At 43.5% G+C, this 124,883-nt stretch overlaps 3 protein-coding genes across 4 annotated transcripts in view; 2 read left to right on the forward strand and 1 right to left on the reverse strand.

The window, feature by feature from the left end:
• The window catches only part of RELN (reelin), a 484,263-nt gene extending 452,828 nt beyond the window's left edge, over positions 1-31,435 (forward strand). Inside the window, 12 exon segments of the mRNA XM_030549629.1 lie at positions 1-162; positions 2,239-2,345; positions 2,741-2,983; positions 3,948-4,123; positions 8,065-8,138; positions 8,831-8,992; positions 10,596-10,753; positions 11,745-11,964; positions 15,904-16,101; positions 16,532-16,630; positions 23,370-23,375; positions 30,328-31,435. The exon segment at positions 1-162 is cut by the window's left edge and continues 14 nt beyond it. Coding sequence (XP_030405489.1) covers positions 1-162; positions 2,239-2,345; positions 2,741-2,983; positions 3,948-4,123; positions 8,065-8,138; positions 8,831-8,992; positions 10,596-10,753; positions 11,745-11,964; positions 15,904-16,101; positions 16,532-16,630; positions 23,370-23,375; positions 30,328-30,424 — 1,702 coding nt within the window. The 3' untranslated portion in view covers positions 30,425-31,435.
• A 20,297-nt stretch (positions 31,436-51,732) lies between these two features.
• On the forward strand, positions 51,733-94,121 carry SLC26A5 (solute carrier family 26 member 5). Of its 2 annotated transcripts, XM_030554303.1 has the most exons (20): positions 51,733-51,819; positions 63,828-64,039; positions 64,249-64,388; positions 66,936-67,046; positions 67,615-67,799; positions 68,408-68,572; positions 70,088-70,240; positions 74,278-74,360; positions 74,462-74,609; positions 74,693-74,806; positions 75,152-75,229; positions 76,955-77,050; positions 78,801-78,907; positions 80,607-80,676; positions 84,672-84,764; positions 85,487-85,597; positions 88,314-88,520; positions 88,910-88,964; positions 89,644-89,750; positions 92,358-94,121. In XM_030554303.1, exons 2-20 carry the CDS (start codon positions 63,885-63,887, stop codon positions 92,493-92,495), a joined length of 2,316 nt encoding a protein of 771 aa, XP_030410163.1. In that variant the 5' UTR covers positions 51,733-51,819; positions 63,828-63,884; the 3' UTR covers positions 92,496-94,121. The 2 variants fall into 2 exon arrangements, with proteins under 2 accessions (XP_030410163.1, XP_030410220.1); XM_030554360.1 differs by lacking the exon at positions 75,152-75,229.
• Positions 94,122-96,268: 2,147 nt separating this feature from the next.
• Positions 96,269-109,348, reverse strand: PSMC2 (proteasome 26S subunit, ATPase 2). Its single transcript, XM_030554478.1, has 12 exons — positions 109,160-109,348; positions 106,682-106,719; positions 105,958-106,039; positions 102,389-102,488; positions 101,438-101,569; positions 100,597-100,669; positions 100,374-100,469; positions 99,983-100,147; positions 98,976-99,063; positions 97,633-97,835; positions 97,002-97,098; positions 96,269-96,911 (listed from the first exon to the last, which is right to left on the reverse strand). Exons 1-12 carry the CDS (start codon positions 109,227-109,229, stop codon positions 96,754-96,756), a joined length of 1,302 nt encoding a protein of 433 aa, XP_030410338.1. The 5' UTR covers positions 109,230-109,348; the 3' UTR covers positions 96,269-96,753.
• Positions 109,349-124,883: the final 15,535 nt, after the last annotated feature.

The following is a 124,883-nucleotide window of genomic DNA, read 5'->3' on the forward strand; positions in this document are numbered from 1 at the left end:
GCGCTTTGACAATGAAGAAATCAAACCAAACTTATGGATGTCCTTGGAAGGTGGAAACACCTGTACTGAATGTGGGATTCTAGCAGAGGATACAGCTTTGTATTTTGGAGGTGATACCGTGAGGCAAGCTGTCACTCAAGACCTGGACTTGAGGGGTGCCAAGTATGTCATGTTACATAGTAGAATTTGACATAGCTAATAAGTTGTAATGGAGGGCTTCATTAAATAATAACAGAGCAGGAGATGAGACAGTTCAGTTGATGGATATTAGGAAATAGAGCCTTTTTATGCCCTGGCCACCACCAGAGTAGAGTCAGCTCAGGTAGGCAGTGACAAATAGTTCTTATTCTTATGGTCAATAGGGGACTTTTCACTGACTGTATGCAATGAGTTATGTTGTTAATATATCATTTGTGTAACACCCGCAGTATGCTCGCTGCTTTATAAATATATAGGAGAAGGTCCTTAACCTACCGAATTTACAATCTAAATAGACAATTTACAGACAAAGGTGTGGGAGAGTAGTGAGGAATTGGTGGTCTTTGTATAGTTTTTAGTGGACAGGTAACTACATCTCAACCTCACCACTACAATTGGCACTAGTTAGCGCATGGGTTGCAAGCCTCAGCAAAAAGGCTCAGCAAAAATGGGTATGGGGGAAAACAGCACCTCCAGAAGATTTTGGTCTCCTGGAGTGTATCACCAGCACATTTCACAAGCACTAAAAAAAAATTTTTTTTAAAAATAGCCAAGCAAAGTTGTTTACTTCAAAAATACAAATTGTGTTTAGTAATGCTGACTACAGGGGAACTGGATGTAATCCCATATATTGTTGTAGCTGGGAGGGGTATGCATTGTGTTGAAGGAAGACAAATATTCAAAAATAACTCTAGAGACTCACTCCTTTGCATCAAGGTGTGATACATAGCATCTAATTCAAGCCTATTATGAGGCTTCTGTAAAGTGAATATGAAGCATTTAACACTTCAACATGGCCCGGAGAACCTCCTCCTGAGGTCTCTCCTCACCCCAAATCAGGGGAATATGGGAAAGCATTGTATTTGCCAAGTATTTAAAGGAACAATTCTCAGTGGTAATTGGTAACAAAGAGCCCAGTCCTGGCAACGCTTACACACATGACTGGCTTTTCCTGGATAAGTAGTCCCATTGAAATATGAGAATGTAGCGAGGTCGAGACTTACTGGCGCAGTGCCTCCTGCTGGTCATCTCGGGAATTAGCTCTTTTTCAGCTCCAGAGCGCTTCCTTCTGACCAGTGTCTCACCTGCCTTAGGCCCCGTGTCCCTCCCAGACTCCATTACTCTTTTCCTCAGGGTTCTGCCCCAGCAGTACCCTCACACTCTGGGTCTCCCCTTCCAGGGGAACCCCCAACCCTCTAAACCCACCTTGCCTCGGTGGCTACTGCCAGTCCTCATCTAGCCCCCGCTCACTGGAGCAGACTGAAATCTGTAATGGCCACTCATCATTGGCAAGGGGTTCGGACCAGCTGCCTCTGCCTAAGCCCAGGCTGCAGCCTTTGCAACACCAGTACCTGTTTATTTATTGTGATAACATTGAGTTGTCCGGTGGCAAGATAGCTATGAAATATAACCTCTTGTTCACTAGCTAAAAAGGTTTTTACCTTATTTGTTTAACATACACAAGCAAGATATATTAGATGTGCAGCTTGTGTACACATGTAGTCCAGAACTTTAGCTGGTGTAAAGCAGCATATCTCCATTAAAGTAGGTGAAGCTCTGTCAATTTATAGAAACTAAAATATGGCCCATAAGATATAGGAGACGATGCATGTTAGTTTCATCTGTGCGCCTCAGTCTTTCACTTTAAATAAGGTCTCACTCCTTCTGCTGAATATTTGTATTTTTGTATATAGCTCTTCTCTTTCCTTCTTTGCGTTTTACTGAAATCACTTCTTATTTTCATTCAGTTCCCTGGTTTCCCTGCTTAATTGCACACACAAATTAATATTTTTGTGCACACAATTGCCTGTTTGCACCTGCAAAAACATATTTTGCAGGATTTATTCAGACGCTTATTTTTTGAAAAATTTGCACTAAGTAAACATCACTTTTCTTTAATAAAACATTTTAGTATATTATGCATTTTCAATCTGTTTGTTGGCAAAAAACTAATCTCTTGAACTGTGTTTGGCAACAAATCTTGCATATCGTTAGGATACATGATATTCTGTGAGTAACTACCAACATTTTTTCCTTCAGATTTCTACAATACTGGGGAAGAATTGGAAGTGAAAACAACATGACAACATGCCACAGACCAACATGCAGGAAGGAGGGAGTTCTGTTAGATTATTCAATTGATGGAGGCAAGTCAACATTTTAGTTGCATCTGAACAAACTTTTTGTGTATAGTCAAACACCATCATGTTTGAGAAATGTGCAGAATTAGATCTAACTTAAATATTTTAGGGCTAATTATTCAAAGCTGTAATCTACAGTTATTAAAGTTATACCTTGTGTGTTTTCCCCTCATATAAAATTGTCTTTGTTTCAAAAGAAACTAGACCTGGTACTTATACTCACATAAATAATCCCATTGACTTTAGTTTGACTAATCACATGAATAGCAATAGTATTAGGAGTTAAGGTTTTCTATCAAAAGATCATAGATATTATCTTATGACTTTATATTACCTTCCATTAATCTTTAGACAGTTTCCACCTTATGTTGCTTTACTAATCCTGAATCCTTTCATTATAGGCATATCTTGGATTTTGCTTCATGAGATGGATTATCAGAAATACATCTCAGTCAGACATGACTACATACTTCTCCCGGAACACGCTCTGACCAATACAACTCGCCTGCGCTGGTGGCAGCCTTTTGTGATTAGCAATGGATTTGTGGTTTCAGGCTCTGACCGTGCTCAGTGGGCACTAGATGACATACTAGTTGGAGGTGCTGAGATCAATCCCAGTCAACTAGTAGATACATTCGATGATGGTAAGGGAAGATGTAGTAAGCATTCTATTATCTGATTTCAGAAGCCTGTGTCAGCCTTTTTATTGAACTAAATAATTGTTAACTGAAGGTCTTTCAAATGCACATTTTAATTTATTTTTCAACTGTACATTGTTTTCTTTTTATAAACAATTACAAGGTTGATATTTTATTGATTATTTAGTTTTAAGGATTTTTTTATTTTACTGTGATTTTTTTTTAATCTATACTGTGATAAACTCAAGACAGACAGCTGCAAGGGAGGTGTAGGAATCAGTCTCAGAGGAGTAAAAGGCCCTCCTCCTTATCAACTGAGAGGCAACCACAGATCAATCAGGTTCAGCTGTGAAAAGGTTACCAAGGTAGCAAATTAGAATCAACTGAGGGGGAGCTACCTGAGGTTAATTAGGATCAGCTGATTCCAACTTGGGGCTGCCTGAGACCTTTTTAAACCTTTCCCTGGGAAGAAGGAGGGGGGAGAGAGCGGAGAGAGAAGGAGCCCTGCTCCCAGAGCAGCAAAACATTGAGACTCACCAGGAGCGGAGGCAGTACTCTCTCCCACAAGGGAGTAAGAATACGCTAAACAGGACGGGTGGAGATACGGGGAGCAGACTTCCCCTGTGTCCCAAGGGGGACTGCATTACCCAGGCCTGTCTCACCAGGGCTAAAAGCAGCAGAGGCTGGGGACACTGAGAAGGTGCCTTGCCACAATACATTTATAGGACAGTTCAGTTTATTTCATCTAACTGCCTGGATTTGGAAATTCCCATTATGCCATATTTTTTAATATACTAGTATTGAAACCAATTAAAGCTATCTGAGTAGGGCTAACACTTTAACTAAGACTCTTGGTTACTTGTTTAGCATATATCATTAAAATGTTGTAAATAATGTCTCTGTGGATTCAATACTAAGTCTACATGTTTTTTGAGACATTCCAGTAATTATATGTAACTCATGTTAATAGAAGGCATTTCCCATGAAGAAAACTGGAGTTTTTACCCTAATGCAGTCAGGACTGCTGGATTCTGTGGCAACCCTTCATTTCACCTCTACTGGCCAAATAAAAAAAAGGACAACACACACAATATCCTGTCCTCCAGGGAGCTCATTATACAGCCAGGATACATGATGCAATTTAAAGTAAGGAAACCCTTCTCTTTATCCAAAGTAAAACATACAATAAAAATTCACCTAATTTGTCTGTGGAGTTTATTACAGTTTCAAGTAGAATATAAAATTTTGTAGTCTGTTAAATATTTAATGATAACTTGTTTGTTGGAATGCAGGGAAATACAGTAATAGAAACAATAACATGGGTTCAGAATGATTGCATAATGTATGCAGTGTGGTAGCCATGTTGGGTCCAGGGTATTAGAGAGACAAGATGAGTGAGGTAACATCTTTTGTTGGACCAACTTCTGTTGGTGAGAGAGACAAGTTTTAGAGCTTATGCAGACCTGAAGAAGACCTATGTGTAAGCTCAAAAGCTTGTCTCACCAAGAGAAGTTGGTCCCACAAAAAAGATATTACCTCACCCACCTTGTCTCTGCATAAATGTTAGTTCAAGCCAGGATGGAATGACTGTCCCTGTACTAGGGGTTGCTAAAGATATTGATTGCCTGATTGCTCTCTGTTGAAGTGAGTGGCAACTGGGTCTTATGCAGAACAACTATTCTTATTCTCATATCTAAGTGAGACGTCATTATAATAGCAGCTGCTGCATGGTGGGGACGGGGAGACAAAGACTGACTGAAACGGAACATTACGGCAAGATTAGTAAGTCCAGTAAGATGGAGATCTGGGGCATGTGCCTGCCATTGCCTATCAAAATGAGCATTGAGAAGAAAAAAACAATTCCTACCAAGGAACAGGCAGAAAATGAGATACAGAGTCAGAGTTGGGCAGAAAAATAACTAATGGGATATACTGAAAATCTGAAGGTGCTAAAAGTAATAACTCTTTTCGTTACTTGATCATCTATCATGCAAAAATGGTCTCGATAATAAACAAAGCACCACTTGATGTTACTCTTGATTTTTAACTGGACTTTTGAATGAGGCCAACACATTTTATAATCCATATAATGTAGCTATTAAATTATTATTGCTATTATTTATTTGCATTGCAGTAGTGCTCAAAATCTGCTAGGCATTTTCCAAACAAAAGGGAAGACCCTGACCCAAAGAGCACACAAGCTTAAAAAACTAAGACAGGATGTAACATATGAGCAAAGAGATAGGCTGATAGGCATATGTGTCTTCCTAGTTATATTTGCTTCTTGGTCTTTTGTTGTTGTTTTTAAGTGAAACACCCTGTTTTCCCTTTCTGCCACAAATTAACACCTTCATCTTTTCACACAGCCATTGCCAGTTTTAGGGCAAGTCTACACTACAGTGCTATATTGGCACAACTGCACTGATGGAGCTGCACCACTGTAGCACATCTGGTGAAGAATGCACTATGCCGATGGGAGAGCACGCTCCTGTCGACATTATTACTCCACCTTGGCAAAAAGCGGAGGCTATGTTGGCAGGAAAGCATCTCCCACCCATATAGCGCAAGTGCATCGCTCGGGTGAGGGTGAGGCTTTTTCATGCCCCTGAGCTACGTAAGTTAAATCAACTTAAGCGGTAGTGTAGACCTGACCTTAGATTAAATGTCTGTAATCCATTTCCTCACAACATTTGACCCACACACATAATCCACCACCTTTGAAGTTATCCCGGGGATGAATTTCACCTATTGTTACTATCATATACAAAGCGTGTAGAAAAGCCTTGTATATCAGCTTCACAGTTGGTCAGCTTACTCAGTCAGCCATATTTTACTTAGATTTTAGTGGGTGTGATCTGTGTTGATCCAGAGGAGATGGTACGTTCATATTATTAAGTTTGCTTCCCTTTGCTAAATTTTGCTCCTGACTTTCCTATATTTTCTCTCCCCTCCTTACTGCTACAGATTTTATTTCTAAAGTAAAAAAAACAGGAGTATTTGTGGCACATTAGAGACTAACAAATTTATTGAGCATAAGCTTTTGTGGGCTACAGTTTATTCTCAAATAAATTTGTTAGTCTCTAAGGTGCCACAAGTACTTCTGTTCTTTTTGCGGATACAGACTAATACGGCTGCTACTCTGTAATATTTCTAAAGTAAGGATTCAGTTCTCCTGTGTAGCTGCAGTGAAGGCACAGGTTTTGAAGCTGCTCAAATTCAGATATTTCTGTTTTTTAGCCATTCAGTAATATGTCAAGTGTACTGAAGTCTCTGAACTTGAGCATCACATAATGTCAAGATGAGTCATCTGTTTATTTCATCAGACATACAGCATATTTCTGTTTACAGAGCCTTTTAAAATGATTTAACCTGATGAACCTGAGTACACCCCAAACTGTGCAGACCAAGATTTTCATAAACAGTTACCTAAAGTTGAGTTCTTAAATCCATATTTAGGCACTTAAATAAGTGACCTGACTTTATAAAATTGTTCTGAGCATCCAGCAGTTTACATTAGCTTTCATGAGAGCTGCAGGGTGGCCAGAACTTTGAAAATCTAACTATTCATGTAAGTCACTCACTCACTCATGCCCGTCACCCCAATCGGGGTATGGGCTGCCAACCACAGATCTCCAGATGATTTAGGAGCCTAATGTTAGGCACCTGTTGTTGAAAATCTTTTCCCCCAGTTCCAAATGCATTCTAAGCTCTAGTACCTAGAATGGCACTTCCCTTTCTATTATTGTACATTAGAATACAAAAAGTGGACACTAGTCTCAGGTTACATGGTATAAAAAGGCCCAGATGTCATTATTAATATTTCCAGTCTTATGCAAAGATCCACAAAGGCAGCAATGTTTGAAGTGGTGTGCACTTTGGTTAAAGTGTGTTTTTGTTGTGGTGTTGGAGTTTTTAGATCTAAGCTTGCAGTCTTTTAATTCTGTATCTTTAGAAAGAAAGGACAATTGACAGTTCATTATGTATTACTGTCATGGTATAAACCCCCACTCTGAACCTTAGCCTCCAAAAGATGGAGTACCAGCATGAGTTCCTCTAAGCTCAATCACCAGCTTAGTACTTGTAGCGCTGCCACCAACCAGGAATTCCAGTGCCTGGTACACTCTGGTCCCCCCAAAACCTTGCCCAGGGACCCCCAAGACCCAGTCCCTCTGGATCTTAACACAAGGAAAGTAAACCCTTTCCCTCACCATTGCCTCTCCCAGGCTTCCCCTCCCTGGGTTACCCTGGAAGATCACTGTGATTCAAACTCCTTGAATCACAAAACAGAGAGGAAAATTCACCTTCCCTCCTCCTCCTCTCTCCCCCTCCCAGATTCTCCCTGACAGAGAAAGTAATCCTAACACAGAGAGAAAATTAACCTCTCTCTCCCCCTTCCCTCCTTTCTCCCCACCAATTCCCTGGTGAATCTAGACCCCATCCCCTGGGGTCTCACCAGAACAAAAAACAATCAGGTTCTTAAACAAGAAAAGCTTTTAATTAAAGAGAGAAAAAACAGTAAAAATTATCTTTGTAAATTTAAAAAATTGAATAGGTACAGGGTCTTTCAGCTATAGACACTGGGAGTACCCTCCCAGCCTAAGTATACAAGTACAAATTAAAATCTTTTCAGCAAAATACCAATCTGAACTCCTTTCAGCCAAATACACATTTGAACTTCTTCCAACCAAATACACATTTGCAAATAAAGAAAACGAACATAAGCCTAACTTGCCTTATCTACCTAGTACTCACTATTCTGGACATATAAGAGACTGTACCAAAGAGATTGGAGAGAAACCTGGTTGCATGTCTGGTCCCTCTGAGCCCCCAGAGTGAACAACAACCAAACACTAACAGCACACACAAAAACTTCCCTCCCTCAAGATTTGAAAGTATCCTGTCCCCTGATTGGTCCTCTGGTCAGGTAACAGCCAGGCTTACTGAACTTGTTAACCCTTTACAGGCCAAAGAGACATGAAGTACTCCTGTTCTACTAACCCTTAACTATCTGTTTATGACAATTACTTTAAATGTCCTTTTGATCTCCCTGATCTACCAGTACCTGACACATTTTACTTGTGTTTCAGATTGTGGTTGGCTGTGAGGCAACTTCTTGTGGTGACCTGCACTCTGTAATGCTGGAATACACTAAGGATGCCAGGTAAGCTATCTCAATAATTTACCCCAGGACATTGCAAGATCAATGACACTGTACCTGGAGTTATATCTAATGAGCATATTGCTAGTACACACACACACACACACACACAAATGTCTTCAAAGTATCTCTTGTTTCAGTATGTCGTGCTCTTTGATAAAGGACTATAAATGTTGGGCTAAAACTATGCTGTACTAGAAGTCATGTGATGCTAATTTGCGGCTTAACTGGTGCCATTATTGTCTCCTGCAATGTAGTATACTAGGATGTATGAATTACTTCAAAAAGTGGGGCTGTACTTTGAGCTGAGATGCCTTTTGCATGAAAACAAGACCATGGAGCAAACCCAGGATAAAAGGGCTCTTCTCTGACCTCTAAAGGAAAGGACTAAGGAAAGGAATTCCCAGTCATAACCTATCATACTAGGTCATAGGGGCTCCTGGTCTCTGCTTCCCAAATCCCCTTACTTGCACAGGCGTATCACAGCATTTCCATCCTATGGGAGGTTACCATGGCTACACAAAGTTTGTAGACTTTCACACTTTATTTGTGATTACAGTGCATGGAAATTATTGCTGAAGACCATTTGTGGTTTTTTAAAAAGAAATATTGCCATGACCTCTAGTAGGTTTCTAACTTCCCTTTCATTATGATTTTCAGTTGTTCTAACAACATATTTTCTTTGCTTCCTACAGGACAGATTCATGGCAACTTGTCCAGACGCAATGTCTTCCTTCCTCATCTAATAGCATTGGCTGCTCCCCATTTCAATTCCATGAAGCTACCATCTATAACTCTGTCAACAGCTCCACATGGAAAAGAATAAGTATCCAGCTGCCTGATCATGTCTCCTCCAGGTAGGTTACCAAAAGGTCAGCTCACTTTGGAGATATCAAACTTCATCTGTCTAGTTGGCACTGTTAGTATGGAACAACTGGTGAATTTAAAGTGTCTCTCTTTTGTCTGGATTTGGAAATTATGCATAATGGACACCCTTGGAATTGCTTTTCTTTAATAAAAACTGCTACTGCTAAGGATTAAATAGTCCTGACATTCGGGCTAAAGATTGCCATTGTGACACAATCGTAAGGCCTCATCCTGCAAATACTTATTACTTTGAGTAGTCTATTGAAGCCAATCAGGGTAGTAATGTTAGCAAGCACTAATATTGGTAGTAACTCTTTTCCGGGTTGGGATTTATAATTGTAGACCAATGTAAATCTTTAGACCAGAGGTGCTCAAACTTCATTGCACCATGTCCCCCTTTGGCAACAAACATTACTTCACGACCGCAGGAGGGGGGACTGAAGCCTGAGCCCGCCCAAGCCCCACCACCCCGGGTTGGGGGGCCAAAGCCTGAGCCCCACCACTCTAGGCAAGGGGGCCAAAGCTGAAGCTCAAGGACTTCAGCCCCAGGCAGGGGGCCTGCAACTTGAGCCCCACTACCCAGGGCTTCAACCCTCGGGTTTTGGCCCTGGGCAGTAGGGCTCGGGCTTCAGCCCTGGCGACCCCATTCAAAGGGGGTCCGGACCCACAGTTTGAGAACTGCTGCTTTAGACCCTGGGCAGTATTTTCAAAAATAGAAATCTGAAATTAGGCTTCTAAACCCATATCCTGGAAACTGATTTTTGAAAGTGCTGAGCACTCAACAGCTCCAGTTTATCTTCCTAGGAGCTGTCGAGTTCACAAAGCTTTTGAAAATCACAAAAGTGTCTAAGTGTGCATCTAGGAGCGTAACTTCTATTTTTGAAGCTCTTAACCAGAGGCTCTGTCTACGGCACAAGCTAGGGGTATGACTCCCCTGGTTGTGTACACATATTTGCACTGGGTCTCATCGAGCTAGCGCAAGTATAAATAGCAATAGAAAGAGTAGCAGTAGCGGAGGCATGGCAGAGTTCAGACCTCATTGAAACCGGTACTCAGCACAGCTAAGCCATACCTCTGCTGTTGATACCTGTGCTACCGTGCAACTTGATGTGAGCTAGCACAAGCATGCGTACACAAGCAGGGGAATCACAGCTCCATCTCATAGACTAGCCAAAGTCTGGTATCTATTTAATCCTAAAGTTGCTTAACTGAAGGCAGTGGGACTGCTTACAGAAGTGGGCCCTAGAATGAGTAGCAACTGTTTGCAAGATGAGGCCCATCAATATAAAATTCCATTTCAATGGAATAAAGTGTGCTGGTGTTCTTTAGCGCGGTCTGTCCCTCTGGTGAAAGCTGGGAACTGGGAGCCTGGACTTCTGGGTACTATTCTCTGAGCTCTTTCGTGACTCAGTGTGCGACATTGAGCAAGTGACATCAGTCTCCCCTGTGCCTTACCCCAAAATGCAAATCTGGCGTTCTTACCAGGCATTTTTTCTCTTTCAGCATGTGTCCATATGATTGAATGTTTCTGTACAGAAATGTGTAAGTTCTGTCTGCAACATAATATGATATTGTGTTGTTTGGTATTTGTAGTGCAACTCAGTTCAGGTGGATTCAAAAAGGGGAGGAAACAGAGAAGCAAAGCTGGGCAATAGATCATGTGTATATTGGAGAAGCGTGCCCTAAACTCTGCAGTGGTCATGGATATTGCACTACTGGAGCCATTTGCATTTGTGATGAAAGATATCAAGGTTTTATTTCTTATATTCCTTTTTATGAATGTATATATGTTAATCTGGCTCAAAATTAAACAAATAAAGTAGAGACACAGCCACACCTACTAACTCAGCACCGGAGTGCCTCAGTAACAAGTGACAAGATACAAATTCATAAACAGAAAGACTTTTCACCTTTGAATAAGAGCTATTCCTGCCCTCTTTTACCTCCAGATTGAATTACTGTAACTTATTCTACGTGGAGCTACACTTAAATGCCACTCAGACCTCACCAAGCGCAGAATGTGGCTGGCTGCTTACTCTGCTACTCCACACAGACACCATGTTACACCTGTGTTCGTTTCACAGCGTACGCAGCCTTCCAGTTTGTATTCAAGTTTTTATTTTGACTTGTAAGAGCTCAGTCCTGCAAGTACAGCGCTTGGGTCCTGAGCCATTGACCCAATTAAGCGTGTGCTTATAAATCCATGAGTAGTCCCACTAAACTGCTTAAGTGCTTTGTTGGATCAGGGCCAGATTGCTACCACCTTGCAGGATTGAGCCCCATAACGCTGAGTCCTGGCTATCTTAGAGACATTTCCATTAAAGCAATTGTTTCAGGCCTCCTGCAGACTTAGGCAGACATCTCTGCATTGGTTTACATTAGGTTCACATTTTGAAGGTTTTCATTGCAAACAGGAAGACTAGAGACTTCGGTCCTGATTTTCCTCTCCCTGTTACTGTGCAAATCCTACTGGAGTCAATGTAGTTACACTGCTGTAAATGAGAAGAGAATCATGCCCTTATTTTTTTAAAATGAAAGCTTAGATTCTCATGCACAGTTATACAATAGTTTGATCATAATCTGCAATTAGGAAGCAATGTATGCCACTGTGCAGTCATATTATACACAGCGCCCTGCCTGTGGCAGTAACTACAACAAGTTGAATCTTCAGTTGAATTCAGTCATTTTTTTCTCAATGTTTCAATACTTGTCTGTATTATAACTTCGCCTTGTCCTTTTTAGGTGATGACTGCTCTGTTTTCAGCCATGAGCTTCCCAGTTACATTAAAGATAACTTTGAATCTGAAAGAGTCACTGAAATAAACTGGGAAACTATTCAGGGTGGAGTTATAGGGAATGGATGTGGACAGCTGGCACCATATGCCCATGGAGATTCACTGTACTTTAACGGATGTCAAATAAGACAAGCTATTACTAAACCTCTGGATCTCACCCGAGCAAGGTAACAACACTTTACTATTAATTTGAAAAACCACCTTAACTGCTCATGACAGAAGTAACTATTTATAAAAATGAAATGGCATGTAGGGTTCCAATGATAACGATGAAGAACGATGGCTCTACCAGGTTGGCCTTTCAGCAGGAAAAAAATTAAGGGCAGCAAAATGCTTAGCAACTGTTAGCTGGGAGTTTGTCAGGGAATAGGAAGTGACTGTTGGCTGGAAAGGTCAGATGGTTTTAGCACACCCCAGAGAGCACTGTATGCGCAGCCAGCACTGAAAATGAGACCGTTGGCAGAGACTGGACACCAGACTGTTTGGACCGTTAGTGAGTGAGGATGCTAACAGTAATTACAGACCCACTTCCAGTATTACTGGTAAACTACAATTACATTCACCTACCAGCTAACAAGAATACCTTTTACATCTCTGCTGTTTCTGCAAATGAAATCTGTCAGTTTGGTACTTAATAGAAGGAATGCTTACAGGACACTGTGTATATCACTGAGGCCAACTGTAAAAGGCAAAATTAGGATTAGGAGCTTTCCACAAATTTGCCAAAATATTATCCATATAACCCTTCTGCCCCTCTGAGTTGGCAGCAACAAGGGCCGGGTTCAGTACCCAGGGGTTCTGTTTCAATAACGCAATGCAAAACCGGCTCAAGCCCCCACCCAGTGACCTGGGACAATTACATACCACCCCCCAGGCACCTCTAGGAGGCAATATTTCCCCTTTCGCAAGCACGGAGTCTGAGTGTAGCAAAATCCTTTTAATAAAGGAGGGAAACAATGTGGCATCATATTGGGGAAACACCACAAACAGGATTATAACATAAACCATGAGCAAAAGACCCATCAAGTAAGTTTTGGCAATGTCCTTTTCCCCTTAAGGTCTTAAGTCCAGTCATCCCAAAGTCCAACAACCCAAAAGTCTCTGTCCCTAGTCAATGCCGCCCCCGAGTTTAAAAGTTTATCTGCAGAGTTTTACCCCCCCCCAGCCTGGGTGGAAATGGGGGGCGGTACACGGGGTGTTAAGGGGCACCTTATGTGGGCCAGGGCCGACTGCCCCGCCTCTCTGTGGAGTTCTGCTGCAGCCTTCACCACGACGGGCTCTATTCCACCAGCTGTGCCGCTCTTCCAACCATCCTCCAAACTGCTCCACTATGCTCACTGTTCCGTGGGCCGCTCCAACTGTCCCGCAAACTGCTCCACTCAGCTCCACTCCGCTCACTGTTCTGTGGGCTGCTCCAACCGTCCCGCAAACTGCTCCAATCTGCAAGCCGCTTAGCAATAGATCTTCAGGCTCCCCCACTAGTTAACACAGCACTCAGTGATCTCAGCTCAGTAAGTTTAGCTCTTTTAGTGATTTCAGCTCTTAGTGATGTCAGCTTGTAGTAGGGGAGCCCCAGTGCTGGTGCACCATTGGCCCAAAGCAAATTCAGCTCAGCAGCCTCTAGATGGACTCCTAATGGAATCAAAATTAGCTCTGCTCTTCAACAGTGGAGCGAGGAGAAGAAACGGTACAAATGGTGTTCCAGGCCCTCAAAAGGGGCCCATACCATCAGGTACACACACCAGTCTCCAACCTCTCTAAATTCACTGGGTTTCGGCATCCATGTCCCTTGTCTAGCGAGTGCTACTTAGGTGATGGTGAGATCCTCTGTCATAAAACAGGTTCATAGTCCCTCATTCACATAACACTGGTCTACAATTTTTGAGAAGTCGTCTGCTTCAGAGATAAAATGTGATATTTATTATGTATTTTGATGTGCTGAATTCAAATATGACAATTAAAACAACTCATTGGCTACTGTTTCTAAGATATTTAAGTTTTTACATTTTATGTCTATGTATTTTGTGTAGATGGTAGAGTTTTAATCATAAATTGTAAACCTAGGTCTTTTCATGTGTTTATGGTTGCTTTATATGATAATATTTCACCTGTTCTGTTTATGTAACACTTTAAAAATCAGCAAAAGGGTTATATAAATAAAATGTATTATGAAAGAAAAGGCAAAAAACTATTATGTACATAGTTTAGTCCTATTCAGTGTCTACTCGGCGCTTCTTGGCTTGTCTCTTGTATTCATTAAATGGAGCATCTCTTGTCACTGTCCAGCAATAGTCTGCAAGCATTGATGGGCTCCATTTGCCCTGATAGCCTGCCAGGAGATTCCACTGCTGTAGTCTGGAGCTCAACAGCTCTGCCTTACTCTTGGGTAGTTCCAAATCCCTGACAAGGTCATTCAGTTCACCTTGTGTTATGAGGTGTGGTTCAGAGTAGGAGGATGGAAGAAAATGTGGGTCCTGTGACATTGATGGTTCAGGGCCAGATGTTTCATCCTCTTCCTCTTCCTCGTCTGACTCAAGTGAGAATGATTCTGGTGCATCAGGAACCAGCAGTCCTTCTCCATGGGGTACTGGGCATATAGCTGATGGAATGTTTGGATATTGCACAGTCCACATTTTCTTCTTTGACGCACCTTTCCCAACTGGAGGCACCATGCAGAAGTAACAATTGCTGGTATGATCTGTTGGCTCTCTCCAAATCATTGGCACTGCAAAAGGCATAGATTTCCTTTTCCTGTTCAACCGCTGGCGAAGATTTGTTGCACAAGTGTTGCAGCATATGTGTGGGGCCCACCTCTTGTCCTGATCTCCAATTCTGCAGCCAAAAGAAAAGTGATAGGCTTTCTTAACCATAGTGGTTATACTGCGCTTTTGTGATACAAAAGTCACTTCACCACAAACATAGCAGAAGTTATCTGCACTGTTCACACAAGTATGAGGCATCTCTGCTCACTTTGGCTAAACAGAAATGTGTCCCTTTGCAAAATCAAACACTGACAAATAAAAGAGCATGACACTGTATGATTTCTAGAGCTGACATAGGGCAATTTGTTCAGCAGAGTGATGTAAGCTTCGTTATGATTGCATCATCCATGACTTCTAGGAATAACATGATGCAATTCATATCATGGATGACGCAATACCAGCTTCAGATTGAATCATTCATTGTTTTGCCTAAAAAGCAAGTACTGTCCAAACCCAGTCATAGATTTATTCGTAGATCCAATCTAAGATGTATTTTAGTCATTTCTGGTTTAAATTGAGATCCCTTCCCTTTATAACTCACTTATCCTCCGCCATTCCCAAGTCAAAGGTCGTATATACTGACCCAATAGCATATCTTGAAAACTAGAGCCAATCAACAATTTTAAGCATCATTTTCGCTCTCAGTGACCCAGAATTAGTAAAGTTGGACTACATTTATTTCAGAAGCATTTTGGCTGTAGAGCAGTGTAATCAGGGTAACAACACTTTATTGCTCCTGCCCCAATAACAGAGAAATTGTGGATCTCACGGCTGTCAAAGTGACCATTTTAGGCTGCCGTGGGCTATGCTAGGCGGAGTGGGTGTGCCTATGCAAACAAAATCAGCTCCTGAAATTCTTTTCCACGCTTGCCATAATTCACCTCCAGATGTGAGGATAGAGCTCATCCTGACTCTGCTTACATCCATAAAGTTAAGCTTTTGACTTCTTATTTTGGTACCTGAACAAGTATTTAGAAGGCACTTATTATTGTTTGTCCTTTGTTTTTTCCCTTTTTATTTTTTGTACATGTTCCCATTTGACTTTTTGGCACTATTGATACACCTCACTTTTGAGCAGTTGCATTGTAATCATGGATTGATTGCCTCCAGTTACACAGATGCATGTTAAAATTATACTTAAACAGAAAACTGTTGACAAAGCATATTATTACTGAGAAAAGGGGTTGTGTTTTATGGATATTACAGCAGTTTATTTGTTTGCTAATAGTAATTATTCTGGAAGTTCTGTATTTTTAAAAAAGGATAATTACAAGTTGGCAATGTTTTCACTCCTACTTTAATACATTGCATACATTAAAAATCATTGTTCCCTCTGTTTTACAGCAAAATAATGTTTGTTTTACAAATTGGAAGCATTTCACAAACAGAGAGTTGCAATACCAACCTGAGTGATCCGAATACGGTGGACAAGGCAGTTCTACTCCAGTACAGTGTAAATAATGGAATTACATGGCAAGTAATAGCACAGCATCAGCCAAAGGACTTTATACAAGCCCAAAGAGTGTCCTACAATGTTCCGCTGTAAGTACCCGATCACACTGCATTATTTCTAAATGCATACTATAAATTTCCTGCAGAAAGGAATCTGTGCAGGAAAAGAGAGGAGACAAGAGATTGTGGAGGAAAAGGATGATAATTATAGCTATAATTAAAAATGTAGCCTGCAGTCCTTTGGTATAATTAAAATAAGTGCAAAATCTTTACTTTAAATTTAAAATATAAAAGAATAAACCATCAAAACCTTGTTTTTGTTTCCTGGATCAATTCAGTTTAAGTGAAAAGTATTTATATTGTTTCCCCTTAACTCTTTATGGATGCTGTATATTGTGGTTTAGGAGCACATGGATAATATTTTGGTTTTGCTTTTAGTATTTTTGGGGGTGGATAGGCAGGCTGGAAAGGGTCCTTCTTAGTATGGAGGTCTAGCTGGTACTTCTGTTTGCAACCATAGGGAGGCACGAATGAAAGGAGTCTTACTGCGCTGGTGGCAGCCCCGTCACAATGGAACAGGTCGTGATCAGTGGGCTTTGGACCATGTAGAAGTCGTCCTGTGAGTATCAGATTCACCTCATAACATCTCCATCTCAAAAAGCATTGAAATTCCTTCAGCATGGCATGAATGTTAAACTCAGTAAGAAATGTTCTCTGAAAATCATTCTTTGATTATGTTCTGCACTGACTACAAAGGTCAGCATTTAAGGCAACCAGGAAATAAAGTTACAGACCAGGGGAGCATATTGTGCATCATGGAGAAATGCAGAAGGGAAAGCATGGACTTTAGCATCTTTAAATATTGGTTTATTCATATAAATCATCAAGGTCTTCGAAACATTTTATGATGTGATATCTGAAAGGATGTGTGTGTTCAGCATGTACTGCATGCTGCCATGTAAAGTTGATTTACATCCTTTGAAAGATACAAAATAGTCTATTGTATGCTCTTTGTGCAGAGTAATGTTGTTGAATCAGGCTCTGAAAAATTGCATTAGCAATTAATGCCGTATTCATTTCCTTTTTTTAGTAAGAAGGATACTGTTCAGAAACAGGGTTCACTATATCAGGTTCCTATGATCCGAGCTCTGTATTCATCCCCCGTCAAGATTTTACCAAGTAAAGTGTCTTCACCATATTGATTTCCCCATTAATAAAATGGGTCTCACTCTCAATATTAACCCATTTCTACTGTATTATATCACAGAGAGATTATCTGCTTTTTCTTTAACAATTTAGTTCCAGTAGAGCCGAAATGCTAGTGCCTTGACGGGCTGGGACTCATCGCTGACATGGTTGGCAGAGAGAAGCGTGTCTTCCCGATAGATAGGTTCAAATGTTCATTTTTATTGAAAAAGTTTAAAAAATCAGCATAGAAATTAGATTTGGATAACATCCAGATTTAGTCATTATAAAAATGAGGTTTCTGTCTTTAAATTCAAACTAGTAGAAGCACCGCAAGTATTGTTTTGTAACAGTAGCAAATTGGATTACTTGATCTCTAGTTAGCCCTGTTCTGCTTTCCGCTGAGGCGCACCAGCTTGCATGGCATTCATATCAACCCCAAACAAAAGCCATTCTGATCCCAACACTAAGTAGCTGTATCCACTCCACTGCTTTTACACACCTTGTTAGGCTCTGCCTTCATAAGTTTGAAGGAACAGAGGGATGGACATGGTTCTTGGCATCTCCCAATGACTAAGGATGTAAACACCCAATGCTAATTATTTAGGGCAGTGTTTGAGCTGAGGAAAAGTACAGATGCTTATGCAACATTCCCACTTCTCTCTGCTTTAAGGTGTTTTTTTTAAGTTGAAAAAAAGGAGAAAAGCAGTTGAGAAAAAAAATTAAGCAATCTAAACATTGATTATACTGAAATTGAGTATAATTAGTAAGAATGAGATAGAATTTTGAAGAAGAAAATTTAGGCTGAATATCAGGAGAACCTCTCTGACAATGTGACCTATCATGCTGTAGGAGAGTCACCCAAGAAAAGTAGTGGAAGCCCCATTACTTGAGATACTTTAAAACCAGACTGGACAAAGCAGATACACTATTCCTACAGTGTATTTTCTATCTGCTTTGTCCAGAAGAGGAATTATGCAGATCATGCTCCCTCCTCTTCCCCATTGCTCCTGTTGAGGACTTTTTGAGGGCTCTCTCTGAGTTTTGGGCAAAGCCAGAATAGAGAGAACAACCGTTGCTCTCTGCATTGGATATTGGATATAGGTTTTCAGGTGAGTGCCTATATGCCTGTCAGAATTTAGGTCACAATCTCTCAAGGTAGATAGACCATTACAAATAAACTGTTTACTTCCACAGCAGATATTGGTACATACAGAGCTATAGCAGTATGTTAGTAAAAGGCCAGATGTAGAATCAAAAACCCTGCTAATCACAATACCATAAGATATGCTGCTCTCAGGATTTAAAAAATGCTACACAATGGCACATATGGCAGGTACTAATTAGTAGTTAATTAGTTCTGACCTCTTTGTATCTCTCTGTACCTGCACTGGTTAGAACTGTAGTTAATCTGAATATTCTCTATATTACATAAAAAAATTATTTTAAATAACATTCAGCTATAGCACAAACTCAAAATCCCAACTCTTGCTTAGCTTGCCAAGGGGGGGCAATATCATGCAGTGGATACAAATACAGGAATAGGTGCTGGGAAACTGGGTTATCTTCCTAGCTCTGCTGGTACCTCATTGTGTCATCTTGGGCTGGTCACTTTACCTCTCTGCACCTCAGTTCTCCCATTTTCAAAATCAGAATAATGATACATAACCACTTTTGTAAAGTGCTTTGAGAAGTACAGATGAAAAGCTCTATATAAATGTTAATTATTACCATTATTACTATTAATGCTGGATGGTCTTACATCCACGCATTAAGCATCACAATTTGTATTATGAATACAGTTTATCTTTAATTCTTAATTCTCCTTGATTCTCTAGACATATACTGTTCGTAATATCTGAGTTTCCTTGGGATTTTCAATAACTGAGAGAAAAAGAGAGAGGATAAGGAAGAAAATGGGTCCTGGAAGCACAGGAAAGTTGATATGCTGGGTCAGATTCACAGCCCCAGAACATGGTGGTGTAAGTTCTTTATCAATAAATCAGTGTAAGCAAGCATTAATTGGGGTAGCATATGCCAAGGAGGTAGAGAGGCAGAGCTGTACCAACCAACAGGTGTGATTTTGTGCTCTATTTTATTTCTGAAAGGGTTAAATAAAATATTTTAATTAAAAGTAATGGAGGAGCAGCTTTACCCTAAACCTTCTTCCACTTCTCCACAGACTGCTTGTTCTGCTGCAGCCCTGCCTTTCCATCTCAACTTGTCACTTACACCACCATCTATGTCATCTCATAATTTGGCTTTACAAACTAAATTCTGCACACAAAAATACCCTATGCCGGGGACATTCATTGGAGCTAAGTTGTCAGGAAACCACAGGGAATGGTAGAGTTGTGTCCTGTATTGATCCATGGATTATGGGCACAGAATCACTGCCCACTGTGCAAGAGAACAAAACCTACCTCCACAATGGTTTGATCCAAGGAAAAAGGCAAGAGGCAATCTTCTCATAATTTTCCACCCCACCCCAGTCCCCTTGCTAGTGTTTTCTGGGAGGGTATTATCTGAGTATTAGTCAGCAAATAACTAATAATTCATATGTAGGGTGACCATATGTCCCAGAAAACCAGGAATATCCCTGTTTTCAGGTCCTCTCTGATGGTCCCTGTCTGTTTAATAAAATCTGAGTTTTGCCCCATTTTTGTAACCCCTGCAGATTGGCCACCTGAAAGAGAAACCAGTTAGTTGAGCTGGTAACAGTGTTCACAGGCCTGCTGAGTGCACCTCAAGGACTAGCCCTGGCCAGGCCTGTCATATATTGACAACCTGTCCGGCTCCCAAGGAGACCTCCCAGGGAGTCCCCTCCTGCTCAAGTTCTCAAATTACCCCTCCTCAACACATAGAGCCAGAAGTACAGTGTGGTGAAGGAGAAGGAGAGGCATTGCATGGCAGAGCCACAAATCAAGGAGTGGACACACTCTTCTCTCTCACCATCCTGTGTACACTTCCCTGCCCCACACCAAAATCATCCCCTCTGCTGCCTTCTTTTGCTCTACTCCCAGGATTTTTCATTTTAAAAATCTAGTCATCCGTGTTGTTAATGTGTATTGAGGAGCTCCCGCATACATCTCAAACATTCCAGGGGGAGATGGTATAACCACTATATACACTATCTGATTATAAACCTTACTATTCCAGCCATAATATTAAACCATACTATGATCATACTTTGTATTCCTTTTTCTCTGGCAGGGGGCTGAGGGCTGCAAATTAAAGACCAGCTCCTCATCTCCCAGTCCAACCCCTTTATTCTGCCATGGCACACAGGGGCTGGAAAGCCACCCAGGAGCAGGTGGGGATTCCTTTTGCATAGGGCACTCTCTTGTTGGTGTAGAGTAGAGCAGGCTATTCAAGCTATATGCACCATATTCCTTGTCTAGCACAGGAGGCATGTTGGGGAATTGAGACCATGACCAGAGACCATGACCATGACCAGAACTCCAGCAGTCCTGTGCTAGCAGAATGGCCACAGCCACAGGAGCACCATTGTAGCCAGCGTGGGTTAGAGCTTGTTGTCAGGAATAGAAATACTACTTAGCTTTCCACAGGACTAGGGGAGCACAAAGGAAGGATTAAGTAATCTCTGACTCCTGCCCCATGTTCTGCTCTGGATGTGACTCAGTGAGACCTGGGTATCTGGATCTTAAGTTATTAAATTCAAACTCTTTTAAAGCTATAAAAGTATCTTAGTAAGCATCTTAATCCTTAGGCTGCTGAGGATGACAATACTTCTTCTCTTGTCGTATGCAATGCAGTCATAGCCATGTTGGCCCCAGAATATTACAGAGACAAGGTGGGTGAGGTAATGTCTGTTATTGGACCAGCTTTTGAGCCATGCAAAGCTCTTCTTCAGGTTATTCAGGTCAGCTTGTCTCTCTTGCCAACAGAAGTTGGTCCAATAAAAGATATTACCTCACCCATCTTGTTTCTCTAAACTTCTCAGCATTCTGTACTGAGGTGCCCCCTTCTTACCACAACTCCCCACGTCTCCTCTCTCTAACCCACCCTTGCTTTCACTACTTTTCCTCCCTAAGCATGCAGACAGCTAGATTCTCCCAGCCCACCTCTAATCACTGCCAGTTGACCTACATCCACTGAATGACTGTAGGTTCCATGCCAGTTTCTCCTCACCTCCAGCATCTGCTGCTAGTATGCACTCACTATCCCCTGAAGATTTCCACCTTCAAGAAGAGTGAGGGACATAGAGATCAGGCTGGGAATAGTGGCACCCACCAGGGATGTTGTGGTCGGTACGGACTCATTGGAAGCAAGAGAGCTGGTCTGATTCTGCTTTCCAGCAATTTACAAATGTTCCCTATGCCCTCCTACAGTGCCCTCTAGTGGCCACTTAATCCCTTAGCAATAAAGCAGTTTCTAGAGTTACATTTATGAATATTTTTATACTTACATGACCTTATAATTTCTATTTTGATGCTTTGGCTCTTCTCATCTCTCCAGATATTTAAAATTAATTTTCTCCTGAGACTCCATGCCAATTTAGCATCCAGAACATAGTTTATAGCTGAGTTATAAAGAGGATTATTATATATTGTTCATTCTGATTGACTCCTGATTATGATAACACAAACATACCACTAGCCTGTGAGCAGCAGACACTGCATAGACTACATTTCCACAAGCCTCGCCTCTCCTTCTGTGGAGGCAATTTTTTTTTCTTCTCCCAAGATAGATTGCACAAACAAATATGCCAATATTTAGAACGGCAGTTAATTTGCACATGCAAAACCTATGTGTGCAATAAGGAAGGCTGGAAACAAGGGCCTATCTGTAATACTTCTTTGAATCATTCAATTAATACAACAGAAATATTCCTAATCCTGTCATGCAGCTGCAAATAGTGCTCAGAGTGAATATAGATGCTATTATGAATATAGTATATATTGGTATGATCTTGCCAGCTAATCATTTCTCAAACCGTTTTAATGGTGGTGGACCTATAAAGTGGGGGTGAAACTGCTATCAAGTCATCTTGTCCCTTTAAACCGAGTTTTCTTTTGTTAATACAGCATACTTGTTCTCTGTACTTTTGAAGAAAGTTTTGGGCAGATTTCTTACATGATCAATGAATGTGGCCCTTAGGATAAAAAAGTAATTCTCCCTTACCTCCCATCCCCCGCCTTCCACTTCTAAAAGACGAATGCTTATTCTGTGGCCAAGTACCTCTACCCTAAAAACAGCCTGTGTCTAGCTCTGCATTGCATTTGCACTTCAGTTTTTCTCTACCTATAATTCACAGTCTGTTTGCTGCACAATAAAACCACACTCCTTTTTTGCATGTGCTTCTTGCAAAGCCATTTCTTTGTAAACAGAGTGGGCCCTTAATAACTTATAAAGAAATAGTGAGCTCTGATAAATGTATTCAGAACTGAACGAGAATAAACTGCAAACTAAGAGTCTGATCCTTCATTCTTTAAGCACCTAAAACTCCCAGTGACATCCTTGGGAATTTTAGTTGTGCAAGAAATGTAGGATATGGCCCCAAAATTTTTGTGGGGGAGGGGGGATTAACTTTGCAATAATAAACACAGAAATAATCTCTCCATAAACCATCCCTTCATGCTATTCATTGTTGAGATAATCTTACACTTTTGGCACAAATGACTTGTTGAGGATTTTGTGTTGCATTTGTTTCAAAGAATTTTTATGCTTTTTTGCAATATTCAAATAGAAATTATATCTTCTAGCCGTAACAAAACATATTCATGTGGAAAAACATTTTCATTTGCTTCATTTCTTTAGCAGAAAGCAATGCTTTGAAACATTTCACTCAAGATTATTAAAAATATTTGTAATAAAGAAAAGGAACAATTAAAATGTTAGGGCATTATCTTTGTATTCACAAGATTTATGCCAAATTTAGTAGAGTGCAGACTGTGCTTTTAAGACTGTCTTTTACTATGTTTCTAAAAAAAATTGCATGATGAATTTTTATAGAAAATAAAAATATAAATGTTGATTCTAAAAATCAGGAAATAATTTGTTCAATTTTTATTTTCAAAAGAGATGAAAAGTCCTATATTGCCTCTAAACCTCATCAGGCTTTTATGACTAGTCACAGTGCTGCATGCATTGAAAGGCATTTTCTAATTTGTGTTGTATTTCATTATTTGCTGTCACTGGTTTTACACTAGAGTAAGGTAAGTACTTTCCCTGAAATAATATCAAATATACGTTGGTAGTACAGCTACGGTACTTTTAAAGACTCTAACCCTGTATTTTGTCAATAATGATATTTTGTGGGAAAGGGATCGGCCCCATTTGTACTCTCAAAGAAGTGAGCATGCATTGCTGTCTCATAAAGGCCCAAACCCTGCAACAGTTCCTCACAGACTGATTCTGCAGGGTTCTCAGTGCCATGAGCAGTTAAAGTTTGCAGGATATGTTCACCTCACTCAAGCAAAGTTTCAGTTAAGACAGTGGGCATTGTAACTAAGGATTGAGAGCCCTGATCGTGGTAGAATTCCTGAGTGCTCCCACCAATCCCTGAAGTAGGTCGGAACTGAGGATGCTCAACAACTTGCAGGATCTGGCCCTTAGACCTGATGTAAAATTTCCACTATTTTCAGTAAATTAAAATTACAGAATTAAAGCCAAAATTATCTCCTGTGTGTCCGTAAACATGTACAATAAATATATGAGTGATGCATGCCCATGTAACTAAAACAGCAATAAGTATTTATTGGGTGAGTTTTTTGCTTATTATAACAGCATCACTTTGTACAGCCATAGTTATGCAGCTGGACATTTCTAATCACCACAGTAGCTAGAGACATAGGTTTTAATACTGATCCTATTGGAGTTTTGCCATTGACTTCAGCGGGGCCAGTGTTTTGCCTGGAGTCTGTCACCATTCTTAGGCGGTTTGTAACTCATGCTAAACACTGTTATATTTATTTATCAGACCATGTTGCCTTTCATTTTTTCAAAGGCTTGATTTAGGTTAAAGTTTGGTTTGGCATCTAGAAGCCTTTGTTTCTGATGTGCCATGACAGTTAAAAAAATAAATAACAAATAAAAATAATTAATGGTCTTAGAATAGGTACATATTATTTACCAAATGTTCTTATTCGCTTGGCCATGTTTCATTTAAAAACAAAAAAATGCAGGATAATAGTCCAATATGTACTCTAAGAAATTTATATTTTAAACAAATCATGTTAAATTGCTGAGGCTTAAAAGACACATAAAGAGTAACTCCTCATAAATTGCTTTATTGTTCATGCTTACTGAGCATATCCAACATGGCTCTGCATTATACTGTGTCTACCAGATCTGCTCTCGTTTACAGTGGTGTAACTCCAGTCACTTCATTGGAATTACTTGCAATTTACTAGTGTAAGTTAGGGCAGTATCGGCCCCCTTATTTTTTTTAAATACAAGCAGATTGCCCTAAAAAGGTGACCAATTGGATTGTGCAATAATTGCTTCCTAAGTTTTGTTACTATTCATTCTGTCAAATGATCCACAGATAAATAGTCTTTGGGAGATTTTTTTTCATCTGTACCCTTCATCCAATGATGTGGTAAGTGCACCAAAGATGCACCAAAGGATCAGTGCATGCTGATGAACCTTGGAAAGTTTATTGTGCCCTTTCACTGAAATTGTAATGGTGTCTAAGTTCCCTTTGCGATTGAAATGATTCTATTCAGATCCCATAATATTTGAGGCAGGGATTGTTTCTCCCCATATATCCTCACACATTATGGATACTGTTACAATATAAATAGTAACAGCAGCATCTTCATAAGTTTTAATGACAAATCTGTTTATTTCTAAAAAATAGAAATAAAGTTCCGTACCGCTACATAAAACCATTAAAGGGCTTCTTTACAGACACTAAATCCAATAAATGCAGAATTACCTTTTCTGCAATGGCTTTATGATATAGCTAGTAAAGTGATCTTATGAAGTACTATTGGACTTTGTTCTCTTATCAATGTATGATGTTAACTTCCACTATAGTTAATAAAATGATATGCATATACCTCCACCCCAGCCCATAGATAGCAGAATATACTCTCATATGCTGCACCAAAGGTCAGATCCAACATCTATGAAGACAATGAGAATTTTTCCATTGACTTCACTGGGCATTGAATCAACCCTTCAAGCCCTAACCAACTCCTACCAAAGTCAGTGGGAAGACTACCACAGACTTCAGTGGGAGTGAGATTGGGTCCTATCAGCACAACTAAAGGACTGACCATTAGCTTAATTGTTGTTTTGTGGTTTTGTTTTGTTTTCATACCTTACTTTTTTCCTTGTACTGCACAGTTTTGATTTAACATAGTAAAACGTGTGAACTCTTTCCTTGAGGCATACAACAAATACGTTTCACCACCTTGTAAAATACCACTAATAGATTGAATTTAAGTCAAAGACTAAGCAACTGCTTCTGGCCTATAACTCACATGATAACCTTCTATAAATTTCTTCATTTCTTTCCTTAAAATGTCTGTAGCATAATTATTGTTGCTTAAGTCTTGTTAGTGTCATTACATTTAAGGTGGTAAGCAATGTTAGACAGAGATGATAGTGTATTAATAAGAATTGTTAAAGAACATTTTGAGCTATTTGTTCTTCTTAAAAACATATTTGATTTGCCTTAGATTATAAGGTGGCAGGAAAATAAAGGTGCACAGGAAACATTAGCTTTGCTAATCACGGTCAGTCTCACACAAAACTATAATAAATTATTGTAGTGCAGAACTTCCCTTTCTGGGTAAAAGCCAGGTGAAATCAAGCTCAAATGTTCAACAAAAAACGCCTCTTAAATGAAAGATGTTCTGGCATAATAGCTACTGTAACAATGCAAGAGTTTGTACTGTATCCATTCCCACCAGAAGCTGCATGGCTTGAAAAACTGGGCGGGCAGGGTTATAGCATCAATTATTTTAGTGTAGTCTAGTAAATGAAGTAGTGTAGTCTAGTAAATTAAGTTCTCAGTTAGTTGTTGGAAAGGGGATAATTTTGAAGTCAATTTTATACAGGTGGTTTCTTTATACACCGTAAAAGCGATTCTTGCCCAGGGAGGTTCATGCTTATTTTGAGAAACGTGTATTTAATCTTTTCTTCTTAAGGGTCATATTCACTAAAAATAAGTTTATGCACTTGGAGGAGAGAGGGTAATTGATTGCAAGCTGAGCGTTTACTTTTCATTCACAATGAAAACTCACCACCCTGCCCTAGGCTCCCCAAATAGACAGGTAATTGTGACACCTGCTGCCAGTTTTTTGTTTCATGCATCACCTTTATAACAAAACTTAGGACTTGCTGAACTCCCTGGGTTGTGGACCTCCAGCAACAGAGGCCCACAGTCCACCTGCAGCAAAGGTAAATAGGCCAAGCTGCCAGCATCCTTTTCACCACTGGGGGACCAAAACCAAGCCTCACTACCTCCAAAGCAGGCTGATCAGCCCTGGAGGGGCAGAGCCAAACCAGCCAGAAGCTGCATGGACTCCACCAGAACATATTGTTGTCTTTCCATGGAATCACCCCAGGGAATTATGGTGGCATTCCTTGGATTGAATCTCTCTCACTCTGGTGCAGTCAGTGTTCCCCTCATGGATGCATAGGGCTGAAAATTGCACCCCACCCCCTTGCATCCACAAGGGTGAATCTGACCTTGACACTTGATCTTTATAGGCCTGATCCTGCATTCATTGAAACCAGAAAAGATAGGATCAGGTCCTATGACAGTTCATTCTGTGATGGGTAGCAGTTGTTCTGCTGAATTACTGAGTTTTCTCATGCTGGCAACCATCAGTATTGTTGGTTGCTTGTAGGATCTGATTGCAGATGTTGGACTAAGATGTCTTCTAGCGTAGCCTTGAGGGAATAGTAATATTTTTTGCCAATAGTGTCCAGAAGGGATAGTGCAGTGGCCTTAAGCATCAGGATTATGATACTTGGGCTTCCTAGAACAGCATCAAAGTCCAATAGAGTCAACACTGCCCTTTATTATTCTGAGATGAATTCATTCTGTGCAGTTTCTTGTGTGAGACCTCTCTGATGAGACTTTACAAATTAGGCCCTTCCTGCAATGTATGGACATTAAATTCCCCATGACACCTTCTTTTCATTTTTAAAAGCAGGGGTTTCACCCCAGGGTTCTGGCCAATGTATCTGTCCCCTCTCCTCCCAGTGTTGTGCCATAGTGGTTGCCACGCTCCCCGCCCAGATACGGTTGCTTTATAGTGATGTGTATATATGGATAGTGAAGTGGTTTGTGATCAATAGGCTTGAAAGGCGCTGTAGTAATGTCAGATGTTTGAATTCTGTGCTACATGTATTTTTTCATTCTCATAATTCTGGATGGATTTTACTTGTAACTTTAAATGAGACATATATTCACCAATGTGCTAATGAGAATTACAAGCAAAGTTAAACCAAATGTAGCTGTTCAGAGTTCCACTCCACCATCACAGATGGTAGAGCTTAGAATTGCCATGTAGCCTCAAAAGTGAGTCTCTTCAGGGTTATATGTAAGTTTGCATTTAGGAGCAGAACTGTACTGAATCATCATGAAAGTTATACACTTCTTCTCCAGAGCCAGTGGCATTCCCACCAGTTAGGAATTAAGCTGCCAGGAGAAACATGGAGAGACAACTCTGATGCAAGTGCATTTAATCAGTGGAGCCACACCAGGAATATATTGGTTTGGATTTATAACTTTTGGCCAGATGAAGATATTACAAGGCATACTGTTCAGAAACCAGCCTCTCAGCAGGAAACACTAGAGAGACCTCTCTTTTTTCCCAGTTCATTCTTTCTAGCTCTGAAAGTGGCCTCTTCTGACACCCAACCTAAGTGAGGGCTTGAACATAAGGGAAAAGGCTTCCTTGGCAAATATTAGCTGTTTATATGTATTACAACTGTTTCAATGTAGATTATTTTAACTATGTTTATATTTAAATACAGTTTAGCCTTTTTATGGAATTTGTACATAATATGCACCAAAATTCTTTCACCATCTTCTGGCCGTTCTATATGCTAGAACTGGTGTAGCCAAAGGGCCAAAAATAGTAACAGCCATGCCCCTCTCCCTTAAACAAAGTTGAAGTCTAGATGGTGGCGGTAGTTTCTAGTGATTAGATACAACAGCCTCCACCCATTCAGTTGTAATGTATATTAGCCCCCCAAATACACCTATCCTATTCAGCCAGTAAGGAAATTAACTTTTCATGGTACTTTTCATAGTACTTCCCAGAATTTTCTATTTGTTTCCCTTGTGCCCTGGGATTTCCCTTTGTTTTGTTTTATTTAGCCTTACCGTCTTCAGAGAAAGAGCCCTATTTGGAAATGGAAAAGTGTCTTGATTTATCATTTAAAATCTGGCCACTCTATTCCCATGTGTTTCTTTGATCCTCTTCTAAAGATTTTTGGGTTGGGTTTTTTAAATAAAACTTCACTCAATCAAAGTCACATAGTTCAAGGGTTTGCTGCTTAGCAAATCTGTTTGGGAGGTGGAACAGTGTTTTTATTTTATTCTCAAAAGGAAGTGGCTACTCAGCAGACCCTGTAAAGGATCCCACTCTGGATTCCATGTGCTTTAAGCTCTAGAATCTGAACAGAGTTCAGGCACTGCCCTGGCTTGAGGTCTCTGGGCACACTAGTGGGGTGCAAATCTGGTTAGCATCCCCTCCTGAGAGCTTAGACCTCAAGTGCAACTGCCTAGCCTCTGGGACTAGTGCTAACCCCTCACTCTCCCATAGTTTAACACACCTTTTCCTAGCACACCAGCCAAGTATGCACTCTGGGGTCACAGGGTTAATGCTTCAAGGGCATATAATAGGTCTCTGTCTCTGTCTCTCTCTCTCACACACACACACTGCAGTGCATTCTTTGGGTTAGGGTCAGAATCCTCTGTGCGTTTTCCCAGGGTCCTTCTTCTGCATTCATGGATTGTCTTCTCAACCATGGAGCTCCTATCTTTCCTTTCCCAGGTCAGTTTGCTTTGCTTTTCAGGGCTGCCCATAGGAGTGGGGGGCAAGTGGGGCAATTTGCCCCAGGCCCCGGGCTCCACAGGGGCCCCCAGAAGAATATAGTATTCTATAATATTGCAACTTTTTTTTATTGAAGGGGCCCCCAAAATTGCTTTGCCCCAGGCCCCCTGAATCCTCTGGGTGGCCCTGTTGATTTTGTTTGGTCCTGCAGCTAAACTGGGCCCTGTTTGCTATGAAAATCTCTTGTCTTTTCCCCCTCGCCTGCTCAAAACTTCTTGTGTAGTTCTCACGTATAAGCCCTTTTCAAAACCCTGCTTTGTCATCTCTGTCCCTTTATTCTGGCTGAGGATTTTCCACTCTCTCCCCCTCACCAGCCTCCTGCAGAGAGATAGGATAAAATTGATTCTTCTAGGCTTCAGCTAAACCATTGTCCCATGGTACTTTCCCGTGAATAAGTAGTTGTGGCATTCTAATGACCCCCCATTGTGCCTGGTGAGGAAGGAATGTGACACAGCCCTTGTCAGCAAGGGTGGAACCACATACATATAGAGGTATTCAATGATACAGAAATTTTCATAACAACAACTGAGTAACATTGGCCTGAATTCACAAGTTGTACAAACAGATTCTCCAAATCGTCACAATAGCAAAGCCAGACTTTAGTGAGGTGGAGTAGTATTTTTCTGCTGTACTCAAGAGGAAAAAGGTTAACAGCATCTCTCCCATTTAGAAATCTGTAAATGAGAGAGAGAAGGATTTTTGGAGTATAAATCAGGCTTGGAGAAATGCCCTATGTTGGGAGGGGATAGAGTGCATACAGCTTGAGTGAATCTGGCCCTAAGCCCCCATCAGTGATAATTAATTTAAATTCTTGCTCTAGTTCTGAAATACTGAATTGTAAGCAAAATCAAAGTGGCCTGATTCTGAACTGCCTTGCACCTTGTACAGTCATTGTAATTGTTCGAACATGCTATCAGATGCAAATGGTAGTATTTTACATCACTTTGCAGAGGCAGAAAAGACTGTGCAAGGCTCAAGAGGGTGGAGAATCTGGCCCCCCAGATTATGTGTCAGAAGGCAATTTCAAAATGGATGCAAAGAGACTGACATTCTTTTCCTCCTCCCTACCCTTTGATTTTAACAGCACTCGCAAACAAAATTACATGATGAATTTTTCACGGCAACATGGGCTCAGGCATTTCTACAACAGAAGACGAAGGTCACTTAGACGATACCCATGAAGAAACGAGAAATTTATATTTTCCTCCCAACATGTGATATGTTGCTTTTCATTCTTTAAATCTTAGCACTGCATCTGGTATCAGGACTTTTCTGCAACTGGCTTGGTGAATAACGAAAAGCCTTTCTCAAGACAGAGTGTACACCACTTTTTCGCACTGTGAACTAATGAGAAGTGACTTATTTTCTCATAGGTAAATGTTTCAATGTTGACGTGTCTGTGAAAATTGTGATCTGTTGTAATATCAGTTACAGTGGCAGTATGGGAAGCAAGCAACTAATCTGTTAACAGGAAAAAGGTTTAAGCACAAAGACTTTTTCAGATTTTATGTTTAAAAAACTACATATTAAGTACAGTATTTAACATTCTTTGTCACATAGCTATTTAAATGCACTTGTATTTCAGCTCTGTATCATATTTTATATGATTAAGTTATCATTGTCTTCTTTGTATTCTCTTCTACAACATGACACATTGGCACTGTATTTACTTGTTATGTTGTTGTAATATTTTGCTGCTGATTTTTGGGCTATTTACACTCTGATAACATGCATAAAGCAAATTTCAATACCTACTCAAGAAGATAATTGCAAAAGTAGTTGTAAAGACATTGATCTCCTTCAGTCTTACTCTTTGATATGTCTGTTGGTTAGCATTGTTTTGTGAATAAGAAGAATGTTTGACATTTAAATTTTTTTACTAAGCAGCTGTGGATAAAACCCCAAACAGAAGTTCCCATTTCCTTGTCTAAAGGTAAAACAGTTCTCTGTGAGTGATTTACTTACAATAACTGCCATTTGATGTCTGTAGTAATGGAGTGATTTGTAAAGTGAATGTTTCATCGTGTTCTATTTGGTGTTTGTTTCTATTGCAGGTCATGTTTGTATCTTCTGATAAAGTTGTACCTACACCAGCAACATTTCAATGCCCCTATAGCCCTAAGCTGTCTAATATCATAAATAAAATGTTTCACTATATGGTGAACCAAGCTAAAGATCCATGCTTCAATAAAGTAAAGTTGATAAACTAGTTTGTTGTTAGATTTTTCAGGCCATTGTGTCCTAAATGAAATTATTTGTAAAGAATTTGGTTTGCTCACTCAGATTCTAACAATAGCACACAGATGAACACTGTATAATATTTTTTAATATTTAGTACATGGTGCTTCAGTAGTGTTTTTCCTTTGGGAATCTCAAAGTGCTTTAGAGACATTAATTGAGGAAGCTCCATTAACACCTCTGAGATATATAAGTATTTTACAAGTGGCAAACCTGAGGGCAGGTGAGTAAGAACAAACATTTTCAAGCTTGGATACCTAAAGTTAGGCACCTAAATCCATATTTATGCTGATCCCATACAATTTCATGGAAAATGTGGGTGTTGAACACTTCTGAAAATCAGGCCTCTAAGGGCTAACTCTAGGACCTATAATTGAAAACTTTGACTTAGCCAAAGTTACATAATGCATCATTGTCAGAACTAGGAACAAAACCCAGAAGTTCAGACTTCCAGTGTCCTTCACTATGGACTGGACCATTCCTTTTTAAGACAATCACTTTACTCTCAATCTTGTCAATTTTTTTTTTTTTAATAAATAAAAGATCTAGTCAAAGGAAAGAGTTTTGAGAACCTAACCAAACTATTATTAAATAGTATAATAGTTTAATAGTTTTTTATTATAAGACTGAAAGTATTATAATACAAAGTCCCAACTCCCTCCTTCTGAACAAAGATCCAAGATATTAAAACTCCTTTCTTTAAGATAATTTTATTTGGCATAGCATGTCAACAGATGGACCACATTCCAACATACAGCACGTGTAGCTGTTACGTGGCAAGAAAAACACTTTCTATCAAGTACAATAGTATAAGGGAGTGAGGAAGATTAGTATGAATTAATCACACTCCAGATAAGTGAGACCAGTACTGTCGATCAGATGCTTCTCAAAATCATAGACATTTATCTTGAATAAATATTTGTGGGTGACAAATTGGTTCAATTAAGTTATATAGCTAGAGCCCAGCACTATAATATCTAAAGATAATGTGTCATTTCTAGATGCCAAAGTTCATAGAGGACTCCACAGTGAATTCTGCCCTTTTGCCCTTCCCAGGTTCAAGGAAGCGCTTTCTTAAGTTTGTGTTTTTATTAATATAACACACAAAGAAGCTTGTATGCACTGTGTGCTCAGTATATTTTCTGTCTTTTTTTCTCTCCCACGTGACTAGTGAAACACTGGTATCAATTGACCACTGGAGTAGCAAGAGTGATATAGTACATTATCAAGAGCAGTATAATAGCAGCAATGCTATAAAATGGGCTAATCTTATCTATTGATATTACACCTTGGCAGGGATAGCTCTGAAGTATGCAGAGTTTATTGTTCCTGCTGGTCATCACTAACCCACATTGCAATGGAATAAGAAGAATGTAAGTCCAACAAAATTTGAATTTAAAAATATGAAAAGAAGCAAAACTCCTGTCTGCTAGAGTTCTTAACATAGAATCATAGAAGATTAGGGTTGGAAGAGACTTCAGAAGGTCATCTGGTCCAACCCCTGCTCAAAGCAGGACCAATCCTAACTAAATCATCCCAGCCAGGGCTTTGTCAAGCTGGGCCTTAAAAATCTCTAAGGATGGAGATTCCATCACCTCTCTAGGTAACTCATTCCAGTGCTTCACCACCCTCCTAGTGAAATAGTTTTTCCTAATATCCAACCTAGACCTCCCCCACTTCAACTTGAGACCATTGCTCCTTGTTCTGTCATCTGCCACCACTGAGAACAGCCTCACTCCATCCTCTTTGGAACCTCCCAGATCGTTGAAAGCTGCTATCAAATCACCCCTTAATCTTCTTTTCTGCAAACTAAATAAGCCCAGTTCTCTCAGCCTCCGCTCATAAGTGATGTGCCCTAGCCCCCTAATCATTTTCATTGCCCTCTGCTGGACTTTCTCCAATTTGTCCACATCCTTTCTGTAGTAGGAATCCCAAAACTGGATTCAATACTCCAGATGTGGCCTCACCAGTGCTGAATAGAGGCGAATAATCACTTCCCTCAATCTGCTCCTTCTAATGCAGTGCAATATGCTGTTAGCCTTCTTGGCAACAGGGGCACACTGTTGACTCATATCTAGCTTCTTGTCCACTGTAATCCCCAGGTCCTTTTCTGCAGAACTGCCGCTTAGCCAGTTGGTCCCCAACCTTCAGCAGTGCATAGGATTCTTCCATCCTAAGTGCAGGACTCTGCACTTGTCCTTGTTGAACCTCATCATATTTCTTTTGGCCCAATCCTCCAATTTATCTAGGTCACTCTGGACCCTATCCCTATCCTCCAGCGTATCTACCTCTCTCCCCAGCTTAGTGTCATCCATGAATTTGCTGAGGGTACAATCCATCCAGTCATCCAACTCATTAATGAAAATGTTGAACAAAACCAGCCCCAGGACTGACCCCTTGGGCACTCTGCTTGATACCAGCTGCCAACTAAACATCGAGCCGTTGATCACTGCCTATTGAGCCAGACAATCTAGCCAGCTTGGATTCAACAGTCCAAGTAAAATCTGTTATTCTATTTTGCATATATGCTTGTTCCCCAACTTGCTTTCACTTTTAAGAAGCAACAACTTAGTCAGCAGCCCTCACTCACAACCATGAAATGATACAATACAGCACTGATAATGAAGCAGTCATGTTGTCTTTATAAGGTACTCTTCTACAGGAAAAGAGAGTTCAACCTTTTTTTATGCTGAAAATTAGCAAATCAGTATACTCTACCATTGAACCCACTCCAATGTCCCTGAATCAGAGAGAGCAGTTAGCATTATTCCAGAATAGTGTAACAAGATCCTCCAGACCAGCCTAATCATGTCCCAATGGTAGCTTCTTAGGACAGTCCTAATTTTTAGTGCAATGTTTTTGGTCAATGAAGGGCATGATTGCTTGGATTGTAACTGCTAGGCCTCATTTAGGTACTTGCCAATGCACATCAGCTTTAGAGACATGTTTCTTATCATGTTTACTATTATATTATGCAGCCCAGAGCCTTATGTGGACAATTAAACTGTTGCTCATCTTTCTGGTAAAAATCACTGCCTTTGAATGACAGATTGTAGCTGAGATTTGCTGACCCAATTGCTCCCCTCTGCCGTGTGTAGCTGCCACCACAGCAGGTGTCTTACCTGCAGTATCACCATAGCACATCCAGAGCCTGGGGCAGAAGGCCTGGGTCATGCCAGAGACCATTGTTGATAAAGTCCCCTGCCCAGAGTGTGGGATTTCTGGAGACTTTAATGGCTCAGCTTTTCCCTGATTTGCTTACACTTGCTATTTAATCAATTGTATTTGGTTTAAATGCAATGTAATGATTAGTGGGTTAGGAAGTGACAGGTGAGGAGAGAGAACCCCTGAGTGGGAACATCTTAGCCCCTGTCCTGAGTGACCCACAGTGAGACTAGGCATTAAGCCCACACAGGATCCTGGGCTCAGCCTTAATCAGGGTTACGAGGACTCTGCCATATGGGAGAGTGGAAGAGGAGTCCTTGAGATCAGGGAGGCATCCGGGTAAAGGGAGTTGGGGGCGAGGACTCAGATCCTTTTGCCATCCGATTGCACGAGATTAGTACAGAAATCAGGGAAGTTCCCCACAACAGCAAAACTATTCCTCTGCTTACACTCAGGACAGTGACACAGTAAGTTATCACTCAACTGATACAGTGATAGGAGAAAATGTGTCTGTTTGTTGATGATATTTTATTTTCTTGTTAATCCTATAGTATGATACAAATAAACCACTGAATTACAATGATGTCATAATTTCAGTTCATTATTTCTCCATTAGTGCACGATTAATATTCTGATACCATCATCTGTTGCTCTGACCTTGGCACAAGAAGGAAGCTGCAATAACGTTCTGAAAGGACCCCACCACATTAGGCTAGTAGCTACCCACATGACGGAGCAATATGAGACTCACTAAAGTATCTCACTGTAACATCAGATTAAACAACACAATGGGCCAAATTCAGGAGGTGACAGAAATGGTGTTAGCGAAACTGAGTCTGTGATGGAATATACAGACAGGGAAACAAGGGGCTAAGGAACTACTCTGGGCCCAGCCAGCCCCACACCACCACACCTGTAGCAAATGTGCCAACTGGAGGAGGAGTTAAAGGGCAGACCAGAGAAGAGGGCAGACCTGCAATTCCTAGAGAGAAGAGCTGTGGGAAGGCAGAATCTCTCCCTCAACAACTGCCCAAAGGCCCCTCCCTGGAGGAAGGAAGGACCTGCTGCAGAGACAGCCTGAGAGGGAAGTATTCCCCTCTCTCTCTCTCTCTCATACAAACTCCAGACTTGGTGAATCTCCTTTACTTTGTTTGGACTACCTGCGGGGGATGGGAGGAGGGGAAGGAGAGGGGGAAGACCTAGGACTGAGGCAGGAGGAAGCAGTTGCTGCCTGAGAGAAAGAGAGCAACTGCCAGATGGTTTGGTGTGTGATGATCGACTCCAAACTGGTGCGCAGTACTCTGCCACCGAATACGAGGTGGCAAGAGCTGACATCTGCAAAATTGGAGCATGAGCACCCCATGATGAACCTGCCAGTTTGCTAAGAAGATTATTGTGCGTCTTCACTTTAGCTGCTGTCTTCTTCAGATGGGTATGGTAGCTCAGTGTGCAGTCTAAGGTCAGACCTAGGTAGACCGGTTCTACTTCATACTTCACCTTCTAACCATTCAGATAAACATTCAGTTCTCAGGTTGCACTGGCGTGATGAAGATGGAACAAACTGTAGACTGTTTTTATGATGCTTGGCTGGAGGCGCCAAATCTTATTTTATCATGTTCCAGTTTAAGGTGGCATCAAGCTTGTGAAACGTCTGGGCCTGGATACCGCAACTGATGTTGTCTGCATAAATTAACTTTTGTGATTCCGTTGATGGCATTGAGTCATTGATGTAAAGGTTGAACAGGGTTGGAGAAAGCACAGAGCCCTGGGGTAACCCATTGCTCTGTCATATCCAAGCACTTGTCTTCTCCCCCATATGGACTCTGAACTGCCTATTGCAGAGGAACAGTTCAACAACGCCTGTGACCCAAGGTAGCAGTACCCATGATACCTTCATGAGCAGGCCAGTGTGTGATACCGTATTGTATGCCGCTGTTAGATCGATGAAAACAGTACTTGTTTTCAAGTTTCTCTGGAAGCCATTTTCAACAAATGTGGTCAGTGTGAGTATGTGCTACGTCGCATGTGCTACGGCCTCAGCGAAAGTCAGCTTGGTCAGGGCTCAAAATTCTCTCCACGTCGGGTAACATGCGCTATAGGATCAAGCGCTCTAGTGCCTTGAAGCACTCCGACAATAATGATATGGGACGATAGCTTGATGCTTGACTTGGGTCATTTCCAGGCTTTTGGAGGCCAATGACTTTTGTGGTGCGCCATATCTTTGGTACCTACCTTCATTGATGACCCTGGTGAATAATTTCACAAGCCAAAGCCAAGCACAGGGAACCAAAGTTTCTCAGGAATTCTGGAGATATGTTGTCATAGCCTGCAGCTGTTCCACACTTGATGCTACCCAGTGTCTTTTCCAGCTCTGTTACAGTGAATGGTTCTGGGCAGCTTCTGATCTGGTGTACCTGTTTAAAGATAGGCCATTCGTTAGCGCACCTGTCTTCACACCTGTTTCTCCAAAGATGCTCTGGCCACTTTAAGTAGGTGTCTGGCTACCTGGTTGGGTGTCACTGAGTCAGCCTTAAGCAGCCCTGTCAGACCACTGATAACCCTCCAGGGACCCTAGGTCGGACCCGGTGGAGGGAAGGACTTGGGGTCCCCTATCAGCAATCCCTCCTGCAGGTCAAAGGCCTAATCCCTGAGCAGTAGGTGGTGCTCCCCTACCAACCATCCTGAGTGAAGACCATCACAAGGGCCAATTCATCCCTGCATCAGAGCTGAACTCAGCATAGGGCTCAAGGTGGGGGCAAAGTGGCTATGTACAAATTTGTACTTTCCACGTCCTGGGCCAGCTTGGGGACCCTTTGACCTCATTTGTAAGGTAGACCAGCCTGCGTGCTGCCTTAACTTGATCCCAGCTCTTTGTGGCCCCAAAGGGTGATTGCAGCAGCCAAGAATGGCTGGAACACAATACAGCTGCCCCCAGCACATCTCCATGTACCAGAGGCTCCTGTCCTGGACTGACATGCCAGCCAGGAAAGACTCCTATAGCAAGAGAATTCCTGAGAGAGACACTGATCTTACTGCTTTATCCACTGATCTTACTGCCTCTTTTCACCAGTGATGTGGCATAGGGCTGAACTGGAAGGAGAGGGCCACAGAGTTAATATCAGTGAGTGCAATTCCACTTAACCCAATAGAATGTAATGGAGGAGACTTTAAGAAAGAACAGCTTTCTGTATACAATAGAAATGAGTGACTACATGCATGTAGTTCACCTTTATGCTGCCATAGAAACAGGGCCGGTGCAACCCATTAGGCGACCGCACTAGCATTTCGGGTCCTTCGGCAGCAACCGCGGCGGCCAGATCTTCGGCCGCCCTGGTTGTCCTTGGCATTTAGGTGGAGGGACCCGGGGCAGGGGGGGCGCGGGGAGGGCTGCTGACAGCAAGTAAGGGGGGGCATGCCATGCAGGGGAACCGTTTCCCACCCCAGCTCAGCTCTCAAGCCTGGGAGGGAGAGAAGTAGAATGGGGCGGCGTGCTCGGGAGGAGGTGGAGCAGAGGCGAGCTGGAGCAGGGAGCTGCCAGGGGGAGCTGCCGTGGGGGGCCTCAGGGCAGAGAGCTGCCACAGGGCTTGCAGGGTGGGGGCGCAAGGTGGAAGTTTCGCCTGGGACACGAAACATCCTTGCACCTGCCCTGCATAGAAAAGCTCAAGCTGTAATATATCACATCGGCAAAGCCCCTCAAATGATTATAGATAGTCTAAGAGTATAATTCTTATAAGCATGCAAATTAAAACAGCTCACAAAAATGAAATCCTCCCTAATGGACAACTTAAAGGATTTACAGGTACACCTGTTTCCAAGAAACTGTTTGCAATGAGAAGGGAAACTTTATAATGCTCGGTCTTTCACTACAGGAATCCTTACAGTATTGTTATGGGATCTTTTTCAAGATTACTGAAAATAATATACTTGTGAAAGATACAGGAGGCAACCAGTTAGCAGGAAACATTAAGGGCAAAATCCAAAATTCATTGAAATTGATGGGAAAAAAACTCCTTTGACTTCTAAGGTCTTTGGCTCAGGGTCCAATTACTATCTAAAATGCACTTGACTGTTATGATCTGTGCTAGGATTTACAAAATATTTCAGGGTCAGAGGCTAGAGCAGGGGTAGGCAACCTTTCAGAAGTGGTGTGCTGAATCTTCATTTATTCACTCTAATTTAAGGTCTCACATGCCAGTAATACATTTAAACGTTTTTAGAAAGTCTCTTTCTATAAGTCTATAATATATAACTAAACTCTTGTTGCATGTAACGTAAATAAGGTTTTTAAAATGTTTAAGAAGCTTCATTTAAAATTAAATTAAAATGCAGAGCCCCCTGGACTGGTGTCCAGGACCCAGGCAATGTGAGTGCCACTGAAAATCGGCTCACGTGCCACCTTCTGCACCCATGCCATAGGTTGCCTACCCCTGGGCTAGAGTTTTTGTGTTTCTGGCATCTGCCCTCGCATCCATTCAGAAGCTGATTAGATCAGACTTTTACTTTTCCTTTGTAAAAGAGAAAGTCACAATGAATGAAAATCTGAACCACATGCTAGGCCCAGAGTGCACACCCTCAGGTTTCCTTATTCCCAGTTGTCCCTTATGTAAAACTACTGTCCAGAAATTTGCAATTCTGGTTGTTAAAGCTCAGAGCATTTGACATAGACTGGAATCCTGCTACAATTTCATTGGGAAGGCCCCACCAAGAGCTGGTTAAAAAAAAATATTAAACATTTTATTTTCATTTTCCAAAAGACCTCAGAGACATGAAATAGACCTAGCCAATGAAAACGTGACAGGAACTGCACAACTTGCTTCTCAGGGAAAGAGATTTGTTAAATATTGAATATAATATAAATGTTGTAATATTAGATCCTGATTTAAAATAGCATGCTTGATTTAGGACACCAAATAAATAGGGAAAGGGCTTAAAGAAACCAAAAAGAGCATTTAGTCTCACAGTGCAGAAATTGCTGTACTTCAAAGATGCATAATGATAGGTATTAATAGATTAGTGCTCCCTGTCCTTCTCTCTCACTACAGAGATTAGGGAAAATTGGTCCTACGTAATTTGACTGAAGAATTACGTTAGCCACAGTAGGGAAAGGCTGGTGTTGGTTTTTGCACCTAGAGCTGTACCTAGGTAGGTACCTAAAAAACAGGTAAATACAAGACTCCTATCCTGAAGAGTGAGTATCCTATCGAAACGTAACATAACACAACAACGAGGATCATAAACAGACAAGAAAGGGCGGAGGGAAGAATATACTGGCAATAAGATGATCACACAGCTATTCACTACAGCGTGTACATATCTGAATGGTTCAGTTTCCTGAGTTGGTATTTGCCCCTCACTGAAATGGCAGAAGTGAGTTTTTAGAAGGGCTCTGAATGTAGTGAAGGAGGTGGCCTAGGGATTTTCCTACAACCCCCTCACCCCACTGAATTTCCCCAACATCCCCTAATGGTCAACTAGTTACATGCAGTGTTGCCAATTTAGTCATTGGTTGGAAATTTGAATTGAAATGGAAACATTAATACACATTTTAAAAGCATATACAGTGTATGATAAAATACTTGTACCTGAAAAAGTATAATAGGTTTGAAAAGTACAGTATGAACAAAGACTAGCTTTTTCACACACCTGTTGTTTTTTCTGACAATGATGGCACATTCATTTTGGCAATGTTGGCCAACCTTATAATTTCAAAATATGATTTGTAAGCAAGGTCTGAATGAGCTCTCCCTGACAGCTAGTGAGGAGCTGGAGGGAGAGTGGGCGTAAGGCTTCAGGACCAGACTGTATTTACATGAATTCACCTACTCTGGCTACATATCCAGCCCACTGAGCTGTGTTGCCCAAGTGATCAGTTTTGGCTGGCGTTGGGTTACAGATCACTTTAGTATTGAATATAGGGGGTCATGAAATGTTGTTATCCTTATTGTCTGAGTAAAGGGCAGCAGAACTGTACTTAGCCTGTCCTGATTAGGGGGTCACCCTCAGTGCTTAATTTTTGCCAGGGCTGAGCCCCAGCACCTCTAGGCTTGGCAGTTCATAGCCCTGGCACTTCTAGGCTTGGCAGTTCATAGCTCCAGGACCTCTGGGCTTGCCACATCAGTTATAAAAGTAAACAACTTGCTTGAGCCCCGGCCCCACTTTTATTACAAATTAAGCACTGGTCACCCTCAACTGAAGAGCACTTGCTGAGCAAGGGGTTTGGGTGGCAGATCCCAGTGTGTATGTTGGGGGGTTGCTTGTGGTGTGGGCTGTACCTCAGAGTCACAGGCATTATTTGACTTGCCCCTCTTCCTATTAAAAGATAGAGCTTATTAGTCTCCATAGACAGCCATTTGTTTTGGTAAATGTAGAGTGACCACATTTCCCTATGCTGAATATGAAACACCTGGTAAAATTATTCATATTCAAGTGAGTTCAACAGCTATCGATCATACATTCAAATTAACATCATGTTGATTAAGCCCCTGTTAAAAATAAACATTGCATAGTTGGATTCTTTTTATTTACCTTCTTATCTTTAAGGCTTTAGGGTTCACACGGGGAGGGGTGACACACACACCCCTACTCCCTCCCTTCCCCCCACAAGAAGGGGTGACACACAAATACTCCCGTACACCTCTCTTACATAGGGGAAGGCGGGGGTGACTGACCAATCCAACCCTTCCAGCCCATCGCTATCTGCCCTCCATTCCTGGCTGGGCCCCAGGACGTACCCCCCCACACCTTCTCCTGGTATCTGGCACCACGTCTTCCCAAGGCAATATGTTGGGGGGAGAAGGCATGCAGGGTCATATGTCCCTCCCATCAGATTTCTGCCAGGGTTCACACCAGAATGTGACCAGTAGCAGCCTTTTGGCAGTGTGCGAGAGGGAAGGGACGGGAGCTGCTTCCAGCTGCAGGAGAGGAATGACCTGGCCTGTTTTTGCAGAGCTCATGTGTCATAAACAGATAGCTAAGGGTTAATGTCTCTTTCACCTGAAGCACCTGACCAGAGGACCAATCAGGAAACCAGATTTTTTCAACTCTGGGTGGAGGGAAGTTTGTGTCTAAGTCTTTGTTTTCCGTCTGCCTGCTTTCTCTGAGCTTTGGAGAAGTAGTTCTGTTTTCTAATCTTCTGTTTCTAAGTGTAAGGACAAAGAGATCAGATAGTAAGTTATATGGTTTCTTTTCTTTGGTATTTGCATGAATATAAGTGCTGGAGTGCTTTGATTTGTATTCTTTTTGAATAAGGCTGTTTATTCAATATTCTTTTAAGCAATCGACCCTGTGTTGTGTCACCTTAATACAGAGAGACCATTTGTATGTATTTTTTCTTTCTTTTTATATAAAGCTTTCTTTTAAGACCTGTTGGAGTTTTTCTTTACTTCAGGGAAATTGAGTCTGTACTCACCAGCGAATTGGTGGGAGGAAGAAATCAGGGGAAATCTGTGTGCGTTGGATTTGCTAGCCTGATTTTGCATTCCCTCTGGGGAATAGGAAAGTCCTTTTTGTTTCCAGGACTGGGAACGGAGAGGGGGAGTCACTCTGTTTGGATTCACAGAGCTTGTGTCTGTGTATCTCTCCAGGAACACCTGGAGGGGGGGAGGGAAAAAGGATTATTTCCCTTTGTTGTGAGACTCAAGGGATTTGGGTCTTGGGGTCCCCAGGGAAGGTTTTTCAGGGGGACCAGAGTGCCCCAAAACACTCTAATTTTTTGGGTGGTGGCAGCAAGTACCAGGTCCAAGCTGGTAGCTAAGCTTGGAGGTTTTCATGCTAACCCCCATATTTTGGACGCTAAGGTCCAAATCTGGGACTAAGGTTATGACATCATGTCTTTCCCCCCCATGTCCACGTCCACACCCCCCCCCCCCGCTCCCATGTGGCTGGAAGCAACTTGTCCCTTCTTGCCCACACAGTGTTGAAAGGAAAGGCTACTAACACCTTCAGGCTTCTCCTGGCCACCGACATAACCCAGCTGCCTCCAGCCCCCCGGCTACAGCACAGGCAGGAAGGGGTTAAGCCCTAAGGCTGCATTGTGCACAAGGGCCCAGGGAACCTGACTGCAGGAGCTTCAGCGAACTGGCCAGAGAGGTGGCTCAGCAGGGGAGGGTGCCTAGGGGATGGAGTTGCCCCGCACTCCCTGTGGGCAGGACCCGGGGTTGGGGTGGGGAAGTGGGTGAAGAGGGTGCTAAGCCCCTGCCCGGGGTGGGGGGGGCCTAATATGGAGCCTGCAGGGCCAGGGCATGAACAGGCTGGAAATTGCTTCCCTCTACGCCACTCCAGAGCTTGGCAGAGAGGCATCCCTGTGCCAGTGCTGTGCAGGGCTTTGGCATATACAGGGCTTGGCTCCTCCTGCCAGCACGCTGAGGCCAGAAGGTCTTGGGCTTTCCTGGGCCACCAGCCCAGCCAGAGGCAGTGGGGCAAGGAAGGAGCTTGCTGGCCAGGCTGCTGGTGAGCTGAGTGCTTTGCCCAGAGGCTGGTTCTCTGCACAGTGCTGAGAGTAGGACGTGCCCCACTGGGGGAATATGGAGGAGCAGTGGGGCTGAAGTGGCAGTGGGGCAAAGCAGGAGAGAACAGCAAGAGGGGAAGCAGTTAAAGGACTGATGGGTGGGCAGCAGAGGCAACACATAACTGGCCGCCACCTGATGCCTGCCCACAGTCACCAACCACCGCAAGTGTCAGCTGGAAACAGGGTGGGGCCCGTGCTCGCAGAGAACTGGCACTCAGCGAAGCCTGTGCTGACGGACCAGAAGGGGGAGTGGGCAGCCCTGCGAGCTGAATCTGTGCCTTGCCACCAGCCTTGCACACGCACCCCCATCATCGGCCACTGGACACCTGCACCCCCCAATCACTGCTGGTGGGCAGATGGCTGGAGAGCAGGTATCCAGCCAACAGCAGGACCTGCCGGTAATGATGTGGGGGAGACAGAAAATACGGAACAATTTTCCCCTTTTTGAAGAAAAAATGAGGACAGCTTAAATATGGGACTGCCCCTTTTAAAAACGGGACATCTGGTCACCCTAGTAAAAGTAGAGGAGCTTGGTTTGCGAGATGGATCAGCAAGGCCAATGCTGCCAAACTATGTGAAAAGGCTTCAAAATACTAATCCTCTGGACTGCACTGATATACACAAAGCCTTATAAGCCAGTCATTGTTAAAGCCAATTTTAGAAGTACTTAACAAGGCTGTTAAAAATGCTGGAGACATGATACAGTTTAGTCAAACAAACACAGCTGTCACATCACACTTTCTCTTTAAGCAAGAGACACCAGACACTACAAACTGGAAGCCAATGTTAAGTGCATTGTCATTTGTTAATCCTGAAGTTGGCCACTGGTTCCGACCAAGACCAGCAAATGCTTACTATCTTTCTGCAAGAAATGCAGCTGACAGGCTAGAAGCATGCAGTGCAAAAGTGGAAGACTCAGCAATTGAAAAACTGGGTGGCAAGTATTAAGTCACACTGCGTACCTTATCTTGATATCAGTGGTAGGCCAGTAGATTAATTTCTAGATGTTCATATGATGGATTCGGTCACAGAGATCACCTTGGGACTGTCACCTGATGTGCTAGAATTACCTCTGAGCCCGTTTTCCCTGCCAGCTTGGGACTTCCAGAACCCTGCCTTGTTGAGCCAGACACACTAGCCTGCTGCAATGCAGACCCAGGGTCCAGGCCACGCCCCTAAAGCTGCAGGATTTAAGTAAAAACAGCTCTGCAGGTTACCTGACTCCAGGACCCAGACACCCAGTTCCCAATGGGATCCAGACCCCAAATAAATCCATTTTACTCTGTATAAAGCTTATACAGGGTAAACTCATAAATTGTCCACCCTCTATAACACTGTTAGGGAGATATTCACAGCTGTTTGCTCCCCCAAGTATTAATCACTTACTCTGGGTTCATTAATAAACAAAAGTGATTTTATTAAGTATAAAAAGTAGGATTTAAATGGTTTCAAGTAATAACAGGCAGAACAAAGTAAGTTACCAGGCAAAATAAAGTAAAAACATGCAAGTCTAAGCCTAATACATTAAGAAACTGATTACAGGTAATAGCTCACTCTCAGAGATGTCCCAATAAGCTGCTTTCACATGCTAGAGTCTTTCCTAGTCTGGGCCCAATTCTTTCCCCTGGAACAGTCCTTGTTAGTTCCAGCAGCCATCTCAGGTGGTAACTAGGGGTTTTCTCATGACTAACAGCCACTTTGTCTTGCTCCACCCCCCTTTTATAGCTTTGGCACAAGGCAGGAATCTTCTGGGTCCCCACCCCTCCTTCTAAATGGAAATGTACCAGCTTTAAGATGGATTCCAGTATCTTGTGACATGGTCACATGTCCTATGAGGCCCCAAGGTCCATTCTTCCTGGGTTGGCCCACATGTACACAGGAAGGTTTGCAAGTAAACAGAGCCATTTACAGTTCATTGATTCTGAAATACCCTTAATGACTTCCACTTAACATGTTTACATCAGTAATACAAGTTTATATCTTATTCTCCTAACTTCAGACATAGAAATAATACGTGCAAACAAATAGGATGAACACACTCAGTAGATTATAAGTTTTGTAATGATACTGTACAAGAGACCTTTTGCATAAAGCATATTCCAGTTACATCATAGTCACATTCGTAAGCATATTTTCATAAAGCATATGGAGTGCAACATCACAGTTCAGGTTATAGAAGACACATCGGCTGTATCTCTGACAACCCACATCTTAGAAGAGATAAATGCTTGTAAACTGAACGGCAAAGAGATGGCTACTTGTGCATCTGATGGAGCTGCAAACTTCTCTGAAAGACATAGTGGAATATGAGCTTTGCCCAGAAAAAAGTGTAATTCTAAATTCGCCTATGCACACTGCAGAAGCCATCCACTCTAACTAAAACTAGTACGAACTGCAGACTCTTCAAAACGCATTTAAAAAGCTATAAATTTAATATTTTCATTATACTCTTTTTTCAGCAAGTATCCAAAAGAACTGAATGTCTTGGAAAATACAAAAGATACACTGGGACTGAAGTTCAAATTAGTCCAACCTGGGAAAACATAGTGGCTTTCTCATGAGCAATCCTTGGCTGTTGTCTTAAAATTACTAAAACCATTATTATTGGCTTTGGAAAGTATCTACTGAGATAGGACGGATCTAAGTAGTGAGGCTGGTGGACTATTTTTGCTACTAAGTTCAGAGAAGACAATCGCCATTTGCTCTTGTAAGTCTACCTTTGAAACCACTTGGGTCATTAAACAATGCCACCTAGGCATCTGCTACAACAGTAGATCTCTGTCCAGCAACTGAAGTTACACTTGGATGAATGAGAGAGATATCCATTGAAAACGTACTGGAGGAAACAAAGACTTCAGTTCAGAAGTTGACTAATCAGGGCACTTATATTGATTCCTTAAGTGAAGAGGACAAGAAGCATTTGTTAAGCCTGCTAGAAAAAGTACAATACACAGATGTGATTCTTACATCTATACAACAGCCAACTTCTGGATTCTATCAACCTCTATGTAGCTTTTATAGATACCTGTCTTATAAAACACTAACAGTTGAGTGGAGTGAGGCACCACCTGCAATGGGGCTGCAATGTGATCAGGACAGAACAGAGAATTTGATACAGAATGAAATATCACATGATGAACAAATGAAGATTTAACTTCAACTTCTTCTTTATCATCACTAATGTTTCAACCCAATCTCTGTGCTATGTTTCCTGGAATGAAAGACGTAGGAATTAATCACTTTCTAGTCCAGGGTTTCTTAAATAGGGGTCGCCGCTTGTGTAGCAGGCCAAGGGACTTACTGGCCGCCGCTTCCAACAGCTCCCATTGGCCTGAGGCAGCGATCCGCGGCCAGTGGGAGCCGTAATCGGCCCAACCTGCGGATGGTAAACATACCAGGTAAACACACCAGCCCGGCCCGCCAGAGGCTTTCCCTACACAAGCGGTGAACTCTGTTTGAGAAACCCTGTTCTAATCCCAGTCACAACAACTACATCTGAGCGTTCTTCTTCCTCATTGAATAGAATTTTGTGCTCTGAAAGAAGTCGCCTTCTGCCTGATCATGAGCATATCATGAAGGACTGGAAGTACTGGACACATGAGAAGCCACCAAAGATGAATGCACTGCATTCGAGAAGTTCATTAACAGAGTTGCGCCAAATTACAAGAAACCAAGATGGATGCAGATGTAGTGCTTCCTAGTAGGCTTGTGTAATCAACTTCAATTTGTGTGATGATTTAAAAACATGAGTTAAATCTAATAAAATGGTCATGAAACATTATTCAGTTTTTACTATGGTGCCATACAGCCCACCTTCCCCCCAATGGTCTCACCCCTCATCGGTCCTCACACACACACCCCTGTGTTTTTGAACACACCCACACACACCCAATTTCAATTCCTGGGGAAAACACTGCCCTGGCAAACAGAGTGTGAAATATAGACTGTCGGAGTGACACAGTCAAAGGGACTAATTTTATCCAGTGTGTGACTTTGGAACAGGCATTCTGCCTGAACCACACAAACAGCATTCCAATAAGGAACAAAAACAGTCAGAAAACCACAGCCTTTCCAGCCCTTCAGTAGCAGGCAGGTCCAATGGCCAGCTTTACTTTTTCTAGTGGTTTGGCTGTAAAATTAAATTGACAATGGATCAGATGACTATTCAACTTCTAGTCAGAGCAGTGGTGATGAATCTATCCTTGTTTGAACTTGTCTCACAGATTTCCTTACTCTCATGAGAAACAATGGCGCCCACTGCTTCATTCGCACGTGAACCAGAGGAACCCCTTAAAACCTACAGTGGGTCCATTGTCATCATGCAAGTCCAAGTGTCGTGTGTCATAAATGACTTACCACAATTATCTTCAATGTATGTTCTGCAATCTTCGCCCATTGTCCACATTGTTTATTCATTAGCTTCCGCTCCCAGTTTTTGTTTACCAGATTTCTTAAAATGTGTGCTGCACTATAGTAATAGCACGGTATCCCTGCCCTTCCCACCAGGCATCTCTTGCCTCTTTATACAATGCTGGAAAGAAGCAATGAAAAAGCAACATTAACTCACTGGTCAAACTAACATTTATAATTAAAATTAAACCCGGCTTCAGATCATATATATTCAGTCTAGCAGTTGATGCAATTATTTTAATGCAATCTCCAATGTTTATTAAGTAATTCTTATATGGTAGCTGTAACATTTGATTTGTAATGAAATATATCTATCAGGAATTGGAATTCCTGGCAAGAAATCTTTAAGCTGATGTTCAGTTGTTGTTTATTCCATGTATCTTTAGTACCAGACTTCCATCCTCTAAATTCTTATTTTTGTTTGCTAATCTGTTAAAACAAACAAACAAAAACAAACAAAGTAGTTTGGTTTTAATATGTTAAAACTAACATGATAACTATTTAAACTACACTAGATGTTAGAGATGGGCCTGAACTGCAACATCGGATCCAAAGTCTCTTGTCAAGAAGTTCACACCTAGTTCCAAACTTCATAGCTTGAGCCTCTCTCTATAAGCCACTGGACCAAAAGCCCTTCTAAATCCCCTGGACTTTGTGGAAATTTAGATTCGCAGCTGAACACTATTCTAGGCCTCTGTAGTAGTTACACGCACTAGACACATTCCGGCTCAACACAAAGAACATAGAAAGCGCGATACCAGGTGAGACCAGTTAATCATGTGTGGCCTCTAGTTATGTCAATACTTGCTGCTCTAGGACAGTGGTTTTCAACCTGCGGGTCATGACCAAGTACTGGGTCACAGAATGGATGGCACTGGGTTGTGGCGGATCTGGTCAGCACCGCCGACCAGGCCATTAAAAGTCCCATTGGTGGTGCTGCCCAGCTAAGGCAGGCTAGTCTCTACCCATTCTGACACCACACTGTGCCCTGGAAGCAGCCAGCAGCAGGTCTGGCTCCTAGGCGGGGGGGCCACAGGGCTCTGTGCGCTGCCCCCACCCCACATACTGGCTCCACACTCCCATTGGCCGAGCTGGGGTGGTGGTGCCTGCGGGCAAGAGCCACATGGAGCCTCTTGTGCACCTCCAACTAAGAACTGGACCTGCTGCTGGCTGCTTCTGGAGAGCAGCACAATCCGCGGTGCCTGCTTTAGCACCCCTAAGGTGCTGCTGACCGGGAGCTACTCGAGGTAAGCCCGTGCCCCAATCCCCTGCCCCAGCCCCAATCCCCTTCCTGCTGCACTCCAAAACCCTCATCCCCAGCCCAACCTCAGAGCCTGCATCCCCAGCCCAGAGACCCCTCCCATACCCTGAACCCCTCATTCCTGGCCCCATCCCACAGCCCTCACCTCAACCCTCTGCCAAAGCCCTGAGCCCCTCCAACACCCCAAACCCCTCATCCCCAGCTCCACTGGGCCGCAGGCATCAACAATGTTCTTCAAGTGGGTCGCCAGAAAGAAGTTTGAAAACCACTGCTCTAGGAGAAGTAGAAACTTTCCCCCAATGCACTAAGCCAATTGTGAGGTGAGGAAGGAGGAATGAGTGACAATATCCTGTCCCATGACATTTAGTTCCCATGACTTTTTAACTTTAGATCATGTATCAATCCTTTTGTGATATTACCAACAGTCAAACAGGTTGATTGCTAGGAGCATGTGACATTTTTTTTCCCATCTATTCCACAGGGTGTGAGTGGAGTGTGGCATTTAAAAGACCTTGCTGTGTTGAAAGCATCGGCTTTCCAATTGCTGGGCAAATGAAAACCTTTTCATAATATTTGGTCTCACTTTTCTGAACTATATAAACAAATGTAAACTCTTACATTCTAGCACTGACATAATCTCACCTGTTCTTTGTTTTGCTATGTGTCCTGCTCAGTACATGTGCTTAGATACTTGATTGAACAAGTAAAGGCTAAAACAAACAAACAAACAAAACCCCATGAAGACTCCAGTTCAGAAAAAAACATTCGATTTTAGGCCCAGCAAGGATATGTTACACGACACTTTGGAAAAGTCTTCAGGAAACAAGATCCTCTTCTGTTTATAAAAGGATCTTAAACTATCCAGATTCATAACCTGAAGGCCAGATCTGATCTGATTGATATTTGTATGTAGCCTGGACGCAATAGTGAAGATTATGTTGTGAACTCCACATAGAGCAGAAACTAAATCCTTTAAAAAAAGCAAACAAACACTGAGTCTCATCAAGGCCAAAAGTTCCCAACTCTTAGAGGAAGTTAATCACAGAGTTGTTGAGAGTAAGAAGAGGTGGTAAAAATTTGCTGTTTTTAAAAACAAGACTTTTAAAAGCCAGTCTCTTGAAATTTTCAGAAAGACACAAATGCTGTTTTAAACTCTTCTACTTGAACTGTAACACAAAAATATACGAAATCTGGCATGCTATTTTATACACTGAGAGAGCACTGTGATCTGCTGTTAAAATGAAATTTGATGCAATGAAAAAAGATATTTTTAGCCTTTTTCATTGGAATTTATTTTAGTTTTGGCACAGAAGATGCCTTTTTTTTTTCAAAGTCACAGGCTCACAGACACTGATACGTTGATACACTATCATACTGCCTGCAATGGACCTGGGGTATGATACACTGTCTGTGTTTTGAGAGGGGTTTACACAGGAATCCATGATCAGATGCACTGTCTGTAGCTTAGGGGCAGAGGAGGGCTGCAGCCAGTTATGGGTCAGGGAGGAGTGAGTGGGTAATAGGTGGGGCTCAGAGTATGAATGGACCTGAGGACCGCGTAGGGAGGTAGCGAATATGAAAGGACAGACATCTCTAAAGGACAGTTGAAGCCAGTTATGGGACAGTAGGGGATGAGCAGATAATAGGGATTATGGGAGGGATCAAGGTAGCCCAGGAAGATAATGAATATGTGCTAAGCCTGCTACATTCTCACAGAGAACTGCTCCTGCCTCTTAATCCCCACCTAATATTGGCCCATCATTGCACCATTGCCTCAGGGCAGAGGGAAAGCAACAGAATTCATATGCCATTCATGCATTTTGCAGTACATTACTGCTCATCTCATTTCCTGTTTATTCCCTTTTCTGGTGCCTTTCTCTGGCACATACAACAGCAGTCTGATAAGTAGCTTTGTGACTGTGGTTGCTCACAGTGGGAACACAGGATGCAAATAATTTAGGAACTTTTGAGTATTTTTTTTAATTTAGTGTTAATTTAATTGATTATGGAACACAACATGTAAGCATCATATCCACAAAAAATACACATACTGTAACTGAAAATTACAGTCATTTGCCAAGCTTAGAACATTAACAGCTGAGTAATAAGACAGCCAAGGGAGGTCTTTACGACCTGACACAAAGCCCACTGAAGGGAATGGGGTGACTCCAGTGGACTTCAGTGGGCTTGGATGAGGCCTACGGTGACCAGATGTCCCAATTTTATAGGGACAGTCCCGATATTTGGGGCTTTTTTTTATATAGGCTCCTATTACCCCACACCCCCATCTTGATTTTTCACAGATGCATAGGTGCCGACTCTGGGGAAAAATTGGTGGAGTCGGAGCAGGGCCAGGGGTAAGCACCCACCAGGGCCAAGGAAAGTTGGCGCCTGTGAGCAGATGTTCTGATTTTACAGGGACAGTCTCAATATTTGGATTTTGTCTTACGTAGACGCCTATTACTCCCACCCCCGTCCCGATTTTTCACACTTCTGTCTGGTCAGCCTCAGACGTGATTTCTGTCAGGCGTCTCCCAAGCTGTGACTGGCCCTGCCCCAGCATCACAAGGCTGCAGTGCGCCGCTTTGCCCGGCTGCGGGCCCCCACGCGGCCATCCGCAGAGCCCGCGGCCGCACGCAGGCTGTGGGGCCGGCAGGGGGCGGGGCGGGGCGGGGCGGGGCGCGGGGACCCCCCAGAGACACCTCGCTGCTGGCGGGCTCCCCCCGCTCTCACCTGGAACGCGCCAGCCCACGCGTGCCGGGGCCGGCGGCAGCTCATTGGTGCAGGGGGAACCGGAGGCCAATGGGAAGGGGGACTACGACTCCCAGCCACGCTCGGGACCGCGCCCGCCAGGCGGCATGTGCGCTGCTGGGGCCAGCGCCGGTCGGGTGCTACCGGCGCCCAGGGGAGGGCGCAGCCTGCGCGGGCTGGGGGCGGGGTGACTCTGCCACGGCGCCGGCGCTGGAAGCGGAGCCTGGCTGGGAAGGCGGCGGGAGGTAAGTGCAGCCCGGTCGGTCTCTGCTCACTGAGCGGGGCGGCCAGCGGGTCCGGGGCTTTGCTGCCGGGCGGGGGTCGCGTCCCCGGGGCTCCGCAGCCTGGCCAGCCGGCGGGGAGCTGCGCCCTGCGGCAGCGAGAAGCCTCCGGGGGGGGGGACTCCGGGGCTGCTGCAAGTGACCCGGCTCCAGGGGCGGCCGGGGCGCAGGTGAGGGCTCCTGGCTCCTCCGGCCTTGCTGCGCCGCTCGCTGCTCTGTCCTAGCGGATCGCCGCCCTCCAGCCTTAGCTCCCTGCCCGGCTATCGCTGCCGGGCTCCCGAGGGTGTGATCGGACCTGGGCCCGGGCTGCGCCTGCTGCCCGCCGATGCCCGCTAGTGCCTGAGCGGGCCGGTGTGTGCATCCCGCTAGCTGGTCACACACCATCGCTGTGCTTCAAACAGCCCCCAGCTAGGGACTGGGTGCCTGTGAAAGGAGAAGCCGGGGGAGTGTTGTGACATAGGATCAGTCATTTCCTGGCAATGGGCTCTGGTGACTTTACACGTCGCAAGCATACAATATTTCTGCGCTGAAGGGAGGAACCTGGGGAGCACTGATACCAATACTCTGCCCTTCAGAAGTGACTTCCAGCCAGGAATCTCAGTCTCTTTAAAAACGTTCACCAGTCAAGTTTGCCGGGCTTGGAAGAACATATAAAACCTCTAGGTCAGGGATCGGCAACCTTTCAGAAGTTGTGTGCCGAGTCTTCATTTATTCACTCTAATTTAAGATTTTGCGTGCCGGTAATACATTTTAATGTTTTTAGAAGGTCTCTTTCTAGAAGTCTATAATATATAACTAAACTATTGTTGTATGTAAAGTAAATATGTTTTTTTAAAATGTTTAAGAAGCTTCATTTAAAATTAAATTAAAATGCAGAGTGACCCGGACTAGTGGCCGGGACCCAGACAGTGTGAGTGCCACTGAAAATCAGCTTGTGTGCCGCCTTTGGCACCCTTGCCATAGGTTGCCTACCACTGCTCCAGGTAGTCAAATGAGCCATTGCAGCAGGCCTTCATATAGACATTCATTTAATCTGCTAGTGAGGGAAACATTTTCCTGGTCACGTCTGCTATAATATAGCTCTGACTCAGCAGGGCTTCTGATCATAACTCTTCACACCCACTATGTTAAGGGCATTCACACCTGTGTGCACTGATGCTTTCCTTCATCACATTTAGGCCATGTCTACATCTAAAATTTTGCAGTGCTGGTTGTTACAGCTGTATTAGTACAGCTGTATAGGGCCAGCGCTGCAGAGTGGCCACACTTACAGCAACCAGCGCTGCAAGTGGTGTTAGATGTGGCCACACTGCAGCGCTGTTGGGCGGCTTCAAGGGGGGTTCGGGGAACGCGAGAGCAAACCGGGAAAGGAGACCAGCTTCGCCGCGGTTTGCTCTCGCGTTCCCCGAACCACCCTGCAAACCGCAGGGAAGGAGACCTGCTTGTTCGGGGAACGCGAGAGCAAACCGGGAAAGGAGACCAGCTTCGCCGCGGTTTGCTCTCGCGTTCCCCGAACCACCCTGCAAACCGTAGGGAAGGAGACCTGCTTGTTCGGGGAACGCGAGAGCAAACCGGGAAAGGAGACCAGCTTCGCCGCGGTTTGCTCTCGCGTTCCCCGAACCACTCTGCAAACCGTAGGGAAGGAGACCTGCTTGTTCAGGGAACGCGAGAACAAACCGGGAAAGGAGACCAGCTTCGCCGCGGTTTGCTCTCGCGTTCCCGGAACCACCCAGCAAACCTCAGGGAAGGAGACCTGCTTGCTCGGGGTTCGGGGAACGCGAGAGCAAGCTGGGGAAGGAGACCAGTTTGATTACCAGAGGCTTCCTCAGGTATGCTGGGATACCTGCTTATTCCACGGAGGTCAAGAAAAGCGCTGGTAAGTGTCTATACTTGATTACCAGCGCTGGATCACCAGCGCTGGATCCTCTACACCCGAGACAAAACGGGAGTACGGCCAGCGCTGCAAACAGGGAGTTGCAGCGCTGGTGGTGCCCTGCAGATGTGTACACCTCCTAAGTTGCAGCGCTGTAACTCCCTCACCAGCGCTGCAACTTTCTGATGTAGACAAGCCCTTAGAGTGAACTAACTTGCACTGGGAAAGCTGGCTGGCTTTCTTAAGAAGGGCATTTCATTTCAGACACTTCAGTTTTGGAAGTGTTTTCAACAAGAGGGAGAAAAAATTGTTAGAAGATCCCTTTAAATACTTGTGTGTACAAATATAGTCTGCTATAAGTGTATCTAAGGCTTGTTTATCTGAAATCCCTAGGGAACAGGGTTCTGTTTTAAGTGAACAATGGGATTTGACCAAGTAAATTTCTGCTGTATTACTAACCCCGTTTTACAAATGAGAAAGTAAAGCAATCACTTGCCCAGCTTCATGCGGCAAGTCAGTGAGGGTATGTCTTTGCTGCAGTTAGCTCGAGTTCTCTTCGTTTGAGTTAGCCTAGCCTGTGTGAGAACAGCCATGCTAAAATAACACTTGCTTGTCTGTAGTGCTAGGACTTCTGGGACACATCCGGCCATTCTTAGCACTGCAATAAGCTGAGCCACACTATGAATTCTTTCTTGGTGTATCGTGGGAGAACTTGCCTGGTTCTTTCTGGGAACTGTGGGAAGGCATTGGAGGACTACCAGTACTCAAATGAAGATAGTTTGAGTCCACACTGCAGAATGTCATAGCAAACAGATTGGGCCTGCTTGAGCTGTAGCTTATGTCCCCTCTCAGGTCAGCCAGCTCAGGTTAAAAGCACCACTTCGTTCAAGTTAACTGTTTTTGTGTGTGGACAGGAGTACAGTCAAGGACAACATTCAAGTTATAACGTGAGTTAACTTTGCAGTAAAGATGATCCTTGAGAGAAGTAGAAACAGCTCTACTGCTTCCCAATCTTGGGCTCTAATTGCTAGGCTACACTTCCTTTTCCAAAGTAACTAATTTGGAAAGCTGTACATTTTTTGGGAATGTGTGTTGCACAACTAGATGGTGCTAACAATTCCTCTCAAATGCTGATGTGCCCGGAACTCAAAGTTGTCAGACCTCAGAAGTTAGACGATCAGATCCTGCAAGGGGCAACGACATGTCCTGCAAGAAGGGTGCTCACTATCTTTCAGGATCATGCCTTTTAATTGTCACAGACCCCAGTTGACACACTCATTGTTTCTAGCATACTTTGGGAAGCTGTACTGTATACATGGACTTGACCATTTAAATTGGGAAGTGTAAAACTCTTTGGGCATAGCTGACACAAACATTAGCTATGCTTATATACTGGTTTATGTTCTGCCTTGCTTTTGTTGTAACTAGTGATATTAAAGACTGGAACTTTCAAAAATGCCTAAGTGGCTTAGGCTCTGAGACTCCTACTCTCCAGTTTTACATTTAAAAAACTGTAATGAAATTGAAACAAGAGTTGACTGTTAAGAAATCCGCAAGTTGCTTCAGCAATCTGTCTTACCCTTGCATATGTCTAGGGTTTCTGGGTTTCAGTTTAAACCAATAACTGGTGGAAATCCAAAGCAACCCTTCGGTGTTGAATACTTGCAGCATCCTTTGCTGTAGTTTTACTGTTGCTCAGTTGTGGTTTCATTTTTGCAAGGCCTGAGAGTTACTTCTGGCCAACATTTTTTCTCCTGCAACAACTGACACTTAAGGTGACACTTGCAGCTAGTTCAGGAGTGTCAACCCTTGCACTGCTTTCCATCTTAGTGATGTCATCAGCTGTAAGAGGGGAGATGCCAAACCCTGAATGTGAGTCTCTAATTAAATACATTTTACATCAGCTTCGTTGCCTTACCTGGGGAACTTCAAGTCTGCTGCTTAGTTCCATTAAGCAGGAATCTTCAATACTTCTAGAGAAATGAATGCAAACTGTTTTACTTTGAACTCATCCCCTCCTTGTGTAACCTTGACAGTGCATTATTGAGGAAGCTGATTTCCATTGGATGATTCTCCCAAATGAGGAACACACCAGGGTCCACTCCTGAGCAAACAGGAGATGGGAAGTCGCTATCAGTTTGATAACATAACCGTAGATAAATAGCAAGTGCATGAATGAGGGCAGAACCTGTCATGGACCAAATCCCGCTCATGGAGTCTCTGAAGTTGGTATTACTCATATGAGTAGGGTAATTGGAATTTAGTCCAAGGTGTATTGCACAAAAATCTACATTAGAAGTGTAAAAAAAAAAAAATTAAGCAAGGGCTGAATATTGCCCATGTTGTCTTTTGTGTTCAGTGTAAATGTAGATTATTTCCCTGACTGGAGGGTTGAATGGTTTTGAAGAGGGAGAGAGGCTCCATTGGATAAATAGTAAAATCAGTTCACACACAATAGAAGTAGTTGCTATTACTTCTCCCAGAAAGAATCTTCCATAGAATAAAGTTTTCATCATCTAGGCCAGAAATGAGTCTCTCAGGGATCTCCCACACCTGAGGTTTGGGGCAAACTGTGCAGCCTGTTCTGCTGCATGGGAAAGCCCACCTCTCCAATAGAACAATTAGGGAGAAACAGTGCTAAGGAATCCTTGGAGAGCTTTTCCACCCTCTCAGGTTTTACCATGAGATGAGAGCACCTCATCTGACCCGCTCACTTGTTACATTGATTGATTAAATAAATGCTATAATGGACACAAGAATAAAGGATGATGTTAGGAAGTCCAGTTGTGACCCTTTTTTTATCCACCTACAATGCATAAGAAGACTGATAAGTCTGTGTCTTTTGTCGCACTTGCCTTGATAGTAGTCCTTAACGTCAGTCTGTTTAAAAAAAAAACCACCTCAGACAGAGTCATGCACGTGGTTGTTTTTCCACTCTCCTTGCAAAAAATGCATAAAAGATACTAGGGCTGGCTATTCTGAGCTAAAACGTCTAAACTCCATCCCCTTTAAATTGTAAATTCACTTGTCTGTATGTCACATGGTGGACTGTGGAAAAGCATTTTGGGTTTGTTTATGGAGTGTGAGACCTAAATTTATGTTCTCTTCCTCCTAGTCAATGACAAAGGGTCTGACTTCAGAATGATTGCATCAGTGGCCTTGGGTTTGGGCCACTGATGCAATCAACCCAGGGATTGTTGTCTCTGGAGAGATGAACTTGGCCCATAGTTTCATGCATCTGCCAAATCCTAACCAACCCATTTCAGCATGATGAAGTGGGCATAAGTCAAACTATGACCCTAATTTTCCCCACCTGAATATCATGAGATTTGATTGAACATTTTTAACTGTTACTCCTGTTGCATGAGGCAAAGCTGTTGCTGAGTTTAACGAGAGGGCAATGATGAAGTAAGGGTGGCAGAATCAGGCCCAGAGCCACCAGAGCTGCAAAAGAGAGGAATACAAATGCCCAAACAATTAAATCTCCCTCTATTTTCACTGTGATAGGGTTGGTTATGCTGGAAACAAGAGCTCTCTCTTACCTGAATTTAGTGGGGGAGGGCCTGGGGTGGTTTGCTGTTTAAAGTGAGTCCTGATTTGAACTGTCTTATCAACGTGCCATAAGTATCACATGTTCCAAAAATGGGTATTAGTGACCTATAATAGGTTGTCATGGAGAAAACAAACAGCAGCTATTGAATGCAACATAGCGTATTAAAGGGCTAATGAATTTGGTGGCATGGAACAAATCTTTAGAAGCTAAAATATTTTAATCTTTGATGTGGGAAATGAGGTATGAAACATCAATCATCAATTATATGATCTAGGCTAGTTTAAAAAGCAGTAAAGTGCAGTGGCTGCAGAAAGATCAAAGGTGGTTGTATTTTCTGAGGTAAATATCGCTATTGTCCCTCGTCCAAGAGATCATAGCTTAAAAATTTTATAGAGAGAGAGGGATCCTGTATGTCCATGAATTTTATGTTGAATCACTCAGGGATTTTCTTACATGTTTTCTTCATGCAGTTTCAGTTTGTGATGTACAATACAAATGTAAAGCACCACATGTAGCAAAACAATTAGGGCATCGCTCACATAGTCAAATTATGATAACCTTACTTAGTCTGAGTAAGGGCAGCTTATACCACAGGTAGTGTCATTGACTCCACTGGGACTTCTTGTAGAGTAGGCTTATAGGCTGAGTAGTATCACAATTTGGACCTCAGAGAGGAAATACAAACACTTGGGACCCTGTAAGGACGTCAAGATTTGTTCCTTTCAGTGGGCATTTTACCTAAGTAAGGGCTGAGTTGAAATTCAGGGCCCTTGCAATAATTCTGCATGGTCAGATCCCATTGGTTCATTACAGAACTCATCCGCCAAGTTCATTGTTCCACTCTAGTCAGCACTGGTGAGGTTTCAGCTTGAATATTGTGTCCAGTTTTGGGTACCGCACTTTAAGAAACATGGGGACAGCTTGGAGAGAGTACAGAAGATTGGCTTAGGGCAGAAGTAATTGCTGGGCAGGGGGATGGGCAGATGTGGGAGTGATAGACATCACCACCACCTTTTTCACACCTCCTAGCCCTGGTCACTCATTGGTGAATTTGAAATGGACAGGCAGTGCAGAAGGTGTGTGTGTGTTAGACTGGCATGAAGAGAGGCTGCTGGTTGGTAGCTGGAAGGAGAGAGGTTTCTGGCAAGAGGGAGCAGCATAGTAGAATGTACAGAGGAGATGGGGGTCGGGGGGAAGAACCCGTGTTTAGTCAGGAGACTTGGGTGGAATAGAGGGAATGAGTGAGGGGAGATGGATGAAATGAGGGCAGCACTGTACTCAGGAGCAGATTTATGCAAAGTGTTAAAGATGAGGGTGAGAAGCTTGAACTATATAGGGAGGTTAAGAAATCACAAATGGTTTCAAAGAGAGGAGTGATATGATCCGGGCAGCGTGTGAGGAAAGTGACTTTTTGGATGAACTGGTGCCTGGGGAAGAGGGGCACATGGGGGAGATAAAGGTGTAGCTGGGTGCTTTAGTTGGGGGGCTGTAAGTGAACGAATGGATTTTTGAAGCCAACGAGGAACCAACTGATTCCTAAAATGTGGAATTGGGGAAAGGAGCTAAACATGACTCCAAGCACGAGAGACAGGAAAAACTTTTTGCTTTGCTGTATTATAGTGGGATGCAGGACATCCAGGATGAGATGTGAGGTGGTTAGAGGTAGGTTTGAGAGTCATCCGCAGAGAGTAAATGAAGCCATTTGGGAAGTGAATCTGACCCAGGTTAAAGTGCAGAGAGAGTTAAGGAGGGGACCACGGAGAGCACCTGAGGAATGCAAGGGACCTGATTCTCTGTGACCAGCACCTTGTCTGAGCACTTACACCCTTTTTGCACTGGTGTAAAACATTACCATCCTGATTTTTAGCATTTTACAGCCACTGTGCGCCTGTGTGATAACTGCACGAGTAGGGCAAGGGAGAATCAGGTCTGAGAAGAGAAGGGGGTTGAAAAAAGTAAATAGTAAGAGTTAAGGTATTTCTTTAAATAACTTTGTTTCCTAAATAGATGTGGGATTTATAGCCTTTGCAATCTTCTGTTAACCATGACTGGTTTGAAATGTGGATGCATGGGGCATGTGTTGTCTTGAGTTACAGCATGTTTCCTCTAGTCCATAGCCTTGACCTTCACCCCTATAAACTAAAAGGTAACACTTCAAAGGGTGGCAGTCTGAGTTTAACTTGGATTTGTCCAACAGAAAAGCATTCCTGTATATTTAGTGTAACATATTAAACCTACCTGTATTGTAAGGCTATGTTTGGAGATAAGAAGGTGTATTGTGTTGGTAGAGTTAATATATTTGCTGTGTTTAACACAGTCAAAAGGTGTGTGAAGACTTGTAGGGGATCTGCTCTTAGATTGGCTAATCCAGCAGTGCCACTGGATGGTGACAGAATGTGCAGTTTAAAGAAACAAAACTGTCCTATTGTGAGACTACTTTTTTTTAAGTGTACCTGTTTAATATCTGAAATTACATAATTTCATGCTTCTGCCTCTGTTACTCTTCATTGTGTGCTGTGTTTTGGCTAAGAGGGATGAGCTGCTTCACCACTCGTGTCCATCCAATATATCCATACAGTTAAAAATATTCACCCAAGCACCAATCCAGGTCCTGTGAAATCAATGGGAGTCTTCTCACAGACTTCAACCAGACCAGGATTTGGTCTGTAATGCAGTTTCCAGAAGCCAATGTAGATTGTTTGAAGCTTCCTGGTGAAGCATCTGAAATTTGAAACATGGAGCACTTAGCACGTACCCAGGGTGGTATGCAGAAGTCTTCCAAGGGGTGCATCAACCCTATAACTTGCTACATAAAAAAGCACTAGCAAAGTCAGTACAAACTAGGATTTTATACAGTGACTTGTTTATACTGCTCTATATACATTGAAATGCAAGTACAATATATTCAGATTGATTTTATTTTATAATTATATGGTAAAAATGAATAAGCAGTGTTTCCGTAGTGCTGTGCTGTGACCCTTTTGTATTTTTATGTCTGATTTTGTAAGCAAGTAGTTTAAGTGAGGTGAAACTTGGAGATACACAAGACAAATCAGACTCCTGAAAGGGGTACAGTAGTCTGGAATGGTTGAGAGTCACTGACTTCAGCTTTGTCTACACTGGAACTTTCGTCACTAAAACTATTGTAGCTCAAGGGTGTGAAAAAATACCCCCCTGAATGACAAAAGTTTTGATGACCAAGGCAGGAGCCACACTTCCGGTGACGAAGCTACCACCCATTGTTTAAGGTGGTTTTATTTTGTCTCCAGGAGAACTGTCTCCTGGCAATAAAGAGCGGCTACACAGCGTGCCTTACAACTCTGCAGCTGTAGCCGCACAGCCAAGCTGCTTTAAGGTACGCAGTAGCCTTAGAACATTCTTACCACATGGTGTTAATGTGGCATGAGTCCCACTTTTTTTGACACCTTCAGGTTAATAGCAGCATCCAGAGCAGGCCTTTATCAGTCAGATAAAGAACCACTACCTCTTAAGTCTCCTGCATGTAGCCTGTCAATTACCCCAGCTTATCTGGCTGATAAGAAATCCTGCTGGTACTCTTATTGCTCAGTAATTCAGTCTCTCTGTTGTTAAGCACAGGTTATCTGAGAGCAGCCTTTCATTGTGTATAGTATGGACCCACAGAATCCCAAAGATGATTCCTCCCCCCAAACATCAACTCATCTAGATATTTGCCTAGTTTTACAGCCGCTTACATAAAAAGCACTAGTGAAGTCAGTGCACACTACAATTTCATACAATTACTTGTTTGTACTGCTCTATGTACTACACACTAATGTCTGTGCAATATTTTATATTCCAGTTGATTTATTTTATAATTGTATGGTTAAAAATGAGAAAGTAAGCAATTTTTCAGGAATAGTGTACTGACACTTTTTTGTATACTTTTATCCAGTTTTGTAAGAAAGTAGTTTTTAAGTGAGATGAAACTTGGAGTACACAAGACAAAGCAGAAGTACAGTAGTCAGTAAAGGTTGAGAACCACTGGTTTAAGGGACTCCACTCCCCATTACGTTAAGCACTGCTTAGCACTCAAAACGGTTAACTCTGGAGACAACCATGGAGCTTATGTATGCTGGATAGTTAAATCCTGTTAGAACATGTATTCAGTGAATCAGATCCTTTTTAACTTTGTGTGTGTGTCTGGCTGGTAAATTGTTTAATGTCTATGCATTTATGCCCTGATCCAGCAAAACATTTAACAGATTTGTTCCATGGAATTTAACAGATTTGTTCCATGTCCTCTCATTGTCAGTGTACTTGCTTCTTAGGGTTTGAACCTGCTCTGCAGTATATAGCATATATGTTCACATTTCAGTGGCAAGGGAAGTAATTGTAACATGTCCTCTTGGGGTCTAAGTCTTCTGCACGAATAAACAGCATTTTATACAGGAGTGTCACTAGCAGTTTTTGAGCCTCTCTTATTAGGTTGTAAATCAGTTTCCATGCTATAAAAAAGTTAAATATTAATAAAGATGCATACAAAATGTCACTTCAAATAGTTTTTTCTCCTGATTTAGTCAGAACTAAAGTAAAATATAAACTTTTTTACATCCTTGATGTCAGTGGATTTGCTCCAGACTTACACTAATGTAAACGCAATGCGAGTCCAGCCCTTAGATTGTCAGAAACAATGAATCTTCTCAGGACCTGGCCACCATCAGTAATGAGCTGTGACTCATAATTTTCCTGGATTAGTACTTGGTAGTGGTTACAATTCCCTCTGCATTGCAATCAGTCTTTTTCTCTCCACCTCTGGTGTATCTTTGTGTTGATTGGGGTCTCTTTGAATTTAAAGAGAGTGGTTTATAAAGTACAGTAACAACCAGTATATTCTTTTGTGATTTGTATCAAGTGTCTCAGCAGGCGAATTGGTGAGGAAGGAAGGTAATTTTAAGACTAAAATGATTATTCCTTCTCCCTCACTGTGACGCTCTCATGGTATGTCTGTCTATACCTCAACAGTGGATTCTTTTGCTGACAGTCTTAGGCCATGATCCTGCAAATAGTTAGTCGCGTGTGTCATTCTATATGTATGAGAAGTCCCGTTGAAGCCAGTGGGAGTACTGGTGTGGAGAAAGCTATGTGTGTATGGGAAAAGGAGATTGGGGCCTTAGTTTGTACAGTTAAAATACATTCACCCTGAAACATTAGACAATACAAGAAAAGTAATGCCCAATTGTAATCTAAAATTTGTGCCTGCATGAGGCTTCCATAGCAACTCGTACACTACTGTCTCTTTTAGTCACTGGTGTCTGAGGCATGGCCCAATCAAAGGGAAATCCTGAAACAAATGTATCCAGCTCATCCCCGTTTGCTGGACTACCTCTTTGGGGCCTGTGCTGGTCTCTGGTAGCCCTGAGACCAGGGCAGCTCAAAACCACCCTTTCCCCACCCCCGTGGTACAGCTTGGCCAGATCAGGGAATCTAACCTTACCATGTTATAACATTTAATCATTCATGGCAGTCAGTGCTATCCTATCTCCAACTTTCAAGTTACTAAGGTGAAGCAGATGCATACTGTTTACTTTTAAAAGTCAATATGGAAAAAAAAGTGCTGCTTTTTTGGGGGAGTGGGTGCTTTCTCCTGTCCATCCAAGTTCCCTTTCTGCAATCTGACATGTTAACATTAACCAGGTCCTATTTACTTAATAGTTTAACAGCCCTGTCTCATTGCTCATAAATGAGTGGAAAATTTCTTTTTACCCATATTTGCACAAACAAGCTATGCAGAGCAACAGACAGGATGAGCACTATATGCCTGTAAGGTGTTAAGAAACTTGGAAGTCAAGTATTTTTAGCTGGTTGTAGACATTTTTTGTCATTCAAAATTAACTCCCATTGATTTCCGTGAGCATAAGATTGGAATAAATAATACCTGGCACAGGCATTGGGAGACTAGCCTTTTGAAGGCAATGGGGATTGTGCCTACTTCTGTCCCCTACTTGCCTGAGAGATCTATTTCAGCTATGACAATACTGAGAGTGTAAATTTTTAGGGGAAGGAGGGAGATGGACAGGCAAATCAAGTCACTGACTGCTTGGAGTAAAGAGAAGTGAATTTCAAAGGGGAGTCTATATTTGTATTTGAGTTTCAACTCCTGGTCCTGTTAACAGTGACTGTTTATAAGGAGAGGTAGCAGGAAATAACTCGGAAATAACACATCTCCCTAAACTGTTGCAGTCCTCTTTAGAAAGACTGTGGTGAGGGAAAGAGGAAGAACAGATGAAAGTGAATTTAACCCTCAATATTACATTTGAGTTTCCATACTTGCAAAATAATTGATGCAGGAGATTTTTAACTGAAAGACAAATGTAGAAATATTCACTTCTGTGTAATAAAGGCCACAACTGTGATTTTACAGCTGCTATACAAGCTTTCTGATCAATGCATTTGTAACCGCACTGCTCACTGTAGAATCTGAGTAGTCAAACTCTGAGGATCTTAAAACTTCTTGGAAGGAAACCATAAACTAGATGTTTAAGAAATAATAGTAATAAGCTAAACTGTATATTTATGTGTGTCTAGAGTTTTTTTGTAGAGACTTTGGAGTGGTTCTTCTGTTCCTGATAATTGAAATGTACTATGGAACATGTTCAAGAACATGAAGAGTGCCTTGTGCAAACCCAGATGTACCGGGTGGAGAGACCGGTATATAACGAAGAGTTCTTACAAGGACAGCTGCACAAGAAGGAAAAGACGCCTCAGCCTCTTAGCCAGAAGATAGCACATTCCTGTCGGTATGGGTTTTATATCTGCTAGTACCTTATGAATTCTTATTTAGTTAATCTGCATACCTGGTCATTTATTTTCTTTCTCTCTCTCTCAAAACAAACAAGCAAACCAAAAACAATGGTCTGCAAGAATTTGATAGCAAGGGGATGGGCTCTATAATCTTTCTAATTTCCCTCTGCTATGATCTCGCTGCTTTTCCTTTTTGTATTTTCAGTTGTTCTTCCAAGAAAGCCAAGTCTCATCTCTACAGTTTTTTACCAATTTTAAAATGGCTGCCCCGTTATCCAGTGAGGGCATATTTGTTAGGAGACATAGTCTCAGGTATAAGCACTGGGGTTATGCAGCTTCCTCAAGGTGAGTAGAACTGTCTGTAATTTTATTATCTTTCTTAGATAATCGTGTGTGTCTTGTTGTGGTAGTGATCTCCTGGATGATTGTATGGTAGTGTTTCACAACATGCTGAAAACCAGTTGAAAAGGCTGTCATTTAAAGTGCTGCTGTACATCTTGTTAGCCAGTGGTAACAAGTGAAATCCTGCCCTCTGAGCACCCAGCCCAAAGAACTGGGCCCCAATTCACAGTTTCCAAGGCCAGAAGGGACCACTGTGATCATCTAGTTGGCTCTCTTGTGTAGCACAGGCCAGAGACCTTCCCTAGGATAATTTCTAGAGCAGATCTTAGAAGAACAGCCAGACTTGATTTTAAAATTGCCAGTGATGGGAATCCACCACAAACCCTTGGTGAATTGTTTCAATGGTCAATTACCCTCATAATTAAAAGTTTACACTGCGTTTCCAGTCTGAATTTGTCTACCTTAAGCTTCCAGCCATTGGATCATGTTACACTTTTCTCTATAGACTGCAAATATTTCATAATGGGCTCTTCAAAGTATGTCAATATGTGAGTAGTCCTGCTGAAGTCAGTGAAACTGCTCACCTGCATGTGCTTAAATACCGTGTTGATAAAAGACCTTAATTATTACTCCCTCCTCACCTATTCATCCCAAGAGTAGTGGCAGGTCTGCTCCTCTCCACTTCACTTGTATAGGTCCCTGGCAGCTAGATCATCTCTGGAACGCCAGAGGGCTGCAAGATTGGCTTGACTTCTCTGCTTGGAGCAACTTCAGCAAGATCAGGAGCCAGAGATTGGTCCTTATCTTTTCCTTCATCACATGGTGGTGACTCCTTTTTTGCTCCCCTACTCAGCCAGTGCAGAGTAGTCAGTGGTGATTCCTGTGTTTCATGGAGACTAGTGGAGAGAAGCTTGATGATAGAATTGAAAATCCATTGAAATGCACTGAAACAACTTGAAAGTCTTACTCCACTTCCCTGCAAGTGGAGTAAGGTCTTCAGAGCAGGAACCAGGTCTTGTTTACTCTAGTAGAAGGTGTGTTTTGGAAGGGATCCATATTTGCTGTTACACTAGCATTGGTACTTCAGCACCAGTGGGAACACTCATATATCCTAGGCTCATGTGGCCATCAGCATTTTGCCACCAGGTCTTTCAGACCTACTTAGAAGTAAAAATACTAACCTACTGTCTATGCTAGTATGCAGGTCATTGCTGCCACCAATAGGATTGCTGCAGTGGGAGGCTTCCCAAGGTAGTGCAGGCACAGGTGTGTGTGTGAGAGTGTGTGTGTGTGAGAGAGAGATTGTGTAGAGCCCAGCCCCATGGGACCCTGATTCTGGTTGGAGCTTTGGGTGCTTCTGCAATATTACTATTACTATTACCACTACCACAATTATTAGCAAGTATAAATGAGTTCCCTTATATTTGGTTTCGTTTGAGATCACACTCTCCTCTTTGAATAGAGACAAACCTAGGAATGAGTAAAAAGAGTCAACTGTGTCTGAGGCTTTTACAGGTGTCATCACTTCTACGTAATAGAAGTTTCAAACCCTAGCCTGTCAGGAGACTTTTATTCCTTTTCTGGGTGTGCAGTCTATTGGTGTTGTGCATTTCTCAGTTTAACTTAAGGATTTTTATATTGGTTGCAGCCTTCTTATTTTTATTTTTAGCGTAGCAAATAAAAATATGTAGTTTAACTTATATTTAATGATAAATGTTCAAAATACTTTAAATGAGATACTAGCTGGACAAAGCATTTAGATAGTCTACCAAAGATATTACATGTCTGTTATGTGTTGGAAACACAAACTGCCGCAGCCTTATCTCATAGTAGTCATTGCCACATGATTTATAGGTAAGTAGCAGTGAACTTTGCTCTTCATTTTGTGGCTTCCTTTATTAAAAAAATATGATTCTTTCTCTTGGCATTTGCAAGTGCTCCTGGGAGTGACTCCAGAGCTTTTCCTTTACCAACAGAACAGAAGCTTCTGTTCTACTTCATTTGTTTACTAGTGGCAGTGATAAGGTCAAGAGATTACAGCTTGGGTCCTTCCCTTGTATTCTACATTTGAACCAAATTTGTGTTGTCTTGCACCAGCGAGCAACACCAGTGATCCCAGTGTGGTTGGTTGAGTGTAAATCAGTTGAGACTGGCGCAAGTATTTGGCAAAGGAAGGAAAGCAATTGTGGGATGCTTCAGCAGTTAAGTCCTAGTCTTTTTTTGTCTTTTGTTATTCTACGAAGCTTCTTGGGGAGAGATGATTGAAGACATGGTCCATTAAAAAATACATACACCGCCCAAAGCCTGTCATTGCAGGCTTCTTGTTTCCTCAACGGGATCACTCTGGGTTGCAGGATCAAGCCCTAAATTTACATGTGCAATTGAAGAACATTCTTTCCTCATGTCTTTTTGGACATGTGACATGAAATGCTTGCTACATGTATTTAATAGTTCTTATATCATTAAGGGGATGATGTGGTTTTTATCTTGAAACAGACCCTTTCTGTTTTTCCTAACATGGCTCCCTTCTCTCTGATTTGTATTTTCTAGGGTTAGCCTACGCTTTGCTGGCAGCTGTTCCCCCGGTATTTGGCCTATATTCTTCATTTTATCCTGTTTTTCTATATACTTTTTTTGGGACCTCCAGACACATATCAATAGGTATCTTTCTTTATGTACAATTGAAGGGTTTTCTTTTCAAATAATAGTCTGTTCTATTTATTCATTTTTATAAAGTTTCTGATTATTATTTTTCTTAATTAAACTTGAAATTCTTAAGTACTTTTCATAGTCTCCAACACCAGTAGGTTGTGTTTGTTGTCATCTTATCTAATATATTTAAGAAGGAATGGAAGCAGCAGCAGCTAGTGGAGTGGGTATGAGCACCAGCAACTCCAGCTTTGCTGCCAACTAGCTATGTGGTCTTAGACAAACTTATTTAATTTCTCTGCATCTGTAAAATAATTATTTTTACCTGCCACAGGAGTGTTTATTCAATGTATAAACCACTATATTGGTCCTGAATATAAGGGCAAATTTCACTACTAAAAATGCAACTTGGTTGATTGAAAACTCTCTAAAATAGTTTGGAGAGAAATGTTTAGTTCCACAAAAGTGTACAATCATGAGATAATCCGTTGTATAAGGAAGCCTAGTAACAAGCAAGTAAAAGTTTGTCCTAAATGACATGCAGAATTTGCACCTATTTTTCCTCTGCCTTTTATTTCAGGGACGTTTGCAGTGATTAGTCTGATGATTGGTGGAGTTGCTGTCAGAGAAGCTCCTGATGAAATGTTTAATATTGTGGAATCTAATTCCACCAATAGCACTGATCTTCTTGAAAACTATAAAGCCAGAGATGCCATGAGGGTAAAGGTAGCTGTGGCCGTCACCTTGCTTTCAGGGATCATACAGGTAACATGCTTGTAGCTTGCTGCAGGGCAAGTTTGGGCAGTTCTCTCAAACTTGCAGTGGTAGGGGATCCCAGGTTATGGAGGCTGCCCAAATCCCACAGTAAAATGCTAGTGCTCATGCCCCAACACAGTTCTGGGGGATATGAGCTGCATCATGCTAACTGAGTACCTAAGATTAAGGGAGAACTCCTGACATCTCAGCTTTGGCTGGGGCAGAGTTATCCTTTTCCTCCTTCATCACTACTACCTCCGGTCTGACAGGAAACCTCTTTTCACTATTTCTTTAAAGCCCTCCATAAACCATAGGATACTGGGTCTATGTGTGTGTGACCTATACCCCAACTCCATCCTAGCATTGATGGCACTGAACCCTCTCAGACTGGCCTGGGACAGTGAGAAGGTTGCTCACTGAAACTTTATTCCTGCAGAAAGCGGGAAGTAGAATTGGTTTTGAGGGGAAGCCTAGATTTGCTTGGACTGTCTCCGGTTTGCTTAATGTCAGGGTTGGCAGAAATCTGGTCTGCTCTGTGTTCTCTACAGTACTGACTTTGACGTTACAACTGAGTGTGCTGGTGAGTTGCATAATTTGACCCTATTGTTCCTCAATAGTTGTCTTTAGGTCTCCTTCGGTTTGGTTTTGTAGCCATCTATCTAACAGAGCCACTGGTACGAGGGTTTACTACTGCCGCGGCAGTTCATGTCTTCACCTCCCAGTTAAAGTATCTGCTTGGAATCAAGACAAAACGCTACAGTGGAGCCCTTTCAGTTCTATATGTAAGTAACCATCTTAAAAGGATGTGACCCCCAGATTCCTTTCTGCAGTACTCCTTTCTAGGCAGTCATTTCCCATTTTGTACTACCCATGAACAATATATCATGATCAGCTTCTCCAGTCTCCACAAGTCTCTCAGACACAGCACTCCAGTTTAGAAAATATTCAGAAGCTCTGATTTAATTATTGTAGCTTTAAATGTATGCTAAGCCATTGTGCATGGATCTGAAAAACAGACACAGTTGAGCTTTGAAAAATCAGATATTATGTGCACTGAGTTATAAATTGTAAGTCTAAATGAGCATGTCCCATTATTAGCTGTGTTTCTGTGTGCATGTTGCCCCATTGTCTGTTCTCATAAACAGGCAGATAGTTGAAATATGTTAGAATCTATCTCTCCCACTATTTTGGAAAACCAGATTTTGCTGAAATTCAGTAACTGCCTTTAAGACCAAAGCAAGGAAGTCTGAGCAGAGGCGTATTGGAGGCCTGTGATCTCTTAGGAGACCCAATCCTTTGGACTGGTTGATGACACACCAGTGGAAAAGTTGTAGCACTTAAAAGCTACAATGGTATAATGAGCTATAGAAAGCCTAAGATAGATTTAATCATCTATTTGTGTAAATGTAACCAGCCTCCCAGAAACAGAGGCTGCCACACAGATAAGCATCAAAGCTAAAAAGTTAGGTGACCTATCAAAAAGCCCCAGGGGAATTAGCACTTGAAGCAGTTAGGAGGAAAAAGGATAATATTTTTCAAGCACACTATGTAACCTTCACAGTGTATCCCCTTTTATAATTACGTGGCTGCCCGCAGCAAGGCTTGGGATTTGCGTTCCATGTGGGGGTTTTTTGTAACCGCTTCTATTAATGGTACAGGGCAATGTTTCCTTTTAAGATGTTTTTAACTTTTTAAAGAACTTTTAGGGGTTTTTTGGTCAGTTCAATAGCAGTTTTGGAAGATCATTGTCACTCAGCCAAAAAGAATCTATTGCCACAGTACCCTCACTGGTTGTGTCCAGTAGCTTTAAAATTGTTTATACAGCTTTAAACAGATTTGCCTTGCTAGAGACTGCTTGAGGCTATTGAAGTATGGTTTAACTAGGTGTTTAGACTTATTTTTTCCCTCTGATAAAGGCTTTTGTTCAAATTTCTTGCCCGGTTCTGGACAAACTCAGGTATTGCATCTTTTGGCCATAAAAAAGATTTACATTTATGCCACAAAAGCAGCTTAATATGTCCTGTATTTTGGGCCAGCAATTGCTCTAATAACGTACTCCCCTTACTCAGATATTTACTGTTAAAAGTAAAAAATAGTCTAGTTGGAGGAGATTCTATGTATTTCCTCTACAGTTTGTGAGGTGCTTTCATACTCTGGAGATAAGCAAAAACCCAGATAGCAACACATCTTGGATTTCTGGGGCAGCTTACTGGACAGAGGCTATTAAGCAACTGAATACAAATATCTTTGGACAAATAAAATCATCATGGAATAACTATCAGAATTTTATGTTGCAGAGTTTAATTGCTGTACTTTCAAATATCACAAAAACCAACATTGCAACCTTAGTTGTTGGATTAACATGCATTGTTTTGCTGCTGAGTGGCAAAGAAATTAATGACCGGTTTAAGAAGAAACTACCAGTTCCTATTCCTATGGAGATCATTGTGGTAAGTCAGTTGTGAATAGTTATATATTTTGTGCATGTAGAATATTTCACCTGTGAAGCATACATGGAAAAGTCCTGTAAAATTTAATAGTGACGTGTATCTCTGCTATATATTCTATAGGATGGTTCTCAAAAGCCTATAGAAAATATTTCATTCTTTTATTAAATCCTGTAAGTATTGAGAGTGGGGCTGTCAAGTGATTAAAAAAATTAATCTTGATTAATTGTGCTGTTAATAGAATGCCATTCATATAAATATTTTTGATGTTTTCCACATTTTCAAATATTGATTTCAGAATAAAAAGTGTGCAGTGCTCACTTATATTTATTATAAATATTTGCACTGTAAAAAATAAAAAAATATGATTTTTTTTTAATTCACTTAATACAAGTACTGTAGTACAATCTCTTTATCATGGAAGTTGAATTTACAAATGTAGAATTATGTACAAAAAATAACTAACTGCATTCAAAAACAAAACAATGTAAAATATTAGAGCCTACAAGTCCACTCAGTCCTACTTCTTGTTTAGCCAATCGCTCAAACAAACAAGTCTGTTTACATTTACAGAAGATTAATGCTGCCCGCTTCTTGTTTACACTGACACCTGAAAGTGAGCACAGGTGTTCGCCTGGCACTGTTATAGCCAGTGTTGCAAGATATTTATGTGCCAGAGGCGCTAAAGATTCATATGTCCCTTAATGCTTCAGCTGCCATTCCAGAGGACATGCGTCCATGCTGATGATGGGTTCTGCTCGATAATGATCCAAAACTATGCAGACCAACAAATATTCATTTTCATCATCTGAGTCAGATGTCACCAGCAGAAGGTTGATTTTTCTTTTTTGAAGTTTCGGGTTCTGTAGTTTCCACGACGGAGTGTTGCTCTTTTAAGCCTTCTGAAAGCATGCTCCATACCCTGTCCCTCTCAGATTTTGGAAGGCACTTCAGATTCTTAAATCTTGGGTCGAGTGCTGTAGCTATCTTTAGCAATCTGACCTTGGTACCTTCTTTGCATTTTGTCAAATCTGCAGTGTAAGTGTTCTTAAAATGAACAATATGCTGGGTCATTATCTGAGACTGGTATAGCATGAAATGTATGGTAGAATGTGGGTAAAACACAGAGCAGCAGACGTACAATTCTTCCCCCAAGGAGTTCTGTCACAAATTTAATTAATGCATGGTAACATGCCCTCTGGAATGGTGGCCAAAGCATGAAAGTGCATACAAATGTTTAGCACATCTGGCATATAAATACCTTGCAATGCTGGCTACAAAAGTCCCATGCAAACGTCTGTTCTGGTGACATTGTAAATAAGAAGTGGGCAGCATTATCTCCTGCAAATGTAAACAGACTTGTTTTTGTCTGAGTGATTGGCTGAACAAGAATTAGGACTGAGTGGACTTGGAGGCTCTAAGGTTTTACATTGTTTTGTTTTCGAGTCCACTTGTGTAACTAACAAACAAAAATCTACATTTGTAAATTGTGCTTTCATGATGAAGAGATTGCATCACAGTACTTGTATGAGGTGAATTTAAAAATACTATTTATTTTATCATTTTTACAGAGCAACTATTTGTAATAAACATAATATAAAGTGAGCATTATACACTTCATACTCTGTGTTGTAATTGAAATTAATATATTTGAAAATATAGAAAAACATCTAAAATATTTAAACTTCAGTTGGTATTCTATTTAAGTGTTATTAAACCTGTGATTAATCACGATTAATTTTTTTGAATTAATCACGAGTTAACTGCAATTAATCGACAGCCCTAATTGAGAGTAATTTCTATAGTACCTTACTGAGTTAATACCTATTAAAATCCTCTAAGACTCTTGCATAAAGGTATCTCTCAGGATTCTGAAGGCAGCAATGTATTAACAATGCAGTACAAACTCTTCCTAGAGTTAGTGGGAGTTGAATGTCAGACTATCATCGGAAGGTAGTGTTGACAATATAATTTGCAATGAAGTCTTGGATTTGACCTTGACTTCAATCTTATAATAATTTGTGTACTTTACATAGGTACCCTCTGTGACATTCTATAGCTCGGAGGAGCACCCTGTAGCCCCCATATTCCTCATTTACATATAATTGTGATACTGCATATAAAGCATGCCATGAGAGGTATCATGAGAAAGGTTATGGTCTGCTGAAAGTCATTGTTCCATTGAAATATATGTATCATATAAATGATAAGAATTGTGTTTGTATGGTTTTCACTAAAATATGCTGCGTGTTTGGGAAGTGCCCAAATACTAGCTCTCCAGAGACAATGACAAGGGAGGTAACCAGCACCCGAGTGGGTGCTGAAGAGACATCACCAGTCACTGTCCAGCAGAGGAGTTACAATTCATGACTCACTCACAGGAGACACACTGGAGTATTGCTTCACTTTGTGACTCAGCCATGCCCACCAGACATGCCTGGACTTGTTCTCCAAGCACATGGACTAAGGGTATAAAACAGAACACAGGGGCCACATGCTTGGCCTTTTCTCCTCCCTCCACTTACACTGCAAGCAACAAGAATGCTCAGAAGACTGAAGACTCCAACAGAGGAGACTGGCCCAGGTTTCAAGGGTGAAACCTGTGTACTATGAACTGCCATATTCAGTGGGGTGAGAAACTGTTTAAGCTCTTCCAGCACTCTACAAAACCACCTCCATGAGGAGCGTAGCTGCCAGCACTGGTGCACTGTCTGCACTGGCGCTTTACAGCGCTGAAACTTATTGCGCTCAGGGGGCTGTTTTTTCAGACCCCTGAGCTAGAAAGTTGCAGCGCTATAAATTGCCAGTGTAGACAAGCCCTGTATGTCGCCCAGTTTAACAGGGCTGAGAGTTTAGACTGCATGCATATATTTTTTTTATTTTGGTAACCACTCTGACTTTTTGCCTAATACTTAATATCTATCTTTTGTAATCAGTAAACTTGTTTTACTGTTTATCTTTACCAGTGAGTTTGCCTGAACTGTTTGGTAAATATGCCCAGGTTTACAAAGGCTGGTGTATATCCATTTTCCATTGATGAAGTGGTGAACCAATTAATAACTGCTTGTCTTGCACTGTGCAAGACCGTGTATTCCTAAGGTACAAGCTGTGGGGATTTGGCTGGTGCCTTTCTCTGTGCGATTCTCTGGGAGCATTCATGCAATCTAGCTGGGTGTGGGGCTCCACATGCGGTTGTGCTCTGTGATCACAGTGCCTGGAGGGTTTGCTGCTTGACACTAGCAAAGCATTGTGAGAGACAGCCTAGCCTGGAGAGTTAAGGGGGCACAGCGGTCCCACAGTTCCAGGCTGCACCCTGGGGATCCCGTCACACCCTTACTGTCTTGATTTAGGAAAAAAAACTATGTTGTTCAACTTTAATGGTTCAAAACACCATTTCCATCAGTAGCAAGGCATTCAAATAAATCAATTTTATGGAAGAGGACCAATCAGGCCTTGCTCTTTTTGACTGATAATCCCATATGGGTCTGGTTCCAGCCATGTTCTTTCATTAGGTTATTTCACATCTCAGGAACAATCTTGTGTTTAATTTTGGGGCCCTTATTTGAAAAAAGGAGGTAATACTGCTTAGCTACCTTTTAGAAAGTGCTTTGAGTTGTATGATAAGTGCTAGTATTAGTATGCGTCTTGTTAGTGTCTCCTTGGATATTTTTTTTCTTTAACATATTAGGGTTCGTGAGCAATGTCCAGGGTTTGGGTAAGCAGTGGCAGTCTGACTGAGAGATGTGAGACTGTACTTCCAGATGCCCCGTTTCAATTCTGTGTAAAGACAGAATAGCTTAATGAAGAGGATGTGGGGTAGAGGAAGAGACTTCCTTATTCTCCTGGGTTGCGTGAACCTTGGGAAGCTAATGGACTAATAATTTCCATCGCATCCACTTAGTGTCCATTCTTAGCATTGGTTCTAACTGATGTTTTGCCCTCAGATTGTGTACTCTCTCTTTTCAGCCTATTTTTTCAAACGTGTGCCTGCACCTAAATAATCTGTACTCTTCTAAACAAGTTTACATGTATGTTTTTAGGTAATAATAGCTACTGGAGTTTCAGCTGGAATGAATCTATCCAAGACATATGAAGTGGATATTGTTGGGGATATCCCTAAAGGGTAAGGACAGTGAACGAAGCATATCCTTATTCAGGCTATACTCTTTGTTTCAATGCTGCGGGTATATTGTTGTAGTAACTCTTTATCATTTCATCTTCTAGATTACTTGCTCCAAAAGTACCTGATATAAATCTCATCCCAGCAGTGTTTGTAGACGCATTAGCAATAGCAATTGTTGGTTTTTCCATGGCTGTATCAATGGCCAAAATCTTTGCACTTAAACATGGCTACACTATTGATGGAAATCAGGTAACTTACCTTTTTTCATATGCTGGGCTATGAAAATGTAACTCCCAAGAATCTGATCTGATTTGCTTTCTCATCTGAAACAGGAACTTATTGCCTTGGGAATATGTAATTCTGCAGGATCTTTCTTCCAAACCTTCTCGATCACTTGCTCAATGTCTCGGAGTCTTGTTCAGGAGAGCACTGGAGGGAAAACTCAGGTGTGTCTGTCCAGATGTTCAGGCCAGGCAACATTTACTTTTTGGGACTCCAGATTTTGGAGCCTGTTGCTTGATAAGATGTCCAGGTATTCTGTCTCTGGACCAACCAGAGACCAGTGAACAGCATTTCTCATGGTACTCTAGTCTAGCCGAGGCCAACGTGGAAGCACTGAGGATGTATCAATATGAAACTAATAGAGCAGGAATGAGGGATCAGAAAATCACTGAACCTCCAGTATTTCAGAAAGTGTAATGCAGGTCAACCAGTAATGTTTGCACTCTGTCTTGTTGCCTTGGGCAGTTTTTAATCTTCAGAAATGTCATTTCTTGTATCTTTTTGTTCAGATTGCAGGTACGCTGTCCTCAATCATGGTTCTGTTAGTCATTGTGGCTATTGGTTACCTCTTTGAACCACTGCCACAGGTATGGGAACTTTCCCTTTGGATATTGTGCGTTTGAGCAGAAGTCAACTAGCTTTGCTTAACTATCTCAAAATCTGTATCTAAATAAAATAACAGCTTAGAGCCCAAACCTGAAAAGTGCTGAGTGCCCTTAACACCCACTGAGGTCAATGGGACTGAGGAGGGCACTCGACACCTTCCAGGATTGGGCCCTTGGTTGGTGGGCTTTTGGTTTTTTTAGGTTAAATTAGAAAGCAGAGTATAGCTAAGGAGTCAGAGCACTCATCTTGTATTTAATACTAGCCATGTTAGACATTTTGGGTATGTCTACATCTACAATTTTGCAGCGCTGGTTGTTACAGCTGTATTAGTACAGCTGTATAGGGCCAGCGCTGCAGGGTGGCCACACTTACAGCAACCAGCGCTGCAAGTGGTGTTAGATGTGGCCACACTGCAGCGCTGTTGGGCGGCTTCAAGGGGGGTTAGGGGAACGCGAGAGCAAACCGTGGGGAAGCAGGTCTCCTTCCCTGCGGTTTGTTCTCGCGTTCCCCTAACCCCCGTGCAAGCAGGTCTCCTTCCCAGCGGTTTGCTCCGGTGTTCCCCGAACCCCCGTGCAAGCAAGTCTCCTTCCCAGCGGTTTGCTCCGGTGTTTTTTGAACCCCCGTGCAAGCAGATCTCCTTCCCCATGGTGTGCTGTCGCGTTCCCCGAACCCCCGTGCAAGCAGATCTCCTTCCCCATGGTTTGCAGGGGGGTTCGGGGAACGCGACAGCACACCGCGGGGAAGGAGATCTGCTTGCACGGGGGTTCGGGGAACACCGGAGCAAACCGCTGGGAAGGAGACCTGCTTGCACGGGGGTTCGGGGAACGCGACAGCACACCGTGGGGAAGGAGATCTGCTTGCACGGGGGTTCAAAAAACACCGGAGCAAACCGCTGGGAAGGAGACTTGCTTGCACGGGGGTTCGGGGAACACCGGAGCAAACCGCTGGGAAGGAGACCTGCTTCCCCACGGTTTGCTCTCGCGTTCCCCGAACCCTCCTGCAAACCGCGGGGAAGGAGACCTGCTTGATTACCAGAGAGGCTTCCTCTGGTTTGCTGGGATACCTGTTTATTCCATGGAGGTCAAGAAAAACGCTGGTGAGTGTTTACACCTGATCACCAGCGCTGGATCCTCTACACCCGAGTTTCAACGGGTGTACGGCCAGCGCTGCAAACAGGGAGTTGCAGCGCTGGTGATGCACTGCAGATGTGTACACCTCCTAAGTTGCAGCGCTATAACTCCTTCACCAGCGCTGCAACTTTGTGGTGTAGACAAGGCCTTTGTTCCTCCTGAGGAATGAAAATAAGATCACCCTACATACGTACACTGTGTATGGAACTGAGAATTTTTGAATGGGGTGTTAAGAGAGAAAGAAACTATTGAAATAGATCAGCGGGGAGGGAAGAGATAATTAGCACACAAATTTTATACTGTATTTGCTTATTTTATTCTCTTAGATAAACGTATTTGTTTTTGGTGCAATGTATGCAAGATAATGTGCAATCCCTAAAGCTTTAATTGTCACAGTATCTTAACGTGTAGCCTAAAAGTTGTTTAAGGGGAATGTGCATTTAACAGGCTTGCAGGTTGGTTCCCATCAATGGTATAAAGTGCATAAACATGGCCCTTTTAATGATGCATGGGAAAGCTATTTCTGAATGACACAGTTTTCAGGGTAAAATAAAAATGTCATTAAATTGTTCCTAGACTGTGCTAGCTGCAATCGTGATGGTGAATCTGAAAGGAATGTTTAAACAGTTTGGAGATATAGCACATTTCTGGAGAACCAGTAAGATCGAACTGGTAAGTGAAAATGCATATCACAGTGTACTTGAATTCCTGCTTTTTTAAGCAACAGTTCAACATTCCCCAAGAATCTACAAAAGAGTGGAAACTTTCCAGGCAATTATAAGTGTATTGTTGTATCAGATGAAGTTACAGTACAAGGGTCAGACTTTGCTAGGAAAATTCCCTGTTCCTGACAACAGTTGTGAACAGCAGATTGTTGCTCAGCTAGTGTTGAAAGTAGTTTGGTGCAGGTGGAAGCAGGACTGTTTTTCAGTACTATTACAGAAAACATGCTAGAGATCTGGCTGAACATGCAAAAGCCTTTGGGTTCTACAGGTGTCCCTAAGTAACATGAAAAACAAATCCCCTTGCTCTCTCCTCCTTTACTGTCAAGGAGTGGTTAGCCTGACAGTGGGCCTAGGTCAAGAGTGACACACAGGAGGCATCACTTACTCTTTGTGATTCCATGGTAGCAGGTTAAGTTGTTCCCTGGTTCACTGTTGGGGCTTGCAGCAATGGCTGCTGGGTTAGTGCCCCACTTGTCTATAGAGGGAGCTGAAAATGTGTGCAAGACCTTTCAAACCATAGAAATGCCCATAGACACTGATTACCTGTTGGGCAGGGAACTAGGACTGCAAGACTATGGCCTGGTCTACATTGGTGGAGGGGGGCGGGAGGATCGTTCTAAGTTACACAACTTCAGCTTCGTGAATAATGTAGCTGAAGTCGACGTACTTATATCGACTTATTGTGGTGTCTTCACTACAGTGAGTCGACTGCTTCCGCTCCCCCGTCGACTCTGCCTGTGCCTCTCACCAAGTGGGAGTACAGGAGTCAACAGGAGAATGCTCGAGGATCGATTTATCGCGTCTAGACTAGACACAATAAATCGATCCCCGCTGGATCAATCGCTGCCTGCCGATCCAGCTGGTAGTTAAGACATACTCTGGGTGGCAACCACTATAGTAACCCTGGGGTTGAGACTCCTGGACAAGGCCTTCACCCATGGAACCACCATCTGACCTTCACTACCACATGAGACCAGAGAAACCACTGAGCCCTGGTCCTGCTGGCTGGCACAGGCACAGGCACTACCATCCTCCAAACAGCAGGAGCTCCCTTTTTCCATAACAAGCTGCAAGCCTGTTGTGCCTTGTTTAAGCTCCCCAGTCCCTCTGCACTTTCCTGATTACCTCCCGCCATAATTCATCACCTCTTGAGGTGCCTGTACTGAGTTCTTGTGCCCATTCTGCTACTTGGGTGTGTTTAGGGTTGCCAACCCTCCAGTATTGTCTTGGAGTCTCCTGGAATTAAAGATTAATCTTTAATTAAAGATAATGTCGTGATGAAATCTCCAGGAATTCGTCCAACCACAGTTGGTAACGCTAGGTCTGTTGGATGATACTAAATATCAGCACTACTGGTATTTTGCTGTGTAATCAATGTATGGTGAATCTTCCGCTCAATACGATAATGATATACTATCGGGCTACTTGTAATCCCCCTTGCACTGTTTGTCTTTACAGGGACAGCTTCGTAGGAAGTTGAATGTCTGGCACATAGTAAAACATGTTCTACAGCGAAAATGAATTCATTCTCTTTTTACAACTCACATGTCAAATTATAAAACACTCCATGTCTGCCTTAGAGGGTATTGCAATGTGATCTCCCCTTGAACTGTGGTGGTGTATGTGTGTGAGCCTGAGCCATGTTAACAAAAAAACTGGGTGCATTTTAATACGTAGCTTTTGTTTTGTTTGTGTAGGCCATCTGGATTGTTGCTTTTGTGGCCTCTGTTTTCCTGGGACTTGACTATGGCTTGCTTACTGCTGTGGCGTTTGCAATGATAACCGTTATTTACAGAACACAAAGGTCAGACTTTTTCCCCTCTTTCTCAGAATCAGGGCTTTGTGGTGGATTTTTGTTTCCTTTTTTAAAGGGAATGAAATAAAAACAGAAGTCCCATTTCATGAATACAGTAGAATCTGCTTAATTGGGTCATCCAGAGGGTGTCCCAGTCCAGTTCTGTTGCTTCAACCACAGAATGTACATAAAAGACAGCAGTTAACGTCTACAAATGCTATTCTAAATGAAACCCCAGGAATATGCAGATTCTGTTTCATTTTTAATCTGTATTTGATCATTTTTTATTAAAGCCCTAGAGCTCAGAATTTCAGACTTGTTTAATGCCTGGCATTTGTCAAGTGCATAAATTGCATGCTAAGACTGGCCCAGTTAAGCAGAAGTCACTTATGTGTTAGTATTTGATGGGAGATGTCCCAGTGGGGGCAATGTTGGGTCAGTTCTGGTCCAATGTTAGGTCAGTTTTGGACCCACATAATATATGTTGTATATACTCAGTCATAAGCTGTTTCGTTTATAAGCCTATTCCCCCCAAGATGGATAAGTAAAAATGGAAATTTTTTATAACCCATTCATAAACCGACCCTATAATTCAGGGGTCGTCAATCTTTGGCTCCCGGGCCATCAAGATAAGCCGGTGGGCCGAGACGGTTTGTTTATCTTGAGCGTCCGCAGGCACGGAGATAAACCTAAGTAAACAAAGTGTCCCAGTGCGCCAGCGGCTTACCTGTGGGGAAATTTCGGGGGTGAAGGGGGGAGAAGCTGGGGGTCAGGGGAGTAACCTCTGTGACTACTCTTCACATGACCCCATCCCTAGCCCGGACCCCCACACTCTCCCCATTCCATTCCTTCCCACCTTATCTGGGGAGAGCCAGGGGAGGATGTCTCTGGCCTGGCCAGAGTTGCTCCAGCAGGCTGGGCAGCGCAGCCACAGCCTGCTCCAGTGGGTGTGGCTGCAGCCTGCCAGCTCTGGAGCTGCAGCTGCTTTGGAGGCTGGGGGGAGAGCAGTGTGACCAGAAGCGGAGAGACTCTGGCCCCGCCTCTTCCCTTCCGGCTCTGCTGGCTGTGCTGCCTCTCTTTGTTTCTTCTGTTGCGGGGAGGGGCTGTGTCCTACCTCTCAGTCTCTATATTCGTTCGTAAGACAACCCCCTTCTCTGATGCTTCCATTTTTTACTAAAACAATTTTGCTTATGAATGAGTATATACAGTAGTTAATTCCCTGGGAGCTGAGTGTTCAGCATCTTACAGAATCAGGTCCTTCCCTCTGAGAAGCAGGATGTTTCTTTGAAACGGTGGCCCAAGTACTCTGCTAGTGTGAGCTGGCATAGCTCCATTGTAGTCAATGAAGCTGTGCCAACTTACACCAGAAGAGAATTTAGCCCTGTAGCTTTCGCTGGCCAGTTGCAGCAGTTGGCCCACCCAACTGGTGTCCCTCTGTTGGTGATCATCAGATAGGCTGGGATATTTTTCCAAATGCCCTTTTTATTAAAAAAGACTTAGTTTGATTCATGGTTTAATCAGCACATGGCACCTTTATTATGTTCTTGCTATAAACTTCCTCAAAGCATGTTTTGATTAGTCTGTTCAGACACTGCACTAAAATACAGTAGCCATATCTGGTGTAGGTTCAAAGCTGTTTTTTTAATGTGTGTTCTTCTCTAATCTGTGAACTGTAATATTGAGACCATATATATCCATTTCTCTCCAGTCCACAGTACAGAATCTTGGGTCAGATTCCTAACACAGACATTTACAGTGACGTGGAACAGTATGAAGAGGTAGGAATGTGTTTTCCTGTATTAAATTATTATTATGAAATTGCTGTTATAGAACATAGTCAGATTCCTGGAATGGCTGAACAGTCTTAACGCTGTAATTTTATGCATAGTGGTGAGAGCCTCCTGCTGTGAAACTAGCTGCTCTTACATTCTTCTATGCTAAGGTTACACTGTGGGGAAACAAACTTACTTCGCTTTAATAATATGCACCATTTTGTTTCAGATTTTAGTGCTTTTATAAATGTGCACATTCCCCTGTGGTTTGAATTGCAGGGTATTGCATGACAAGTTCTGGTGCAAAGACCACCTATAATAGAGGTCTTTGTGCAGCACTTGATCTACTAATTGATTGCTTAGTTTAAGATTCTAGGGTAAGTACCATTTATATAAGTACCATTACTAATACCAGAGCTGTATGTGAACCCATTCAGGGTGAGCTCCACTAGTCGCTTTAGCTATATTAATGAAAACCTACAGAACCAAAGACCTAATGTAGTCTATTTTTATTAGAGCTGGGCAAGAGGGTCACAGTGGAGAACTTCATTCTATGAACTCTACCTCTCAGTTATCCATGACGAGCCTTATTTTCACAAACATATTTATTATTTGATGAATGATTTCTGTGAGCATAATGTCACTTTCTGGCTTACACTCAAGGCTGTTTTGTATCTGCTGTGTATGCTGTATGAAGTCACCGAAGTTGCATAGTATTGCTTCTGCTCTTGGAGAATGTCTCCCAAACTTTCAAGGAGCTTTCAAGGTGGTTGCACAAACACTTCTGGAGCTAGTACTTCTGCAGTATTTATGTACTTGCACGAGTGCTTGCATCACTTTTTTGTTTCCTTTTCATAAACATTTTTAGGAACACCATTTTGTTGGCAAAAAGAGGATATAAATTTACTGTTTTGTATTCAAACATTGGCCAGGAATTTTTGCAATCTTTGCCCAGCTGTCATCAAGGGAGCTGCTTTTTGAAAGGTCCATATGCCCACATCACTAAGTGTCTGTCTCCTACAAACCTGCATTGAAAAGAATGATGCTGAAATCCTAAAGCACTGTTGCCACCGGAAGTTATGCTTTGAACAGTGTGACAAGAAGATGTCTGTGGGTGTGCTGATATCCACACAGACTAGTCCCATATCACTGCTGTGCTAAATATATTAGGTATTCCCTCCCCTAGGGTTTCTAACTCTGTTGTAAACATGCTTAGGCTATGTGTGGCATGCCAGACCTCTGCATTGGGCCAGAGCATTTCAGTTTAAAGTGTCGGAGCTTCTTCTATTAGTGGCTCTGCATAGTCACGCTTATGGGTAACATGTCACCTGGTGCTACCTAACTGCTGCTTGAGCATTGCCCATTAGAGTGCACATGCACCCTCTCCTACTCCTCTCTCAAGCGATTCCAAATATTCTGACTTTAGTATTCTTTTTAGTACAAGGTAGTCTTTAAATCTAGAGTTCAGTCTAGGTTGTAAGGTTGGTTCTGTGTATTGGCAGAACCAAAGAGGAGGCTGGGTTTTCAGAGATGTGCTTTGTGCCCAACTGTCTTCCTGGCATCGCGCAACCATTTTAGATGCCTTAGGTGCATGGGGTAAGGCCACACTCCTGGGAGTTCTATTTGCCAGAGTGCTCTGTCATGCCCAGAGCCCACAAGGAGAAACGGAACAGACTGCAGGTACTTCTAGGCTGTCTAATGGTTCCAAGATCTTTGTCGGTGATGGCTCCTTCTGTTAAAGCTGTCAAGCTTCAGAGGCACTGTTCGTGGGGAAAAAAAGGCTAACTGCTTAAGAAACTTCGAGCCACGTCGGCACCAAATGTATCTGTTCTGGAGAAGATGGCCCCTGTTAGCAGTGCCAGATATCACTGTTTGTTTGTATCTGTCCAATTCTGACATGGCCTCTGCAGTTCTGTCTCTGAAATCCAAGTCAGTTCTGTTTTCCCCTTTGAAGACCAGAGGTGCAGAGCCGAGTATTTCTCTGAATCCAGTACTCCCCAGGTCTGTTGGGCAAGCTCTTTCCTCCTGTTTCAGGACCATCCTCAGTTCCAAAGTTGTCCTTTTACTGTGGTGGTGGATGTTTATGAGCTTTCCTCAGATCAGAGTGAGGATGATGAGAGAGACTTTGTCAGTGTTCGCAATTTGTACCCTCTTCACCTGAAAAGAGCAGAGAAAATTGTTAATCTTTCTCTAGATCCATGTATGCATCTTCTTCCCAAGATTCCTACAGGATCTCCAGGCCGATCTTTCTCACCTCTTGTTTCTCTTCACCCTCCTGGTCTGTTGCTGTCTCCAGTGAGATCCATAGTGGATCCGAGATCAGAGCCTCCAAGGAGGCTAGAGGAAGAATTAAGAAACCTGATTTATCACCGTTCTTGACTGTTCAGCCAGGGTTTCCTCACTCCTTTGCTGGAGGCTTAAGCAGATACTCTGCATACAAATGAGTCTATTTCTCTTATCCCAGACCAGAAAGAGGATTTCACTGTTAAGCAGATGAGGCCAGCACTTGGGAAGGCCCTGTGGGTGATACTAGGGCAGCACGTGGACAATGACTTAAAATGATTCTTTATGCTTGAGTGTCAACAGGGTACTCAGGGTGGCATAAAAGAAGCTTTGGGCCCTGCCTTAAGGAGCTTGCAAGCCACTGTAGATTCCCATCTCAGAAAAGGCTAGCACAGCTCCTACCGCTCAGGCACAGAGGATGTTCTGTTGATAAGGCTGCTGCCTACAAGTAAGGATCTTCTGGATTCAGGTCTCAGCTGGATGCTTGCTCAGCTGGATGGTGCAAATGGCAAAGTGGTATCTGCAAAGCCAACGTATCTGGACATGCTCCACAAATGGTGGCCTCCGCATGGCGTGACATCACACTCACCGTACATGTGAGGTCATGCTCTGTGGAGGCTGCCATTTTGTAGGTCAGAATGGTGGTCTCCTGTTTTTGGAGCAGGGCAAGATGTTTGGAGCAGGGCAAGGTGTTCAGGGGCGGACAGCATCATCTCATGGGACGAATCTGGCCCGTTGAACCCGTGACCCCATTTTATGATGGGGCTACCCCATTTGGGGTTGCAGCACACTGTGTGAGAACCCCCTCATATAGCCTCCACTCAGAACATTAATCAGCATTGTGGGGGCTACACATGTGCTTCAGCAGGCACTGTGTGGAGAAGGTTCTACCATTAGGTAGCACCAAACGGCACTTTATCCATAAGTGGGAATACGCAGAGTCACCTCAGAGAATGGTTTCAAGTGAGTAACCTTCATTGCCAGGTGCCTGTGTAAACAGTTGTGAATCTGCTTTCAAGGGGATTTTATTAACAATATCAAAGCAGTAACCAAATGAGGGGGGGGAGGTTTTCCTTAAGAACATTTAAAAACAAAGTACTTTTAAAACATACAAATCTGAGATCAGGTTACTGTGTTTTCCATTTTTGTCACTGAGGACACCATGAAGTAGATCAAGAAAGGAAGAAATAAATAATAATTGGAAAAGTATCAATAAAATCAGTGGGGAAGAAGGAGAAGAGAAGCATTTATAGAACTGCATGATTTCCTGATATTAAATAATACCTAGTGTTCATAGCAACGTTAGATTTAATTCGATTTTAAATTATTTTCTTTCATTGTTAAAAATATAAATGCAAATATTATGTGATACTGATCTCACTCAGTATTTTATTGTATTACAACTATTGGAAGGTCCTAATTTACTTTCCATACAGGATCCCGGGTGGGAGTATATTTCCCTTTATTTGCAGCATGCTACCCATCATTCACGCTGTTCCATGGCTGTTCTAGAGACAACAGTACCATTGGTATGGGTGACATTCAGTGACATCCACATGTGCAGTGGGAAGTTGGCTTATGTTGCGTATTCTTTGGTTCGGTCAATGAATATTTGTGATCATTCTTGTGACTGTGTATGTGGCAGAAATATAAATGTGTACTTTCCTTCCAGAATAAATAGCACTTAATTTCATGTATTGTAACATTTCTTTCCTTAGGTGAAAGAATATCCTGGAATAAAAATATTCCAGGCCAATGCATCCCTCTATTTTGCCAATAGTGAATTGTATGCAAGTGCGCTGAAGAAAAAGGTGAGTAAAATCAATTCCTTAGTATTTTCTCCCCTCTTGAAATAGTGAACTGGTCTCTGAAAAGCTTTAAGGTTAATTCTTTTGTGCATCATCTTTCAGCTCTATTGACAAAGTCTCTTCCCCACCTTATATGAACTGGGATTTCCTAGGGGGGTGAATATGAAATTTACTTGTAGTTTGATTCTGTGAAGGGCACTGCATACAAATTATCTACATATACACATTACTTCACCCACCACCAAAATGCTGCCATATTTGGTGGGGAGGGGTTTAACACCAATAACGTGTATATTTAAGGGATAAAACTGCATTGGCAGGGAATGATACACATACTAATCTCTCAAACATTTTTCTGTAGCTTCCATGATGAATCTTATACAGTTGAGGTGGGTGGTGCTTGTTTTCACGAAGCAAATGGCATTGACGTTTTATATTTGAAAGTATTTCCCCCCTATAAATCTCTCACTCAATCAGTGTTCTGTTGAAATTTGTCACTATCTGATCTAGAAAAGGATTGTGGTTCAAATTTCCACCTCATCGTTGTATTAACATGCTGATTCCAAAGATTACTACTGCTTTCTTCGTACATTTCCCCTTTAAGGAAAGTTTATAATGTAATCATGTTATAATATGTTAAGGTGATGAATTTGACCTTTGAATAAGTAACATGATGGTCCTAACAAGTTGAACCTCATTTGATTATGCCTTTCCTTATGTGGTAGACTGGAGTTGATCCATGTGCTGTATTGGCAGCAAAGAAAAAAGCCCAGAAAAGGCATGCCAAGGAACTAAAGCAGACAAATGAACAGAGGAAGAAAGCAGTCTTGAAGCTTGTGAGTGCCAGAGTAAATACTTGCCTTTTGTCCGCCCAATCTAGCAAGTTATCTTATTGTATTGGCTCTTTATGCATCATTTATACAAGAATGTTACTTGAAACAGGAAGGCTTAGAAATGTGTGTTGTGCAGCATAGACTGTTTTTGTTAGAAAACTACATCAAAAAAGGGAATGTCACTCAGACTTGTTTTAGAGAATTCTCTAAAACAGGGCTTAGTGAGATCTAGGAACAGATGAACTGCCATCCTGGATCAGACCTAAGATCCATCTAGTCCAGTCTCCTGTCTGATAATGGCCAGAGGCTTTAGAGAAACTTGTAGAAATTTCACGGTAGGCAGATTTGGGCTTATCTGAGCTGATGTGGGCTAATCTGAATAACTCAAAGTAATAACCTGTTTAAATATAAATATTTCCATTTCTGCATACAAGAATGACTTATTGATTTGGTTAACAGAAAAAGGGGGATCTGATGAAAAGCAGAGTGTGATGACAAGGACTGTCTGAAACTTGTGCCTATTCTCTGTGAGAGCTGTTAGATGCTCAGTGCTTTTGAAAATCAGGCGGGTGCCTAACTATGGGATCAAGAGCCTAATTGTAGTGTGAAGAGTTAGATCACAGAACCCCCCTTGGGAGCTGCCACCTGATGTGCCAAGACTACCTCTACTCCTGCCTTCCCTGCCAGCTCGGGACCCCAGCACCCTGTCTTGCTGAGCCAGACACTCCCATCTGCTCCATTAAAGACCCAGGGTCTGAATTACTTGCCCCAAAGCTGCAGGTTTACCTGAAAGCAGCTAACAGAAGTGTTCTTGTCTTTAACACTCGGATGTCCAACTCCCAATGGGGTCTAAACCCAAATAAATCTGTTTTACCTTGTATAAAGCTTATGCAGGGTAAATTTATAAATTTTTCGTCCTCAATAACACTGATAGAGAGAGATACACAGTTGTTTGCTCCCCCAGGTATTAATACATACTCTGAGTTAATAAGTAAAAAGTGATTTTCTTAAGTACAGAAAGTAGGATTTTAAGTGGTTCCAAGTAGTAACAGACAGAACAAAGTCACCAAGCAAAATAAAATAAAATTAAAAAGCGCAAATCTCTGTCTAATCAAACTGAATACAGATAATCTCACCCTCAGAGATGCTTCAGTGAGGTTTTTTTTTCCCCTCAGACTGGACACCTTCCAGGCCTGGGCACAATTCTTTCCCCTGGTACAGCTCTTGTTCCAGCTCAGGTGGCAGCTAGGGGATTCTTCATGATGACTCCTCTCCTGCTTTGTTCTGTCCCACCCCTTTATATATCTTTTGCATAAGGCGTGAATCCTTTTGGATTCCAGTTCAGGTGACATGATCACATGTCACTGCAAAACTTCATTGCCCACTTGCCAGCACACACATATACAGGAAGACTTACAGGTAAAACACACCCAACTGCAGACAATTGTCGTGGTTAATGGGAGTCATCAAGATTCCAAACCACCATTAATGGCCCACACTTTGCATAATTACAATAGGCCCTCACAGTTCTAGTTCATATTTCTAGTTTCAGATACAAGAGTGGTACATTTATACAAATAGGAGGAACACACTCAGTAGATTATAAGTTTTGTAATGATACCTTACAAGAGACCTTTTGCATGAAGCATATTCCAGTTTCATTATATTCACTCATTAGCATATTTTTATAAAACCATATAGAGTGCAGCGTCACATGTAGGCTCTTATTTTTTAAGATTTTGGCCCTAGAGATTTTTATTCCTGAATATGTGTGTTATAGCAGAATGAGTTGCTCATGGCACTGCCGGGCCAGTGTGGTTATTTCCATTGCCAGAGAGGAGAAAATGCTGATGTAAGTTTTTGAATGAAAACTGTAACTCACTGTGACGTCATGTCTTAGATCTACTTGAACTTGCTACGTACAATTGGCATGTATAGAGAAGGTGGGGGAGGGCTAGGTCTAAGTTCAGGTATAAATCCTGTGAACGTAAACACGTAGGAGAGTGGATTGAAGTAACTGGATATTAGGAAGTTTAGACTTGAAATTAGACGAAGGTTTCTAACCATTAGGGGAGTGAAGTTTTGGAACAGCCTTCCGAGGGAAGTAGTGGGGGCAAAAGACTTATCTGGCTTCAAGACTAAACTTGATAAGTATATGGAGGGGATGTTATGATGGGATAGTTTAATTTGGGCAATTGATCTTGGATTATCACCAGATAAGTCTGCTCAGTGGTTTGCGGGGAGATGTTGGATGGGATGGGATGGGAACTGAGTTACTGCAGAGAATTCCTTCTTGGGTGCTGGCGGGTGAGTCTTGCCCGCATGCTCAGGGTTTAGCTGATCGCCATATTTGGGGTCGGGAAGGAATTTTCCTCCAGGGCGGATTGGCAGGGGCCCCGGAGGTTTTTCGCCTTCCTCTGCAGCGTGGGGCATGGGTCGCGTGCTGGTGGATTCTCTGCAGTTTGAGGTCTTCAAACCAGTTTTGAGGATTTCAATAACTCAGTCCTGGGTTAGGGGTTGTTATAAAAGTGGATGGGTAGGGTTCTGTGGCCTGCCTTGTGCAGGAGGTCAGACTAGATGATCATATTGGTCCCTTCTGACCTATGAGTCTATGAGAAGCCATAGACCTTATCAGAGGCTGAAGGAAGCTTGTGGAAAAATCATTATTGCAAGTGTATCTACTTGTCATTAAGCTCTTGAGTTTTATCTTCTCTTATAGACTAATGACCTGGAAACAAGCGTAAAACACGAGGTAATTAATGATGAGCTACCTCTAAATGGAAAATCTGCAGATGCTAATGCACAAGGCACATCTCCTGATGAACTTGAACACTTTATGGAGCCAATGACAAATGTTCACTGTATAATTTTGGACTTGACACCAGTGAACTTTGTGGATTCAGTTGGAGCAAAAATGTTAAAATCAGTAAGTAGTATCTTTCATATTCCCTCCACCAAAATACATGTCATGTCTTTTGCAGGGCACTAAGAGGGCCATTCCAGATGATCTTGCATCAAACTCTAATTACTACAGGTTTTAACTTTCACCTTTGATGCTAAGTTCTTGCTGCTATACTGGGGAACGTGTGATCATCTTGTGCAACTCTCAAGTCAAGTTAAACTACAAGTGCCTGTGTAAAAGCTATAGGGGTGGAAGAGGCAGAAGATAATGCTGTGCAAGAGTCATTTTAAAAGAGAAATAACCGTTAAGCAGCTGAACAGCTTTTTAAAAAATGTATTTTGTCTTATACCAGTGAAATTGTGATATGTACAAAGGTATTTCTACAGATTAAACCTCCATTTAAACTTCTGCAGGTTATAAAAGAATATGAAGAAGTTGGCGTTTTTGTGTGTATAGCTGGCTGCAGTGGTAAGTTGTAGAGTTTTGGCGGGATTCAGGTGGGGTTGGCATCCATCCATGGATTTTGTATTGCCAGCCATCACTGTAGGGTCTGAGTGTCTTCTGCATTTGAAAAAAATACTGGTTTGAGAGGAGAATCAGGACCTAGTCCACCAGGCCATGACTGGTGCCAGAGTAAAATGCTGATTTAGCAAGTTCTTCAAAGGCTTGATCCTGCTCCCACTGACTTGAATAGCCCTAAACATGTGACTTCAATGGGACACCTTGTATATGCTTCAAGTTAGGAGCATGCTTAAGTACCTTGCTGAATCGGACCTAACTCACTGTTATAGTCAGTGGGGTCACACCGTTGTGCGAGGAGAATCAGGTGCAATAATGTTTCTGATTTCTGACATCTGGAAGTTTATCATTGTCCCCCGAGACTGATAACGGTATATTATGGCTGGATGAAGATGTGCCAGTATACACACAAATACATCTTTAACTGGAAATCTACTCAGCTGTACATTTAAATCTGGTGTATTTTACCTATAGCATTATTGGCTTGCATCTTTTGTCTCAAATCTGTTTTGAACAGAAAAACTTGAGACTGGGAAAGCTACACGCTATCTCCCTCCCCCTTAAACAAAAATATAAGGCATGAGATACATGTACGCCATGGTTACAGTTTAATATATTTGCTTTACAGGCCCTGTTATGGATGATCTGACTCGACTTAATTTTTTTGAAAAATCCACCACCAGAGATTTGCTGTTTCACAGTGTTCACGATGCTGTTCTCTCCTGCCAGCTGAAGGTTGGGTCTGTTCCACAAACTGCCTCAGACCTCTTTGTTAGTAATTCAGAATCACACATGGAGAACTGAAATCTGCATAATTCCATGAGAAAGAGAGACTCTACCAACACTTAATTTGCACAGTATAAACCGAGCATAAGACGCAGAATGCATAAGACGCATTAATGGCCTCATTAATGATATTGACATGCTGTTACCATGTAGGGAAGATTAAAGAACAGAAGCCACCTTCATCTCCTGTGGTTGCTATTCCACCCCTCGACTCCTAGCTGTCTCTCATGTTAGGGGAGTAGCAGGCAGGCCTGCTGCAGAGAATAGCTCCTGCTTCACCTTTGCCTTGCTTTCTGAGAGGCGAGGTTTTATTTGCAGTGGTGCCAGCTGCAGTGCTAGAGGAATACGAGGCTTTGCTGCTCTCCAGTCAGAGTGCCACTGTTCTTCTACGGGTATACTCTACAGAGGTGGGGTAATTTATTTGCTACAGGAATAACGAACAAACGGTTTGCTGCCTTAATATTTTTGAACTGTGCTCTTCCTTACCTGAATCCGGGTGTAACTTAAACCAGCATGCAAACATTTTGTGTGTTGTTGAAAATAATGTACACCGCTACCCCAATATAACACTGTCCTTGGGCGTCAAAAAATCTTACCACGTTATAGGTGAAACCACATTATATCGAACTTGCTTTGATCTGCTGGAGTACGCAGCCCTCCCCCCTCCTCCAAGCACTGCTTTACCATATTCTATCCAAATTCATGTTATATCAGGCCATGTTATATCGGGGTAGAGGGGTATTTTGCTGCGGATAGGATATTGGAACATTCTGATGAGGGTGGGTTAAGTTTTTAGAAACATGGCATTGGAGGATATTGCACTAAGCTGCATATTAGTTCACTTGGATAAAATATTGAAACATCTGGAGTGCAGGTAATGGACAAACTGATATGTCACACACTGTTTTCAGCAAAGTGGGATCTTGCAAAAAAACACCTTTTCTGCAATTACCGATGCAAGGCGGTGTACCACTATCTTAAAGGGTTTTCTTAGTCCGATTCAAAAACTGCTGCCAGTGTGTATATAACGGGTCAGCAACCTGTGGTATGCATGCCAAAGGTGGGATGCTGCTGCCAGCTGGGGTCCTGGCCGCCAGCCCTGGTCAGCCTGCTGCCAGCCTGGATAGACAGAACCTAGGCTGGCAGTGGGCTGAGCGGGGCCGGCAGGCGGAACCTAGGCTGGCAGCGGGCTGAGTGGGGCTGGCAGGCAGAACCTAGGCTGGCAGCTCAGCCTGCTGCTAGTCTGAGGTTCCATCTGCTCTCTGCGCTGCTGGTCTGGCATGCAAAACCTTAAATTAATGAAGACTTGGCACATCGCTTCTCAAAGGTTGCGACCCCTGGTATATAGAGGAGATTCTTGTTCAAAACTATGCCTATCTACTAGCTGGATTTGTGACATTTCATGCTGGTGTCATTAACTGCTGTTTTCTTAAACTGGATGGTACAGACCATATTCCTATTTTTATATTTAACCTGTCTCAATAATGACCACCTCATTCTCAAAATATTCCCCCATTTGGCTGAATTTCAAATCAAACATAATTAGTATATTACTATTCCTGCTAAACAATTCCAGTGCTACAGTTGAGTCACACCTACTAGAAAATAGCAAATTACCACCTAGTAGTAAATGATTTGAGGATAATCTGGTTAAATGGGGTGTTACTAGACTGTCTGAGACAGATGAACCTTCTGCAGTCCCTTTTAAACTGCTACAGGCAGGTAGTCAAGGGCCAAATGTAATTCAGTGTGGAAGAAGAGACCTATTCAGTCATCGACATCATCCTGCTCCCAGTGCAGGCTTGTTTCTGATCCTGCCTTTAAATGCTTTGTACCATGAAGTTTTGCAAAACCTAATATGTATACTTAAATGAATGAAAACTTGTTCAAATTTCAATATTCCCTGACACCAAGGGCAACCCTCCTAAGGCACAGATGTGCTTGAAGTGAAACTCCCTACTCTCTTTTCACTCTAATTTTAATTGCTGTAGCTGATAGAACCCGTCTTGACCCAGCTGTAGTATTTTTTTTAGAGCTGGACTCGAGCATTGTTGAAACTCTTGCACAACGTTCCTGTTTTAAGGATAGCCAAGCTTTCAATTGTTCCTTAACCATAAAATGACTCTTCATATCGTTCCATCATAACAAAGGTTCTGTGCTTTAGGGCAATACAAAGGACTTCCTCCTCTTCTCTGGAAGTACAATTAGGACTGTATTTAGTTGGCTTTATCTATGAGCTATGCTCCTCAGTGCAGAGGAGGTAAGTGCCTTGCCTCTGATCCAGCTGGCAACACAGATGGGCAAAATTTGGCATCAGCAATGAAACTATGATTGGAAATTAAAAAGATTAAGTGAATGTACTAAATGTATCTTGGGAGCATTTTTATTCCAGTGCCAGGGTAAATTTTGTAATTTTAATCTAGCTAACAGTCCTTTTGTATCAACATGCCGTATATATTTTTAGCCATACAGTTTCTTCAGTTAATGTAAAAATTGTCTGTCTTCAACATCCCAAATAAAGAGGGGTTCAGTGACTTGATTTTCTTAATCCTGCAGCACTGCGTTCAGAGACAAAGATTCTTTGTGTATCAGCTACTGGCCATGGTTTTCAAAAGTGACTACTGGCTTTTTCTAACGGGTCCAGCTCTCAATGGGCAGGAGCCCAAGCACTTTCTGACGGTCAGTTGCCTTTAACAGGTGTCAGGTTGGGTGTTCAAATCTCTAATCATGTTGGAAAATCTGAACCAGAAATTTAAGCTATAAAGCTTTTTTGAAAGGATGAGAGATTGCAATAGGAACATAACCTAAGCTCTTCTAAAACATCTGTCCCAAATAATGGACTGAGAGAGTCATCTTTTTAAGTGAGTGGTTACTGCAGTGCTGATGTGCAATTGGGAAGAAGTGCCAGAGGGGTGGGGTGCCCTTCAGAGTCCTTGTGAAAGGGTAGGAGTCTCCTTGCTGACTCTATTAGCAAACCAAGAATGTTTTTAAAGAAAACCCCTCCAAGGGCCTGAGCAATTCATTTACATCCTCCTTAAGTAACACTTACTTGAAATAGGCTTTGACAGTAGGGAAAGAAAATTATAGCTTTTCCCTGCATGTCACTATTTAAGCAAAGCCTGTAGTTTTCCTGAGGAGGGAAACATCCTGTGTGGAATAGTATTTGCTAGCGGAGAGCAGCTGTGTGAAGATATGCCCTCCCTCACAGGAGCCCTGACTCCTTCCTGCTCCATATTCAACTTGCCTTTTGAGTGCTGGTTCAAGCAAGAAGGGACAAGATAGGTGCAGGCCACAGCTTCACTTTTCTTCTAGTGCCAGAAAGTTCCCGAGCAGCCCTGTTTAAGTCTCCATTTAGCCATACACCTGCCAGAGCCCAGCTCTGAGGCAGTGTCCTGACACACCTATGGGTAGGAGCTAGGGATAATGATGGCTTTAGTTTCCCTAAGCCATGCATTCCTTAGAGTGAAGCTGTCTCTGCTAACACAGCAAGACCACATGGATTCCTTGTTAAGGCTGTAGGTGAGTCCACTATCCAGTACTGGAGCCAGTTTTGTACTTTTAAGTGATGTACTAGCCATGATTTTTATTCTTAGGCATATGCCTCCTGCTGCCACTGAGATTAAATTGATAAACTATGACAGACTTTAGCTTAAAGCTGGAACTGATGGTGATGATAATCAAAGTGGACCATCGGCTTTAGAGTTTTTGCTACTTTGCTCTTATGCTTCTGTAGTGGGCTAGCAGTGGTCATTGGTTCTCAGGCAGCATCAGATTGTATTCCCTGCCACCCCCTTCAAAGCATAAATCAAGCAATTGCTGTTTGATGCTGTACTTGGCTTGGCAGGAGACCATTGTTCCCTTCCACCAGCTTTTACACAGCAAGAGGGGAGAGATTTACAACAGAAAGTCTAGAGGAAGAGGGTTACTTAGAAAAACAAACCAACCCTGCATTTTCTTTTACCACATTTGCTCCTGCTTCCTGGTGGGGGCAGCTGCAGGGAGGAGGCAAGAGGCATTGTTATTGAAACCAGCCCCATGTGAAAGCATCAATATGCCACTGCTTCTGCTCTACAGCAAGAATAGTGAGGGAGGACTACAGTGTAGTGGGCAAGACTACTACTGGAGAGCAAGGAAGAGGCTGTGCTTTTTTTTGAAACCAGCCTTTAGTCTAAAACTGGCAGGAACTAACTTCCCAGAACCAGAGTCTATGTTGGGTTAGTTTCATGGGAAAGAATGGGCCCAGAAGACAAGGTTATCTCCAATTATTAAAACTAAATACCTTATCTCCTAGAACTGGAAGGGACCTTGAAAGGTCATTGAGTCCAGCCCCCTGCCTTCACTAGCATGATCAGGAACTGATTTTTGCCCCAGATCCTTAAGTGGTCCCCTCAAGGATTGAACTCACAACCCTGGCTTTAGCAGGCCAATACTCAAACCACTGAGCTATCCCCCTCCCCCCTATACAGTGTACAGTGTACAGTGATAAGGTATGAGTTACCTTATCACTGTACAACATTTTAGTGTTTTAAAAATAGAGACCATAGTCTGCTAAATCCTCTGGCAAAAGCATCCTTTAAAAATGTTTTCAGTCATTTGTTAAACAGTTAATATTTCACATGCTTAAGTACTGTTTTTCCTTTAACACTATCCCTGATTTGCTTCAGCTGCAAGAGTCTTTAGGAGAATGGCCCTGTCTGACCCTTTTAGCTGCTATGAAGGATAACTTGCTTTTTCTTTTTTGGGGGGGAGGAAGGTAGGTTATATATAGCAAGCTGGTGCTGTTTCTGTTGCTGCTGTGGTGCTAATGCTGCTCTCTCAGACAGCAGAACTAGAAAATGCAGCTTCTGGGTCAGAGGTTGACTCATTTGTAACCTCAGTGCTTGTGCAACACAAGCACAGCCCAGTCTTATTAACCCCAAGCCCTGCCAAACGTGTACCATTGTCAGGCTACTTACTGTGCTGCTTTTAGCTGCCTCCTTGGTCACATGCTCACAAGCAGTGTTTCAAACATCTGGTTCTCAAACTCATTTGCTTATGCCCCCCTTCTTTGTCTGTAGTAGTTTATGCCCTGCACCCTGACGCAAGTACATATACTGGTAAAAAATGCAACTCCCTAAATATTAAAAGCAGTCAGGCATTGATTCAGACAGAGCCATTTAAGCATATAGTGCTCTGGCTGCCAAGTTCTGAAGCAGTGCCGCTGGCGGCAGGAGAGAAGTAAGGGTGGCTGTACCATACTGTGCTACCCTTACTTCTCCACTGCTGCTGGTTGGGTGCCCAGCCAGCAGCTGCTGCTCTCTGCTCTGCCTTCTCTCACTCTCTCAGGATACATTTCATGCCTCCCATTTTGAGAACCTCTTTCAAACTGCACAGTTTTAGTATTTCAGCCAAGAGCTTAATAGTCAGAAGGTAAAAGGAGAGGAACAGGAAAGAAGAAATAAGGTGGGAAAGAAGCAGCACACACAGTATGTGACAGCAAGATCTAAAAGGTGCCCCAGCTTTAGGAGGTGGTGATGGCATTGGGTCCCTCACTTTGGTCAGACATCCCAGGATAAGGAGAGAGGCCCAGCAGTGTAACAGCAGAGCCTTCAGAACATGATGAAGCTCTCACTCCTTCTCATCCACCTGTATCCAACAGTTACTGTTAACTTTAAGAATGCCAAAAGTGTGATGGGCAGACTAACCCACCTCTTCATTTTGCCCATTTTCAGTTCCCCAGTCCTTTTGTTTGCCAGGCATGATCTGTGTCCGTGAGTTATGGAAGGAGCCTTTTTGTTTGGACTAATTCTGTCCGTCTCCCTTTAGTACCTTTCCTATCAACATTTGTGGTTAGAAGCTGACATTTTTTGAACCTTTACCCACCTTTCAACAACTGAGTTTACAGTTTGCCTGCTATAGCCCAACAGCAGCATTTGTGGTTAGTAGTAAGCCCAGGCTGGGTACATGACAAGCTTCCACTACCCTTGAAGCAGCCTCTTCTACTGTATTGCTCCAAGCAGCCAGACTTTAGACTTTCCCTTTAAAAATACAGCTGCTAAGAATAGAGAGGGGGGAGCTCTCTGACCACTCTTTAGGCCTCCAAACTAGCTCCTCGGGGTATACTTAACTAGCCTACTCCTCACGTAAAAGCTGGGACACTGCTCTGCTTTGTGTTGCTGACACCAGCCCCTGCCCGCAACCAGGAACTGGAAGACAGGTGATGGGAAACAACTAAAATTAAGCTGGCAGTTTAGTTTGAGATAAAACTTGCTAAAATGTAAGCTCAATGAGAAAAAAAAAAAAAAAAAAAAAAAAGGAAAGAAAAGGTCAAAGAAGGTGTCTCCATAATTTTTTTTGAAAAATCTTAAAAGTTCTTTTTAGCACAATGCCACACAGTGCCGTACTTGAGAACTTTAAACTAGAAACAGACTCATTGATTTTCATTAGCCAAGCTAACACTGGCTAAACCAATACAACACAGACAAAAGTAAAGTTTCACTTTTAATAGTAATCTAGCACATTTCTGTTACACCCTCCATGCTTCTTGGTTTGTTTTAAGTTGTGATAATAGGGATAATGCCTTCTTTTTGTGTACCATGCTTAGCATGCTGGGGGCACTACCAGAAACTTGACAGTAAAAAAAAAAAAAAAGTTTAAAAACAGTGGATTTAGATTGCATATTAAACTTAATCTAATTGGTTTCACTGTTACGTTTGCAGCAGGTTTTGCAGGGTTGTAACAATCCCTGACTGAATCTCAGTCTTGCATCATTTTCCACTGCAGCACTGATTAATTAGTGTTGAACACACTTAAAGAAAAATAACTACCTACCAGCCTGTCATTTAGAATTATATATTTTATTTCTAGACTCAGAACAAGATTAGACAGCAACCACACCCTGAACAGTTACTCAGGCTTTTTGTTTAATAGCAAGATTAACTTCTTGAAATTAAAGGAAAATATGTTCCTATTGTTAGTTGTAGGTCATGTATCTGGGCGTAGCACTGAATTTTGCATACGACTTAATGACTTTGTTCACAGCTTCTAGGAAGTCTTTCTCTGTAGCGATTTTTCGACGTGCTCTGATGGCAAACATGCCTGCCTCTGTGCAGACACTGCGAATTTCAGCACCTTTCAAAGAAGACAGATGGATTTAACACCTGCACATTGCACACTTACACAACAAACAAACAGCATACAAGTCATAGGGATTCAACTTACCTGTGCTGTTAGGACACAGTCGAGCCAACAACTCAAATCTTATGTCTCTTTCAACACTCATTGAACGAGCATGAATCTTGAATATGTGAGTTCGTCCCTAAAAAAACAGAAATTTGAGGGTGAGAGAAAAGATTTGATGCAGGGAGCTAGGACGTGAAGTAGAGTACTCAGCCTGTGGAACGCTGCTTCAGTCTTGTTTCCTACTCCACCTACTGGTAGGAAACCGTAACGCTATTTCTGAACTGGCCTATTTGATTAATAGAAAGCAAAGAGTTTATGGCACACAGCAAAGATACTAATTAGAAGTGCTCTGACAAATCACAAAAGACCTCCTCTCTCCTTGCAATGCAAATCAAGAGAGGAGGGGGCTAGAACTTTCTAACCTACTTCCTGACTTGGTCCAATAGAGTAGATTTACTGAGTTGGGAGTACACTGCAAAGCACAGCTACTGTTCAGGGCTCTGCCTGTGGGGATGGACTCATGCTTTTTTTGCACATTTGAACTTCAAGTGTACAGCTCCTTGACAGGTGCTTGTATTCTCTCTCTCTAAACTGCAGCAGAATATTAAAGTCTGAAACAACTACTGCTTTGCTCTCTGTTAGCTTAGCATTGAAAACAAGCAGTTCTAACCTCAAGATCAGGTAAGCTAAATTCAATCTTCCTGTCCAGTCTCCCAGGCCTCATCAGTGCTGGATCCAAAGTATCAGGTCTGTTTGTTGCCATCAGCACTTTAATATTGCCTCTTGGATCAAATCCATCCAGCTGGTTGATCAACTCCAGCATAGTACGCTGAACTTCATTGTCTCCTCCAGCCCCATCATCAAAACGAGCACCTGCAGAGAGAAGACCATTGCACATCAAGACACAGAAAAGGCTCTTTTCTAGTGAGGATAAATCCCATTGTTGTTACCAAGAAACAAATAAAGGATATGTCATAACAGTCACAGCTGTACATGAATGCATGACAATTACCAAAACAAAGTGGTTTATCCTTTATTTGGAATGCATCTTCTTCAGCTAAGAGGAAGATAAGCAGGCAAAATATTTTTTATCTCTTGTCTGAGGCCTGGTCTACACTGGGGTGGCGGGGGTGGTGGTGGTGTGTTCATCTAAGTTACGCAATGTCAGCTACATGAGTAGCTGAAGTCAACGTACTTAGATCTTCTAATCGCAGTGTCTTCACTGCGGTAAGTCAACAGCTGACCCTTACCTGTCGACTCCCCCTGCGCCTCTCACCCTGGTGGAGTACCGGAGTCAACGGGAGTGTGCTCGGTCGATTTAGCGTGTCTAGACTAGACATGATAAATCGACCCCCGCTGGATCAATCACTCCTCATCGATCCAGCTGGTAATGTAGACAAGCCCTGAGAGAGATGGGTATTGCTCTTGTCAATGAGGAACACACCTGCTTTTCTTAGGTTTATAAAATCCATATAAAAAACTTTCCCCAAAGCAAAATACAGTGGCACCATTAAAGACCAGCTTTTGTGAACAGCCATTGAGCATGCAAATAAATAGGAACAGATTTTGTTGAGGAAAACAGATCTGTTTCAGAAGTGTGAAGAAATGTTAAGTTTACATTGTTTAATTTTTTTGTTAAACATTTAAGAAAAATGTTTAAGAATTAAATTGTACAGCAACTTGCTTGTACTGTATTTGTAAAAGATCCTATCTTAAGTTTTGTCACTTTGTACTTTGATTACTGAAATAAATTACTTCTGTTCAGGATTAAATGTGTTCAGATTTTATTAACCGTTTCTTGATAGTTCCCTCTGCAGTAAATATAGCTGAACTGAGGTTAGAGTGACAGTTTTCCTAAGTTTTAATGATTTACAAAGCTGTGATTTATGGAATGCAAGTCCTGATAATGAGGAATTACAATGTGAAAAGAGAATTATAAAATCAAGGAATTGGCATGTAATTTTTTAAAGTTCGCTATATAAAGAATAAAAACTATGCATGCTGCAAGCATACCTCCAATGGCATCGATTTCATCAAAGAATATAAGACAAGCTTTCTTAGTTCTGGCCATTTCAAAGAGTTCACGAACCATTCGAGCTCCCTAATAAGAAGATAAGATTTTGTTACAGGCTGGCTCAAGTAAAGATTTTAAAGCAAACAGTGAAGCTTTCCAAGTGATAACTGGAGACTTACAATTATGAAACAACTCCTACTTTTTGATTTGCACATATTTGTACAACTCTGGCAGGTTTGGATGCCCCTCAGGATACTTTATCCTGGGCCCACACACAAGCACCAACACAGTTATTTCAGATTATTATTATTTTTTTTTTTTTAAGTTCTTTGAATTTAGTGCTCATGGAAGCTTCCAACCCAACTGCCTGTAAAATAAAGGTTGCTACTTTCAAACTTCAACCAGCAGTAGTACAAGCTGCCAACAATAATTTTTCATTCTCATATAGCACTTTTCATCCACAGATCATAGAAGATTAGGTTTGGAAGGGACCTCAGGAGGTCATCTAGTCCAACCCCCTGCTCAAAGCAGGACCAATGCCCACACAGATTTTTACCCCAGTCCCCTAAATGGCCCCCTCAAGGACTGAACTCACAACCCTGGGTTTAGCAAGCCAATGCTCAAACCACTGAGCTATCCCTCCTCCCAGGTGTCACAAATTTTAAGATTACTCCATTCACTAGAACTGTGTGAGGCCACAAGAGCTCTGAGTCACTTCTGTGAGAAGCTTAATGATAAATTCCAGATGGGATTTTCAAACCATTCAGCGCTGATCTAATGCCAATGACTGCTTTTAAAAATTTCAGATGTAGAGTAACCAAGATTTTAAGATTTCATTCTTTTAGTGTTGTTAGTCTATTACCTGCAATTATATGCTTTGCAGTTTTTATGCCCCCTTGAGTCTACGAAACTTAGACATTGCAGCTAAACAAGCTATTAAAATGCTTGGCCTCCACCACTTGGAGTCTGCAGTTTGCTCCAACTTTTACATAATATTTGGTATTACCTCTCCTACATATTTCTGCACCAATTCAGATCCAATCACTCTGATGAAGCAGGCATCAGTCCTGTTAGCAACAGCACGGGCACAGAGGGTTTTGCCTGTACCAGGTGGCCCAAAGAGAAGTACTCCTTTGGGGGGCTCAATCCCAAGGTTAACAAACCTCTCAGGCTGTGAAGGGAAGAAACAGGAGATTAGAATCTTTATGTGCAGATTGGTGATAAATCAGCTTTGCTAATGAAATAAAAAATAAGCTAGTCCATTTTCACTGAAAAGCTACTTTTAGCTGTGCTGGGGTGTTTACATTCAGACATCTCAATACTTGGAAAGGCATGACAAGTCACCGTATAAAGAAAATGTTATCAAAACATTGAGTCACAATCTATGAGTTACTTACATGAAGCAGAGGAGTTTCAACCACCTCTCTCAGCTTTTCAATCTGTTCTTTGCAACCACCAACATCGCTGTAAGTGACATCAGGTTTTTCCTCTACCTGCAAAACAAACAGATAAGTGCACATTTGAACAACTTGCTACTGCAATAGCAGAATTCAGCCAGAGACGTCAACATTTTAAGCTAAGCAAGTTTGAAAAAATGTAGTAAGCAAAGGGAGTTCTCACCTGCATCATAGTAACCGTTGGGTCAATCTTTGGAGGCAAGGGGATATGGATCTGATACTTGTTTCTGTCCACACTGGTGGGAAGGTGTAAGAAGAGCATTATTTTCATTTTAATATTTCTCACGCTAACACAACTGAACTGTAATTTAAACAAAAACCCTCTGTAATGTGAAGGGGTAAAATCTTGCTAGTTCTCTTTTCTCCAGCATCAGCCTGAGCCCATCCCTAAGAAACTGAGAATTCCCATGGAAAGGAATTCCAGTCTGTTTTGAAAAAGTAGTAACAACACTTTGGACATTTGGAAACATTTCCAAGACCCCTGAGCTGCCCAGAGCCACAGCAGTCCACCAGGCGGGCAGCTGGGAAGCCTAGGCATCCATGGCTTCCAGGCTGCTGAGAAGTCACGAGCCTGGAACCCCAGGTACCAAGAAGCCGCAAACCTGGAGTTCTCTGCTCTCTATCAGCCTGCTGAAGTGCTTGGAGCCTGAAAGCCTGGGCTGCCAAGGAGGTGAGTGGGCAAGCTGGCAGGAAACCAACAGTTTTGAAACCTGCCTGGCAGGCAAGGTTCCATCTGAACCCTGCCTGGCTTGTCAGAATTTCATCCTGCAGAATATTTCAATTTTGACAAATCAGCGTTTTCCAATGGAAATCATCAAAAGGTTTCCCACTAACTCTACTACTGTGTATATAATTACATGTCAGTGATACCAGATGACACTCAACCAGTGAATATGACTGACTGCAGAACACTAAACTGTGAGACTAAATCATTACATCTTACAGGAAAGGAAGCTTCTGTCTATAGTTACACTTACTGGTCTTAGAAGTCTGTCTTTACTTACCCAACTCTCATCCCCTCTTCAATGTCAGTAGGTGCTACCTGATCACTGAGGTCCACCACAAATTTGGCAAATTGTTTGACATTGATAATGTACTTGGGATCCTCAGAATCTGCATTGATTATCTTTGTACACCTAGCAGAAAAGACAGTTCACTAACGCAGGCCACGAGTTAGACAAATGAAGCTTCTTGTTACTTCCACAAGCATCAAACAATCAATTATTAAAGATGCTTAGTTTGTACTCTTAAGTGCCTTTATGAAATCATACAGCTACGGATACGATTTTGTCATGGGTATTTTTAGTAAAAGTCACAGACAAGTCACAAAAATTCACAGAAGCCTGACCTGTCCCTGACTTTTAGTAAAAATGTCCATGACAGAACAGGAAAGGAGAAGGGTCCAGCACCCTACCCTGCTGTGGGGCTGGGAGCTGCGGCCCCTGCCCAGTGGCAAGGAGCTGCGGGGGTCCCCACCATCCACAGGGTCTGGGGAGCTGCCAGGAGATTTCTCCCCACCCCCACCGCTGCCCACACAGGACTGGGGAGCTTCCGGGGGATTCCCCCCCCCCCAGCCACCACGGGAGGTAGGGGTACCCTGCAACTCCCAGCGGCTGCAGGCTGAAGTCATGGATTCCGTAACTTCCGCAACCTCTGTGACCAAATCGTAGCCTTACATATAGCTGGTATGTTTATGATTTTATTGTTGTAGTAGTGCTGTAACTCATAATCCTATCACTATTCCAGCTATGGCATACTTCTCATATTTCACAAAGGTTAACATGTGAGCATTTAGATACCGCAGTAAGTGACTCCTTAGAAATACATAAGAACCAATTTAAGTTTTTACCAGGAGTCATGTGGGAAGAAGACAGGTGCTGCAAATAGAATGATAAATGCTATGTATTTTATAATACCACATAGCTCATATGAGAGAATCCACAGAACATACATACCTGGCTACCTGTAGTGGCTGCTCACTTTGCAGAGTTTGCTTATCTGCAGCCAGATCCCAGAGGGCAGGAGGGGCCAGGCCTGTGTCTGACTCCTTGATCCCTACACAGAAAATAGCACAGTTAGAAGGAAAAGCCAGTTCACTGATCACATCAATGATATTCCACACTCAGTGTTCGACAAACATTACCCACCAGTCACATCAGAGAAAAGGGCATATGCTGAGAGGAAGCTTTTACAGGTACTTTAAATGTGACCTGCAAAGGGAAAACTGTGGGATTTATGTCAGTTCTTTTCATGATGTTCCAGAAACAGTCTAAAAAACTCTCTCTCCTCCCACCTTTATATTATTATTATTATTTAGAAACTCAGGTCTTGTCTACTTTGTTCTTGCTTAGCAGACTTTATGGACCACTGGAGAACTAATAGGGTGAAAGTAAACATACCAGTGAAGTTAATCATGATTTAGAGGGAAAGTGATTTTTGTTCAAACTACTGTAAATGTTATAATTCAAGTACCTTGTAAGTAAGTACTTGGAAGAAGAAACATTTTTAAGATTCAACACTCAGCCTGTCAAGTCAGAACTGAGAGCCCACCACCATGTCCCACACAAAAACAGGGAAGACAAAAGTCAATATTCCCTGTTTTTTTAATGTTTAAAGGGAGGAGGAGGGCTAGTGACTTTTCTGGCTTCTCTACACATCATGAAGCAGCAGAAGAGGGCATAAATCCAGATTTTCCACCTCTCCTTTGCAGATCACCTTTAAGAGTCTTAAAGCCAACTCTGGAGCTTAGATACGAAGTATATATGAAACACAAGCACAGTATCCAGTTTTACAGGTGATGGACATTCGATCAAGAAATCAGAATGAGGCCCTTAACACGTAAGAGATCCATGACACAGAATATTAGGTTTTGCTTCATAGAAGATGTAACACAATGAAAGAATAACACAGCGAACTTACAATTATAATGCACATACAGTCAGAGAGTTTAAGGCCAGAAGGGACCACTAAAGGCTGACTCCTGTATATCATAGGCCATTAACACTGCCCAGCACCTGCACACTAAACCAACAGCCAAAACTAGACTAATGTCTTGCAGCCCACAGGAGACTAGACTATCCTGTGCCACACGCAGAGATTAGGAAGGTCCAAGATGTACCAATGCCTGAGTCCCTGCAATGGGAGAGAAATGATTACATGAGATATACCCAAATAATCCCGGCAATTGACCTGCACCAAGATGCTGCAGACAAAGGAGAAAAACACCTATGGTCACTGACAATCTGACCTGAGGAAAATTCCTTCTTGACACCACACTTGGCCATCAGTAGGACCCCGAGCATGTGAGCAAGAACCAGCCAGCCAATCACCTGAGAGAAAGAATGGTTGGTGCCACCTCCAAGCCCCTTGCCCTCCCCATTCAATGTCTCATCTCTAGCTGGAGCCATCCCAACCTTCACAGGACACATTGGAGAGAGAGGTGGATTTTCTTCCTGACCCCTGCTTGTAATTGCCTGAAACCCTGAAGTACAAATTTTAGGACTGGAAGTGAGCCCCTGGGATGTTGAGCCTTACCTGCTACTGTCACAACCAACCTTGTCATACAACTGCACTCATAAATTTGTCCAGATGTCTCTTAAAACGTTAAGTTGTTTGCCCCCACTCTTCCTCTTAGGAGGCTGTTCCAGAACCTTACCCGTCTGATGGTCAGAAACCTTCTTTTAATTTCCAGCCTGAATTTGCTCATGGCCAGTTTATACCCATTTGCTCTTCTAGCTCTCCATCCTTCCTGGTATTTACCCCTAACGCATTTAGGGAGAAAAATCATACCCCACTCAGCCTTCTTTTTGTGAGACTATACAAGCCAAGCTCTTTAGTCTCCTCTCATCATACAGGCCCTCCATTCACCAATCATCTTAGCAGCTACTCTCTGCACCTGTTCCAGTCTAAATTCATCTTCCATGAACATGGTGACCAATATTGTACATACCATTCCAAATGAAGTCTTACCAGGGCCTTCTATCATGGCATTAATATTGCTCTCTCTCCTGGAAATGCCTTGCCTAATCACACTTCCTAGGATCGCATTTGCCTTTTTCACAGCTGCATCACATTGGTGGCTCATAGTCATCCTGTGATTAACCCACACACGCAGGTCTCCCTCCTCTTCTGTCACTTCCTACTAATGAGTAGAGCCTTGCCAATCCGCGGATACCTGCGGACCATTTTTGTGGATAGTGGATTGGATGCAGATACAACTGCACAGGGCTCTACTCACCAGCAGCACCTGGCCCACAGCGTCCTGATTGAGGTCATTACTAAAAGTATTAAATAAGATTGGTCCCAAGACCGATCCCTGAGGAATTCTACTAGTAACATAACTCCAGTTCAATAATTCACCTTTCAGCACAACCTGCTGCCTACTCCCATCTAGCCAATTCCTTATCCACCTTACAATATTGTACTGATCCCCTCTTCCCTCATTTCACTAATAATTTCCTATGTGGTGCTGTGTCAAATGCACTTGCTTATCTAAAAAAAAATCAGTTATTTTCTCAAAGAAGGAAATCAGTTTAGTCTGGCATGATCTACCTTTGGTAAAACCATGTTGCATTATCTCCTCTTTACCAATTACCTCTATGAATGTAATTATTCTTTCTTTCATGATTTGTTCTAAAACTTTGAATACCACTGAGGTCAGATTAACAGGTATTTCCCAGATCACTTTTTTCCCCGCTTTCTTAAATATATGTATGGTGTTGATTATATTCCAGTATTATCCTCGAATAGATAGAAAGAATTTTTAATAAATCTACTGGAAAGCAGTAACGTGAGCCAGTTCTTTCAGTATTCTGAGATGGAAACTGTCTGGTCCCCCCACACTGAGCACATTAAACTCTTTACATTCTTCTTCTACCTCATACCTGAACATTTCCATTTTAGACACTCTTTCCATCAGCCATACTGCCTTCATGCACATTTCATATTAGCATTGTTATTGAAAACCGAGGCAAAGTATTCATTTAGTTTTTGGGACTTACATAGATTATCTTTAATCTCCTATTCCACAGTGCATAGTGGCCCAATCTCATCCTTCCTTATACTTTTTATTTATATAACTAAAAAACCTCCTCTTATTTATTTGTAATTTCCTTGGCAAAAACTAATTCAGCTTGGCTTTTAGCAATTCTCACGTTATTTCTGCATTTACTAGCCTCCAGGATGCAGCTTTCTTTGCTAATCAACTCCTTTTTCTATTCCCTATAGGCTCGCTGCTTACTCCTAATAACCTTTTGATATGGTTATTAATCCAGCTCGGTCTGGAACCTTTCCATACAAGTTTCTTTTCCCCTTTCTTGGAATGCAAATTTTAGATAGTTTTTGTTTAGCTGATCTGAAGAAACTCCAAGCCTCTTCCATATTTAAGTCCTTGAGCTATTCAGTCCAGTGACTTCTTTAATCCTCTCCCTTAGTTTCCCAAAGTCTGCTCTTGTGAAATCAAAAATCACAGTTGTCTGCTTAGTTTTGATAATCTATTAAATTTTACTTTAAGAAAAGCACATACCAGTGAGCTCATTAATTTTCTTAAGTAGCTGCTGAATATCATCTTCTACCTGCTTAATCTGCCTTGAGTACGTGCTCTGGCCCTGGAACAGAAGAATAATTGTGTGCACTTCAGTAACTTAAGAAATACATGTACACATATTTATGTATGCTAGACAGTTACTAACCTCTGTTGAGATGGTCAATATAGTTATTTGTTAACCTCAGAGATTAACTTGACCTTGATATGTAGTTTTTAAAGTCAGTATTTGGCTTGAAAAACAGTACTGATATTAAAACAGAGTCAAATGTCCATTGTTACAAACAGGAGCCAAAATACACGTAAATTATATTCATAATTTATTCTCAAATTCAGGTCCATTTCATTTACACTAAGGCACATAAAATTCTCTAGAAGAATAAAGGGTAAATGAAATTCAGGCCATTGATAGTCAGATATTTTAAAACAGAAATACAAGAAATTGCAAGCTTAAGTTATCTGGTCATAGTTCTTTCACAGACAAGTAATATTTAAATCTGTAGGAGTTTTGTTGTTTTTGGGGTGGGGAGCAAATGGTTTAGGGGAGAGAGGTTGCAGAGATGGAGTAAATTTTAAAGAGGAACAGGGAAACAGATGTACTGGTTATTTCCAAATAAGATCAGTTTGGAAGATACCGTTTTGCCTTGATTCAGTTAATTAGATTTTCATGTTTTTCTTTACCATTCTAGTTATGTAGGATACTTACATAGGTTTTCAGCAAGGCAATATCCCCTTCATCCAATGCTGAAACAAGATACACAAGAATTAGCTTTCAGTTGTAAGAACAAAATTGTGTCTAATTTTGTTTCTAAAGATGTGAATTCAGACACCCACCTATGATATGGGGCTGAGGGCGTTGGTGTTATTTTGTTTTTTTTAAAGACTAAACCAGAGTACCATGCAATAAAGCCAGATATCCATGACAAGCAAGAGTTAGACAATTCTCCAACTACTTGCAGGGATGAAGTAGTACTGCACTGTTATTTATCACACACCCATACTAAGCTAGGCATCTCAATGACCAACATGAAAGCAGTCTGTCCAAAAGAGCTTATGAGCTTAAGAGTCTATATATAAACAAGGACTGGAGAAAAGGAAATAACAAATAAGCAAACTGATCAAGTTCTGCTTCCTGACAGTCTCAACAATTGTCCAAAATCCAGATGTCATTTGTTCTGATACTAACCTCTCATAGATACTTCTACAACTGTCCATAACTAAATGCACACCTGCACACCAAGCATACCACTGCATACCAGCATACTGATTACCAGCCTAACACTGCATTTCGGTTGCGGGAAGAACAGGACCCTATTTCAAAATCTAAGACACTCTTGTGCTGAAGTTACCAACAAACAAGGAGTAGGAGTCATTACATCAATCCAATAATTTGACTGTTAGAGGGCAAGATGTGACACAAAGGTTTTGCAGGTAACGTAGAGGTCCCCAAAAAAGCACTGATTCCCTCCCCATTTATTCAGTGCTTGACAGCAAGGTAGATAGTGTTGGCGTGTGAGTGCAGCCACAAATATGTTCATTACACGAGGCTCACATTTCTGAGCGATCCTCACTGCAGACAGCACTAGGGGCTGATGTTTATTCATATAGTGCTTTTTCTATCAGTAGATCTCCAAGTGCTTCACAATCTTTAATGTAACAAGGAGTCTGGGGCAGCTTATGCCCAAATAAGGTGCCACCAGACTCCTTGGTTTTGTGGATACAAACTAACACAGCTACTCTGTGATACTTTGCACCTTCAATGTAGTTATCCTCCCAATACCCCTGGGAGGTAGGGAAGTGCTATTACCCGTTTTATGGAAAGTGAATGGAGGTCTAGACCCATTAAGGGCGAGATCCACAAAGGTACTTAGGTGCCTAAACCCTAGACTTAGGCACCTAAGTCCCAGTTTCGGTTCTACTGTGATCCAAGGAACTCCAATCAAATCCTGTATGTGCCTAAGCTCCAGAGCAAATCATGAAACAGGGAATGATAGGCATTTGGCCTTATCTCACACATGGGACCCAATCCACCAAGCAGCCTTCGAGTACACATACTGGATCAGGTCCAACTCAAAATCTGGCTTGAGGAGGTGGTGATAGTGCTGCAGCCCACCTTATCAATACGCAGAATAATAATTATATAGTCACGGGTTAGAGAGAGGCCAGTGGTTAGGGCACCCAAACAAGAAATGGGAATTTTAGGGTTCAGCCACCCCCTGTACCAACTGGAACACCTTCAACTGGAGAGACTGATGGAGCCAGACGCGAGAAAATCCAGTAGCTCAGTGGTTAGCGCATCCATCACAAAGATAAGTTTGAACAGGGGTATCCCACCTTTCAGAAGAGTGGTGATACTGGGCTAAAAGTTATGGGGTGCACACAACCCCCTGCTCCCTGTCTTGTGGAGAGAGGCAGACCCCTAACTCATTGTTGGGTCCACTTTGCTAAGACTTCCCTCCAGCCTGAACTTAACCACCTATATTTGAGAGTAGTGAGGTTTAGGTTATGCTCTCTGGTCAGTGTCTCTCATTGACTTGGGTAGCAATCTGCCTAGCATGCTGAGTGTGTGGCTTGCATTTCTCTCCCTCTGCTCGTTGTATAAGAGGAGGACCCAAACTCAGGCTTTGTAGAGTTGAGTGATTTTCTCGGCACTGTGATGCCCAACTCCCTTTGAAAATCCCAGCCTCGAGTGTACGTCGACACGGGGACAGAAGCCCTGGCACAGGTCAGCTGACCTGGGCTCCCAGGGCTCAAGCGGGTCTAAACATTTCTGGGTAGACGGTCGGGTTCACACGCCGCCTTTTTTCAGCCCCGGAGCCCGAGTCAGCTGACGCGGGCCAGCCGCAGCGCAGACGTCCCCGAGTGACCTGCCCCGGGTCGCGGACAAGCCCCACGGGCGGGCGGGGAAGGCTGGGCCGCTCCTGGCCCTACAGAAGTCGAGTGGGACCCGGAGTCCCGGGCGCTGCCTGCAGGAGCCTAAGGAAGTCACAGGCTCCTCTGCGGCTCGGCTCCCTGCCCAGCTCGCCGGGCCCTAGAGGCGGCCAGGCGCGGCTGCGGGTGTCTCCGGCGCAGCGGAGCCCAGAGGGCAGCGGGCCCCGGGAGAAGGGCCGGGGCAGGACGAGGGAGCAGGATACAGGCCCCAGGCCCCGGGCGGGTAGGAGGCCGCGGCCGCCCGGCCCCTCACCGCGGATGGGTTTATCCTCCTTCTCCTCCTCCTTGGTTTTGCGCTGATCGGCGCCCAGATAGTCCGGCATCCCGGCGGCCACACTGAACCCTTCAAGCGTCGCCTCCCGGTCCCGACACACTGCGCAGGCGCCGACCCGCCCCCGGATGCATGACACAGCACCTCAACCAGCTTCCGCTCCGGCTGGGCTGAACTGGGGGCGCAGGCCGCTTCCGCCACGCCCTGCAAAGCAGCCCTGCGGGGGTCAGTATTCGGGGCAACTGGCCGGAAGACGGAAGCTGGCCTCGTGCAAGCGGGTTCTGTTCCCCCAGTATTGTTTCCGGTAGGGAGGGAGTGGTGCCGAAGGGCTTTCTTCCCCCGCCCCCGAGTGCCAGCCAGTGGGGTTCCTGCGTCTGCTTGCACATTCCACGGAGGAGGCAGCGCACTCGCCCGCTGGCTTCGCGCCCTAGTCCCAGCCGCTGGCAGCTCAGGGGAAGCAGGGCGGCAGGCAAACGAGGCACCAGCATTATTCCTGCACCGAGCCCTTGGTGTGCAGCTCCCGGTGCGGCCCCTCAGAGACCCCGGCCGGAGCTTGGCTTAAAAACCATGAGCGTTTTTGAGATTTCTTTCTTTTGCCTTCTGCTCTGAGCACTCGGGTGCAGGGAGCTTTTGCCTTTTCAAGTGCCCCCCCCTCCGCCTTTGGACGTCTGGATTTTTATTTATTTATTGGTAGGGAAAGCTGAGATTCTCCTGTAATCACTTGACTCCAGGAACTGAGTCTTTGAACACAACGCCAAATATTGTAAGATGCGGTAGTGGGCAATGCTGAATATGCTTTGATTCAGTCTCCCACCAATTCCAACTTCAACTGTTTCCTACTTGACAAAGCTGGTTTTGAATTCTGCATCTAGAAGGTTTTCAGCCCTGAAACGTGCATTGGTCACACATGCAATCACCACAGTTTGTGTCACAAGCAGCACAGCATTATTATGTTATGAGAATGCTGGGTGCAAAACGGACCCATTAACTTCAGTGGGGTTAAACTATCACCCACTATGAATGAATTTGTGGAGCTACCACCTGTAACTACAGTTGTTGAGAGGGTCCTCAAACTGCACAGAGACAGCATTTGGTGAAAATGGTTTGCTTAAAGGAGAACTAGCACAGTCTTTAAAAAGGTCCATAAGTATATGTAAGGTTGCCACACTACAGCAATGGTATTTGTCCGAAATATGCCTTGTAAGTTATCATTTGAAAACTTAATAACTGACTGTCAATAACACCAATGTGAAATGTAGGTGACAATTCTGTGTGTGGAATTATGGATTCTCATGGATGTCATGCTTTAAAATCTGTGACTAAAAGGTGTTTAAACCACACATATCAAAGAGAGTTGATAGAGAAGTTTTCTCAAGGCAATGGAAAGAGGCCATCACCTCAAACCAGGTGTGGCTAAATTAAATGGGCTATTAACTTGGATGTGAGGTTGCAGGAAGAAAATATTGACATTGTAAAATTGCAGCAGAAAGCAGATCATTGTAACATACCATAATCAAGATGCAGTTGGTCTTCCTACAAAGAGACAGGAGACGGAACCCCAGGGGATCAATTTAATCTCTGAAACAATGGCAGACCTTGAAATATAAAGACATACAGGTCATCCGAGGAGATAAGGAAAACCAGTACTCTGGACTCAGTAGGGATCCTGGCTAGAGTTGAGCTAGCTATTGCTGGGAAAGCAAGATTGGTGAGGAAACTACACTGACCAAAGACTAGCTTGTAAAGTTAGGTCTTAGCCATTAGAAGGTATGTTTTTACTTTTTGTTTGTTTGTTACCATTTCTGTCTTTATTCCTTACAGTTGGTATCACTTAATCTATGTCCTTTTGTTATAAACCAGTACAGCAGTGTATTTGAAAGGAAGGGTGCTTTTACCCCAGTTAAGTTAGTGAGCTGTAATGTACTGACTCTTTAAAAGAGTAGCAAAATTAGTATCTGTTGTGCTGTGAACATACAGTGATAGGGGCTGTGCATTGAAGAGAAACATCTTTAAGGAGTTCGGGAGCTGGAGTTCACTGATTGTTACCTGCTAGGCAATATTTGGGCTGGGAAAGCCTTGAGGAATTCGCTGGTGAGCTAGACAGACTGGGTGATGGGGAGCTGATCCAGTCTAATTGGCTGTTTCAAAAGAATATGCACTCGAAGCCTGTTGGGTGCCAATCTTCTTGCTTTCCTGCTTCCTAATGTGAAACAAGTACCAGATAAAGTAAATTTGAATTGTGAAATAGAGCACATTACTGAGCTGGCAGATAGGTATGCCCTGTTATGGAAAAAAATGGGGGCAGATAGACAGCAACTTAGCACTGAGCTGCCTTCACAGTGACCTCTGTTCTGTTCACTATTTTTCCACTCCAAATTAATTCCTACAAGCCCTTTCAAAAATGGGCTACGGTAGCCTAGAGATTTATGCATAGTCTAAGGGCTTGTCTACATGGCGACGTTGTTGACAAAACTAAAAGCTCCCTCGAGAAAGACAGAAGTTTTGCCAACGCAATCGGCAGTGTAAACACCGCTTTATTGGCAGGAGCGCTCTCCTGCTGACAAAGCTAATGCCGCTCGCAGGGCTGGAAGTATTTTGTCAGCAAAAGTGCCGACAAAATACTGACAGAGAATGTTTGCACACGCTGACTTTTAGCAACACACCTGTGTCGACGCAGCCTTGTCCCTAAAAACTGCGTAGTGTAGACAAGCCCCAACAGAGATTTGGGACCTGCGTTCACTTAGGCCATGTCTACATCTAAAATTTTGCAGCGCTGGTAGTTACAGCTGTATTAGTACAGCTGTATAGGGCCAGCGCTGCAGAGTGGCCACACTTACAGCAACCAGCGCTGCAAGTGGTGTTAGATGTGGCCACACTGCAGCGCTGTTGGGCGGCTTCAAGGGGGGGTTCGGGGAACGGGAGAGCAAACCGGGAAAGGAGACCCGCTTCACCGCGGTTTGCTCTCGCGTTCCCCGAACCCCTCTGCAAACCGCAGGGAAGGAGACCAGCTTGCTCGGGGTTCGGGGAACGAGAGAGCAAACCGGGAAAGGAGACCCGCTTCGCCGCGGTTTGCTCTCGCGTTCCCGAACCCCCTGCAAACCGCAGGGAAGGAGACCTGCTTGCTCGGGGAACGGGAGAGCAAACCGCGGCGAAGCTGGTCTCCTTTCCCGGTTTGCTCTCGCGTTCCCGGAGCCACCCAGCAAACCGCAGGGAAGTAGACCTGCTTGCTCGGGGTGCCGGGAACGAGAGAGCAAACCGGGAAAGGAGACCAGCTTCGCCGCGGTTTGCTCTCGCGTTCCTGGAGCCACCCAGCAAACCGCAGGGAAGGAGACCTGCTTGCTCGGGGTTCCGGGAACGAGAGAGCAAACCGGGAAAGGAGACCAGCTTCGCCGCGGTTTGCTCTCGCGTTCCCGAACCCCCTGCAAACCGCAGGGAAGGAGACCTGCTTGCTCGGGGTTCCGGGAACGAGAGAGCAAACCGGGAAAGGAGACCCGCTTCGCCGCGGTTTGCTCTCGCGTTCCCGAACCCCCTGCAAACCGCAGGGAAGGAGACCTGCTTGCTCGGGGAACGGGAGAGCAAACCGCGGCGAAGCTGGTCTCCTTTCCCGGTTTGCTCTCACGTTCCCGGAGCCACCCAGCAAACCGCAGGGAAGGAGACCTGCTTGCTCGGGGTTCCGGGAACGCGAGAGCAAGCTGGGGAAGGAGACCAGCTTGATTACCAGAGGCTTCCTCCTTCCACGGAGGTCAAGAAAAGCGCTGGTAAGTGTTTACATTGGATTACCAGCGCTGGATCACCAGCGCTGGATCCTCTACACCCGAGACAAAACGGGTACGGCCAGCGCTGCAAACAGGGAGTTGCAGCGCTGGTGATGCCCTGCAGATGTGTACACCTTCAAAGTTGCAGCGCTGTAACTCCCTCACCAGCGCTGCAACTTTCTGATGTAGACAAGCCCTTAGGCTTTATTGTTACCGGATTTTGTTAGAGGGTAGAGTTAAGGTTTCTCTGCTGGTGGTTGAGAATCTTCCTGCTGAATGCTGTGTTACAGTTAGCTTCAATTTTATGCAACTTTAGCTTGTGACTGCAGTATTTTAGTATTTGTGGGGGTTTGAGGGCTTTGTTTAAAAAAAATACATGTTTCATGATGTTTTATAAACAATTTTTACTAGCTTGACAAAGTATTTTGTGTAATGGAATGCTAAACTATATTATGATCAACGACTAGATGGCCCCATGTATAACATACCTTATTTTTTAAAAACCGTGGAGTACTTGTGGCACCTTAGAGACTAACAAATTTATTTGGGCATAAGCTTTCATGAGCTAAAATCCACTTCATCAGATGCATGGAGTGGAAAATACAGTAGGAAGATATATATACACAGTACATGAAAAGAAGGGAGTTGCCTTAACAAGTGCGGGTCAGTTCTAACGAGACAATTAAATTAAAGTGGGCTATTATCAACAGGAGGAAAAATCACTTTTGTAGTGGTAATCAGGGTGGCCCATTTCAAACAGTTGACAAGAAGGTGTGAGTAACAGTAGGGGAAATTAGCATCGGGAAATTAGTTTTTAGTTTTTGTAGTGACCCATCCACTCCCAGTCTTTATTCAGGCATAATTTGATGGTGTCCTGTTTGCAAATTAATTCCAGTTCTGCAGTTTCTCATTGGAGTCTGTTTTTGAACCTTTTTTTTTTTTTTTTTTTTTTTTAAGAATTGCCACTTTTAAATCTGTTGTTGAGTGTCCAGGGAGGTTGATGTGTTCTTTGACTGGTTTTTCAATGTTATAATTCTTGACGTCTGATTTGTGTCCATTTATTCTTTTGCATAGAGACTGTCCGTTTTGGCCAATGTACATGGCAGAGAGGCATTGCTGGCACATATCACACTGGTAGATGTGTAGGTGAACGAGCCCCTGATGGTGTGGCTGATGTGGTTAGGTCCTATGATGGTGTCCCCTGAATAGATAAGGGTAGGTTTCTGGGTTAGTGTTTTTGTTGTGTAGTGTGTAGTTGCTGGTGAGTATTTGCTTCAGTTCGGGGGGCTGTCTGTAAGTGAAGATTGGCCTGTCTTCCAAAGTCTGTGAGAGTGAGGGATCATCTTTCAAAATAGGTTGTAGATCCTTGCTGATGTGCTGGAGAGGTTTTAGTTGGGGGCTGAAGGTGACGGGTAGTGGCGTTCTGTTACTTTCTTTGTTGGGCCTGTCCTGTAGTAGGTGACTTCTGGGTACCCTTCTGGCTCTGTCAATCTGTTTCTTCACTTCAGCAGGTGGATATTGTAGTTTTAAGAATGCTTAATAGAGATCTTGTAGGTGTTTGTCTCTGAAGGATTGGAGAAAAGGCAGTTGTATCTTAGAGCTTGCCTTCAGACAGTGGATGGTGTGATGTGATCTGGATGGAAGCTGGAGGCACGTAGGTAAGTATAGCAGTCAGTAAGTTTCCGGTATAGGGTGGTGTTTATGTGACCATCACTTATTTTCATTGTAGTGTCCAGGAAGTGGATCTCTTGTGTGGACTGGTCCAGGCTGAGGTCGATGGTGGGATGGAAATTGTTGAAATCTTAGTGGAATTCCTCAAGGGCCTCTTTCCCATGGGTCCAGATGATGAAGATGTCATCAATGTAACGCAAGTAGAGTAGGGGCGTTAGGGGATGAGAGCTGAGGAAGCGTTGTTCTAAGTCAGCCATAAAAATGTGGGCATAGGTGTAGTTTGACTTCGGGGGAGAGGGGCCAGCAGGGCTCAAGCCAACTCTGCACGGTGTGGTTCGGGGGGAGCACCACCTCCACCCCCTGACTCACCTCAGCAGCCCATCCACTTGTCTGGGTTGTGTGGGGTGGGAGGGCGGAGCGCAACGAAATATTATAACTCATAGGTGGGGGTCTCAGGTCAAAAAGTTTGAAAACAACTCAGGGTGCAGGGAGTGAGTAACTAGGGGCTGTGTGGGGGAAAGGGGGTAGCTAGGAGCTGTGTATGAGCAGGAGGGTAGCTCGGGGTGCAGGGAGGGAGTACCTAGGGGCTGTGCTGGCAGAGGAGTAGCTCGGGGTACACAGAGAGGGGGAAGTTGGGGCTGTGTACGGACATAGGGGTAGCTCAGGGTGCAGGGAGAGGGGTAGCTAGGGGCTGTGTGCGGGCAGGGGGTAACTCAGGGTGCAGGGAGGGGGTAGCTAGGGCTGTGTGTGAGTAGGAGGGTAGCTTAGGGTGCAGGGAGAAGGGTAGCTAGGGCTGTGTATCGGAAGGGCTCTCCTGCAGTCCCTGTTCCCTGAGGGCTCTGCCAGGCACCAAGCTGGAGCTGAGAACTAAGGAACAGCTTTAACCCCTGGCACCAGCAGCATTAGAACACAAGGGAACTCCACGACTGCCTGCTCCATGGCACCAGCACTTCCCAGCTCTGGCTTCCTGCCTCCGACCTGGGCAGGGAGACAAGGGGGGTGGGGGTTGGAGCTGCCCTGGGACTGCCCTACTCTTGCACTGTAGTTTGAGGTGTGGGGTAACACCCACGTGTCCTTCCAACTCTGCCCATTGCTCAGGGCTTCTCAGGGCTTCAACCCTGCTGCTCCCAGCTTCAGCCCAGTGGGGGGGGGGCCACCAGGGATCGGGGCTTCAACTCTGTGGGGTTGCTGGGGACCAGGCTCTGGGTTTTAGCCATGAGGCCCCATGGCCCACCTGAAAGGGTTCGCGGACCCTTATGGGGCCACAGACCCTCTGAGAACCACTGTCATAGAAGACACATCTCTAGTTTCTCTCTTTGGGAAGGAAGATCTGTAGCCAGTCCATATCTAGTGCAGAAACCTGACCTGCTAAAGCAGTCCTGCAATCTACAGTGAAGAAGACATACACGACATGGTATCAAGAGTAAATTAATGCCATAGGAGAACGGCAACAGAAGAAAACAGAAATAAAGATTCTTCACTGCCCCAGAGAACTTCAGCTTTGATTGTCCATCTGGAAGGTCTGACATAGAAGCAACATTTTGCAAGTTTTCACATTACTACAAAACTCCATAAGGAAACTGGAGATATTCAGGTATCGTCTTCATTTATGCTATGGGTAAGCAGAACACATTAAAAAAATCTTTTACCTTTACTGAAGACAGTCAAAGAGTTTTAGCTATGTTTGATGCATAGTTTATACCTCAGAGAAATGTGGTTAATGAAAGAGCATGTTTGCACCAGATAATTCAGGAACCAAAAGAAATGTTGACTCTTTTGTAAGAACTTTGCTTGCATTGACTGAAAACTTTGGTTTTTTGGCTGCAAAACATGAAAATATCAGAAACAGGCTGATTGAGTTAACAGACAAGAACCTCTCACAGCAATCACAGTTAAAGACAGACTTAAATCTAACCACCGCTACACAGATAGCAGTGCAGCCAAACAGCAGAACAAGAGGCAGGAGCAATTTGAAAAAGGTGAAACTAGCTTAGAAGCTGTAAGCAGTCATACCAGGAGAGCTAGAAACCATTACCATAAAAGCCATGAGAATAAGGATAAATTCCAGGCAGACTACAAATGCTTTCAAGCTAAATGCACAAGATGTGGAAAATTTTCATAGCTCAAGAGATGTGTGTCCAGCCAAAGGTGAAATATGTAACAAGCATTCAAAATATGGACATTTTGCAACTGTTTCTCTTATCTGGCAATAAGGGAATTGACTGTTGCAGACAGCCAATATCCATTGTTTTTCAGATCTATCGCAAGTGAGGAGACAGAGCCTCCATGGAGAGTGAAACTGAATGTTCATGGAAACATTTACTTTAAAATTGACTCAGGAGCAGACAGAACAGTCGTATCAAAAGAGACACATAATTCTCTTTTCAGAGCTGATATTAACTGACACAGCCTTGACTAGCCCTAGAGGTATTCTGAACTGCTTGGACTAGTTCACCACATAAATAACTTAAAGACAAAAGCTTTGCATTAAGTGTTCAAGTGATCAAAGGTTCAAAGACCAACAATCTCCTCAGCCACAGCATGGTAGCCATGATAGTCCTAGTGAGAAAATTGGAAAAACTCAGAGAATTTAGATACTGGACTTTTAAAAGGAGATCCAGTACCAATAACCTCAACACAATCAGTGGCAGATTAGCCACTGGGCCCACAGGCTTTTGCCAGTTAGGAGGCCTCCAGCTTCTGCCTGGCAGAAGCCGTGGGATGGTGGAACCACCACCCCCAGCACCCCTGACCCCATCCCTGGTAGAAGCTGCAGGACAGGGGAAACCCTTGCTGTGCCCCCTGATCCCTTCTTCCGCAGAAGCTGCTGGATGGGAAGACCCACCCAGTGGTCCCTCAATGCCCTCTCTGGCAGAAATCCCTGGGTGGGAGACCCCGCCCCCAGTGCCCCTGATCCTGTCCCTAGTAGAAGCTGCGGGATGGGAGAAACTCAGCACTCTCCCCCACCCCCCGCCAGCACAAGCTGCATGATGGGGGAAAACCTCTGCAGCACCCCACCCTATTCCTGGCAGAAGCTGTGGGCCCCTGCAGAAGTATGGAGGGTGGTAGGGGAAGTCCCTGCAGCACCCCACCTCCGATACCCTCCCTGGCAGAATCCCCCAAGCAGGAGAAGCCCCCCCAGCACCCTGATCCCCAGAAGAGGAAGCCCCCATTGCCCTGACCCCATCCCCGGCAGAAGCCGCGGGGCAGCAGGGAGAGCCCCCGTGCCCAATCCCACTCTTCGGCACAAGTGCTGAGTGAGACAGGAGAAGCCCCGGCTCCCAAACTCTGGTCCCCTGCGTAAGTGCGGAAAGTGGTGGGTGAAGCCTCAGTACCTGGACCCCCGCTGTGGCTCTGGGACTGGAGGATCTCTCGTTCCCCTCTGCGGCTCGGGGCTGTGGCATGGGGACAGAGCTTCTCTGGTCTCGGGCCTGCAGTGGGGGCTGAGAAAGGAGCAAACGGGTTGTAGGGCTGGCAGAACAGGGGGGACCCTGGATGGAACAGCGGCAAGGCTGTGGGCGGGGCAGCAGGTGGAAAGGGTGGGGTGGTGCCCCCCACTTGCTCTGGCCCCGGGCAACCTTAATCCGCCTCTGAAGACAGTGCTGAACTATACAGTGTACAAACACCTCTGCCAGACAGACCTTGGAAGAGACAGCTTCAGATTTATGTGAATTCAAAGGACATCATTACTTGGTCATAGTGGACTGTTTTTCCAGTTGTGTAGAAATAGTGTACTTGAAAGACATAACATGTTGCAGTGTTATCAAGAAACTGAAAGTGCACTTTTGCTCATTTTAATATTCCAGAACAACTAGTGTTGGACAATGGACAATGGTTCACCACAAGAGTATTTTAAGTTATTCCAAATGAAATATGATTTTGATACGATTACTAGTGGCCCACGTTACCCACAAGCAAGTGGAGAGGCTGAGAGCTATATATACAGCCAAGAAAATCCTACAGCGAGAAGATCCATTCCTTGTTCTTCTCAACTACAGATCAAAACTCATAATAGCTCCTGATGGGAAGATAACTGAGAACTACTGTTCTGACTTTGAAAAAGAATCGTAATGTCTGCCCACTTAGAATACAGAGTATGCAAACTGGATAAAAAGGCAAGAAGAACTTATAAACACTTTTACACCAGATGTCACTTAGTTAGAGAACTGCCGGATCTAAAACCTGGTGACTGTGGTGGTGTCAGACTACAGTAGATGGGGAAAAAAAGATGGAGAACTGCAGCTGGCACAATGGAAAAGATTTAATCCTCCAGATCATATATGATTGAAACAGACAGCAAAGAGTTCCACAGAAAACATCAATATCTACATTTTGTTCCTCAGAAAGAACAATCAACAGAGCAAACTCTATAGATGGCAGAGACAGATGATGACTCAAAGATTCTAAACCGACCAGAGACAATTATTACAACTAATGGACAGTCAGATGACCAATGTGGTACAGGTTTGGGTCATATAATTAGAAAACCAGTATGATTCGGAGGCACTTAAACTGATCCATACTGAACTTTAAAGATAGTGTGATAGTGTAATTTTGTAAATGGTAGGTGTAGTGAGGCACCCTGGCTCCCAGCTGCGCCTGAGAGGGCCAAGCCCCTGCAGCCTCCAACATGGGTGGAGCTACCACCACCCGTTCCCACCCCCCAGAAGTCAAGGGGCGGGACTGGAAGTATAAAAGCACAGCCCCGCTCTCACTTGGAGGCTAGCCGCCAAAGAGACCAGACGCGGGTGGCTGAGCTCCCGCCCAGCCTGAGCTTCCCCATGCCAGGTATCCTGAGGAGCTGCCTGAGCTTCCCCGTGCCCGGTATCCGGAGGAGGATTGGCAGAGCCTGCCCTGTGCCCAGTATCCTGAGGAGCTGCCTGAGCCTGCCCCGTGCCCGGTATCCTGAGGAGCTGCCTGAGCCTGCCCCGTGCCCGGTATCCTGAGGAGCCGCCTGAGCCTGCCCCGTGCCCAGTATCCTGAGGAGCGGCCTGAGCTTCCCTGTGCCTGGTATCCGGAGGAGGATTGGCCGAGCCTGCCCCGTGCCCAGTATCCTGAGGAGCTGCCTGAGCCTGCCCCGTGCCCGGTATCCTGAGGAACCCATGGTCTGGGACCCACCAGAAGACGCCGGCGAAACACAGGTACCCAGAAAGGGGGAGGTCGGAAGTGGCCTGGGGGTAACTGACCCAGGTTTGGCTCCCGAAGAGCCTGAACCCATGTCAGTGTGTTGTGGCCAGGATCCCCACTGACAGCAGCGACTCTTGGCCGCTGCTAGGGCCCCAGGTTGGAACGCAGTGGAGTGGGAGGGCCTGCGTTCCCCCTGCCACCCTCCCAAGGGTGGCAGACTCCCCCTCTCGCTGGCCTGAGGAGGCCGTTCTCGTAGACTAAGAGACTATTTGTGTGCTCAGCCCCTGCTGAGGGGCCTGAGCTCTGAACTGCTGATTGCCCCGCCCTGTCCCAGGGCCTGGGCTTAGAGACTATTTGTGTGCTCAGCCCCTGCTGAGGGGCCTGAGCTCTGAACTGCTGATTGCCCCGCCCTGTCCCAGGGCCTGGGCTTAGAGACTATTTGTGTGCTCAGCCCCTGCTGAGGGGCCTGAGCTCTGAACTGCTGATTGCCCCGCCCTGTCCCAGGGCCTGGGCTTAGAGACTATTTGTGTGCTCAGCCCCTGCTGAGGGGCCTGAGCTCTGAACTCTTTGCCGCCTGTAGTGAGGCGCCCTGGCTCCCAGCTGCGCCTGAGAGGGCCGAGCCCCAACGCCGGACGTCTACAGTAGGAATGTAAAACTTAAAGGGGATGATGTAATGCAATGCTAAACTGTAATATTTTGAGCCAATAGGTAGTGCCTTGTGTAACATAACTTTACTTAGCTCACAAATGCCATTCCTGGCAGCGCATTGAAGAATCTCATGGAAATGCATCTCTAGTATATCTCTCTGGGAAGAAAGCTGTGTAGCCAATCCATACCTGGTACAGACTCCTGATCTGCTAGGAGCAGTCTTGCAACCTACCATGGTCCATGTACAAGGTGTACTTGACATTATTGAAAACAAAAAAAAAAAAAGTAACACAGAAATACCGAAAGGGCCAGGGGGAGGGGTGGGGAACGGTTCACTCATAGTATGTGCTGATTTCATTCTCTCGAATCCTGTCTGGAGTGCTGTGCACTGAATGCTGCACTTCAGGATGGCTATAACATGCGCTGAGAGGGGTTGAGTACAGTGGATAAGGGTCGTAGTTTTTGTGGGTGGTGAAGCTATGGGTATAGGAGGCAGCCGGGGGCAGTAAGAACCCGGATGTTGGGGAAAGTGGGTTGGAGGGAATATGGGGGCACAAGGGGAAGAGTTTTGGGACAAGGGCTGCAGGGGTGGGCGAGCTTGGTAGTGTTCTGCCTGCATGATGACAAGCGCCTGGATAGAGTCCGCTTGGTGCTCCATTGTGATAATCAGCCGTTCCGTGCTTTGCCGCCAGTGCGTCGAGTTTTCCTGGAGGATCCTCCTTTCGCTCTCCCTCCCTTTCTGTGCCTTTCAGTTCTCATTTACAGACTGCTGCATGACTTCATGCAGCATGTCTTCTTTGCTTTTACGCAGCCTCTTCCTGAGTCTTCTCAGTCTGTCGGCCGGTGATAAGAATGACGGTTGCAATCTCAAGGTTGCACCTATACAGGAAAAATGCAACACTTAACAGATGCAGCATTTACACACCAGACAGACCAATAATTCCCCCACACTTAAGGAGGGCAATCACAAAAACCATACTTTGCCTGTCCCAAAGCGAGTGCACATAACCCACAGGAGCCTCAGAAATGGTGAGTAAGCACAGGGTCCATGGGGACTGATTGTTTCATGGCTGTACTGTCTTCTGGCTTTCTGTGCCTTGGGGAGAGCCAACAGCTGCAGGGGGCACCTATCCTGAACACTGTCCCAACATTCTCCACAGGAGTTCATCGTGGAAGATATCTTGCTGCTGAGGATGACCAGGGAAGCAAGGGAGGGTCTTCTCCTACAATGCGGCTTCCGCCTTGGCCCATACACAGCTTGCTTATGTGCAGCAATGGTCCCCCCTCCTCGCCCAAAGAGCCTGTACCTAAAAACTTCCTTCCCGAAAAGAAAGCCACTTACTAGGAACCTTCTCTGTTGTTTGTCCTTCCCCAAGCACTGGACGCCACGACTGGCTGCCCTCCTCCTGGCCTGAGAAGAGCTCCTGGCTGCATGCATCTAGGGATTACGGGGTGTCTCCCCCCATCTCAGCACCATCGCTCGCGCTTTCCTCCCCCTCCTCCTCCCCCCCCCTTGCTGTGCTGGGCTTGGAAGTGTCCATAGTGGTCGTTGCAGTGGACGTGGGATCGCCCCCAAGTATCACATCCAGCTCTTTGTAGAATTTACAGGTCGTGGGGGCAGCACCGGAGTGGCCGTTTGCCTCACAGGCTTTGCGGTAGGCATTCTGCATCTCCTTTACTTTAACTCAACACTGCACCGCATCCCAGTCATGGCCCCTGTCCATCATGGCCCTTCATATGTGCCCAAAGGTATTGTAATTCCTACAGCTGGAGCGCACCTGGGACTGCACAGCTTCCTCCCCCTAAACACTGATGAGGTCCAGCACCTCACCATTGCTCCATATTGGGGATCGCCTGGTGTGTGGAGGCATGGCCACCTGGAAAGATGCACTGAGAGCACTCCATGCCTGGCCGAGCAAACAGGAAGGGGATTTTCAGAATTCCCAGAGAATTTAAAGGGTGGGTCTGACACGTAGTCACCTGAGGACAGGGCAGCAGAGTTCAAAAGTGATGGCCAGAGTGGCTAAAACAGGCATTGTGGGACACTTCCAGAGGCCAATCGGAGAGCGTTAGGTGTCCACATTGGCTCCGCGGCACTCCAGTGAGAGCATAACAAACATTATTCCTCTCGAGGAGGTGGAGTACCTGGAGCACTCCAGCCGCGGAGTCAGCACGCTCTACGTTCCTTGCCAGTGTGGACGGGGAGTGAGGTAGAGCGCTCTTGGTGGCTTTATTGCACTGTAACACAGAAGTGTAGCCAAGGCCTAAGAAAAGTAGCCTATGCTTGAACAAAATGCTTGTCTGTGGAATAAGAAGTTTCAAAATTATTACTATCCTAAGAATGTGCCTCATGTCTTTTTTTGATTATCTGTTATTTAAAAATCTAACAATAAAACATTTGAAAGTCTGTTGACAAAATTTTACATTTATTTAAAAAAAAATCTACACCTGGTCTATTTTGAACATATAATCCTGCAAACTACTTGCACTAATCAAACATTAGCAGGATCAGGGTTGAAAATAAAGCTCATAATAGGAGTCTAGGGTTTAACGGGAGACCCCTATGAGGAGAGGCTCCTGCTGTCAGTCCACCCCAGGTGGCCAGGCCCCCCTCTTGTCAGTCACCCTGAGGCTGACAGCATGAGCCTCTGCCACATGAGGCTTCCAGTCAGCTCCAGGGTAGCAGGGGCTCCTGCTGTCAGTCTGGGAGGTGGGAGAGGGGACCCCCCCTTCAGTTCCCTAGGCCTGGAGAGGGCAAAGAACCCGCAGAGGAGTAGAGGTGAGGCTGAGAGAGTCAAACTATGGCAGGGGGGCTGATGGGGTGGGGGGCTATATGATGGTTCTGAGCAGATGAGGTGAATGCTAGGAGGGTGAACTGAGGGCAGTGGAAGTCAGTAAAGTAGGGGGGCTGAACTGATGGGTTAGTGAAGATGGGGGCTGGGGGACTGAACTGAGGGGGAGCCAAATTGAGAGGAGCTGGATGAGGATAGAAGTGAGGCGGAACTGGGGGACAGGATTAATTGCTGGGCAGGAGATGGGCAGATGTTGGGGTGAGAGAGCTCCTGCAACAGGGGCCAATTATCACTTTATCCAGTACATGTGGGAGAGTGGGCACCACTAATTGTTAGAGCCCTGCAAATCCACAGATACCTGCTTTATATCCATGGATATCTGCTTTATATAGTGTATTTGTGCAGGGCTCTACTAATTGTCACATGCATACCCTTGGGATGGGGGTGGGAGGGGGAGTTCAAAAATCAAGAGCCTGACCTAAAGCAATATTTATTATTAAATTTTATGATTTTTTGGTTTAATCATGATGTTGGGGGGCCTGACCCATGATTTTTGATCTCTTGAAGTTAGGGTGACCAGACAGCAAATGTGAATAAACAGGGCAGGTGGTGAGGGGTAATAGGAGCCTATATAAGAAAAAAAACCCAAATATCAGGACTGTCCCTATAAAATCAGGACATCTGGTCACCCTGCTTGAAGTTGACAATACTGCATGAGCAGAGAAGACAGCTTCTTGGAGCACAGGTGTCCCAAGTTACTCTGCATCAGCTAAGCTGCTTCCCCACTGGGCTCACTGAAAATGCCTGGCTTGTTTCTTCCAGCACCATTACTGGCTCTGTCCCCATGTCCCCCATTACTCCTGGGGGAATTCTATGCCATGCATGCACGCAGATTTCATATCTCCCACAGGTTTCTTTGCTTCCCTGCAGAAAAATGACTTCTGACAGGGAAGCAGCAAGAGTGGTCACACACCCCTCCCCAGCAGCAAGGGCATGTCATTTCAGGTATCTGGAACAGCAAGGGGGCAAGGCTGTGGATGCCGTGATTGGTGGTTCGTAGCCTGTGCCAGGCTCAGCTCCTAGTCCTGGCCCAACTGGGCTGGGGGTGGGTGAGGACGGGATTTGCTCTTGCCCTGCAAGGAGCAGACGTGGCCAGGTCAGACCTACGCCCAGCAGCAGCACCCCCAGCACCATTAGTTCCAGCGCCACAGGTGCTGAGCCCCCCGGATCCAGACCTCCTTCACCAAGCCCCATCCCCACCTTCACCTGGACCCCCCTGCAGAGTCCCATTCCTCTTACACCCAACCCCCCCCAAACCCCTGTGCATCCAGATGCCCCCTGCACTCAGACCACCCACCAAGATGCTTGCACCCAGATTGCCCCACACAGAACCGTCTCATCCCACACCTGAATCCCCCCCCACACACACACTAAGCTCTTCCACAGTTGGATCTTGTCTGGGTGACTGGGCTGGGAGTGGGAGCCAGACTCCATCCCTTTCGCTTGTTATCTTTTTGTGCCTAGCACAGAGGGGCAGGGCCCAGTATTGTTTCTGGGGCAGACCCTGGCCCTTGTGCTATGTCAAGTGCAGCCTTAGCATCCGTGGGCTGGGGTGGGGGAGCTGCAAGGTTATCTGCCACCTCCATGTAGCCAGTGGCCTGTGCTCTCCACTGCTGTGCTGCAGCCTCCACATTTATTTATTAACAAAAATAT

The sequence above is a fragment of the Gopherus evgoodei genome, chromosome 1, assembly GCF_007399415.2.
Source record: "Gopherus evgoodei ecotype Sinaloan lineage chromosome 1, rGopEvg1_v1.p, whole genome shotgun sequence".
NCBI lineage: Eukaryota > Metazoa > Chordata > Testudines > Testudinidae > Gopherus > Gopherus evgoodei.

What these genes read in the sequence shown, in the direction of transcription:
- SLC26A5 (XM_030554303.1), top strand. Translation starts at nt 63,885, where the DNA reads ATGGAACATGTTCAAGAACATGAAGAGTGCCTTGTGCAAACCCAGATG. An exon ending in CTCCAGACACATATCAATAG is followed by an intron (nt 67,047 to 67,614) that starts GTATCTTTCTTT and finishes CTTTTATTTCAG; the next exon opens with GGACGTTTGCAGTGATTAGT. An exon ending in CAAGTGCGCTGAAGAAAAAG is followed by an intron (nt 84,765 to 85,486) that starts GTGAGTAAAATC and finishes CTTATGTGGTAG; the next exon opens with ACTGGAGTTGATCCATGTGC.
- PSMC2 (XM_030554478.1), bottom strand. Translation starts at nt 109,229, where the DNA reads ATGCCGGACTATCTGGGCGCCGATCAGCGCAAAACCAAGGAGGAGGAG. An exon ending in TTGAAACTCCTCTGCTTCAT is followed by an intron (nt 100,148 to 100,373) that starts GTAAGTAACTCA and finishes TTCCCTTCACAG; the next exon opens with CCTGAGAGGTTTGTTAACCT. An exon ending in TGAAATCGATGCCATTGGAG is followed by an intron (nt 97,836 to 98,975) that starts GTATGCTTGCAG and finishes TTCTCTCTGCAG; the next exon opens with GTGCTCGTTTTGATGATGGG.